Source organism: Coptis chinensis, chromosome 2, assembly GCF_015680905.1.
Source record: "Coptis chinensis isolate HL-2020 chromosome 2, ASM1568090v1, whole genome shotgun sequence".
Classification (NCBI taxonomy): Eukaryota; Viridiplantae; Streptophyta; class Magnoliopsida; order Ranunculales; family Ranunculaceae; genus Coptis; species Coptis chinensis.
Genome location: NC_141457.1, coordinates 1,841,963 through 1,962,058, shown reverse-complemented (window position 1 = coordinate 1,962,058; position 120,096 = coordinate 1,841,963). Strand labels below are relative to the sequence as shown.

The following is a 120,096-nucleotide window of genomic DNA, read 5'->3' as shown; positions in this document are numbered from 1 at the left end:
GCATTGTTGTTTGGGATAGTTGAACGATGGTGGAAATCTACCCAGACATTCCATTTCTCATGGGGTGAGCTTGGGATTACCCCTCTTGATTTCACAATGCTCACGGGTATCCCAATTGGTTATGGAGATGCCATTCCTTTTGATGAAAATTTGGAGGTTTTTACTACGGCAATGAGTTTTAAAGGTTTTGATTTGATAGAAGATGATGAGAGAGACGGGTTCTTGAGATTATCGGCTGAGCAGTTTAAGGGAGAAGCTATAAAAAACTCATTTTATTCTTCGGTGTACTCCATTCCAATATCATATTTTGGTAAGTACACCATTTAGGTAACCGGGCCCTCTTATTGGAGTGTGTGGCTGTAAGTACCGGATCCTAAGTCCACGTTTAACATAATTCACGCTTTCCACTCTTGCATGTTTTCTCGGTTTTTGAGTCATGTTTCTCTATGGAGTGATTTATGTCCTTATTGTTTTATTGTTTTATTTCTTTTATATTAATCCGTATATATAAAATTTAAAAAAAAAATTAAAAACATAAACATGTATTAGTAAGTCTAGGGAATCTGACTTTAAAAGACCCAAGTTTTTGTACAATACAACCTTCCTGGAGTATAGGCCAATTTTTTTTTCAAACTTCAAAATGAGTTTTCAAATTTTGTTTAGGGGTGGCGTATTTTGGTATTTCGTTTCAAATCTTTTTGCCACCCTGTGCCTGTCATGTTTACTCCAGTAGAATTTGTGTTAGTTAGTACGTAACAGTTTTATTGTGCTTCATGTTATCATATTATCTTTATAATATTTCTGTTACAGGTACTGCCAATTTTTACCACGTTTCTATAGTAAATTCTTTCCTTATCTCTTTACACTTTTAGGACAAAACGTTCGATTATTTGGGGGTGGGATAGAAACATTTGCAAAAATTAGGCATTTTTAGAATGTAAATTACGCACTTTTATTTATAAAATGTTAAAAATCATAAAAATTAGTTAGTTACATAATTTAATTATGCTATTGAATTGTTTCATGAACCCCCTTCTCCCAAATTGTTTGGGGGTCGTATAGAAACATGATGTAAATGTCTAAGCACATATTAGGTTGTATATTACGTATTATTTGTCTTATAAAAATTAGAAAAAAAAAAAAGTTATGCTATACACTTAGGAATATTGGTATTGTTTTCTTTCTCTATGCTCTTACTAATCTAGAAGTCTCACGTTAGCTTTTGCATTAGAATAGTTTTTAGAAACTTAGGTTAATAGGTAGGTAATAATCTTTGCATCTTTCTATAAACATATTGCATGAGTATCTATGATTGTTTAGTAGTAAGTTTCTGAAATCTAGGCTAGAGTACTTATTCTACAAATCCTGTTACAATATAGCCTCAAGCCTTATATGAGTGAAATATTTGAGAAATGACACAAGGGAGAAGAATTCTGAATAGAGAAATCACACGTCCACTTGCTTGATCACTATGCCATGTCCTAAGAGAGAATTTAGGCCCTCTTTGGATCAATATAGCCAGAAATTCAAACCTTATGAAATTATTTTTTGCTAGTCGCCCCTCTGAGCCTTTCTTTAGCCTTTCATAAACCGCAAGTTCCTTTACCCTTTTACAAAAACAAAACAAAATTAAAAAATCAACCTACCCATTTTAGAATGAGTCTGAGAATAGGATGAGTGAAGAAAAGAGAAGAGAAAAACATGTGTAAACAAAAATTACTTAGTTACTTCAGAAAAGAAAAAAAAAAGTTTCCATCCAAAGAAAAGAAAAATAAAATAAAAACTCCAAAAATAGAATAAAAGGAGTCAAAAAGCCAAAATAAAAAGGCTAAAGAGGGAAACAAAGTGTAGAAGCAAAAGAACAAGGTTTTCTCTAGTTACGTAATATGAAGACCCGATTATCTCAGACTTGTCCTTTTTGAATATCCATTTTCTTCATTCTGAAACCATCTCCTAATCCCCGTAATAACTAATAAAAACCTCTAGCTCAATTAGGAATATGTTAGTGTAATAGTAAGTGGCAGATGTGTTTGATCGACTTCGGCTCCTTGTGTGTCATTGAGATTGTAAGGTAAAGTGTGCCCACTGCACACTGGAGTAGCGAAACTTGAGCGGAAAAATCAGAGTGATTTTTGTCTTGACATTTGTGTGAGGACCTACTTAAGGACGCTATTCCAAAGTTTTAGAAACGGACCTATTACTGCATTTCATAGTATTACTCATTGTATATATGTTTATTCGTAGATGATTAATTATTATACATATATTAGCTTAGGTTTCGACTTGATTATTATGTATTCATTGCTAGTGAGATGTATAGATAATTGAGACATAAATAAGGAAACAATAGTTTTATTTCTTAGTCGTTGTAGTATAAATGAAGTTTGTGAGTACCTTCACTGGAAAACTCTCACGAGGCTATAACTCGTCCACTAGAGAATTCCTAGTAGTTTAAAGCCTTATTGCATAGGGTTAATGCAATCGCACTCGGCGAAACGACATTAGTTAGAACTCCATTTTTAGTCACTTATTCTAATTTCTCATATTTACTTAAGGACAAGCAAAATGCTGTTTGGGGGTGGTTTGATAAGAGCCCAAAACTGTAGTTTTAACCCCTTTAACAATATCGCTTTTGACAAATTATGTGATTAATAAGTAAGAGTTAGTACTGTTATCGTGTTCTTATGTATTTCAGGCATTGGAGTCGAATATGTGCAGAAATGCGCCCCTTTTGCGAGATAAAGGAGCAAGGGTTGGTTGTTAAGAAGTTCCATGATAAAAGGCCAAGATTCAAGGAGAAAAAGCCTTTTTAAAGCCCGGTCAAAGCTGAAAAGTCAAAGTCAATGCGGGTAGAAACAACACACAAAAGTCAGCAGAATTTCCAAAGGTCGTATCTTTTGACCCAGACCTCGGAATTGGGCCTATCTTATGTCAAAACGACCGGCTTGGAAAGAGCTTTCCAATGGTAGAAGCCTTGACCCAAACAGATGAGAAAAAGTGGATGAAAATTGGATGAAAACTCTTTTGAAGTCAAATCCAACTGAAAAGCCCTTTGTGGACTGAAGTATTGAGGTTTTGGGCTCGATTTTCCGGCCCAAAACAGGCTCCTCAGCCCATGCACGATTTTGTGGATCTGGTCTCCTCCATATAACAAACAAAGACTTAGCACTTAAAAAACTAGTTCTAGATCCAAGAAATTAGTTTTGGATAGTTAGTTTTAACTTAAAGATTTGATAGTTTAGTTTTACATGGAATTAGTTGGTTTTTAGATAAGAGAAAGTAGTTTAGACTCCATTAATTAGTTTTATTACCCTATTTTGAATTCAGTTTTGAATCAGTTTATTGTTATTATTCATTAGATCAATAAAGTTAGTTAGCTATTGATAATTCTAGTTTCATTTCATTAAATCATTTTAGCTTTAATGCATAGATTTAGTTAATAATCATTACTAGTTTTAATTCAATCTTGCGTGATTAGACTTTCATTTTAAATCAAATAAGTAAATTTATATTCTTTTATCATGTCTTGTTATTGTTTATATATAAATGATAGTGTAGACACCCCATTTTTGCACCCCAGGCATAATTCATTCACGATTTTGCCTTGAATTAAATTTGATAATATAAGGTGATTTGATTTTTAGAGTCTTCATTTCTATATCAATATTCTTTCTTTTCATCTTCTTTTAGTGTCTTTAGGCTCTCCTCATCATGTTCTAGCTATGGCTGAAGTTTCGTTGCTTTATGAGTTTTGAGCTGAAAATGACCAAAATGCCCCTGTAACCCTTTGGAGCTCAAATCTCGTTTTTTCCACTTTTTCTTTGGATGAGATTATTTCATATTTGAATTCCCCTTGAAAAATCCTTTGAAATGAGTACAAACTTGCCTAGGTTCCTTTTGGATTTCAGAAACCCTAATTTTGCCCTATCCTGTTTCAGCCCGTTGTGCGCACTGTTGAGTGCAACAATTTTTTGGAGTAAGTTTTTGACCCAAGGGTATTTTTAAGAGTTCATGGTCTTTACTAATGGATTGAGGATCATTTTTTGTACAGAAGAGTTTGCCTAATTTTGACCCGGTCAAAGGGAATTTGAAGCATTGAAAATATGGTCAAAATGGGTTTTTTTTGTGGATTTTGGACTTGTGCTCGTGGGCTGTTGATCCAGCTCGAGTTGGACCTTTTCATTAGGGTTTCTAGCCCATTTTCAAGTCTCCAAAAACCTAGAGAACCTTCCTTATTTGTTTGATTTGATTTGATCCCTAAAATCAAGAATATTCTAGAAAATATGTCATTATGGAGCCATGTTTGGAAACCCTGGATTATGGGTTCATTGAGGACGTGTACGGCTTGATTTTTTGCCCTAATCCACTTGAAAGATCCAAAGATCAAGGGCCAAGATCGCACCCCTTATCCCACCTCTTGAATCAAGGACCAGATTTAGGAGGTGCAACCAAAAAGATATCAAGCTATTAGATTTTTCTTCATCAACACTCAGTCATTGGATCAAACTCATTACCATATTTGAATCCACACCCAAAAGCTATATATATGGGTCTCATTCACCCACAAAAACACATCTGGAGCTAGGAATTCGGAGTTAATTATCTGGACCTAGCTATTCAGAGTTAATAGCCTAGTAGTTTTCTTTTCTCGAGTGTTCTTATTTTTTTTTTCTCTTTTCTAGTTCATCATTCTAGAGTAGAATTTCTTTAGTTTAATCTGGAGTTGAAGGTAAAATTTCGACTTCGAGGTTTCTCTAATGAAGTTCTTCGTGTTCTTCGTCTTTAGTCTTATTTTCCCCTCTTTCGATCTTGAGTAGAAGTTTCTTTTCACCAACAGTTGTTTTTTTTTCTTAAATCACCTGTTTCAATCCAAAAATCATAGTTGTCAATTCCAAATCAAGTTTATCATCATCATTTATCAACAATCAATCAAGATCATCAATCAGTCAATCAATCTACAATCAAGTATGAGGCAACATTCCAAACATGGTGACATCTTTCTTTTCTCTTTTATTTTAATTAGTATTGCATATTAGGATTATTTGTTTTTTTTTTAGTTTTATTATAGCATATAGTTATTAGTTTTTAAATAATTTAGTGAAGATCATCCAACTTGGTAGATTAATTTTTCAAGCTTTCTTCGTTCGCCTATCTTAATACATTACATTTCAATAGAAGTAAGGTTGGTTTTACCAGGTGAGCGTGGGTGCCTAACACCTTCCCACATCATACCTTGAATCCCGAACCCAATAATCATCTAGTTTCGAGGGCTAGTACTTCACATAGGTTTTACTCAACTTTTCCTTAATAAAGTTAGTGGCGACTCTAAAATCAATTGCATAGACCTAGGTACACATTTTTGTGTGTACAGGTTTTTTGGCGACTCCGCTAGGGATATCCCTAGAGAGTTAGACTTATGTTTTCGTTGAGGTGTTTCAGTTAAGATAGGAAAGAAGAAGGCTTATCCAGAAGCTAGTTGGAACAGAAGGTCGGGGTTAAGGTTATCTCGTGTAACCATTAGCTCGCTGATTGAAATGGAGAATTTACCAGACAGTTCTTCTCAAGCATTATCTCTGCCACCTATATCTTCATCACAAATGTCTATGCCACAAGGAAGTTCTCTACCAATACCTTCGCTTGAAGAGCAAATTTTATCAAGTAACACTCGAACTCCTCATACAAATGGCTCTAGTGAATCATCAACCCCTACCAGTCAAGAGGAATTGATGGAGAAGGAGATGGAAAAGATGTTTCTCAAGATGATGTCAAAGTTTACAATAACTCTAAGTCTGGGTCAACCACAACAACCAGGTATCGCACTACCCCCCATGGTTAGTCCTAACCCTACCATTCTACCAACCTCATTACCCACTCTATATGTTACACATAGATCAACCTAATTGCATGCTCCTATGCCAACCTATACTCTGTCCCAATTTTTTCCTCAGGATAACCCAACCTACATGCCTCAACCATCTACTCATCAAACTTTTCAAAGCCCAAACCAAATTCCAACTACAACCATGATGTCCAACCCATTCATGTTACCAACCCCAACCTATTTTCCACAAACTCCACAACCACTATTCTACACGAACCCCCAATACCAAGTGCAAAACCCAATCCAACCACCAGTTGACCCCGTAATGGAGGAGATTAAGAAATTGAAAGAAGCAATGACCAAGATGAAAGGTGAAGACTTGGACCTTGATAATCTATGTCCATATCCACAGATCAGAGTACCACATGGATTCGAATTTCCAAAGATGGAGCGATATGATGGAACCAATTGTCCAAAGGCCCACATTCGTATGTATGCAAGTTATCTACAACCGATGGGAATCGGGCCAGAACTAATGGTTCAACTATTCCAGAGGAGTCTTAAAGGTGCAGCCCTTACTTGGTGGATGAATACTGAAATGCAAAAAATCAAAACTTGGCCTGAACTGGTAAACGCTTTCGTAGCTCACTTCTTTTACAACACTGATATCTAAATGGGCCGAAGGCAACTTGAAGCTTTGAAGCAAGGTCTAAATGAAAGCTTTACCGAGTATATTACAAGATGGAGGACAAAAGCAGCCCAAATCATTGATAGGCCCACGGAGCAGGAGCAAATTAGATTGGTTATGAAGAGTTTGAACCAAGAGTATGCGACTAGGCTAAATGCTAGTTATCATCCGACATATCAAGCCTTAGTTGCCACTGGATCACAAATTGAAGATGGGTTATCATCTTGCAATATTTCTCCCATCAGCTCAATGTCTACAGGATCTAATCCGCAGAAGAAGAAGGCTCCCACTGTAACAGTGAACAACAAAGAAGCCAATGTGGTTGCTACACAAGTTCAACCTCAGCCACATACGCAAATTCAGTCGGAGATGGCAAACAACGCTTCTTCCAATCAAATTGTATATCCTCCAAGACAATAAGGATATCAAAATAGAGGGTTCCCCAAGCCTCAGAGGCAGTTCACAGAGCTACCGTACCCATTGTCGGTCATTCTCAAGGCTTTGATCCAACAAGGCCTAGTTACACTATTGCAACCTAGGCCTCCTCCAAATCCGATTCCGTACTGGTATGATACTTCAAAACACTGTGATTTTCATCAATCTCCAGGACATCCTACAGAGAAGTGTGGTGCTCTTAAACATACGATCCAGGATTTGATTGATTTGGGAAGAATTAATGTTTCACATCTTGGTACTCCGAATGTGACAACAAATCCATTGCCATACCATAATGGGGGAGTTCACACATTAGAGCCGGTCAAGACTAAAGATCCAGCTTCTTTTATTACTCCTATCAAGCAAGAGTCCAGTGTTAACACCACAAGGCCAATCAATCTTCATGATGCAGTTAGAGAATGCATGGGGCAAACAAAGTCTAGAGGTATCCAATTAAATGAGGTGGTGACACCATTTCTACATACTCCACAGATTCAAAAGCCGTTCAAGTTGACTAGAGAGCATCTAGAATCCTTTATGATGCAGAGGCCCATTACGAAATGGGTAGATCCTTTGAATATATCTCAATCCGCGGCATCACAAGTTGGGTCAGAACCTCAAGGACCCGTGATTCGCCAGAATCCAACTCAGCAGTAGGTGATCCCAACTCCTATCACAATCCCCAAGGTCCAGTTTGTGCCATCCAAGAGTCACGATACCGAGGAGGTTCTAGGGAAGAAGTTAATTGAGCCCGAGAAAAGTAAAGATGACTCAGCAATCTCACTACATCAATTGAAGCAATTAGAATCTAGTTTGGCAGAGGAATGTGTTGAGACTCACGGTTTGACAAGAGGAGGAAGGATATACAAGCCACCACACTTACAGAAGGATCAGGTTTTGGCCCAACAGCCTGACCTGCCCACGGCTACTGAACCAGAGAAGCAGGATGGTAATGAAGTAATCCAACAATTGCAGAAAACCAAGTCCAACATTTCCATATGGGGTTTACTCATGGCATCACCCCAACATAGGCAAGCAGTTCTTCAAGCCTTGAACCAGGCTCACGTTCCAGCTTCCATCCAGCCGAACGATTTGGCACGTACAATCCCTTCCCTCAGGAAGACAAACTCCATAACATTTTCTGATGATGATTTGACCGTAGATGGAATAACCCACACGAAAGCATTGACTATTACGGTGCATTGCAACAACCATAAGGTGCCATTTGTACTGATTGACAACGGATCCGGTTTGAATATCTGTTCGGTTAATTCTACGAAAGCCATTGGAATCATGCCGGAAGACTTCACTTTCACTAAGGATACAGCCAGAGCAATTCATGGGTTTGATAATAAGAGAAGAGAAGTCCTTGGCGAGTTCACAACTGACGTCTAAATAGGTCCAGTCACGTTCAAAGTCACATTCTGAGTCCATTCTTTCTCATGAGCAGTCTGAGGATTGACAAACGCTAGTCATTGTGGAAACAAAGACCATTAACCTTGGCACCACAGATGAACCACATTATGTGCATATTGGTATAACCTTGATCCCCTCTGAGCGTTGAAGCCTAATCAAATTACTGAAGAAATCCATAGAAGTGTTGATCATATTTATGACAATCTATTGTCTTAAGGTAGTACATGATTTTCATTGTTCGTAGATGAGAGAATCATTCACCGAGAAGAAGAAATTGAGGAGGAAGAAAGTTCAGAGGTTATGTTTGAGAAATTTTTTCAAATGTCTAAGATCACCAACATCAACATCAGCATTCAACATTATGCATTTACCCTTGTGGAGAGGGCAAAACTCCACAACATCATTTGATCAACTACCCTACTGAAGAAGGGGAATATTCTGCATTCCATCAATCAACGGCTACTTAGCCAATCAACCAACCAGCTACCCTACCGTGGAGAGGGCAAATTCCATATTGCATCATTAGCCTCGATCGAAGACATGAGAGCTATCTATCAAAGAAGTCAACTGACTCGAATTGGACTACATCAAAGAGCGGAATGCTAAGAGGAGTTCATCTATGACCAACATTCTTGAGAGCCGAGATATGAAGGAGGACATTGATTTTCTACTGGGACTTAGATACCAATGGAGACAGATTGTTGCAAGTAAAGCTGAGCAAGCAGATCCAGACTAGAGTGGAATCAATGAACCAGAAAATTCAACCCTAACAGTGAATGCCCATTCACTATGAAGATTCTACATGGAAAATCCTACAAATGTCGACCAATTAAAGAGGTACTACTTTTTACCCAACTTTGTTTATTTTAAGACGAAGAGTATAGTGGAAATCTTAGAGAGACGATGGAACAGGCCATCTTTGATCGTTTTGTTTCTAGCCTCATAAGCCCACCTAATATCATATGTTCCCGATTGAAGCCCATTTGAGCCTTATCATATTCTTTTGTTTCCCACAATATAGGCCCATATCTTTTAGGAAGCCTAATAAATCCTTAGCCTACCCATAGATTACTCATACCCACTCTTATAGAACTTGTCATAGTCCAGGGGCATCATTACATCCATATTTGATCACGAACACAATCACTCCTATGTTATTTATCCCAAGAAGGTGTCGAAAAAAAAAAAAAAAAATCCTATGCAAGGGGTAAAAAAAAAAAAAAAAAAAAACCTGTCAGAACTCAAAATGCTTAGAGTTGTACAAAATAATCATACCGGTCCAAAATGGAAAACCTAAACAAGAGGCAGTTTCATTTGAGATTTGGGATCCGTATCATCATCTCACTACCATCATTCCAATTACTCATCCCCTTTATATGACAAGTTCTACTCCAAAATTTTTTTTTTGATCCTATCCCTTCTTTCTAAGCCCATCACCTAAGCGCATTGGAGGATTCACTACTAGTGATTGCAATGTATGAGGAAGTCGTCTCCAGAAGATTGGTCCTATGCTTTATGCTCTATCTATTTTGGAAGAAAGTTTTTGGGTGTCGTTCAGTACGTTGTGAAGGTCAAACAATCAAAGGGAAAAGAATATCATCTAATTCATAGGTGCCAAGTTTGATCGTACTTCTATCCTGTGGTCGTCCTCATGTTCACATTCTTGTCGGTAACTCATTCCCCCACCTTCACTTGTGATGCAATTATTTGTGGTATTTCTTGTTCTGTAGATAAAAAAAATGTTTTGTTTCACATTGTACTCAAAATGAATTTCAAAAAAAAAAAAAAAAAAAAAAATGATTTGTTTTCGAAAACTTGGTTTGCTTTGGATGGCTTATGATGAAAAATCTAGGATTGCAAGCATATAGAAAATTCTGAGGCCAATATATCCTAACTAAACCATGTACTTTTTCTACTAACATAAAATGTTGATTAACTCATGCATATTTCTAATAACATAGTTGCATTATAATTTTATGTATATATATCATGTATATTATACTAACCTGTTATGGAGAGAAATAATGCCCCGCGCCTAATCTTTGCCAAGAAAGTTTCTCCCAAGTTCCACAGGGCGTCCAAGACCACAAATTCCTGTATATGGTTGACAAGTGTTGGTAACAGGATGAGCTTCAATAATAAATTGAAGGGAGTAAAGAGGCGTTTCGGTTTACCACTGCATTGTAGAGCCACCATCGCCGATATATCTGTCTGGATGACCCATTTGAAAGGTAAGTCTTCGCGCGCTTTGCTGATTTTAAGTAGTTTGGGGGCATTACGCGTATAAGCTAGTCAGCTACACATGCATGTCATTGGAGTTAGTGCATACACTTAAGTCAGCAGAAAAGTTGTTCAATCGATTTGGTTTGACTTACAATGAAACGGCATGGTGTGGTTTGGAGTTTTTTTTACTGTGTGCCTGTGTGGTGCTTTGGCTCCATCTCCTGCATGTTCTCCTTCACTGGACGGTGGCAAGGTATGTTTATTCCTCCTTTTGTCCTGTTTATATAGGTGTTGTTGGACGGGCATAATTAGAAAGTGCACATGCATGTGTGATTGAGCGGTGGATTTTGTTTTCAAAAAGTGAAACTGTTGATTTTGTCCGTTTTTGTTTACTAAGCCGAAACAGTTCGTTTTGAGAAAAGGACGAAACGTGTCCGATTTTTAGAAAAGGACGGTACAAAATAAAGATTCCTTCCCTTTTTTGAAACAGCTTTTCTAAATCAAATGATTCGGTGCAAGCACCAGAATTGGAAGTCGGTGCCCCTTACCATTTTTATCATTCGGTCCTATTCAACCCGGTTAGACCAGTCTGACCCGGTTAGACCGGTTGGACCATATTGACCCGGTTTTCTCCAGTTTGACTCTGGTTTGACAGTTTGACTGTTGACCAAGTTTGACCCAAAAAAAAAAATCCAAAAACTTTACAAAAATAAAAAAAATTGATGAATACTAGTATCATGGGGTTCTCTCCAGTATGAGAAAATATTCATCAAGTTTTGTTTTCATCATCGCACTATTGGCAACCACTTGATCATTAATATCATTTCGGTAACTCCATTTGTGCAACATAAAAATTGTACGCGAGAACAATGTCAGCCTGAACTCATAGTGACAGTCTTTTCCAATCCGAGTACTTGAACGTAATTGATTGATTGATTGATTGATTAATTGAACTTGAATATCATCATCCCCAGCATCCATCTTTCATCTCAAGCACATCTTTTATCTTCGCCAGCAGTGTTCGTCTGTGTCTTCTTCCCTTTTCTTTAGAATCTCCTATCCCCAGTGAATCTTCTTGCTCTCCCCGGTGACTTTTTCCTTTCGTCAATGTTTGATTATCACAATTATATGAGAATCTTTAATCGAAGTCAAAATCATAAATGAATTGATCTATCCATTTTAATTTCACCAGTTTTCCAAAATGAATTTGAAAATATTAGATTTTAAAAAGTTGTTCATTCTTATCCATCACCATTTTTTGGCCTAAGTGCCACTATCCTAGTACACACTGATATAATTAAGGCGTAAAATACACGCATTAGAAGGTGTGATACTTTGGTTGAGTACTGAAAAAATGTAAGGCGTAAAACACGCATTTGTAAGGTACGATACCATCCTCTCTTGAGTGACAACCATTTTAAACTGTGCTTTCACAAACAACTTGAAAAAAGTTGAGGATTTCAGATATCTAGGGAAAAACCCTCTTTCAAAAAATATTTTTCAAATGAATTTTCAAAAATTGCATGAGATTTTTTGGCTGGAGCTTGACAAAAATGGTTTGTCTCCATGGCTTTGCCGTTCAGTTGCATGCAACCTCCGCCAAAGAGGGGCAACTGTAGACACCCCATTTTTGCACTTCAGGCATAATTCATTCACAATTTTGCCTTGAATTAAATTTGATTATATAAGGTGATTTGCTTTATAGAGTCTTCATTTCTACATCAATATTCTTTCTTTTCATCTTATTTTAGTGTCTTTAGGCTCTCCTCATCATGTTATAGCTATGGCTGAAGTTTCGTTGCTTTATGAGTTTTGAGCTGAAAATGACCAAAATGCCCCTGTAACCATTTGGAGCCCAAATCTCGTTTTTTCCACTCTTTCTTTGGATGAGATTATTTAATATTTGAATTCCCCTTGAAAAATCCTTTGAAATGAGTACAAGCTTGCCTAGGTTCCTTTTGGATTTCAGAAACCCCAATTTTGCCCTATCCCGTTCCAGCCCGTTGTGCGCTGAGTGCAACAATTTTTTGGAGTAAGTTTTCGACCCAAGGGTATTTTTAAGAGTTCATGGTCTTTACTAATGGATTGAGGATCATTTTTTGTGAAGAAGAGTTTGCCTAATTTTGACCCGATCAAAGGGAATTTAAAGCATTGAAAATATGGTCAAAATGGGGTTTTTTGTGGATTTTGGACTTGTGCTCATGGGCTGTGGATCCAGCTCGAGTTGGACCTTTTCATTAGGTTCTAGCCAATTTTCAAGCCTCCAAAAACCTAGAGAACCTTCCTTATTTGTTTGATTTGATTTGATCCCTAAAATCAAGAATATTCTAGAAAATATGCCATTTTGGAGCCATATTTGGAAACCCTGGATTATGGGCTCATTGAGGACGTGTAGGGCTTGATTTTTTGCCCTAATCCATCTGAAAGATCCAAAGATCAAGTGCCAAGATCACACCCCTTATCCCACCTCTTGAATCAAGGGCTAGATTTAGGAGGTGCAACCAAAAAGATATCAAGCCATTGGATTTTTCTTCATCAACACTCAGCCATTGGATCAAACTCATTACCATATTTGAATCCACACCCAAAAGTTATAAATATGGGTCTCATTCACCCACCAAAAAACATCTGTAACTAGGAATTCGGAGTTAATAATCTGGACTTAGCTATTCAGAGCTAATAGCCTAATAGTTTTCTTTTCTTGAGTGTTCCTTTTTTTTTTTTCTCTTTTCTAGTTCATCATTCTAGAGTAGAATTTCTTTAGTTTAATCTGGAGTTGAAGGTAAAATTTTGACTTCGAGGTTTTTCTAATAAAGTTCTTCGTGTTCTTCGTCTTTAGTCTTATTTTCCCCTCTTTCGATCTTGAGTGGAAGTTTCTTTTCACCAAAAGTTATTTTTTTTTTCTCAAATCACCTGTTTCAATCCAAAAATCATAGTTGTCAATTCCAAATCAAGTTTATCATCATCATTTATCAACAATCAATCAAGATCATCAATCAATCAATCAATCTACAATCAAGTATGAGGCAACATTCCGAACAAGGTGACATCTTTATTTTCTCTTTTATTTTAATTAGTATTGCATATTAGGATTATTTGTTTTTTTTTTAGTTTTATTATAGCATATAGTTATTAGTTTTTAAATAATTTAGTGAAGATCATCCAACTTGGTAGATTAATTTTTCAAGCTTTCTTCGTTCGCCTATCTTAATACATTACACCTCAATAGAAGTAAGGCTAGTTTTACCAGGTGAGCGTGGGTGCCTAACACCTTCCCACATCGTACCTTGAGTCCCGAACCCAATAATCATCTAGTTTCGAGGGCTAGTCCTTCACATAGGTTTTACTCATCTTTTCCTTAATAAAGTTAGTGGCGACTCTAAAATCAATTGCATAGACCTAAGTACACATTTTTGTGCGTACAGATAGTTTAATAATTCAAGGCTAAAACCTCCATTAGAGGGGTTTGAGGAAGCCTTGAGGAAGCCTTGATGAAACTTGATTATTGTGTAGTGTAGAAATAGTTGTAAAATTCTATTTCACTCTAGAAGGTAGTTGATTCACCATGAGAATGGGTTGAACTTCCTCACATACTAGTTATTATTTGGTAGAGATTGCCATAAATAATTAGGGATTAGAACGACCAATTCTTAATGTGAAAACGTAAAGAATTGAATTACAATAATCTATGCTAGTTTATTAAGTTGAATTCAAGGTGGAATCAAATTCTCCTAATTCTTTATCTAGATTTGAACCTTAGTATTTTAATTGTCATCTTATTATTTAGAACATTTCGATTACGTTATTTCCATCATTGTTAGCATAATTACATTAATCCGTACTCTCATTGACTTTGATAGAACTGATAATCGTAGTTAACGTGAATTCTAAAGAACTTGGAGTGGAAGGAATTCTCTACCCCACTTAGTGCAATAACATCGAGAGTGTAGAAAACTTTGATAACATAGCAAGAACTAGCTTTAGTTTTACTTACCTAAGAGTTTAATCACTTATGCGTAGGTAAAACTAGTGTTTCCCTTTTATCAAATGGCGCCGCTGCCATCTTAGTTCCGTATAGAATTATTTTCATTAGTATTGTTAGTCTTTGCAAAGTCCCATTAAACCCACCCACCCTTGTTTGGTTCTAATAGTGATTGTTTGATTCATAAACTAAATTTTTTTCCAAGAACAAGCCTGAGCACGCCCCGCGCCCATACAAGGCAAACTTCGAGCGCAACCTGTGCTGAAACGCCTGTAACTCGAGCTAGTAAGGAGCGCGACCTGCGCCCATCCAAGGCAAAGTTCGAGCGCCCCCTGCGCTGAAACGCCTGGAACTCGAGTTCCACCTGAGTGCAACCTGCGCCCTACCTAGGCTATTTCTTAACGCGACCCGCGCCTATTCTGAAAAAGTCCGATTTCACTGGTTGTTATTCAGTGTTTCTAACTTGCTAAATACACTGAGCTCGCGTATACAAGATGCTATTCATAAGCGAAGCAAGGAGGCATTCAGGTACTTCTTTCTTCCATTCCTCGCATCTCCTACTAGAGGATTTATACTAGCATATCAGGATTGTTTTGAGTGTTGTCGGGTTTCTTTAATATTGGACTTAGCATTGCATGAGATTAAGGCCAAGTAGAAGAAAAATGCCTAATGTAATCAAACGTCAACGTCAACAAACACGCCTATCTAGTATACCACTCACTACACCTCTAGCTAGTATACCACACACTACACCTGAAATAATGGCTGAAGAAGGAGAGACTTCTCTCTCTGACTTTTACAAAGCTTTGAGCGATATCCCGAAATCTTGTATCGTTCTTGCAGACCTAGTGGGGGATTTCCGAATCCCCCCAAATATATTTAATTTGTTACCCGTTTTTCATGGGTTAGACCATGAAAAACCTTATCAGCACATGTATAGGATTGAACAAGTTCTTACCACATTCTATCATCATACGGTTGGTGCTGAACAAATTAAACTGAGGGTGTTTCCTTTCACCTTAGCAGATAAGGCGGCGTCGTGGTTAACTGGCCAAGCGCCTAATTCTGTAGACTCATGGGTCAAACTTGTTCAACTATTTATGGAACATTTTTAGCCACCATTGAAGACAGATGAAATGCTTTCCAAGATTCATTTTTTTCGACAGAATTCTCATGAATCCTTTTCAGAGGCTTGGAATCGTTTCACTAACCTTCTTATAGAGTGTCCACATCATAACCTTGCGAAAGACACGTTAGTTCGTGCCTTTTTCAAGGAACTTTTACACCACCATAAAGAAGTCCTTGATATAATGAATGGGGGTAGTTTCCTCAGTAAAGGAGCCTCAGAGGCTTATAAATTTTTAGAAGATCAAACAAAGCGTAATAATAATTGGGGGGGTGGGGGGGGGGGGGGATAGTGACGATATCCCCCGCTTCGCTAGTTCTTCTTCAATAGTTAAGGCTGCCGGTATGTTTGAGATGAAACCTGATCCTGAACTTAAAAGTTTAATCGAATCTCTCACTAAAAAGGTAGAAGCTATTTTTGTTCAACAAAAGCCTACCCTGTCATGAATGTTAACTCTAGCTCATGTAATTTCTGTTTGAGTCCTGAGCATCCCGACTCCTATTGTCCTCTCGCCTATGAACAACCACCACCACAACAAGATAACGCTTGCTCCATAAATAGCTATTCCATTCCTAATGCCCCTTGGAGACATAATCCCAACTTCAGTTGGAGAAATAATCAACAAGTCACACCTCCAAGGTATAATAATCAAAATGTTAGGCCAATTAACCAACAATTACCATCAAGCTCTACCTAGACAAGGACAAGGACAAGGACAAGGACAAGACAATTATAATAATTACAACAATAATAATTATAATGCTAATAGAGGTATCGTTCAGGTTCATTAGAACTATCACAACCCACCTGTTAATAATCAACATGAGATAGTTCCAGTCACACAATCTATGCCCATTACACCTTCACAACCGGATCGTCTCGACCCCTTCATACAGGTTAGTCAACAACTTTTCCAATCCATGACTCAATCTAACCAGCAGATTTTACAATCCATTAATCAAGGCATACAACAGTTAAACCAAGATAAAGCCCAACAAAAAGGTGTGTTTCCAGGTCAAGCGATACCTAATCCTAAAACGCCAAACACAGCCTTTGAGGTAAACGATAACACTAGTAATGAAAATGGAAATGTAGGTGAGCTAAATGCCATCACCACTCTCCGTTCTGGCAAAGTGGTTGATAACGCCGTAACTGTGCCTGTAGTTATCCCACTAGTAGTCCCTACACCGGATATTTTACTAGATACCGAAGTAGTAACTGAAGATCCTACCCCTGTAGAGGTACCAGTTAAACCACAACCTAAGAAAGAAAAAGCCAAGGTTAAACATCCTGTTGATCCATATGCTAAATATAGAGAGAAACCACCGTTTCCCCAGAGATTAGCTATGTTGAACAAGGATACAAATTTTGATGAGATTAGGGAGGTTTTTAAAAATCTAACGATAAACCTACCTTTTCTCGAAGAGATTAAAAAGTTACCTCACCATGCTAAGTCTCTCAAAGAGTTGTGCACTACTAGGCATAAGACAAATATTCCTAAAGACGCCTCATTAACTGAACAGTTTCCAACTTAAACCGAACATAATAGAATCGTTAAGTATAAGGACCCTGGTCGTCTTACTATACAATGCACCTTAGGAGATTCTCACACGATGACCGCGCTATTAGACCTGGGGGCGAGTGTTAACTTACTCCCGTATTATCTATACAAATAAATAGGTCTACAAGAGATACAACCCACTAAAATGACGTTGCAATTAGCTGATCGATCTATTAAGTATCCTAAGGGTATGGTTGAAAACGTGCTTGTTAAGGTTCAGGATTTCAACTATCCTACTGATTTTTTTATCCTCGATAAAAAGTCGCTAACGACTCTGTGCCAATTATTTTAGGGCGTCCTTTCTTGGCAACTGCCAACGCGCTTATAAACTGCCACGATGGTTCGATATCCATGTCTTTTGGCCATCTTTTTGTTGAGGTAAATGTTTTTAAAATAACGCAACAGTTAGCTGATACGACTGTCGATGGAGAGGTTAACATGATCGAGAGTTTAGCTCAAGATTATTGAAAAACACGTTTCCTGAGAATCCAATGCACCAAATTCTTTCCTTCGGAAGTTCCGAATTCGACAAGGACTCCCTGGAAGTCGATGATATCGAGGAAGATTTCCTTCGACGTTTTTGCAACTTTTCTTTACCACTTAGCAAGTCCCCTCCTATTGACATCCATTCATCCATTGACACCATGATAGAAGAAGAATTTTTCACCTTCTATCCCAGTGATTCTTCTGACCTACCTATTGAGGAATGTCTTTCATATCTCAAGACTTCTGATGATCTCGACCTGAGAGCTCTAGCTGAACCCCATTCATCCACCTAACATTATCCTGTCACTTATTCACCTTCCATCAATGTTCCATGCCCTCCACCTTTTCAAAGGAACCTTGACCTTGCACTTGACCCTCTTGCTTCTCCTGTACTTAACGATTTTTTAAATCCTCCTAATAAGGAAATAATTCCCAAGGAAAAACCAGTTGACACTTTCATTTTCAGAATTGAGACAGTTCCTACCTACACCATGAATGAGTTTTGTGCTAAACCCACATTCTCATTTTTTCCATTCTTTCTTTCTAAAACTTATCCACATCCAACATATCTTCCACAAACATCCATTTTCTCACGATCATTCATTTGGATACCCTTTCGTTCAAAGATGAAGAAGAAGGTGCATGCTCGGTTACGTTCTAGGTATATCAGACTTCGCTTTCATTACACAAAGTTGTGTCGTAGAAAATTATGGTGCTTGATTGTGTTTGGGTGTGTTTCCTGTGATCATTACTTATGGAACGATCTGCAACTCTTTAAGTTGTTGATATATGATAAACTGCATGTTCATTATATACATATATTTTAGATAAAGTCTTGAGTATCTGACTATAAAAGACTCATTTTATTATTTGGCATACTCCATTCCAATCTTATATTTTGGTAAGTGCACCATTCAAGTAATCGGGCCCTCCTATTGGAGTGTGTGGCTGTAAGTACCGGATCCTAAATCCACGTTTAACATAATTCACGCTTTCCACTCTTGCATATTTTCTCGGTTTTTGAGTCATATTTCTCTATGGAGTGATTTATGTCCTTATTGTTTTATTGTTTTATTTCCTTTATATTAATCTGTATATATAAAAATTTATAAAAAATTAAAAACATAAACATGCATTAGTAAGTCTAGGGAATCTGACTTTAAAAGACCCAAGTTTTTGTACAATACAACCTTCCTAGAGTATACGCCACAAAATTTTTCAAACTTCAAAATGAGTTTTCAAATTTTGTTTGGGGGTGGCGTATTTTGGTATTTCATTTCAAATCTTTTTGTCACCCTTTGCCTGTCATGTTTACTCCAGTAGAATTTGTGTTAGTTAGTACGTAACAGTTTTATTGTGCTTCATGTTATCATATTATCTTTATAATATTTCATTCACACATGTGCACGCCAATTTTTACCACGTTTCTATGATAAATTCTTTTCTTATCTCTTTACACTTTGAGGACAAAGCGTTCGATTGTTTGGAGGTGGGATAAAAACATTTGCAAAAATTAGGCACTTTTAGGATATAAATTACACACTTTTATTTATAAAATGTTAAAAATCATAAAAATTAGTTAGTTACATAATTTAATTGTGTTATTGAATTGTTTCATGAACCCCCTTCTTCCAAATTGTTTGGGGGTGGTATAGAAACATGATGTAAATGTCTAAGCACATATTAGGTTGTATATTACATATTATTTGTCTTATAAAAATTAGGAAAAAAAAATGTTATGTTACACACTTAGGAATATTGGTTCTCTTAATAATCTAGAAGTCTCACGTTAGCTTTTGCATTAGAATAGTTTTTATAAGCTTAGGTTAATATGTAGGTAATAATTTTTGCATATTTCTATAAACATATTGCATGAGTATCTATGATTGTTTAGCAGTAAGTTTTTGAAATCTAGGCTAGAGTACTTATTCTACAAATCCTGTGAGGATATAGCCTCAAGCCTTATATGAGTGAAATATTTGAGAAATGACATAAGGGAGAAGAATTCCGAATAGAGAAATCACATGTCCACTTGCTTGATCACTATGCCATGTCCTAAGACAGAATTTAGGCCCTCTTTGGATTGATATAGCCAGAAATTCAAACCTTATGAAATTATTTTTCGCTACTCGCCCCTCTGAGCCTTTCTTTAGCCTTTCATAAACCGCAAATTCCTTTACCCTTTTACAAAAACAAAACAAAACAAAAAAAATCAACCTACCCATTTTAGAATGAGTCTGAGAATAGGATGAGTGAAGAAAAGAGAAGAGAAAAACCTGTGTAACCAAAAATTACGTAGTTACTTCAGAAAAGAAAAAGAAAAGAAGTTTCCATCCAAAGAAAAGAAAAGAAAAGAAAAATAAAAATAGAAATAAAATGAAAACTCCAAAAATAGAATAAAAGGAGTAAAAAAGCCAAAATAAGAAGGCTAAGGATGGAAACAAAGTGTAGAAGCAAAAGAACAAGATTTTCTCTAGTTACGTAATATGAAGACCCGATTATCTCAGACTTGTTCTTTTTGAATATCTATTTCCTTCCTTCTTAAACCATCTCCTAATCCCTGCAACACCTAATAAAGACATCTAGCTCAATTAGGAATAGGTTAGTGTGATAGTAAGTGGCAGATGTGTTTGATCGACTTCGGCTCCTTGTGTGTCATTAAGGTTGTAAGGTAAAGTGTGCCCACTGCACACTGGAGTAGCGAAACTTGAGCAGAAAAATTGGAGTGGTTTTTGTCTTGATATTTGTGTGAGGACCTACTTAAGGACGCTATTTCAAAGTTTTAGAAACGTACCTGTTACTAGATTTCATAGTATTACTCAATGAATATATGTTTATTCGTAGATGATTGATTATTATGCATATATTAGTTTAGGTTTCGACTTGATTATTCTATATTCATTGCTAGTGAGATTTATAGATAATTGAGATATAAATAAGGAAACAATAGTTTTATTTCTTAGTCATTGTAGTATAGATGAAGTTTGTGAGTACCTTTATTGGAAAACTCTCACGAGGCTATAACTCGTCCACTAGGGAATTCGTAGTGGTTTAAGGCATTATTGCATAGGGTCAATGCAATCGCACTCGGTGAAACGAGATTAGTTAAAACTCCATTTTTGGTCACTTATTCTAATTTCTCATATTTGCTTGAGGACAAGCAAAATGCTGTTTGGGGTTGGTTTGATAAGAGCCCAAAACTGTAGTTTTTACCCCTTTAACAATATCGCTTTTGACCAGTTATATGATTATTAAGTAAGAGTTAGTACTGTTATTGTGTTCTTATGTATTTCAGGCATTGGAGTCGAATATGTGCAGAAATGCGCCCCTTTTGCGAGATAAAGGAGGAAGGGTTGGTTGTTAAGAAGTTCTATGATAAAAGTCCAAGATTCAAGGAGAAAAAGCCTTTTTAAAGCCCAGTCAAAGTTGAAAAGTCAAAGTTACTGCAGGCAGAAACAATACACAAAAGTCAACAGAACTTCCGAAGGCCGTATCTTTGGACCCAGACCTCAGAATTGGGCCTACCTTATGTCAAAACGACCGGCTTGGAAAAAGCGTTCTAATGGTCTAAGACTTGACCCAATAAGTGGAGCAGAAGTGGACAAAAAGTCTGTTGAAGTCAAATCCAGCTGAAAAGCCTTTTGTGGGCTGAAGTACTGAGGTTTTGGGCTCGATTTTCCGTCCCAAAACAGGCTCCTCAGCCCATGCACGATTTTGTGGATCTGGTCTCTTCCATATAACAAACAAAGACTTAGCTCTTAAAAAAACTAGTTCTAGATCAGAGAAATTAGTTTTGGATTGTTAGTTTTAACTTAAAGATTTGATAGTTTAGTTTTTTACATGGAATTAGGTGGTTTTTAGATAAGAGAAATTAGTTTAGACTCCATTAATTAGTTTTATTACATTGTTTTGAATTCAGTTTTGAATCAGTTTATTGTTATTATTCATTAGATCAATAAAGTTAGTTAGCTATTGATAATTCTAGTTTCATTTCATTAAATCATTTTAGCTTTAATTCATAGATTTAGTTAATAATCATTACTAGTTTTAATTCAATCTTGCGTGATTAGACTTTCATTTTAAATCAAATAAGTAAATTTATATTCTTTTATCATGTCTTGTTATTGTTTATATATAAATGATAGTTTAATGATTCAAGGCTAAAACCTCCATTAGAGGGGTTTGAGAAAGCCTTGATGAAATTTGATTATTGTGTAGTATAGAAATAGTTGTAAAATTCTATTCCACTCTATAAGGTAGTTGATTCGCCATGAGAATGGGTTGAATTTCCTCACATGCTAGTTATTATTTGATAGAGATTGCCATGAATAATTAGGGATTAGAACGACCAATTCTTTATGTGAAAACGTAAAGAATTGGATTACAACAATCTATGCTAGTTTATTAAGTTGAATTCAAGGTGGAATCAAATTCCCCTAATTCTTTATCTAGATTCGAACCTTAGTATTTTAATTGCCATCTTATTATTTAGAACATTTCGATTACGTTATTTCCATCATTGTTAGCATAATTACATTAATCCATACTCTCATTGACTTTGATAAAACTGATAATCGTAGTTAACGTGAATTCTAAAGAACTAGGAATGGAACGAATTCTCTATTCCACTTAGTGTAATAGCTTCGAGAGTGTAGAAAACTTTGATAACATAGCAAGAATTAGCTTTAGTTTTACTTACCTAAGAGTTTAATCGTTTATGCGTAGGTAAAACTAGCGTTTTCCCTTTTATCACTACTCCAGTGTGCAGTGGGCATACTTTACCTTACAATCTCAATGACAGACAAGGAAGCCGAAGTCGATCAAACACATCTGCAACTTACTATCACACTAACCTATTCCTAATTGAGCTAGAGGTCTTTATTAGGTATTGCGGAGATTAGGTGATGGTTTAAGAATGAAGGAAATTGATATTCAAAAAGAACCAGTCTGAGATAATAGATTCTTCATATTATGTAACTAGAGAAAACATTGTTCTTACCTTGCTTCTACACTTTGTTTCCATCCTTAGCCATTTTTTTTTCTTTGGCTTTTGACTCATTTGATTCTGTTTTTGGAGTTCTAACTATTTTTTTTATTTATTTTATTTTATTTTATGTTTATTTTATTTCTTTTCTTTGTATGAAAACTTTCTTTTCTTATTTGAAGCAACTAACAAATTCTTGATTTCAAAGTTCTTTCTCTTTTCTATTATTCATCTCTATTCTCAAACTCATTCAATGGATGGGTAGAATGATTTTTATTTTTATTTTGTTTTGTATAAAAGGGTAAATGATTTGCGGTTTATGAAAGGCTAAAGAAAGGCTCAGAGGGGCGACTAGTGGAAAATAATTTCATAAGGTTTGAATTTCTGGCTATATCTATCCAAAGAGGGCCTAAATTCTCGCTTAGGATATGACATAGTGATCAAGTAAGTGGATGTGTGATTTCTCTATCCGGAATTTACTTCTCCCTTGTGTTATTTCTCAAATATTTCACTCATATAAGGCTTTAGGCTATATTCTCACAGGATTTGTAGAGTAAGGCTTTAGGCTAGATTTCAGAAACTTACTGCCAATACAAACATAGATACTCATGCAATATATTTATAGAAAGATGGAAATATTATTACCTACATATTAACCTAAGTTTCTAAAAACAATTCTAATGTAAAAGCTAACGTGAAACTTCCAGATTATGAAGAGCATAGAGAAAGAAAACAATACCAATATTCATAAGTGTATAACATAACTTTTTATTTATATTTTTGAAATTTTTATTGATTTTCTTTTACTAGAAAACAAGTGCATATTGTACATGTATATATCCTAACAGATGCCTTAAATTACACGTGTTTCTATGCTACCCCTAAACAAAAAACATGCTTTGTCCTCAAAGTATTGAAATAAAAAGGGTAGAAAAATACCATGGAAATGCATAAAATTTTGTAACATCTACAAAACAAAGTTAAAACATACTAATATAGATAAATAAAAATAAATGCAACTCTATATGAGTTCCACCCATTATGGGGTTGCAAGAAGTAAATTGCTTGGGACATAAACAGAAACTAACAAAAATAAATACTTGCTTATCTCCACCGTTTAAGCGTTATCCTCCTCTTCTATAAAGAAGTGAGGTTCCTTCACATCCTGCCATGCCACTATAATTTGCCAGGCTTCACGCCACTTATCATCTACTATAGCTAACCTATCAAGCGCCACTTGTTCGGATGGGGTGTAAGGTGCAACCCGATGAGGTTGTATCCTCCACCCTTGCCAAGTTGATAATAGCCCAAAACTGTAGTTTTAATCCCTTAATAATCATACTTTTAGACCAACTATGCGAGTAATAAATAAGAGTTAATGCTGATTACGTGTTTTTATGTATTTCAGGCAGTAAAGTCAATTATGTGCAGAAATGTGCCACTTTGGCGAGATAAAGAAGCAAGGGTTGGTTGCTAAGAAGTTTTGTGATAAAGGCCAAGATTCAAGGAGACAAAACCTTATTAAAGCCCGGTCAAAAGTTGAAAAGTCAACACGGGCAGAAACAATGCACAAGTCGGCAGAACTTCCGAAGACCATATCTTTGGACTCAAACCTCGGAATTGGGCCTACCTTACATCAAAACCCGGCTCGGAAAGAGATTTCCAATGGTCTAAGCCTTGACCAACTCAGAGGAGCAGAAGTGGACGAAAAGTTTGTCAAGTCGGCCATTTGAAGCGGGCTCGTGATTTGAAGAAATTGGGCTTTGGGCGTGATTTTCTGGCCCAAAACATGGCTCCTCAGCCCATACACGAAATTGTGGATCTAGTCTCCTCCTTTGTATAAAATAAGACTTAGCTCTTAAGTTAGAGATAGTTAGATAGTTTAGAAAGAAAAGTAGCCATTAAAATAGCTTGTAGATCTAGTTTTCAATTTAATTAGTCAAATTAATTAGTTTCAATTCATTGTTTTAGATTAATCCTTTGAATCATTGTTCTTCATTTAGTTAGATAAATAAAATAGTTATTCTGTTCATTTCTATTTTGTCATTTAAATTTGTTTAGATCTAATTTTCATTATTGTTTGTTATTCAATTCTTAGTTATTAATTAGATTTGAAGTATTGGTTAATTAAAAGTAGTAAAGTTCATATTTTTATATATGTCATTTCGTTATTCGTATCTTGTCATTCGAATTCACGTCGTAGTATAAAACCCCACCATTGCTCTCATTAGACCTTGGATTACTAGTCAATTGTAGAAAACTTCAATATTAAGGAACTGAGAGTGGAACAAACTTTTTACTCCACTCTATTTCGATAGAATTGAGAGTATAGAAATCTTTGATAGCTTTTCATAATTTAGTTTAGTTTTCTTGTATTTTGAGTTTCAACGTTCATTTTGTAGTAAACTACTCCTTTTACGTTTATCAAATGGAGCCGCTGCCATCTTAGTACTCTTTAGTATTGTTTTCTATAGACTTGATAGTTTTTCAAATTCCTATAACCCACTCACCCTTGTTTGAATTCTCACTGTGGTTGTCCGTTTCAGCTTTGCAAGTTTCCACGAAAAATTACTCGGAGCGCACCTGCGCCCTGGGCTAGCCAAAGTGGAGCGCACCCTGCGCCCATACGCCTGGAATCACGAATTTTGCCTGAGTGCCACCTGCGCCCTACCAAGGCCAACTTGGAGCGCCACCCGCCACACACACTGGAATCCCGGCTTTTGCTCGAAGCGACTGCTTACTGTCTAGGCCTATTTGGGCGCACTCGCTACTCTCCTGCTTGAAACCGACTTCCACAGGTTTGTTTCAAACTTCCATTGCTTTCAAGTTTTTCAATGTTCTAACTTGTTATATACACTGAGCACGCGTAAACAAGACGCTATTCATAAGCGAAGCAAGGAGGCTTCCAAGTACTCTTTTCTTCCCACACCTCGCATCTTCTATTAGAGGTTCATACTAGCATATCAGAATTGTTTGGAGTGTTGTTATTTTTTTATTAAGATTGGTCTTAGCCTTGCATGAGATTAAGGTCAGGCCGATGAAAAATGCCTAACGTAATTAACCGATAACGTCAACAAACACGCCTCTCTAGTATACAACTCACTTCACCTCTAGCTAGCACACCACACACCACACCTGAGATTATGGCTGAAGAAAGAGAATCTCCTCTCTCGGACTTTTATAAAGCCTTGAGCGATAGCCCTAAATCTTGTATCATTCTATCAGACCCAGTGGGGGATTTTCGAATCCCCCCAAATATATTTAATTTGTTACTCGTTTTTCATGGGTTAGACCATGAAAAACCTTATCAGCACATGCGTAGGATTGACCAAGTCCTTACTACCTTCCACCATCCTTCGGTTGGTGCTGAACAAATTAAACTGAGGGTATTTCCCTTCACCTTAGCCGATAAGGTGGCGTCTTGGTTAACTGCCCAAGCGTCTAATTCTGTGGACTCGTGGGCTTAACTTGTTCAACTGTTTATAGAACATTTTTACCCACCATTGAAGACAGATGAAATGCTTTCCAAGATTCATTTCATTCGACAGAATCCTCATGAATCATTTTCAGAGGCTTGGAATCATTTCACCGACCTACTTATAGAGTGTCCACACCATAACCTAGCGAAAGACATGTTAGTTCGTGCCTTTTTCAAAGGACTTCTACACCACCATAAAGAAGTCCTTGACATAATGAATGGGGGTAGTTTCTTAAGTAAAGGAGCCTCAGAGGCTTATAAATTTTTAGAAGATCAGACTAAGCGGAATAACCATTGGGGGTAGTGATGATATCTCCCGTTCCGCTAGTTCTTCTACAACAGCTAAAGCCGCCAGTATGTTTGAGATGAAACCCGATCTGGAACTTAAAAATTTAATAGAATCTCTAGCTGAAAAGGTAGAGGCTATTTCTGTCCAACAAACGCCTATCCCCGTCATGAATGTCAACTCCAATCCATGTAATTTCTGTTTGAGTCCAGAGCATCCCGACTCCTATTGTCTATTCGCATATGAACAACAACAATCACAACAAGATAATGTTTGTTCCATTAATAGTGAACCTAATGCAGCTTGGCGACAAAACCCCAATTTCGGTTGGCGAAATAATCAACAACCTCCAAGGTTGTTTAACCCAAATGATAGGCCAACAAACAATTACAACCAAGGTCCACCAAGACAAGGACAAGGTCAGGGTAATTATAATTATAACAATCAAGCTCAACCATGACAAAGACAAGGTCAGGGTAATTATAATAATTATAATGCAAATCGACGTATCATTCCGGTTAATAATAATAACTATCACAACCCACCCATAAATAATCAACGTGACATAGTTCTTGTCACATAACCTGTAATAAATACCACTCCACAACCGGATCGCTTTGATACCTTTATGCAAACTCAACAACAGATTTTACAAACCATCCAACTTTCCTTACAGCAGTTAGCTTAAGAGAAGGTACAACCCAAAGGTGTGTTTCCAGGACAAGCGATATCTAATCCTAAAACACCAAACACAGCCTTTGAAGTAAACGATAATACTAGTAATGAAAATGAAAACGTAGGAGAGATAAATTCCATCACCACTATCCATTCAGACAGAGTGTTGGATAACAAAGTAACGATGTCTATAGTTACCCCACAATGAGTTCCTACACCAGATATTATACTAGATACCGAAACAGAAACTGAAGATCCTACCCCTGTAGAGGTACCAGTTAAACCACAACCTAAGAAACAAAAAGCAAAGGTTAGATATCCAGTTGAACCATACGCTATACAATGTAAGGAACCACCGTTTCCCCAGAAATTAGCAATGTTAAAAAGAGATACAAACTTTGACGAGATTAGGGAAGTTTTCAAAAATCTAACGATTAACCTACCCTTTCTCGATGCAATTAAAAAATTACCTCAGCACGCTAAGTTTCTTAAGGAGCTGTGTACTACTAGGCGTAGGACAAATATTCCAAAAGACGCCTTTCTTACTAAATAGGTTCCAACTTTATCAGAACATAATGGAATAGTGAAGTACAAGGTCGTCCTACTGTATAATGCACCTTAGGAGATACTCACATGACCACTGCTTTATTAGACCTGGGAGCGAGTGTTAACTTACTCCCGTATTATTTATATAAACAAATAGGTCTACAAGAAATGCAACCTACAACTATGACGTTGCAATTAGCTGATAGGTCTATCAAGTATCCTAAGGGTGTGGTGGAAAACGCGCTGGTTAAGGTTCAAGATTTCTACTATCTTGTGGAATTTGTTATCCTCGATACAGAAGTTGCTAATGACTCTGTCCCAATCATTTTAGGGCGCCCCTTCTTGGCAACTACCAATGCTCTTATAAATTATCGCGATGGTTCGATGTCTTTATCTTTTGGCTATCTTTTTGCTAAGGTTAATGTATTTAAACAGATCACACAGGTTCCTGATATCAATATCGATAGAGAGGTTAGCATGATCGAGAGTTTAGCTCATGATTATTTTAAAACCAAGTTTCCAAAAAATCAGATGCACAAATTCCTTTCCTTTGGAAGTTCCAACTTTAATAAGGACTCCGTGGACGTTGAGGAAATTGAGGAAAATTTCCATCAACTCTTTTGCGACTCTTCTTCGCCACCTCGAGAGTCCCCTCCTATTGATAACCATTCACCCACCTCACATTATTAACCTTCCATCAATGTACCCCATCCTATACCTTTTCAACGGAACCTAGGGTTTGCACTTGACCCTCTTGCTTCTTCTGTGCTTAATGATTTTCTAAATCCTCCTAATATGAAAATAATTACCAAGGAAATGGCACTGGACACCTTCATTTTCAGGATTGAGACACTTCCTACCCACACCATGAATGAGGGTTGTGCTAAACCAACATTTTCATTCTTTCCATTCTTTCCTTCTAATACTTATCCTTATCCCCCATATCATCCACAACCATCCATTGTTTCACACTCATTCACTTGGACAACCCCTCGTTCAGAGATGAAAAAGAAGGTGCATGCTCGGTTATGTTCAAGGTCTATCAGACTTTGCTTTCATTCCACTAGGTTGCGTCGTAGGAAATCTTGGTACTTAATTCTATTTGGGAATGCATTCCATGTTATTTATTTATGGAAAGACCTACAACTCTTTAGGTTGTTGATATATGGAACCTGCAGGATATATATATATATATATATCCAGTTATTTGTTCAAGTCTCGATTATTTGACTATAAACGACTCATTTTGTTATTTGGTGTGCTTTCTTTCTTTTACATATATTGGTAAGCACACCATTTAGGTAACCGGGCCCTCCCTATGGAGTGTGTGGCTGTAAGTGCCGGATCCTAAGTCCACATTTAATATAATTCACGTTTTCCACTCTTGCATGTTTTCTCGGTTTTCGAGTCATATTCTTCTATGGTGTGAATTATGCTTTTAATGCTTTCTTGTTTTTCTTATATTAAATTTTATTCATAAAAAATAAAAACTTGTTAAAATCACAAACATAGTAAGTTAAGAAGTCTCGGGAATCTGACTTTAAAAGACCCACTTTTAAAAACAAATTTTCTCAACTCTGTGTCTAAAATTTGTTTGGGGGTGGGGTGTTCATTTCCGTCCTGAATTGTTCAACTTTCCAGTTGTGTTGTTTAGATTGTTTAATCGTATTACAATTCGAATTGACATTTTCTATTAAGTTAGATTTCATTCGTTCGCATAACTTATGTCATGCACGCACTTCGATGCATTTTCTATTTTCTTATATGTCATCCACAGTCGGAATAGAGTGTTTTATAGATCAGTGGATTGGAAATTCTCTCTTGATTATTTCCATATCTCATTCACAAAAATCGGACCGGTAACGAAGCGGCAATTTTAGTTTGAAGTTGCGCTAAAAATCGATTTTTTTTGTTGATTCGTATTGGGCTTGGGCCCAAGCCCACAGTTCAACCCAAGAACGCATCACGTTCTTCTTCTTCGTTTTTTTTGTTTCAAACCACCATTAACACACAACAAAGCTTCAACCCTAACATAAAAATAAAAATAAAGAGAAAACCTATACACACCCACGCCCAAAGTTCAAACCCACCCCAAATCTTCTCCTAACTACATCCACCACCACCTCCACCAATTTAAACAACCAAAAACCACCGGAAATTCAAAAAGTTGAACTGCCACCACCCACCACCGCGCCTCCTGCCATTATTTTTAGTTAGGGTGGTTTAAAACATGCCTCCCTACCTTATTCCAACCAACACACTTATCAAAACTCCAATGTCTCAAAGACGTCGCATATTGTAGGAGCACGCATTTACTGCCGTCTAATTTGCGCCATTTTATGGTGACGAGATGGTTAGGCAAGACTGGAGTGGGTTGTGGTACTCGACAGACGATTTTTACCACGAAGATTTGGTCCGAGAGTTTTACAGGACGAGGGAGTTGGATGGGAATATAATTTTCGTTGAGGTGGCTCGGAGGAGGAGAGAGATTACTACTGGGTTGTTGGCTGAGATTTTAGGCATTTCGCCTCGACACCATCTCGATGCCACATTACAGGATTCCCAGTTTACTGCTGTAGAACCTTTGATGAACGCAACTGTTTCTGAAGGGAACTACAATGCGAGCTCGCATTATGTTCGCCAAGCATCTCTCAGAACCAACCAAACGGGTCAGAGCTCGATGGATTGGTAGGAATGTAATAGGGAAGGAGAAAGTCAGCGACATAGGTCTGAACTGCCTTCACGTGCTATAGATACTCCAGCAGCAGAAGTATGAGTTTTGTATTGTGGAGTTTTTGAGAAGCATGATTAGGGGGAGTGGGGAAGAGTATTGCACCTCTCCCTGTTTTGATTACGAAAATCATGATGACCCTAAGAGCGACTCCGAGGTCTGATAGGATTTGCCTAAAAGAGCACCGAAATCCTCATATTTATACGGAGTGTATCCAACGAGTTTGGAGGTTGCCTGAAGAGAGGGTAGCTGACGAGACCGACTCGGAGGATGAGGATGACACGGCATGTTTTGATGCTGATGCCTTGGAGCGGTGTAGGATGGATGCAGAATGCATGACTGTGATTCATCATGGAATGCGTTCCCTAAATACTATTTGCGAGACCTCCGGACTCGGTAGGCTGCCATACATCATAACTTTGAGACTCGTGCCCGGCGCGAGGATGAGCGGTGAGAACAGATGAGGGATGAGATGGAAGCTCAGTGCCAGTTCCGAGGTGACATGATTGCACGCTTTCCACCCCAGGAGGGTTCTTCTGAGGAGCAGTCTGTTAGAAGTTGTTTCCGTGAGGGTTGAGAATATTACCGATATGAGCATCGCCATGAATAGGTATTGTGATAGGATGAAATCTCGATGAGTTAGGCAGATTCTATCCTAAATTCAGCTTAAAAGATATTAGGGTTGTTTTAGAATCAAGAATATGAGTTATTTCCATTTTCGGTTTTGGAAATTTTATTATTTTCGGCAATTGCCTTAAAGTTTTTTAGCAACTTCCCGATTCATTTTAGCAATTTAAAACCTATAAAAACTGCATTCATTCTACACTCACAACCCCAAATACATCTCACATTCATCTCTCACGTTTCACTCCCACTTTACCTTATTTTTCCTTCTTATTTCGGCCTAGCAGCTCCCCGAGCGCACTTACGCCCCAAAGGAGCACCACCTGCACCCTAAGCACTCTCAGAAAAATCCTACCCTGAGCGCGACTGTGCCCTCTTCAGGCCAAGTCTGAGAGCTACCTGCGCCCAAAACCCTAGGATTCCAGTTTTCATCTGGAGCACAACCCGCGCCCATCCCAGGCTACAAGTAAGCGCACCTGCGCCCAAGTGCCTGGAACTCGAAATTCACCAGAGCGTACCCTGCGCCCTACCCAAGCATAGCTTGAGCGCACCTGTGCCCTGACCCCTGTGGGCACCAATAAATTTCCAGTTTTCCGAGGGTTGTTCCAGGATAGTAGTAGCTGTTCTAGAAAGTAGTTTTGTGATGATTCCTCCTATAGTGATACCGGAGCAGTCCTTCAAAGACTTGTTGGGAAGCGAGACTTATGGACATTGGTTCCGCGAAAGGATCTTGCAGTTAGGCTGGAGGCATCTACTAGTAAGTGACGCTGACTCGTATTCACCTAAGCTTACTGATTTTTTTTACAATAATGTTAAGTTCTATTGTAACCAAGATGGAGAACAAGAATTCTCCGTCACGGTAGATGGCACGCCACTAGAATTCAATAAGTATGTCGTAGCCTTAGTTTCGGGAATACCAATACCTGATCCTATTCACACGTGAGGATATATGACCGATAATGCCTACCTCTATGACTATACATATTTCCATGAGTATTATAGGGGAGGGGTATTTCGTATAATGGACCAAGTACGTTACAACATAGCCCTTGGTAGCCTATCCCTAAATGTAGGCACCACCATGTTATTCATCTTGATGAATATTTTAGGGGATTGGCAGTTTACCTCTGCAAATAGTACCACTGGTGACGTTTTCCTTGCTTTAGCTGAGGGACGTCGCCGATATGACGTTCCCCGAGTATTAGTGGCTAGTCTTAAGAGAGCCCAAAGCATGAGGCATAAGTATCTTCTTATGCCGGTATTAGTTTGCCGCATCATGCTCAGTTGTCTACCTGAATTCTGCACCCAGTTCACGGATTGGAAAAGGGTTGAAGTCATGAGACCCACCAATTGGGTGGTTCGCTCTTTTCGAGTAATGACTTAGCTGGGATGGCAGGTGCAACCTCATTTGGTTGCTCCTTACACCCCATCAGACATAGTAACACTCGACAGGTTAGCTCAAGTAGATGACACACGACGACGGGATTGGCAAGTAATTATGGCATGGCAGGACGCGAAGGAACCTCATTTCTTTCTAGATAATGAGGACGATGCTTACGCGGGAGTGTAGGTAAGTTTTTAGTTCAGTTAGTGTCTGCTTATGTCCCAAGCAAGTAATTTCTTACTACCCCATAACGGGTGAAACTCCTATAGAGTTGCGTCAGTTTTTATTTCCTATATTAGTATGTTATAACTTTGTTTTGCAGATGTTCCTGAAGTTCACGCGCTTCAATGGTATTTTCCATACCCTCTTTATTTTAAATACTTTGAGGACAAAGCATGCTTCTTGTTTGGGGGCATAGAAACACGTGTAATTAAGGCATCTGTTAGGATATAGATATGTATAATATGCACTTATTTTCTAGTTAAAATATAAAAAATTAAAAAAAAAATAAAATAAAAAGTTTATGTTATACACTTAGGAATATTGGTATTGTTTTCCTTCTCTATGCTCTTAATAATCTAGAAGTCTCACGTAGCTTTTGCATTAGAATAGTTTTTAGAAACTTAAGTTAATATGTAGGTAATAATCTTTGCATCTATCTAATAAATATATTACATGAGTAGCTATGATTGTTAGCAGCAAGTTTCTGAAATCTAGGCCAGAGTACTTCTTCTACAAATCCTGTGAGAATATAGCCTAAAGCCTTATATGAGTGAAACATTTGAGAAATGACACAAGGGAGAAGTAAAATCCGGATAGAGAAATCACACGTCCACTTGCTTGATCACTATATCATATCTTAAGCGAGAATTTAGGCCTTCTTTGGATCGATATAGACAGAAATTCAACCTTTATGAAATTATTTTTCGCTAGTCGCCCCTCTGAGCCTTTCCTTAACCTTTCATAAACCGAAAATCCTTTAACCTGTTACAAAAAAAAAAAAAAAAAAAAAAAAAAAAAAAAACAAAAAAACAAAAAAAAAAACAAAATCAGCCTACCCGTTCTTTGAATAAGTCTGAGAATAGAGATGAAGAATAGAAAAGAGAAAGACCTTTGAAATCAAGAATTTGTCAGTCGCTTCAAATAAGAAAAGAAAGTTTCCATCCAAATAAAAAAAAAAAAAAGGAATAAGAAAAGAAACAAATAAAAGAAAATAAGAGTTAGAACTCCAAAAAAAAAATAGAATCAAAGGAGTCAAAAGCCAAAGAAAAAGAAAAATATGGCTAAGGATGGAAACAAAGTGTAGAAGAGAAAGTAAGGAACAAGGTTTTCTCTAGTTACATAATACGAAGACTCTATTATCTCAGACTTGTTCTTTTTGAATATCCATTTTCTTCCTTCTTAAACCATCTCCTAACCCCGCAACACCTAATAAAGACCTCTAGCTCAATTAGGAATAGGTTAGTGTGATAGTAAGTGGCAGATGTGTTTGATCGACTCCGGCTTCCTTGTGTGTCATTGAGATTGTAAGGTAAAGTGTGCCCATCGCACACCGGAGTAAATAAAACTTGAGAGGAAAAATCAGAGTGGTTTTTGTCTTAACATTTATGTGAAGACCTACTTAAGGACGCTATTCCGAGTTTCAGAAACGGACCTGCTATTGCATTTCATAGTATTACTCATTGTATATATGTTTATTATAGATGATTGATTATTATGTATATATTAGCTTAGGTTTCGACTTGATTATTCTATATTCATTGCTAGTGAGATGTATAGTTAATTTAGAGCATGAATAAGGAAACAATAGTTTTATTTCTTAGTCGTTGTAGTATAGATGAAGTTTGTGAGTACCTTCACTGAAAAACTCTCACGAGGCTATAACTCGTCCACTAGAGAATTCCTAGTGGTTTAAGGCCTTGTCGCATATGGTAAATGCAATCGCACTCAACGAAACGAGAGTAGTTAGAACTCCATTTTTTGGTCACTTATTCTAATTTCTCATATTTCCTTGAGGACACACAAAATGTTGTTTGGGGTGGTTTGATAAGAGCCCAAAACTGTAGTTTTAACCCCTTAATAATCATACTTTTAGACCAACTATGCGAGTAATAAATAAGAGTTAATGCTGATTATGTGTTTGTATGTATTTCAGGCAGTAAAGTCAATTATGTGCAGAAATGTGCCACTTTGGCGAGATAAAGAAGCAAGGGTTGGTTGCTAAGAAGTTCTGTGATAAAGACCAAGATTTAAGGAGACAAAGCCTTTGTAAAAGCCCGGTCAAAAGCTGAAAAGTCAACACGGGCAGAAATAGTGCACAAGTCGGCAGAACTTCCGAAGACCATATCTTTGGACTTAGACCTCGGAATTGGGCCTACCTTACATCAAAACGACCGGCTCGGAAAGAGATTTCCAATGGTCTAAGCCTTGACCAACTCAGAGGAGCAGAATTGTACAAAAAGTCTACTGAAGTCGAAGCCAGCTGAAACGGGCTCTATGGACTGAAGAAATTGGGCTTTGGGCTCGATTTTCCGGCCCAAAACATGGCTCCTCAGCTCATACACAAAATTGTGGATCTGGTCTCCTCCTTTGTATAAAATAAGACTTAGCTCTTAAGTTAGAGATAGTTAGATAGTTTAGAAAGAAAAGTATCCATTAAAATAGCTTGTAGATCTAGTTTTCAATTCAATTAGTTCAATTAATTAGTTTTAATTCATTGTTTTAGATTAATCTTTTGAATCATTGTTCTTCATTTAGTTAGATAAATAAAATAGTTATTCTGTTCATTTCGATTTTGTCATTTAAATTTCTTTAGATCTAATTTCCATTATTGTTTGTTATTCAATTCTTAGTTATTAATTAGATTTGAAGTATTGGTTAATTAAAAGTAGTAAAGTTCATATTTTTATATATGTCATTTCGTTATTCGTATCTTGTCATTCAAATTCACGTCGTAGTATAAAACCCCACTATTGCTCTCATTAGACCTTGGATTACAAGTCAATTGTAGAAAACTTCAATACTAAGGAACTGAGAGTGGAACGAACTTTTTACTCCACTCTATTTCGATAGAATTGAGAGTATAGAAATCTTTGATAGCTTTTCGTAATTTAGTTTAGTTTTCTTGCATTTTGAGTTTCAACGTTCATTTCGTAGTAAACTACTCTTTTTACGTTTATCACAAGTCATTGCACGGAAAGATCGAATAATACAATTGGTGGGTCTCACAATGTCGACCCCAACCCAATCCGTGAAACGAGCACAAAAAATAGGAAAGAAACATAGCATAATGCGGCAAACTAAAATAGGCATAAGAAGGTACTTATGCTTCATGTTATGGGCTCGTGCTAAACTAGACATTAAGGTCTGGGGAATATCATAGAGCATACGTCCCCCAGCTAAAGCAAAGAAAATATCATAAGTTTCATCATTCGTAGTAGAATAACACCATTCCCCTCTAATGTTTAGCATGATCCAAAACTTAACAGTGCCCACATTTATGGACAGGCTACCAAGGGCTACGTTATGTTCCCCTTGGTCCTCTATCCTAAAGATTTCTGCCCTATAATTCTCATGCAATTTCTCATAGTTATAAAGGTACATATTAACTACCAAATATGCCCATGAGTCTTGAATTTTAGCGGGCATAGGAAGTCTGAGAGTAAAGGCTAACAAGAACCTGGTAATTTCCATAGGTTCATCCTCAAAGGTGATGGAGAACACTTTTTCTCCATCCGGTCTATCAAAGAACTTACAATTATCATAAAAATAAGATGTAAGTGTAGAAGAATAAAGTTCATCAGGTCGTACCATTAGCGGTTCCCAACCTGCTTGTATGATCACCTCGCGAAACCACGCACCACAGGTGTCACTTTGGAACAAATCTTCAAAAGACTACTCTAGGATGATATGAGGGAATGTCATCACAACAAATACGCTCTAGAAGTGCTACAAATAACCTAGGAAAAACTCACAAAAAATAATAAATTTAAGTGGTTGCGAAGGGCAAGGCTAAGGGTGCGTTCTGAATTGGCCTGTAAAGGGCGCGGGGTGCGCTCCTGCCTTGGTCGAGGTCCAGACACTATAGAATAGGGTGCGCTCACAATTGGGCTGTGAAGGGCGCGGGGTGCGCTCCGTATACCTTGAGTGCTCTGCAGTGAAAAATTAAGAGAAAAGTGAGGAGTGAAAGGTGAGACTGTAAGGTGAGAGGTATGGTTTGTAAGTGTAGAGTGAATCAAGTATTTATAGTGGTTTAGTTTCTAAAACCAACATCCACAAGTTTCCAAAATTATTAAGGCAATTGTCGAAAACAGAATATTCTAAAAACCAAACGGAAACAAGTAGGTGCATATTCCAAATATAAACCAATAGCTTTTTGGTTGAATTTAAAATAGCAACTTCCTAATTCTATTCCTTGAAATTCCAATACTACAACAATATATAATCTTAGCCACACCAGTATTGGCAACATTCTCAACAACTCATATTTCCACAGTTTGCAAAACTTAACTTCTAAAATGGTGGATAAGATAAAAACAATGCAAAAAACTATAATACCACCCCCAAACAAATTTTTGATAACGAAGTTTAAAAATTTATCTTAAAATGTGGGTCTTTTAAAGTCAGATTCCCGAGACTTGCTATATTACTATTTTTATGGTTTTAATATTTTTTACTTTTTATGAATACGGATTAATATAAGCAAAAATAATAAGGTAATAAGGACATAATTCACATCATAGAGAAACATGCCTCAAAAATCGAGAAAACATGCAAGAGTGGAAAACATGAATTATGTTAAATGTGGACTTAGGATCCAGTACTTACAGCCACACACTCCATAAGGAGGGCCAGGTTACCTGAATGGTGCACTTACCAAAATATAAGATTGGAATGGAGTACACCGAAGAATAAAATAAGCCGTTTATAGTCAGATACTTGAGACTTTAACAAATAACTAGATATATATACATACCCTGCAGTTTGCCATATATCAACAACCAAAATAGTTGTGGATCTTGCCATAAATAATTGTCAGATAAAACACATCCAAACACCATCAAGCACCATAATTTCCCATGACTTGACATAATGAAATGAGAGAGAATACTGATGAATCTAGAATCTAGCCTAGCATGCAAGGTCTTCTTGTTTTTCCACTGAAAGGGTAGGCAAGTGAATGATTTTGAGTAATTGGATGGTTTTGGAAGATATGGTGGATATGGATGAATTATAGAAGTAAGAAATGGAAGAAATGAGAGAGTGGGTTTATCACAACATTCATTGGTGGAGTGGGTTGGTATAATCACACATCTGAAAATGAAGGTCTCGGGTGGCACTTTAGGTAGTAGTTTCTTACTAGGAGAGTTTAGAAAATCATGAAATACAGGAGAAACAAGAGGGTCAAGTGCAAACTCAAGGTTCTTTTGAAAAGGTGGAGGGCAGGGAACATTGATGGATGGTGAATGAGTGATAGGATACTGTGAGGTGGGTGAATGGTGTTCAGCTAGAGTTCTCAGGTCTAAATCATCAGAAGCTTGTAAATTTGCAAGACATTCTTCAATAGGTAAGTTAGAAGAATCATTGGGATAGAGGGTGAAAAATTCTTCTTCTGTCATGGCGTCAATGGATGAATGGATGTCAATTGGAGGGGACTCGCTAGGTGGCAAAGAAAAGTTGCAAAAACGTCGAATGAAATCTTCCTTGATATCATCGACTTCTAGGGAGTCCTTGTCGAAGTTGAAACTTCCGAAGGAAAGAATTTGGTGCATTAGATTCTCAGGAAACGTGTTTTTGAAATAATTTTGAGCTAAGCTCTCGATCATGCTAACCTCTCCATCGACAGTCATATCTGGGAACTGTTGCATCATTTTAAAAATATTTACCTCAACAGAAAGATGGACAAAGGACAAGAACATCGAACCATCGTGACAGTTTATGAGTGCGTTGGCAGTAGCCAAGAAGGGACGCCCTAAAATGATAGGAATAGAGTCGTTAGCGACATCCATGTCAAGGATCACAAAGTTGGCCAGATAGTAGAAATCCTGAACCTTAACAAGCACGTTTTCAACAACACCCTTAGGATACTTAATAGACCGATCAGCTAATTGTAACGTCATTTTAGTAGGTTGCATCTCCTATAGACATATTTTTTTATATAAATAATAAGGGAGTAAGTTAACAATCGCCCCCAGGTCTAATAGCGCGGTCGTCGTGTGGGAATCTCCTAAGGTGCATTGTACAGTAGGACGACCAGGGTCTTTGTACTTAACGATTCCATTATGTTCGGTTAAAATTGGAAACTGTTCAGTTAAAAAAGCGTCTTTAGGAATATTTGTCTTACGCCTAGTAGTGCACAACTCTTTGAGAAACTTAGCATCGTGAGATAACTTTTTAATCGCTTCAAGAAAGGGTAGGTTTATCGTTAGATTTTTGAAAAATTCCCTAATCTCATCAAAATTCGTATCCTTGGTTAACATGGCTAATCTCTGGGGAAATGATGGTTTCTCTCTATATTTAGCATATGGATCAACATGATGGCTAATCTCTGGAAATACACCTTTTGGTTGTACTTTCTCTTGGGTTAACTGCTGCAAGGAAAGTTGGATGGACTGCAAAATCTGTTGTTGGGTTTGCATAAAGGCATCGAAATGATCCTGTTGTGGAGGAGTGGTTGTTACAGGTTGTGTGACAGGAACTATGTCACGTTGATTATTAATGGGTGGGTTGTGATAGTTATTATTTACCGGGACGATACCTCTATTAGCATTATAATTATTATTGTTATAATTATTATAATTACCTTGTCCTTGTCCTTGTCGTGGTGGAGCTTGGTTGTAATTGTTTGCTGGCCTAACATTTTGATTATTATACCCAGGAGATGTAACTTGTTGATTATTTCTCCAACTTAAGTTGGGATTTTGTCTCCAAGGGGCGTTAGGAATGTGATAGCTATTAATGGAGCAAACATTATCTGGTTGTGATGGTTGTTGTTCATAGGTGAGAGGATAATAGGAGTCTAGATGCTCAGGACTCAAACAGAAATTACATGGAATAGAGTTGACATTCATGACATGGGTAGGCTTTTGTTGAACAGAAATAGCTTATACCTTTTTAGTGAGAGATTCGATTAAATTTTTAAGCTCAGGATCAGGTTTCATCTCAAACGTACTGGCAGCCTTAACTATTGAAGAAGAACTAGCAGAGCTGGGGATATCGTCACTACCCTCAGTTATTATTACGCTTTGTTTGATCTTCTAAAAACCTATAAGCCTCTAAGGCTCCTTTACTGAGGAAACTACCCCATTCATTATATCAAGGACTTTTTTGTGATGGTGTAAAAGTCCCTTGAAAAAGGCACGAACTAACGTGTCTTTCACAAGGTTATGGTGTGGACACTCTATAAGAAAATCAGTGAAATGATTCCAGGCCTTTGAAAAGGATTCATGAGCATTCTGGCGGAAAAAATGAATCTTGGAAAGCATTTCATCTGTCTTCAGTGGTGGGTAAAAATGTTCCATAAACAAATGAATAAGTTTGACCCATGAGTCTACAGAATTAGGTGCTTGGGCAGTTAACAAAGACGCCGCCTTATCGGCTAGGGTGAAAGGAAACACCCTCAGTTTATGGTACATTGTAGAGAGGATGAGATGCATGCTATCTCACTCTAAGCTACCTAGAAGCTACTGGGTAGAAGCAATGCGTACAGCCATGCATGTGATCAACTTATCGCCGTCAAAGCCTCTGAATAGTGACTATCCAAAGAGATTATGGTTGTCTCCATAATCAACATCTCTGCCTGACCATAATCTCTTTGGATAGTCACTATTCAGAGGTTTTGACGGCGATATGTTGATCACATGCACGGCTGTACGCATTGCTTCTACCCAGTAGCTTCTAGGTAGCTTAGAGTGAGATAGCATGCATCTCATCCTCTCTACAATGGTACAGTTCATTATCTCTGCTATTCCATTATGTTGCGGTGTCTTGGGAACGGTCTGCTCATAATGAATCCCATGACTCTGGCAATACTCTTCAAATGGCCTAATGTACTCACCCCCATTATCTGAGCGAATACACTTCAACAACTTCCCTGTCTCTCTTTCCACCATGCTCTGGAATATCTTGAACACGCCAAGTGCTTCATCCTTGGTCTTTAGACTATAGGCCCATATCTTTCTTGACGCATCATCAATGAATGTCAAGAAGTACAAAGCTCCCTGGTGGGACTTTACTCTCATAGGACAACATAAATCAGTGTGAACAAGCTCAAGGACATTGTCCTTCTTGTGAGGTGGGAATCTTTGGAAAGACACCCTGTGTTGCTTTCCTACCAAACAGTGAGTACATCTATTTAAATGTGTACCTTTGATGTCTGGCAAGGCCTTTTGCTTAGCAAGAACTTTCATCCCTTTTTCTCCCATATGACACAGTCTCTTGTGCCACAGTTTGGAAGAAACTTCTTCTTCTGCCGCATTCACTTCTGCTTTACACAAACTAGCCTGTGTTTTAACTAGCTTGTGTTTTGTAAAGAAAGCAAGTTTTCTTCCCTTCAGCTGCTACTATGGAACCTCTGCTCAGTTTCCATACCCCGTTACCAAAGGAGTTTACAAAGCCATCATCATCTAACTTCCCAGCTGAAATTAGGCTTAGCCGAATGTCAGAGACATACCTTACATCCTTGATTGTCAAGGTGTAGTCGACATTGGTTTCTATGTGAACATCCCTAATCCTTGCAATCTTCGAGACTCCACTGTTGCCCATCTTCACTTCACCATATTCACCACAGCTGTAGGTAGTGAAGAATCCCCTGTGCGGTGTGACGTGATAGGATGCTCCTGTATCTATCACCCATTCTGTATCCTGGCATGAGGTACAAAGACAACACTCACCACAATCTAACATAATTCCCACTAGACCATCATCGACTAGTGCGGTAGTATCTCTGCCTGAGTTTCTGTTCCTCTTTACCATGTCTTCATGGACATAATTATTCTTCTCATCCCTCTTCAGTGTTCTGCACTCATATCTGAAGTGGCCCTTGGTGGCACAATAGTAGCACTATCTCTCTGCCTTAGGATTTCTAGCTTCACCCCTAGATTTGGTTCTATCATCAACTTTATGAGATGGTTTTCTGCTTCTACCTCTCCCCCGTTTCTCTGTGACAAGTATCTCTGAGTGAGAGGAGCTGCTTATTATACTCCTTCTAGTCTCCTCGTTATATAGTGACGCGGTAGCCATCTCCATGGAGATAATTCCATCTTTGGCAACTCTGTGTAGAGAAACTGCTAATGTCTCCCAACTTTTGGGTAGAAAGCCTAATAGAAACAAAGTCTCAACTTCGTCTCCCAAATTGATATTCATCAAATGCATCTGATTGATGGTATTTTGTACTTCGTTAAGATGCTTTGACATTGAAGAACCTTCTTAGTACTTCATGTTCTCAAACTTCTTAACGAGTAGTACTTTGTTTCCGCCCGACTTCCTTTCATAGAGGTCTTCTAGTTTTTTCCACAAACTAAAGGCTGTAGTCTCTTGGGACACATGGTGAAAGACACTATCATCAATCCACTGTCGAATGTACCCAATCGCTTTTCTATCAAGCTTTTGCCACTCAGCCTCACCAGTCTTTTCTGGTTTTACTCCCTCATTCTCAATGGGTAGTGTCAAGTCCTTGCAGTATAGCAAGTCTTCCATCTTGGCTTTCCAGATGGTGTAATTCTTTCTATTTAGACTCGTCACGCGAATGTTCACAGAATTTTCCATCTCTACAAGTTATTTACACTCAAATCTTCTCTCAGGAGTTTTGTCAAACACCTTCCGACCAAGATTTGGATAACACCCTAGGCTAATCTAACTACGGCTCTGATACCACTTGTTGGGGTTTATACCAATACCAATCGATTCCCCCACTACACAATAACTTGTATTTGAACTCAATTCAACTCCAGACAAATTTTAAATATCAACTACAACCTATGCTAACATGCCCAACTCGCTAAACAACTATTAACAATAGATAATAATATAAAACAGAATTAAACGCATACCACAACACAAATATATACCGTGGTTCGGCTAATAATGCATACTTCCACAAGAGCTAGTCCTTTTATAATATGGGAAGGAAGATTACAATCTCTCCTTTCAGTCTCTCACCTTACTAGATCACTCTTATCTCTTTAAAGGGTTGTCTCTCTGTAAAGGTTATCTCTCAATCTTGATAGCTTTCAATATTGGGTTTTCTCTGACTTTTGTGCTGCCTCTCGTGTGTTTGGTTTTGCCAAAAACCCAAACATATAGTGCAAAACTCGCGGTTCCGCAAAAATAGAATCCTGCCAAAATAGGCATAGGCGCGGGGTGCGCTCATGATTGTGCTTCAACGGGTGTATGGTGCACTCTTGCCTTGGACAATTTCCAGGCCCTTGAGTGCAGGGTGCGCTTTAGATTTGCCTGTGGAGGGCGCGGGGTGCGCTCTTGCCTTGGACGATATCCAGGCTCTTGAGCGCAGGGTGCACTTTAAAATGGCTTATGGAGGGCGTAGGGTGTGCTCTGTCTTCTCCACACAAGCTGAAACTGAATTTCTCTCTCCTCATGTGAGGGATAACTCCAACAAAGACGGTTATAGAACTAATTTCAAAGTTGTGTGTAAGGTTCTTGTGGAGTGGTGTAGGTATGGAGAACAAAATGTATCATGCAAGCATGGCTACTATATGCTTACCAAAGAATAAAGGTGGGCTAGGGGTTACAAACATGTTCAAGTGGAATAAAGTTGCGTATTATGGTAGGGTTTATATGGTAGTTTCAAAAGAGAATAGTATGTGTGAGTCAACTGGGTGTGGCAACATCAAATCAAGAAAAATTACTTATAGACTATGGAAATACCAACAGATTGCTCTTGGGTGTGGCGACATGTATTGAAGACAAGGGTGTTGGCAGTCAAATACAACAAAGTGAGAGTCGCAAATGGAAGAAATACCTTACTGTGGCATGATCCTTGGTGTGGATGAGGCACTTATCAAGAATCAGTTTGCAATGTAGGCTTGGCAATTTCCACAAGATGTGAAAATGGAGATACTCATCACAAATGGTAAATGGAATCTCTTTGTCAAGTTGCTGCCTAGTACAAAATTGAGACAGATAATCTATATCATTCCTATTAACACTCATATTGATGAGGATGTGGTTGTGCGGACACCATCACAGTCAGGCAAGTTTACAACCAATTATGCGTATCATGCCATGAGAAGAACTAAAGCTAAGGTGTACTGGGGAAAATTGGCATGGGGCAAATGGGTCATTCCAAAACATTCATTCTCATGCTAGAAACTTTTTTCTTGAAGCTTTCTAACACAAGACAGGTTAGTAAAGAAGAAAGTTTTAACAAATCTCTATGCCGCCCTATGCAAATGAAGTTTGTTGTGTAGTGGTAATGGATTAGTTGAGGGTCACCATAGATTTTTAGAGATAGATTGATGGGAGTTTATGAAGATGGGAAGGTAGTATCCTTAAAGTTCATGACTTGTTTTTGAATAAATGAAACTTGTGAGACTTGACTAAACTTGTATGGAAAAACTTAGATTGAAGATTGAATGACAGACTTGAATATAAACTTGTATTGAAAAACAACTTGGGTTGAAGATTGAAGAACAAACTTGAATTGAAAAGTTGAATTGAAGAACAAAAAATAAATGAAACAATAAAAACTTGAAAATGTAAAGGACTTTAAATTAAAATCTACTCTACTCCTACATGACTAAAGATTATGTCTAAGTGCTTTCTCTCCTCCTACTTTTTGGCTTTTATATTACACCTTTTGCCAAAGTCTGATTTGCCCTCTCCCTCTACAATCAATGGCACCTTACTATGTTGCTTTATGCTTTTGCTTTTGCTTTTTCATATCTTTTTAAGCAAGCTAGGTTTTTGAGCAAGTCTTCTTTGTAGCAAGGCCGTCCATCTCCAGTCTTCTGAGTTAAGGACGTGACTTTCAGTCCTCTGGTTTTGAGTCTTTGACCTTTGACTTTGACTTTGACTTTTTCAGCACTTTTTCATAGTAGCTTGAGTCTTCATAATAAGCGTTAATAATGCTCCTTTTTGGTGCTAGAATGCAACTTTTATGATAACTGGTCTGGAATGGCTTGTAACCTGAAAAAGGCAGTAAAAGCTATGAGTTATTTGTTTATTATGTGTAAGAAGGGTTGTAATGCACTAATGTAAAGGTAATAAAACGCACATTTGGGAGCTGATCAACCACCCCCAAATAGTATTTTGTTTGTCATCAAGCAAGGATGAGAGAGAAAACTAAGATCACGAATGAGTGATTTATTATACTAATCTCGTTTCACAGAGTCCGATTACATTGACCATATGCAACAAGGTCTTAAACCACTAGGAATTCCCTAGTGGATGAGCTTAAGCCTCGTGAGAGTTTTCCAGCGAAGGTGCTCACAAACTTCTTCTTTCTAGTACAAAGGGTCTTATCTCCTTATTTATTCTCAGAAGTCTATACATCTCATTAGCGAGGAATAAGGACAAGCTCTTTTGAACTTGGAATAACATATGTATAGTAATTAAATCATCTAAAGATAAATGCACAAACATGAGCAATGAAATGTAGAAGCAGAGTCGTTTCCGAAACTTTTCGAGAGTGCCCTTGATAAGAGCCCAAAACTGTAGTTTTAACCCTATAACAGTCATACTATTAGACCAATTATGTGAGTAATAATTAAGAGTTAACACTGATTGCGTGTTTTTATGCATTTCAGGCTTCAAAGTCTATTATGTGTAGAAATGTGCCACTTTAGCGAGATAAAGGAGCAAAGGTCGGTTACTAAGGAGTTCCATGATTAAAGGCCAAGATTCAAGAAGATAAAGCCTTTCTAAAGCCCGGTCAAAAGCTGAAAAGTCGACGGGGGCGTAAAACAAAGACACAAGTCGAGAACTTCCGAAGGCTGTATCTTTGGACTCAGAGCTCGGAATAGGGCCTACCTTATGTCAAAACGACCGGCTCGGAAAGCGATTTCCAATGGTCCAAGCCTTGACCTAATCAGAGGAGCAAAAGTGGACAAAAAGTTTGTTGAAGCCAACTGCAGCTGAAGAGGCCTTTCTGGACTGAAAGAATTGGGTTTTGGGCCTGAAAACATGGTTCCAAGCCCATGCACGATTTTTGGATCTGAATGTATAAAAACCAAAGCTTCACTCTTTGTTGATGGTAGATAGTTAGACCTAGATTAGAATTAGATTAGTTAGCCTCCATTAATGAGTTTATAACTTAGTTTTAGAATTTCATTTCTTGTTTTAGATTAATTTCTTGAATCATTTAGATAAATAAAATTGTTATTATTCTTGTCATTTCGATTTTTGTTATTTCAATCTATTAGATCTAGTTTTAATTATTGTTGGTTACCATTTCTTAGTTGTTAATTAGATTTTAATTATTGTTTAATTTAGATTAGTAAATTTCAAATCTTAATATTATGTTTAGTTTATATTCATATGGAAATGATTGCGGAATGATTCTCGGCTAAACCTCCATTAGAGGGGGTTGAGAAGCCTTGATGAAAGCTTGATTCCGATTATCGTAGAGTCGTCGTAATTTCTATTCCACTCTAGAAACGATTAATTCGCCATGAGAATGGGCTTAATCGTTCACATGCTAGTTATGAATTGGTAGAAATGTCATGTGTAATTAGGGATTAGGAAGAACCAATTGTTCTGCGTAGCAGTTCAATTCGGATTACGACGATTCGCCGTTAGTGAGTTAAGTTGAGTTAAGGTGGAATCAATCCCCCCTAATTCCTTATTATAGAATCAACGTAGTATTTTTGTAGTTGAATCAATTATAGTTTGTATCTTGTGGGTAGTTGCATCGTAGTATAATTCCCCCTCGTAAAACTCTCATTAGACTTAAGACCGACAAATTAACTATGAAATCATTCCATGCTAGAGAACTAGGAGTGGAACGAACTTTGTTACTCCACTCTATTTCGATAGATTTGAGAGTAGAAACTTTGATAAATATAGACACGTAAATAGTTTTAGTTTACTTACGTTTTGAAAGTTCATCGTTCATTTCGTAGGTAAACTATTCAATTTACCTTTTATCAAATGGCGAGTTTCACTTTAGCATTATTTTCATAGTATAATTAGTCATTTTTAAGTCCCATTTCACCCACCCACCCTTGTTTGATTCATACTGTGGTTGTTCGTTTCAGCATTGAAAAGTTCCGCGAAAAATTACCTGAGCGATCGCTTCAAAGCGCGAAAAGCACTGCTTCAAACGCTGGAACATAGAAGCGACCGCTAAGTTACTGGAACACGGAGCGACCGCGCCAAAGCGAGCGCACCCGCGCCCTAAGCTGAAATTTGCCGGATTTCCACAGGTTTGTTTCGAATTTCGATTTTTCAAGTTTTTCAGTGTTTTAACTTGTTATATACACTGAACACGCGTAAACAAGACGCTATTCATAAGCGAAGCAAGGACGCAATCAGGTATTCCTTTCTTCCACACCTCGCATCTCCAGTTAGAGGTTTCTACTAGTATATCAGAATTGTTTGGAGTGTTGCATGTTTAGTTAAGTTCGACTTAGTCTTGCATGAGATTAAGGTCTGGTCGAAGAAAAACAACTAACGTAATTACACGGCAACGTCAACAAACAAGTCTATCTAGTTTCCCACCCACTACACCTCTAGCTACTATTTCACACACACCACCTGATATTATGGATGAAGAAAGAGAGACTCCTCTCTCTGACTTTTATAAAGCCTTGAGCGATAGCCCTAAATCTTGCATCGTTCTAGCAGACCCAGTGGGGGATTTCCGCATCCCCCCAAATATATTTAATTTGTTACCCGTTTTTCATGGTTTAGACCATGAAAAACCTTATCAGCACATGCGTAGGATTGAACAAGTCCTTACAACATTCCACCATCCTACGGTTGGTGCGCAACAAATTAAATTGAGGGTATTCCCTTTCACCTTAGCTGATAAGGCGGTGTCTTGGTTAACTGCCCAAGCGCCTAATTCTGTGGACTCGTGGGCCAAACTTGTTCAGTTGTTTATGGAACATTTGTACCCACCCCTAAAGACGGATGAAATGCTTTCCAAGATTCACTTCTTTCGACAGAATCCTCATGAATCATTTTCAGAGGCTTGGAATCGTTTCACCGATCTCCTTATAGAGTGTCCACACCATCACCTAGCAAAAGACACGTTAGTTCGTTGCCTTTTCAAAGGACTTCTACACCACCATAAAGAAGTCCTAGACATATTGAATGGGGGTAGTTTCCTAAGTAAAGGAGCCTCAGAGGCATATAAATTTTTGGAAGATCAGACTAAGCGTAATAATAATAATTGGGGGGGTAGTGACGATTACTCCGCTCCGCTAGTTCTTCTTCAACAGATTAAGGCTACCGGTATGTTTGAGGTTAAATCAGATCCCGAGCTTAAAACTCTAATTGAATCCCTCACAAAAAGGTAGAGGCCATTACGTACAACAAAAGCTTATCCCGTCATGAATGTAAATTCAAATCCATGTAGTTTTCATTTGGAGTCCTAAGCATCCCCGACTCCAATCGTCTTATAGCCTATGAACATTCTTGTTCCATTAATAGTGAACCTAACGCCCTTGGAGACAAAATCCCAACCGGTTGGAGAAATAACCAACAAGTCACACCTACAGGTACAATAATCAATATGTTAGGCCAATGCACGGTTATAACCAAGCTCCACCACAACAAGGGGCGGGATCGGGGTAATTATAATAATTATAACAACCAAGTAAACCTCGACAAAGTCAAGCACAAGGTCAATGTAGTTATAATAATTATAATGCTAATAGAGGTATCGTTCGGTAAATAATAACTATCACAATCCACCCATAAATAATCAAGCGAGATAGTTCAAATCACACCACCCGTGACTACTACACCCACACAACCGGATCGTCTTGACACCTTCATACAAGTGAGCCAACAACTTTTCCAAACCATGGCTCAATCTAACCAATACATTCTACAATCCGTTAATAATTTAAAACCAACGGTTAGCCCAAGAGAAAGCCCAACCAAAGGCGTGTTTCCGTGCCAAGCGATACCCAACCCTAGAACAACAAACACAGCCTTTTGAGGTAAACGGTAATACTAGTACGAAAACTACATCCGTGGAGGTCATTAAATGCCATCACCACTCTCCATTCGGAAGAGTGGTTGATAACAAAGTAACTATGCCTATAGTTACCCCATCGATACTCCCCTACACCGGATATCGAACTAGATAGCGAAATAGAAACTGAAGAACCTACCACTGTAGAGGTACCAGTTAAACCAAAACCTAAGAAACAGAAAGCTAAGGTTACACATCAAGTCGAGCCATATGCTAAATATAGAGCGAAACCACCGTTCCCTCAGAAATTAGCCATGCTAACCAGGGATACTAACTTTGAGGAAATTAGGAACGCGTTTTCAAAAATCTAACGATAAACCTTCCTTTTCAAGCTATAAAAAGCTACCTAACCACGCTTAAGTTTCTTAAGGAGTTGTGCACTACTAGGCGTAAGACCAACATACCTAAAGGCGCCTTTCTAACCGGAGCGGTTCCCAACTTTATCCGAAAATAATGGAATTGTTAAGTACAAGGACCACGGTAGATCCCTCTTGCACAATGCACCTTAGGAGATTCTCACACGACGACCGTGCTACTAGACCTGGGGGCTAGTGTTAACTTACTCCCATTTTATTTGTATAAACAAATAGGTCTAGAGGAGATGCAACCTACTAAAATGACATTGCAATTAGGCGATCGGGTCTATTAAGTATCCTAAGGGTGTGGTTGAAAATGTCTTTGGTTAAAGTCCAAAATATTTACTACCCGGCCGACCGTTATCCTCGACCACGAAGTCACTAACGACTCTGTACCTATCATTTTAGGGCGTCCTTTCTTGGCTCGCCAACGGCTCATAAACTGCCGTGATGGTTCGATGTCCTTGTCCTTTTGGCCATCTTTTTTGTTGAGGTAAATGTTTTCAAACGAGGACACGATATCGATTCATCTACAAATGGAGAGCTTAGCTCAAGATTACTTCAAAAACATGTTTTCGGAGAAATAGATTAACAAATTCCTTTCCTTCGAAATTTCGACTTTAACAATGACTCCACGGTAGTAGGCGAAATCGAAGAAGAATTCTGCGCAACTCTTTTGCACCACTTCTTTACCACAGCGAGTCCCCTTGCCAACAACCATTCATCCCTTGATGCTATGACGGAAGATGAATTTTTCAATCTTTATCCCGGTGATCCTTTTGACCCACCTATTGAAGAATGTCTTGCATATATCAAGATTTTCGATGATATGGACTTGAGAGCTCTAGCTGAGAATCATTCACCTTCCATCACCAATATTCCCCACCCTCCACCTTTTCAAAGGAACCTCGAGTTTGCACTTTCGATCTTTAGTTTCTCCCGTGCTTCATGATTTTTAAATCCACCTAGTAAACAAATACTTCCCAAGGATAAACCACTTGACACCTTCATTTTCAGACTTGAGACAGTCCCTAACTACACCATGAATGAGTTTTGTGCTAAACCCACATCCTCATTTTTTCCATGCTTTTTCTCTAAAACTTATCCCAATCCACCATATCTTCCACAACCATTCACTTTTCCACACTTATTCACTAGGACACCCTCTCGTTCAAAGATGAAAGATAAGGTGCATGCTCGGTTATGTTATAGGTCTATTCGACTACGCTTTCATTCCACTAGGCTGCGTCGTAGGAAATCTTGGTGCTTGATTGTGTTTGGATATGTTTTCTGTGATATTTATTTATGGAACAATCCACAACTATTTCGGTTGTTGATATATGATAAACTGCATATTCATACATATATTTAGATAAAGTCTCGAGTATCTGATTATAAACGACTCAATTTTTGTGTTTGGTGCATTTCCTTTCATTTCCATATATTGGTGAATGCACCATTCAGGTAACCGGGCCCTCCCTATGGAGTGTGTGGTTGTAAGTACCGGATCCTAAGTCCACGGTTCACATAATTCACGTTTTCCACTCTTGCATGTTTTCTTGGTTTTTGAGTCATGTTTCTCTATGGTGTGAATTATGTCTTTACTGCTTATTGTTTTCCTTTATATTAAACTTAATTCATAAAAAGTAAAAAAGTTTAAAGCTATAAAAATAGTAATCTAGCAAGTCTCGGGAATCGACTTAAAAAAGACCCGTTTTTAAAACAAATTTTTAAAACCTGTTTTCAAAATTTTTTTGGGGGGTGTAAGTGTTTTTTCCATTCTTGATCACACACGTAGGCTGGGAACCGCTTATGGTTCTTGCTAGCATTTGTTCTTGGACTTGCCATGCCCGTTGAAATACAAGACCCATGGTGCTATTGGGTAGATAATATGCATGTCTGGGAGATAAGGTAAGTTTTTAATTCCATTTAGTGGTTGCTTATGTCCCAAGCAATTTAATTCTGTTAACCCCATAATGCGTGGAACTCTTATAGAGTTGCGTCAGTTTTTATATTAGTATATTTTAACCTTATTTTGCAGATGTTTCAGAATTTCACGCGTTTCCATGGTATTTTTCTACCCTCTTTATTTAAATGCTTTGAGGACAAAACATGCTTCTTGTTTGGGGGTGGGCATAGAAACACGTGTAATTAAGGCATTTGTTAGGATATAGATATGTATAATATGCACTTGTTTTCTAGTTAAAATCTCAAAAATTTAAAAATATAAATAAATAAGTTATGCTATACACTTAGAAATATTGGTATTGTTTTCTTTCTCTATGCTTTTAACAATCTAGAAGTCTCACGTAGCTTTTGCATTAGAATAATTTTTAGAAACTTAGGTTAATATGTAGGTAATAATCTTTGCATCTATCTATAAATATATTACGTGAGTATCTATGATTGTTAGCAGTAAGTTTTTGAAATCTAGGCTAGAGTACTTATTCTACAAATCCCGTGAGAATATAGCCTAAAGCCTTATAAGAATGAAACATTTGAGAAATGACATAAGGGAGAAGTAAAATCTGGATAGAGAAATCATACGTCCACTTGCTTGATCACTAAACAATATCCTAAGTGAGAATTTAGGCCCTCTTTGGATCGATATAGCCAGAAATTCAAACCTATGAATTATTTTCCACTAGTCACCCCTCTGAGCCTTTCTTTAGCCTTTCATAAACCACATATCATTCCGATAAATAATAACTATCAAAATCCACCCATTAATAATCAATGTGACATAGGACACAACCTATAGCTAACACTCTTCCACAACCGGATCATTTCGATACCTTTATGCAATCTCAACAACAGATTTTACAAGCCATCCAACTTTCCTTACAGCAGTTAGCTCAAGAGAAAGTGCAACCCAAAGGTGTGTTTCCAGGACAAGCGATAGCTAATCCTAAAACAACAAACACAGCCTTTGAGGTAAATGGTAATACTAGTACGGAAAATGAAAACGTAGGTGAGCTAAATGCCATCTCCACTCTCCGTTCTGGGAGAATGGTTGATAACAAAGTAACTATGCCTATAGTTACCCCACCAGTTGTCCCTACACCGGAGATTGTACTAGATACCGTAATAGAAACTGAAGAGCCTACCCCTGTAGAGGTACCAGTTAAACCACAACCTAAGAAACAGAAAGCAAAGGTTAGACATCTAGTGGATCCATACGCTAAATATAGAGAGAAACCACCGTTTCCCTAGAAATTAGCTATGTTAAACAGGGATACAAACTTCGACGAGATTACGAAAGTTTTTAAAAATCTAACGATAAACTTACCTTTTCTGGACGCAATTAAAAAATTATTTCACCATGCTAAGTTTCTCAAAGAGTTGTGCACTAAAAGGCGCAAGACAAATATTCCTAAAGACGCCTTTTTAACTGAACAATTTCCAACTTTAACGGAACACAATGGAATCGTTAAGTAGAAGGACCCTAGTCGTCCTACTGTACAATGCACCTTAAGAGATTCCCACACGACAACCGCTTTACTAGACCTGGGGGAGAGTGTTAACTTACTCCCGTATTATCAATACAAACAAAGAGGTCTACAAGAGATGCAACCTACTAAATTGACATTGCAATTAGGGGATCGATCTATTAAGTACCCTAAGGGTGTGGTTGAAAATGTGCTTGTTAAGGTCCAAGATTTCTACTATCCTGCTGATTTTGTTATCCTCGATACAGAAGTTGCTAACGACTCTATTCGGATCATCTTAGGGTGTCCCTTCTTGGCGACTGCCAACGTGTTTATAAACTGCCGCGATGGGTCGATGTCCTTGTCTTTTGGCCATTTTTCGGTTGAGGTAAACGTTTTTAAAATAATGAAATAGTTACCAGATTCATTTATAGATGGATAGGTTAGCATGATCGAGAGCTTAGCTCAAGATTACTTTAATAACATGTTTCTAGAAAACCATACGCATAAATTCCTTTCTTTTGGAAGTTCAGATTTTGTCGATGACTCCAACATAGAGGAAGTCAATACCATCTTCGAGTCTACACAAATCGTAGACCCTTTGGTTGCTCCATATACAGAGTTTGAAGACCTGCTTCCTAAGCAAGTATTCATTACTCAAGACGAGGACCCTCCAGGAGCATTTATCGATATTCCTTCCACCCCGGTGCTTAAACCTCTTCCTCCTGAGTTAAAGTATATTCAACTTGATATGGATGGTAATCAACCGGTAATTATATCTTCTCTGTTATCTAAGGAGGAAGAGACACGGTTGATCAGGGTGATTAGGGAACATCGTTCTGTGATTGGTCGGTCCCTAGCCGACATTAAAGGAATTGACCCTAATGTGTGCACTCATCGTATCCATTTAGAGGATAACGTAAAGACTTCCCACGAACCTCAGCGTCGTTTAAACCTTGCCATGAAAGAAGTGGTTAGGGAAGAGGTCTTACGGTTACTCGATGTGGGTATCATATATCCAATCTCTGATAGCGAATGGGTAAGTCCCATTCATGTAGTTCCAAAGAAATCAGGGATTACCATGGTACGTAATGCCAAGGGTGAATATGTTGCTACGCATGGTCCTATGAAATGGAGGATCTGTATTGATTACAGACGTTTAAATGCCATGACATGAAAGGATCATTTTCCTTTACCCTTTATAGATCAGATGCTTGAACGTTTAGCTGGTCATGCTTTTTATTGTTTTTTGGATGGCTACTCTGGCTATTTCCAAATTATTATTGATATTGATGACCAAGAAAAGACTACCTTCACATGTCCCTTTGGAACATACGCCTATAAACGAATGCCTTTTGGCCTTTGTAATGCTCCTGGTACCTTCCAGAGGTGTATGCTTCATATATTTAGTGACATGGTAGAGCGTTTCATGGAAGTGTTCATGGATGATTTTTCTATCTATGGAGACTTTTTCACTGAATGCCTGTCTAACCTGTCTAAAGTTTTAACATGATATGAAGAGAAGAGTCACGTTTTAAATTGAGAAAAATGTCACTTCATGGTGAAAAAAGGCATAATACTATGTCACATCGTATCTAGTGATGGCATTGAAGTAGATAAGGCCAAACTAGATAAGATAGTGACTCTACCTATACTACAGACTGTCTGTGATATTAGAGCCTTTCTAGGCCATGCAGGTTTTTATAGGCGTTTTATCAAAGATTTTTCGAAAATAGCTAGACCCTTAGCTAATCTGCTTTTAAAGGAGGCCATCTTTGATTTTAATTTTAACTGTAAACAAGCTTTTGAAACTTTAAAATCCGCCTTAACTTCTGCACCCATTATACAGCCTCTTGATTAGTCTAAACCTTTCAAACTTATGTGTGATGCTAGTGATTATACAGTTGGTACTGTCTTGGGACAGAAACTAGATAATAAATCCACCGTTATTTATTATGCTAGTAAAACTCTAAACGATGCTCAAAGAAATTATACAACTACTGAAAAAGAATTCTTTGCTGTCGTTTATGCTTTAGATAAGTTTCGTCCGTTGGTTCTAAGACTCTAATTTACACGGACCATGCAACCCTTAGGTACCTTCTCGCAAAGAAGGATGCTAACCAGAGATTGATCCAATGGATTCTTCTCCTGCAAGAATTCACATTAGAAATAAAGGACAAACGAGGGGTCGAAAACGTAGTTGCCGACCACTTATCTAGACTTACAAACGACGATATAGTGATTCTGACTCCATACCGGACTTTTTTCCGGATGAGCATCTGTATGCTATATTTTCTGCACCATGGTATGCTGACATTGTGAATTATTTAGCATCTGATGTTATTTCTTATGAGTGGTCAAGAAATGAACGTAAGAAGTTCTTGGCCAGAGTTAAGCTATACTACTGGGATGAGCCCTACCTTTTCAAGTATTGTGCAGAACAGATTATTCGTCGTTGTATTCCCCAATGGGAATATAATGAGGTTCTCTCATTCTGCCATGACAAAGAGTGTGGTGGCCATTTTAGTGGTATGAAAACAACTGCTAAAATTCTTCAATGTGGGTTTTATTGGCCCGCTCTCTTTAAGATGCCCAAGTACATTGCAAGATGTGCATTCGTTGCCAACAACTTGGGCGAATAACGAAGCGTAATATGATGCCATTGAATCCAATCATGGTGGTAGAAATTTTTGATGTATGGGGCATTGATTTCATGGTCCCTTTCCAGTTTCCCACGGTTTCATTTATATTCTAGTCGCCGTGGACTACGTGTCTAAATGGATAGAAGTCATGGCTTGCTGTAGCAATGACCATAAGACAGTTGTGTTTTTTGTTAAAGATTATATTTTCTGTCAATTTGGCATTCCCAAAGCCATCATTAGTGATGGTGGAACACATTTTTGCAACAGAGTTGTTGCATCTCTAGTGAAAATGTATGGAGTTACACATAAAGTCACAACTCCGTATCATCCACAAACTAGCGGACAAGTAGAAGTTTCTAATAGGGAAATCAAAAAGATATTAGAAACAACTGCAAATCCTGATAGGAAAGACTGGTCAAAGCGTCTATCTGATGCCTTATGGGCATATAGGACGGCTTTCAAAACTCATATAGTGATAACCCGTAAAAACTCAATTAGATTACTTTAATCTTATTCTTACAGTATCAACTATTTATTTCCTACTCTCAGTTATATATTCATGTAATATGACGAGTACGGAATCGTTCTACTCTTAACTCTCAAGACTTAAACAAATTCAATTGAACAAACACAAAGAACAATGGTGAGAGTAATGATTTGAATAGAATAAGAACAATGATTCAAAATGAATTTAAATTAATAATCTATTTTGTTCTAAAGTAATTAATTAAACATGAAACTAGATCTAAAACAAGATATGAAAAAACTAATTAATTAACTAATTGAAATTCTAAAACTAAGTTCTAAAACTAATTAATGGAGGCTAACTAATTTAATTTCTAATCTAGGTCTAAATATCTACCATTAACAAAGAGCTAAGCTTTTGTTTTTATATGCTTCAAATCCAAAAATCGTGTATGGGCTTGGAGCCATGTTTTGGGCCGGAAAATCGAGCCCAAAACCAAATTCTTTCAGTCCAGAAAGGGCTCTTCAGCTGGATTTGGCTTCAACAGACTTTTCGTCCACTTTTTCTCCTTTGATTGAGCCAAGGCTTAAACCATTGGAAATCTTTTTCCGAGCCGGTCGTTTTGACATAAGGTAGGCCCAATTCCGAGGTCTGAGTCCAAAGATATGGTCTTCGGAAGTTCTGCCGGCTTGTGCACTATTTCTGCCCGTGTTGACTTTTCAGCTTTTGACCGGGCTTTACAAAGGCTTTGTCTCCTTGAATCTTGGCCTTTATCATACAACTTCTTAGCAACCAACCCTTGCTCCTTTATCTCGCCAAAGTGGCACATTTCTGCACATAATTGACTTTACTGCCTGAAATACATAAAAACATGTAATCAGCATTAACTCTTATTTATTACTCGCATAATTGGTCTAAAAGTATGATTATTAAGGGGTTAAAACTACAGTTTTGGGCTCTTATCAAGCCACCCCCAAACAGCATTTTGCTTGTCCTCAAGCAAATATGAAAAATTAGAATAAGTGACCAAAAATGGAGTTCTAACTACTCTCGTTTCACTGAGTGCGATTGCATTTACCATATGCAACTAGGCCTTAAACCACTAGGAATTCCCTAGTGGACGAGTTATAGCCTCATGAGAGTTTTCCAGTGAAGGTACTCACAAACTTCATCTATACTACAATGACTAAGAAATAAAACTATTGTTTCCTTATTCATGCTCTAAATTAACTATACATCTCACTAGCAATGAATACAGAATAATCAAGTCGAAACCTAAGCTAATATATGCATAATAATCAATCATCTATAATAAACATATATACAATGAGTAATACTAAGAAATGCACTAGTAGGTCCGTTTCTGAAAACTCGGAATAGCGTCCTTAAGTAGGTCCTCACATAAATGTCAAGACAAAAACCACTCTGATTTTTCCGCTCAAGTTTCGATACTCCAGTGTGCAGTAGGCACACTTTACCTTACAATCTCAATGACACACAAGGAAGCCGGAGTCGATCAAACACATCTGCCACTTACTATCACACTAGCCTATTCCTAATTGAGCTAGAGGTCTTTATTAGGTGTTGCGGGGATTAGGAGATGGTTTAAGAAGGAAGGAAATGGATATTCAGAAAGAACAAGTCTGAGATAATAGAGTCTTCGTATTATGTAACTAGAGCAGACTTTGTTCCTTACTTTCGCTTCTACACTTTGTTTCCATCCTTAGCCATTTTTTTCTTTTTCTTTGGCTTTTGACTTCTTTAATTCTATTTTTTTTGGAGTTCTAACTCTTTATTTTTTATTTTTTATTTTTTTTTTATGGAAACTTCCTTTTCTTATTTGAAGCGACTGACAAATTCTCGATTTCAACGGTCTTTCTCTTTTCTATTCTTCATCTCTATTCTCAGACTTATTCGAAGAATGGGTAGGCTGATTTTTTTTTATTTTTTTTTGTAACATGTTAAAGGATTTGCGGTTTATGAAAGGCTAAGGAAAGGCTCAGAGGGGCGACTAGCGGAAAATAATTTCATAAGGGCTGAATTTCTGGCTAGATCGATCCAAAGAGGGCCTAAATTCTCGCTTAGGATATGGTATAGTGATCAAGCAAGTGGACGTGTGATTTCTCTATCCGGATTTTACTTCTCCCTTGTGTCATTTCTCAAATGTTTCGCTGATATAAGGCTTTAAGTTATATTCTCACAGGATTTGTAGAATAAGTACTCTAGCCTAGGTTTCAGAAACTTACTGCTAACAATCATAGATACTCATGTAATATATTTATTGATAGATGCATAGATTATTACCTACATATTAACCTAAGTTTCTAAAAATTATTCTAATGCAAAAGCTACGTGAGACTTCTAGATTATTAAGAGTATAGAGAAAGAAAACAATACCAATATTCCTAAGTGTATAGCACAACTTTTTATTTTTATTTTTTTGAAATTTTTGAAATTTTATTAGAAAACAAGTGCATATTATACATATCTATATCTTAACAGATGCCTTAATTACACGTGTTTCTATGCCCCCCCCAAACAAGAAGCATGCTTTGTCCTCAAAGTATTTAATTAAAAAGGGTAGAAAGATACCATGGAAACGCGTGAAATTCTGGAACATCTACAAAACAAGGTTATAACATATTAATATAGAAAAGAAAAACTGACGTAACTCTATAGGAGTTCCACCCGTTATGGGGTAATAAGAAATTACTTGCTTGGGACATAAGTAGACACTAACTGAAACTAAAAACTTACCTACACTCCCGCTTACTCTTCCTCCTCATCAGACTCATCTTTGAAGAGATGAGGTTCCTTCGCGTCCTATCATGCCATGATAACTTGCCAGGCTTCACTCCATGTATCATCTACAATCGCTAGCCTGTTTAGCGCCACTTGGTCGGATGGGGTGTAGGGGGCAATCAAATGAGGTTGCACCTGCCATCCCAGCCAAGTCATTGCACGGAAGGATTGAATAATAGAGTTGGTGGGTCTCACAGTGTCGACCCCAATCCGATCCATGTAACGGGCACAAAAAATAGGGAAGAAACATAGCGTAATACGGCAAACTAAAACAGGTATAAGAAGATACTTATGCCTCATGTCCTGGGCTCGTGCTAAACTAGACATTAATGTCTTGGGAAGGTCATATAGTAGACGTCCCTCAGCTAGAGCAAGGAAAACGTTGCAAGTGGCGTCATTTGCAAAAAAAATATGTCACTCCCCTAATATGTTTAGCATTATAAAGAACATCACTGTCCCCACGTTCATGGACAGGCTACCAAGGGCGACGTTATATTCCCCTTGGTCCTCTATCCTAAAGATTCCTGCCCCATAATGCTCATGCAAATTTTCATAGTTATAGAGGTACGTATTATCTACCAAATAGGCTAATGAGTCTTGTATTTCAGCGGGCATAGCAAGTCCGAGAGCAAAGGCTAAGAAGAACCTAGTAATTTCCATCGTTTCATCCTCAACGGTGATGGAGAACACTTGTTCTCCATCCGGTCTATCAAAGAACTTACAATTACCATAAAAATAAGATGTAAGTGCAGGAGAATAAAGTTCATCAGGACTTAGCATTAGTGGTTCCCATTACAATTATCATAAAAATAAGATGTAAGTGCAGGAGAATAAAGTTCATTAGGACTTAGCATTAGTGGTTCCCAGCCTGCCTGTATAATCACCTCGCGAAACCAAGCACCATAGGTGTGACTTTGGAACAAGTCTTCAAAAGACTGCTCCGGTATGATATGAGGGGATGTCATCACAAAACTACTTTCTAGAACAGGTGCAACTATCCTGGAACAACCCTTAGAAAACTGGAAATTTTTAGTGCCCGTAGGGGCCAGGGCACAGGTGCGCACCAGCTATGCTTGGGTTGGGTGCAGGGTGTGCTCTGGTGAATTTCAAGTTCCAGGCACTTAGGCGCAGGGTGCGCTCACCTTTAGCTGTGGTATGGGCGAGAGGGCTTCGGGATGAAAACCGGAATTCAGTTTTTGGGTGCAGTGTGGCTTCGAGGTTTGGGGCTGAAGAGGGCGCAGGTCGTGCTCAGGTTAGGATTTCTCTAACAGTGCTTAGGGCATAGGTGGCGCTCCTCTGGGGCGCAGGTGCGCTCGGGGACCTGATAGGCCGAAGTGCGAAGGAAAAATAAGGTAAAGTGGGAGTGAAACGTGAGAAATGAATGTGAGATATAGTTGGGGTTGTGAGTGTAGAATGAATGCAGTTTTTATAGGTTGTAAATTGCTACAATGAATCAGAAAGTTGCCAAAAAGCTTTAAGGTAATTGCCGAAAATAATAAAATTTCCAAAACCGAAAATGGAAACAACTCATATTCTTGATTCTAAAACAACCCTAATATCTTTTAGGCTGAATTTAGGATAGAAACTGCCTAACTCATCAAGATTTCATCCTTCCACAATATCTATTCATAGTGATGCCCATATCAGCAATATTCTCAATCCTCAAAAGTATACAATAGATGATCATATAACTAATTATGCTAGGCTAAATAATACCACCCCCAAACAATTCGGGAAGGTGGGATTAACGATAAAAACAATGCACAATTTGAAAAGAACCACTTAACTTTAAAAAAAAAATGAAATTCAATTACAATTAACTAACGAATTCAAATTTAACTACTGAATTTAACAACTTAACATCCAAACTACTAAAAACAATAAAAACAACATCAAAACAACAAACAACAAGAAATCTAGCTACGAGATGGGGAAGGGATAAGAATAGGAAGTTTAGTGATTAAGAATGGAAAAACCAAACACCCCACCCCCAAACAAATTTTTGAAAACAGGTTTTTGAAAATTTGTTTTAAAACGTGGGTCTTTTAAAGTCGAATTCCCAAGACTTAATGTGGGGTCGTTTTAAGTCAGATTCCCCTAGACTGTGCACACCCCCAAACAAACAAAAAACTGGGGTGGCACAAAATGGATGATGCGTGGTCAACTATAAACAAATAGTCAAAAGAGTTGGGGGTCTAGCCATAAAAATATGATACTAACAACACCCCCAAACAGAATGATGTTGTATAATTGGAAGCAAACATGTAAGCGAAAGAATGAAAACTTATGCATCCCATCAAAGAACATATGCAACCCATCATGTTGTAGTTGTTTTAAATAGTTGGAATGACCCAAAAGATGAATTAGCAATACTTTAGGTGCGAAGGGAATGAAGTGTGGATCGTGATGTCTTTCATGAAGCTCAGACGAGGAAAAATAAGACAAACTAGGTTTCTCACTACACTCGGTCAAAGTTTGGCTCTCAATTACCGGAATGGTATACTCATGGGAGTGTGTGCTAGGCAAACACTCATCACTGTGAGGGTTGAAAAAATTATAGAGGGTCTCTGAGGCAATAGGCTCAAGTGCAAATTCGAGGTTCCTCTGAAATGGTGGGTGAATGGATGGTTTAGTGTTGGTAGATGGTTGGATTTTAGGAGGTGGTAGCTCAGGTGGTTGGTGGTCAGTTGGTGGTTCATCAGTTGTTGGATCCTCACACGCTCTTAAGAACTCTACATTTGGCTTGCTTGAATCCACAAGGTTGTGGTTCGTGGCTTTATCTTTAAGAAAGTCATCTATTCCTTTCATTGTTATTTTCTCAGCTACCAAACTAAATTGAGATTCACATTGCGCTAAAGAAGTTACTTCCTCTTTTTCTTGCACATTAACTTGTTCATGCCTTATATTAGAATTGTTAATCTCTATGTCCTCACCCTCTTCTTCTAAAACACTATAAGTATCCTCAATGGCATCATTCGAATGTGTTGAGGAATCATCCAGCCGAGTGTGGTTAGCAAACTCAAAAGCCTGGACATGCTCAACAGGAGGGTCCATATTAAGAGAATGCCAATAGTTATCAAATTCTTCCTCCGTCACATCTTTATAAATATCTTCTAATGTGTTATTATTATATTCATATTCAGATGGATCAGTGGGAGGTTCCTCAGAGGCATCTATCAAATTTGAGTGGTCATCCAAAACAAGTCCTAAAGAGTCATCTTCAAGAATTTTCTCATCCAGGTGGGGTGTGGAGTTAACATAATGGTTAATGGGAGGGTCATGTGTAGGTAATAGTTCATGAAATTCAGGGTGGGTCTTCACTAGGTCGAATGGTGTGGTTATGGGAATGGGTTGTTCTACTTGTGTGTCAATTTTGGGCAAGGTTGAAAGTTCTGTGTTATGTGAGGTTAGCATCAATCTTGTCCGTTCTAGGTTCTGAAGTATTATTTTGTTTTGGGTCATTATTTTGTCAAATGTTGTTAGCGGAGGGGAAACTTGGTGGTGTGGTTCTAGTTGGTATGGTGTTTGATAGTAATAGTTATTGGCGTTTGAGTGACTCTGGTTGATATCGTACTGTGATGGGTTAGGTTAAGGTTGAATGGCTGGTTGATTGTTATTGGTGGAACTCCATGAATAGTTTGGATGACTAGAAAACTCTTGATTGTATGAGTTATTATGAATGTTTGAAAATTGCGGTTCATAATTATTATTATATCTTATAGTAGGCTCAAACTCTTGATATGAGGGGCACTGAGAAGCCCAATGGTCAGGACTACCACAACATGAACATGGTGAAGGGTTTTCATAATAATTATATGATTTCTCTTCATATGATGGGCAATGAGAAGCCCAATGGTTAGGACTACCACAACATGAACATGGTGAAGGGTTTGCATAATTATCATATGATTGTTGGTCTACATATTGATATGTCATATTGGTTTTTCAAATATATTATAGGGCAATTAATATGCAACCAAAACTCTAACTATAAATTTCTAGATAGGCGTGTGGTATTGCGTTTTAAAAAAAAAGCTTGATTATACTAGAATTAAACTCTTCTAACAGAAGAAACGGGGAGTGAAAGAAGGAGTACCTGAATGCCTCCTTGCTTCGCTTACGAATAGCGTCTTGTTTACGCGTGTTCAGTGTATATAATAAGTTAGAACACTGAAAAACTTGAAGAAATGGAAATTTTGACTGACCTGTGAAAAATCGGGCTGGTACACAAGAGGGCGCGGGGTGCGCTTAGGTCAAGGTAGAGTTCCAGGCGTTTGGGCGCGGGTCACGCTCAGCCAAAAGGTGGTTTTTTTAGGCGTTTGGGCGAGGGTGGCACTCAACTTTTGCTTGCCCAGGGAGCGGGTCGCGCTCAGGTGGAATTTGGAATTCCAGTGTTTTGGGCTCCGGTCGCGCTCCGGTTTGGCGCGGGTTGCGCCCTCCAAAAAATTTGAAATTTTTACAATAAATTGCTAAGATGTCTATCAAGTAGCCTGTAAAATATCAGATAAAAGTTAGTGAAATAGTTTTCGGACACAATACAAACAACGGAATGGTTAACCAATCAAAACAGAGAAAAAAATCACCAAAATTTTATTGGAGACTCCTGACAGATCCTATGTGTTTCTATAAAAATATTAGAGAAATTGGAGTTCTACAAACCCTCCTTATAGGCTGGTGTTCCAGAAATTAAGTGTTTACAAAACTGCAGAAACACAGTGAAAACAATCCACTAGTTAGGAGGTCAAAACAAAAGAAAAACTGGTCAAATTTTTACTGAAAACTCCTGACTTAGGGTAGATACTCCTGTAAAAAGTCTAGAATTTTTGGAACTGCCTAAGTAACCTTACTCGTCTGTTTTTCAAGAACTTACGGTTTGAAAAATGAAATGCAGCACTATAAAGATCGTATATGTTTATAAGGTAAACCAACTTGGAAAATACTGAAAATATTCCAATAAATCAAAAACACATTAAATATTATGTCTGAAAATTTTCAGAATTTTCGAAAATTTAGAAATACCTTTACCGTCGTGTTTTCCTCTGTGAATCCGCAGCCCTTATGCATAAAATAGTGAACAATTCCAAAAATTCAAGAAATAAGAATGAAAAATTAAAAGGGTGGGTGGGTAGAGAATGGGGGATTGCCCCTTCGATTCAAACAATTGAATTCTTGTCTTGAACGAGATTAAGATGGCAGCGGTGCCATTTGATAACCCGTAAAAACTCAATTAGATTACTCTAATCTTATTCTTACAGTATCAACTATTTATTTCCTACTCTCACTTATATATTCATGCAATATAACGAGTACGGAATCGTTCCACTCTTAACTCTCAATACTTAAACAAATTCAATTAAACAAACACAAAGAACAATGGTGAGAGTAATGATTTGAATAAGAAATTAACTTTACAAATCTAATAGAACAATAAGAATAATGATTCAAAATGAATTTAAATTAATAATCTACTTTGTTCTAAAGTAATTAATTAAACATAAAACTAGATCTAAAACAAGATATGAAAAAACTAATTAATTAACTAATTGAAATTCTAAAACTAATTAATGGAGGCTAAGTAATCTAATTTCTAATCTAGGTCTAACTATCTACCATTAACAAAGAGCTAAGCTTTTGTTTTTATATGCTTCAGATCCAAAAATCGTGTATGGGCTTGGAGCCATGTTTTGGGCTGGAAAATCGGGCCCAAAACCTAATCTTTCAATCCAAAAAGGGCTCTTCAGCTGGATTTGGCTTCAATAGACTTTTCACCCACTTCTTCTCCTCTGATTGGGCCAAGGCTTGGACCATTGGAAATCTCTTTCCGAGCCGGTCGTTTTAACATAAGGTAAGCCCAATTCCGAGGTCTAAGTCCAAAGATATGGTCTTCGGAAGTTCTGCCGACTTGTGTACTATTTCTGCCTATGTTGACTTTTCAGCTTTTGACCGGGCTTTACAAAGGCTTTGTCTCCTTGAATCTTGGCCTTTATCACAGAACTTCTTAGCAACCAACCCTTGCTTCTTTATCTCGCCAAAGTGGCACATTTCTGCACATAATTGACTTTACTGTCTGAAATACATAAAAACACGTAATCAACATTAACTCTTATTTATTACTCGCATAATTGGTCTAAAAGTATGATTATTAAGGGGTTAAAACTACAGTTTTGGGCTCTTATCATATAGGTATGTCTCCCTTTAGACTTGTTTTTGGGAAACCTTGTCATTTGCTCGTTGAATTGGAGCACCATGCTATGTGGGCTATAAAAAGCCTTAACTTCAATGTCGATGAGGCGGGTATCAAGCGCAAGTTGTAATTGAATGAGCTTGAAGAAATCCTTAGCAATTCTTATGATCTCACGAAGGATTATTAAGCTAACATGAAATGTGTTGATGATAAGCAAATCTTGCGCAAAGAGTTTGTGGTAGGTTAAAAAGTCTTGCTTTACAACTCCCGTCTATATATTTTTCCAGGGAAACAAAAAACCCATTGGTCTGGTCTTTTTCTGGTTACTAAAGTCACCACTCATGGGGCAATCACCTTGATAAATCCCAAGGGCAACAGTACCTTTCAAGTCAATGGCCAACGTTCGAAACATTTTCACGAGCTACTGTCCCCTGATGTAGAGGAAGTCATTTTACAGGACCCTGTCTATGAGGACTGACATTTTTCATTGGTGTACTTCTTTTCATTTCCATATATTGGTAAGTGCATCATTCAGGTAACCGGGCCCTCCCTATGGAGTGTGTGGCTGTAAGTACCGGATCCTAAGTCCACGGTTAACATAATTCACATTTTCTACTCTTGCATATTTTCTCGAATTTTGAGTCATGTTCTTCTATGGTGTGAATTATGCATTTATTGCTCTATCGTTTTTCTTATATTAAATCTTATTCATAAAAAAAATAATATAAAAATTGTTAAAATCATAAAAATAGTAATTTAGGAAGTCTCGGGAATTTGACTTTAAAAGACCCGCTTTTAAACCAAATTTTCTAAACTTCGTTGCAAAAATTTGTTTGGGGGTGGGGTGTTCATTTCTGTATTGGATTGTTCAACTTCCCAGTTGTGTTGTTTATGTCGTTTAATTGTATTCCAATTTGGGTTGACATTATCTAGGAAATTAGAGTTCATTCGTTTGCATAACTTACGTCATACACACACTTCGAGGCATTTTTCATCTTCTTATATGTCATCTACGGTCGGAATAGAGTGTTTTATAGTTCATTGGATTGGAAATTCTCCCCTAATCATTTCCATATCTCATTTGCAAAAATCGGACCAGTAACGAAACGACAATTTTCGTTTGAAGTTGCGCTAAAAATTGAATTTTTTTGGAATTCGAATTGGGCTTGGGCCCAAGCCCACAGTACAACCCAAGAATGCATCACGTTCTTCTTCCTCACCTTCACCACCGCCATTAACATCTTTTCAACCTAGATCCTAAATAAAAAAAAAATAAAAAAAAATAAAAACCAAACTTAACCCACGCCCAAATTCATTCCCAAACCATATAAATCTTTTCCAAATCATTCCCCTACCAATTCCCACCACCAAACATTAGAAAAAAAAATATTTGTGGAATTTGAACTGCCGCGCCACCACCACTGTTTGGTTAATGAGGTTGTCTCAAACTCCATCCCCACATTCAAGTTAAACCCCACATCGTCCCAAATCTTAAAATGGCTCAAAGATGTCGGATTTTGCCGGAGCATGCGTTTACTGCCGACTACTTCGCACCGTTTTACGGTGACAAAATGGTTAGGAGAGATTGGAGTGGTTTGTGGTACTCGACAGAGGATTTTTACCATGAAGATTTGATCCGACAGTTTTATAGGACGAGGGAGTTAGATGGAAATAGGATTTTTGTTAAGGTGGCTGGGCGGAGGAGAGAAGTATCTACTGGGTTGTTAGCTGAGATTTTAGGCATTCCACCTAAACGCCATCTTGATGCCACACTACAGGATTCCCAATTTACTGGGGTCGAGCTTTTGATGAACGCGACTGTTTCGGAAGGGAACTACAATGCGAGCTCGCATTGTGTTCGCCAGTCGTCTCTCAGAACCAACCAGCTGGCTGTAGCTCAGTGGATTGGTAGGAATGTCATAGGGAAGGAGAAAGTCAGTGACATCGGTCTGAACTGCTTTCACATTCTATGGATACTCCAAGAGTAGAAGTACGAGTTCTGTATTTTGGAGTTTTTGGGTAACATGATTAGGGGAGTTGGGAAGAGTATTGCACCTATTCTTATTTTGATAACTAAGATCATGATGACCTTGAGAGCGACTCCGACTTCTGATAGGATTTGCCTGAAGGAGCACCAAAATCCTCATATTTATACGGAGTATATCCAGAGAGTTTGGAGGTTGCATGAAGAGAGGGTAGTCGAGGAGGATGAGGAGGACACGAGATATTTTGATGCCGATGCCTTGGAGAGGTGTAGGTCTAATGTAGAATGCATGGCTCTCAATACTATTTGTGAAGACCTCCAAACTCGGCAAGCTACCATGCATCATAACTTTGAGACTCGTGCCCCGCGCGAGAATGAGCGGTGGGAACAGACGAGGGCCAAGATGGAAGCTCAGCACAAGTTTCGAGACGATATGCTTGCACACATTCCACCCCAGGGGGGTGCTTCTTCTGAGGAGCAGTCGGTGAGGCACGAGCGTCGTCGCCGCAGGACGGATGGCTCTGGCCCTTCAGGAGCTCAAGAGACATCACCTTCCCATGTCCCTTCCACTACCAGCAGCGAGTGGTTTAGGAATATTATGAGTTGATGTTGTTTTGTATTTTCTTTTTATTTTAGTTCAGATGTTAATTTATGAATTCCATATTTAATTTTGAATTTGGTTGTTAAATGTTGGTTGAATCTCCGTTTTAATAGAATCCGGTTCTTTTTAAATTGCGCATTTTTTTTATCAATAATCCCACCTTCCCGAATTATTTGGGGGTGATATTATGTATTCTAGCATGATTTTTGATATGATCCTCCGGTTTAGAATTTGTGTTGGAGTGAGAGTTGAGAATATTACCGATATGGGCATCACTATGAATAAATATTGTGATAGGATGAAATCTCGATGAATTAGGCAATTTCTATGCTAAATTCAACCTAAAAGATATTAGGTTTGTTTCGGAATAGAGAATATGGGTTGTTTATGTTTTCGGGTTTGGAAATTTTTTGTTTCCGATAATTGCCTTAAAACTTTTTGGTAACTTTCCGATTCTTTTTAGCAACTTAAAACCTATAAAACTTCATTCATTCTACACTCACAAGCCACACTACACCTCACTTTCATCTCTTACCTCTCACTCCCACGATTCCCATCTTCGTATCAATTTTAGCACTATCAGCAGCTCGGAACGCGCCTGCTTGATGGAGCGCTACTGCGCAAGGCACTCGACGACAGAATTTCATCGGCGACTGCGCTACCAAGCCTCGAAATGAGCCGAGTCGACTGCGCCCCCACAACTTTGGAATTCTAGTTCTCCCGGCGAGCGACTGCGCCCATCCCAGGCACAAAGTGAGTGCGCCCTGCGCCCAAGTGCCTGGAACTCAAAAATCACCAAGGCGCACCCCGCGCCCTATCCAGGCATAGGTGGAGCGCACCCCGCGCCCTGGGGCCCTATTGGCACGAAAAAAAAATATCCAATTTTTTGTGGGTTGTTCCAGGATAGTTGAAGCTGTTCCAGAAGGTAGTTTTGAGATGACAACTCCTACAGTCATACCGGAACAGTCTTTCGAAGATTTGTTTTCAAGTGACACCTATGGTGCTTGGTTTCGCGAGGTGGTCATACAAGCAGGCTGGGAACCACTAATGCTAAGTCTTGATGAACTTTATTCTCCTGCACTTACATCTTATTTTTATGATAATTGTAAGTTGTTTGATAGACCGGATGTAGAACAAGTGTTCTCCATCACCGTTGAGGATGAAATGATAGAAATTACAAGGTTCTTGTTAGCCTTTGCTCTCGGACTTGCTATGCCCGCTGAAATACAAGACTTATGGGCCTATTTGGTAGATAATATGTACCTCTATAACTATGAGGATTTGCATGAGCATTATGGGGCAGGAATCTTTAGGATAGAGGACCAAGGGGAATATAACGTCGCCATTGGTAGCCTGTCCATGAACATGGGCACAGTGATGTATTTTATAATGCTAAACATATTAGGGGAGTGGCATTTTTCTTCTACGAATGACGCCACTTGCGACATTTTCCTTGCTCTATCTGAGGGACGTCTGCTATATGACATTCCCCAGACATTAATGTATAGTTTAGCACGAGCTCAGAACATGAGGCATAAGTATCTTCTTATGCCTGTTTTAGTTTGCCGTATTATACTATGTTTCTTCCCTGTTTTTTGTGCCCGTTACACGGATCGGGTTGGGTCGACATTGTGAGACCCACCAATTTTATTATTCGATCTTTCCATGCAATGACTTGGCCGGGATAGCAGGTGCAACCTCATTTGGATGCCCCTTACACCCCATCCGACCAAGTGGTGCTAAACAGGTTAGCGATTATAGATGATACATGGCGTAAAGCCTGGCAAATTACCATGGCGTGGCAGGATGCGAAGGAACCTCATTTCTTTATTAAGGATGAGGAGGAAAATGTTTAAACGGGAGTGCAGGTAAGTTTTTAGTTTCAGTTAGTGTCTGCTTATGTCCCAAGCAAATTATTTCTAATTAACCCCATAACGGGTGGAACTCCTATAGAGTTGCGTCAGTTTTTATTTTCTATATTAGTATGTTATAACCTTGTTTTGCAGATGTCCTAAAATTTCACGCGTTTCAATGGTATTTTCCTACCCTCTTTATTTAAAATACTTTGAGGACAAAACATGCTTTTTGTTTGGGGGGAGGGGGGCATAGAAACACGTGTAATCACGGCAACTATTAGGATATAGATATGTATAATATGCACTTGTTTTCTAGTTAAAAAATTCAAAATTTTTAAAAAAATATAAATAAAAAGTATGCTATACACTTAGAAATATTAGTATTGTTTTCTTTTTCTATGCTCTCAATAATCTAGAAGTCTCACGTAGCTTTTGCGTTAGAATAGTTTTTAGAAACTTAGGCTAATATGTAGGTAATAATCCTTGCATCTATCTATAAATATGTTACATGAGTATCTATGATTATTGGCACTAAGTTTATGAAATCTAGGCTAGAGTACTTATTCTACAAATCCTATGAGAATATAGCCTAAAGCTTTATATGAGTGAACATTTGAGAAATGACACAAGGGAGAAATAAAATCCGTATAGAGAAATCACACGTCCACTTGCTTGATTACTATACCATATCCTAAGCGAGAATTTAGGCCATCTTTGGATCGGTATAGCCAGAAATTCAAACATATGAATTATTTTCCGCTAATCGCCCCTCTGAGCCTTTCTTTAGCCTTTCATAAACCACAAATCATTTATCCTGTTACAAAACAAAACAAAATAAAAAAAAAATCAACCTACCAAATTCTTTGAATAAGTATAAGAATAGAGATGAAGAATAGAAAACAGAAGAACCTTTGAAATTAAGAATTTGTTAGTCAATTCAGATAAGAAAAGGAAGTTTTCATCCAAATAAATAAATAAATAAATAAAAGAAAATAAAGAGTTAGAACTCCAAAAATAGAATCAAATGAGTCAAAATCCAAAGAAAAAGAAAAATATGGCTAAGGATGGAAAGAAAGTGTAGAAGCAAAAGTAAAGAACAAGGGTTTCTCTAGTTACATAATATGAAGCCTCTATGATCTCAGACTTGTCCTTTTTGAATATCCATTTCCTTCCTTCTTAAATCATCTCCTAATCCCCGCAACACCTAATAAAGACCTCTAGCTCAATTAGGAATAGGTTAGTGTGATTGTAAGTGGCAGATGTGTTTGATCGACTCCGGCTTCATTGTGTGTCATTGAGATTGTAAGGTAAAGTGTGCCCACTGCACACTGGAGTAGCGAAACTTGAGCGGAAAAATTAGAGTGGTTTTTGTCTTGACATTTTTGTGAGGAGCTACTTAAGGATGCTATTCAGAGTTTTCAGAAACGGGCCTGCTAGTTCATCTCATAGTATAACTCATTGTATATATGTTTATTCGTAGATGATAGATTATTATGCATGCATTAGCTTAGGTTTCGACTTGATTATTCTGTATTCATTGCTAGTGAAATGTATAGATAATTGAGACATAGATAAGGAAACAATAGTTTATTTCTGAGTCGTTGTAGTATAGATAAAGTTTGTGAGTACCTTCACTGGAAAACTCTCACGAGGCTATAACTCGTCCACTAGGGAATTCCTAGTAGTTTAAGGCCTTGTTGCATATGGTCAATGCAATCACACTCGGCGAAACGAGATTAGTTAGAACTCCATTTTTGGTCACTTATGCTAATTTCTCATATTTGCTTGAGGACAAGCAAAATGTTGTTTGGGGGTGGTTTGATAAGAGCCCAAAACTGTAGTTTTAACCCCTTAATAATAATACTTTTAGACCAATTATGCGAGTAATAAATAAGAGTTAGTACTAATTACGTGCTTTTATGTATTTCAGGCATGGAACTCAATTATGTGTAGAAATGTGCCACTTTGGCGATATAAATGAGCAAGGGTTGGTTGCTAAGAAGTTCTGTGATTAAAAGCCAAGACGGGTAGAAACAACACATAAAAGTCAGCAGAACTTTCGAAGACCGTATCTTTGGACTTAGGCCTCGGAATTGGGCATACCTTATGTCAAAACGATCGGCTCGGAAAGATCTTTCCAACGGCCGGTCTAAACCTTGGCCCAATCAGAGGAGCAAAAATGGACAAAAAACTATTGAAGTCAAAGCCAGCTAAAAAGGGCATTGTGGACTGAAGAAATTGAGTTTTGGGCTCGATTTTCCGGCGCAAAATATGGACCCTCAGCCCATGCACGAAAATGTGGATCTGGTCTCCTCCATTTCCACACACAAGACTTAGCTCTCAAGTATCAATTAGTTTAGGTTATAAGGTAGCCATTAGGGTAGCCATTAAACCTTAGTTCTAGATCTAGTTTTGAGAATTTTAATTAGTTTATTAATTATTTTTCATTCCTTGTGTTAAATTAGATTATTGATTGATTGTTATTTTTCATTGGATCAAATAAAATAGTTAGTCTTGATAATTTCGGTTTTTTACTTATTGAATTACTTAGATCTAAATTCAGTTATTAGTTGTTATTCATTTCGTAGTTATTTAATTTAGTTTTGAATTATTGATTAGAATCTTTATATTAATAAAGTTAGAATTTTTATATTATATCGTATTCAATTTCAATTGGAAATGATAGTTTGATGAATCAAGGCTAAACCTCCATTAAAGGGGTTTGATGAAGCCTTGATGAAAACTTGATTGTGTAGTATAGAATCGTTGTAAGAGTCTATTCCACTCTAGAAGGGAGTTGATTTGCCATGAGAATGGGTGGACTTCCTCACATGCTAGTTATGAATTGGTAGAGATGCCATGTGTAATTAGGGATTAGAACGACCAATTCTTACCGTAAGAACGTAAGAGTTGGATTACAACAATCTATGCTAGTTCTTAAGTTGGATTCAAGGTGGATTCAATTCCCCCCTAATTCTTATTCCAGATTCAAACCTTAGTATTCCGTAGCATTTCGTAGTATAATTCGTAATTCTCTCATTGACTTTGGTAGGATTGATAGTCGTAAGAAACTTGAATGCTAAAGAACTAGGAGTGGAACGAATCTTCTATTAAAACTCTACTTCAATAGTATCGAGAGTAGAAAACAAAATCTTTGATAATCACGAGTATAGTCTTCGTATCAGTTTTAGTTTTACTTGCGTTTAGACTTCATCGTTTATTCGTAGGTAGAATTATATTCACTTTTATCGTCTTATCAATATGTTTGTGAGCAAGGGGCAAGTGGTATCTGTATGATTTAAGCTTAAATAGAAATTGCATGGTGAGGTATTTATGTTCATGACAAGATGAGCAGTTTAGTCTTTTTGTTTGGTTGTGAGGGCATTTATCATTTTTGTGAGGAATTCAATTAAGGTTTTGATTTCCGGATCGGATTTCACCTTAAAAATACCACTAGCCTTAGATGTACTAGGTCGGGTTCTTTTGGAATTGTTTATGTCGCCCTAATGGGTACTCTTTTCAGCTTGGTTTTCAAGAAAGATTAAAGCTTCAGTTGCACCTCTATCCAAAAAATTACTATTACTCATGATGTCGAGGGTTATTTTGTGTTCTTGGAGAAGACCCTTGAAGAAACATTAGACAAAAGTGGATTTTTCTAGTTTATAGTGAGGACATGAATGGAGTAGGTCAGAGAATCTATCCCATGCTTTGGAAAATGTCTCACTCGGACTCTGTCTGTAGAACTGTATCTTACTTCTTATCTCTTCTATTTTATTTGGTGGAAAATACTTCTTCATGAAGGTGAACACAATATTTTCCCATGTATTGAATGAATCGTGTATCTGAGAAAGAAGCCATGCGTGACTTTTACCAGCTAGAGTGAAAGGGAACACTCGTAGCTTTACTTGATCGTTGGTGACACCCGAATGGTGAAAAGTATTGCATACTTCATGTATCCGGCGTAGATGTTCGTATGATAACTTGTGTTCAAACCCGTGAAAGATGGATAGAAGATTGAACACATTAGGTGGAATGCGAAAATCGCTCGTGAGCGGTGTGAGTCGTATTCAAGATGGAGGTCCATCTTGCAACGATGTGTAGAAGTTGGAGAGAGGCTCTTCAGCTTGCACGACTTCGTCAGCCATCTTAGAAGGTGGGGGGTGAGAAATTGGAGATTGTCTAGGACGACATGCTCTCCTACACGAGTAAGTTTTATAGTTGCTATAAACTAATAATCTAAACAGTTGGGGATCAATCCATAAAAACATATAAAAGTATACACCCCCAAACAGAATGAAATAATGCATTTGGAGTGTAAGATGCAGAATGATAAGAGAAAGTTTATGTAATCCATCACCCATCATGGAACTTATGGAATAACCTGTCATAGTTGAATTGTCCAAAAGAGAGAGAGGTTGGTGGTAGATGTCCTTCATGAGGCTCAAATGAAGGGGAATAGGACATACCAAGTTTCTCAACTACTGAAATGATAGACTCTTGCGTTTGTATATTGTGCAAAGTCTATAGTTACTTGAACAATTATACGAGTACTGGTTCAGGTTCACGATGTGGATAGTGAAGTCCTGTAAAAAGTTTAACCTAATTAGTGCTAGAGTTAGGCTTATTCTGTGGGCTTCTTGTTGGGCCTGGATGTCAGGCTTGTAAAACGCGCTTTGGTAGTGGGGCTTTGATAAGCACCAAAAAGTGTATTTTAAACCCCTTCAGAACATTACATTTAGAACAATTGTATTGATATTACGTAAAATGATAGTTTTACTAATAAATAAAGCGATGAAACTCTAAACGCAAGTAAAACTAAAACTTCACTATACTCGTGCTTATCAAAGATATTTGTTTTCTACTCTCGATCCTATTGACGTAGAGTTGGAATAGATGATTCGTTCCACTCCTAGTTCTTTAGCATTAAAGTTTTCTACAATTGATGGTCTATCCAAGGTCAATGAGAGATTTACGAAGGGAATTTATACTACGATGTGAATTCAAATAACAAGATATAAATAACGGAATGACAGAATGCTAAGAGTTGAATCTAGATAAAGAATTAGGGGAATTTAATTCCACCTTGAATCTAACTTAATAAACTAGCATAGATTTGTTGTAAACCAATTCTTACGTAATTCTTACGTTCTTACGGTAAGAATTGGTCATTCTAATCCCTAATTATACATGGCATTTCTACCAATTCATAACTAGCATGTGAGGTCGTCCACCCATTCTCATGGCGAATCAACGACCTTCTAGGGTGGAATAGATTCTTACAACGATTATATACTACACAATCAAATTTTCATCAAGGCATCATCAAACCCCTCTAATAGAGGTTTAGCCTTGATTTATCAAACTATCATTTCCAATTGAATTAAAACTAGACATAATATAAAGATTTGAACTTTACTAATCTAACTACTCAAGAATTGAAATCAAAATTAATAACTAGGAAATGAATACCAAACAATAATTGAAATTAGATCTAAACAAATTTAAATGACAAAATTGAAATTCACAAGAAATACTATTTTATTTATCTAATGAATGAAGAACAATGATTCAAATAATTAATCTAAAACAAGGAATGAAACTAATTAATTACTAATTGAAATTCAAAAACTAGATCTACAAGCTATTCTAATGGCTACTTTCTATTCTAAGCTATCTACCTCTCCTTTTCTTAAGAGCTAAGTCTTGTTTCATAATTTCGTGCATGGGCAAAGGAGCCATGTTTTGGGCCAGAAAATCGAGCCCAAAGCCCAATTTCTTCAGTACACAGAGCCCGTTACAGATACCTTTGACTTCAGCAGACTTTTCATCCACTTTTGCTCCTCTAATTGGGTCAAGGCTTAGACCATTGGAAACCTCTTTCCGAGCTGGTCGTTTTGACGTAAGGTAGGCCCAAATCCGAGGCCTGAGTCCAAAGATATGGTCTTTAGAAGTTCTGCTGACTTGTGCACTGTTTCTACCCGTGTTGACTTTCAGCTTTTGACCGGGCTTCATAAAGGCTTTGTCTCCTTGAATCTTGGCCTTTATCACAAAACTTCTTAGCAACCAACCCTTTGCTCCTTTATATCGCCAAAGTAGCACATTTCTGCACATAATTGAGTTCCATGCCTGAAATACATAAAAACACGTAATTAGGATTAACTCTTATTTATTACTCGCATAATTGGTCTAAAAGTAGTATTATTAAGGGGTTAAAACTACAGTTTTGGGCTCTTATTAAACCACCCCCAAACAGCATTTTGCTTGTCCTCAAGCAAATATGAGAAATTAGCATAAGTGACCAAAAATGGAGTTCTAACTAATCTCGTTTCGCTGAGTGCGATTGCATTGACCATATGCAACAATGCTTTAAACCACTAGGTATTCCCTAGTGGACGAGTTATAGCCTCGTGAGAGTTTTCTAGTGAAGGTACTCACAAACTTCATCTATACTACAAGAATAAAGCGATGAAAGACATTTGATAACCGTAAAATTAATAGTTTACTCAAGAATAAAGCGATGAAACTCTAAACGAAAGTAAAACTACAAACTCGACTATACTCGTGATTATCAATGATATTTGTTTTCTACTCTCGATTCTATTAACGTAGAGTTGGAATAGAAGATTCGTTCCACTCCTAGTTCTTTAGCATTAAAGTTTTCTACAATTGATGGTCTATCCAAGGTCAATGAGAAAATTACGAAGGGAATTTATACTACGATGTGAATTCAAATAATAAGATACGAATAACGAAATGACAGAATGCTAAGAGTTGAATCTAGATAAAGAATTAGGGGAATTTGATTCCACCTTGAATCCAACTTAATACACTAGTATAGATTTGTTGTAAACCAATTCTTACCGTATCGTTCTAATCCCTAATTATATATGACATTTCTACCAATTCATAACTAGCATGTGAGGTCGTCCACCCATTCTCATGGCGAATCAATGACCTTCTAGAGTGGAATAGATTCTTACAACGATTCTATACTACACAATCAAGTTTTCATCAAGGCTTCATCAAACCCCTCTAATGGAGGTTTAACTTTGATTCATCAAACTATCATTTCCAATTGAATTAAAACTAGACATAATATAAAGATTTGAACTTTACTAATCTAACTACTCAAGAATTGAAATCCAAATGAATAACTAGGAAATGAATAACAAACAATAATTGAAATTATATCTAAACAAATTTAAATGACAAAAATCGAAATTAACAAGAACTACTATTTTATTTATCTAATGAATGAAGAAGAATCATTCAAATAATTAATCTAAAACAAGGAATGAAACTAATTAATTACTAATTGAAATTCAAAAAGTAGATCTACAAGCTATTCTAATGGCTACTTTTTATTCTAAGCTATCTAACTATATCTTTCTTAAGAGCTAAGTCTTGTTTTATGTAAAGAAAGCGACCAGATCTACAATTTCGTGCATGGGCTGAGGTCCCATGTTTTGGGCCGGAAAATCGAACCCAAAGTCCAATTTCTTTAGTCTATAGAGCCTGTTTCAGCTGGCTTTGACTTCAGCAGACGTTTCGTCTACTTTTGCTCCTCTAATTTGGTCAAGGCTTGGACCATTGGAAAGCTCTTTCCGAGTCGGTCTCTTTGACATAAATTAGGCCCAAATCCGAGGCCTGAGTCCAAAGATATGGTCCTCAGAAGTTCTGCTGACTTGTGCACTGTTTCTGCCCGTGTTGACTTTTCAGCTTTTAACCGGGCTTCATAAAGGCTTTATCTCCTTAAATCTTGGCCTTTATCACAGAACTTCTTAGCAACCAACCCTTTTCTCCTTTATATCGCCAAAGTGGCACATTTCTGCACATAATTGAGTTCCATGTCTGAAATACATAAAAGCACGTAATTAGAATTAACTCTTATTTATTACTCGCATAATTGGTCTAAAAGTAGTATTATTAAGGGGTTAAAACTTGAGTTTTGGGCTCTTATCAAACCACCCCCAAACAGCATTTTGCTTGTCCTCAAACAAATATGAGAAATTAGCATAAGTGACCAAAAATGAAGTTCTAACTAATCTCGTTTCGCCAAGTGCGATTGCATTGACCATATGCAACAAGGCCTTAAACCACTATGAATTCCCTAGTGGACAAGTTATAGCCTAGTGAGAGTTTTCCAGTGAAGGTACTCACAAACTTCATCTATACTACAACGACTCAGAAATAAAACTATTGTTTCCTTATCTATGTCTCAATTATCTATACATCTCATTTAGCAAATGAATACAAAATAATCAAGTCGAAACCTAAGCTAATATATGCATAATAATCTATCATCTACGAATAAACATATTTACAATGAGTAGTACTATGAGATGAACTAGCAGGTCTGTTTCTGAAAACTCGGAATAGCGTCCTTAAGTAGGTCCTCACATAAATGTCAAGACAAAAACCACTCTGATTTTTCCGCTCAAGTTTCGCTACTCCAGTGTGCAGTGGGCACACTTTACCTTACAAACTTAATGACACACAAAGAAGCCGGAGTCGATCAAACACATCTGCCACTTACTATCACACTAACCTATTCCTAATTAAGCTAGAGGTCTTTATTAGGTGTTGCGGAGATTAGGAGATGGTTTAAGAAGGAAGAAAATGGATATTCAAAGAGAACAAGTCTGAGATAATAGAGTCTTCATATTATGTAACTAGAAAAAAAAAACCTTATTCTTTACTTTTTCTTCTAGACTTTGTTTCCATCCTTAGTATATATATATATATATATATATATATATATATATATATATATATATATATATATATTTTTTTTAGCTTTTGACTCCTTAATTCTATTTTTGGAGTTCTAACTCTTTATTTTTTTTTTTTATTTAGATGGAAACTTACTTTTCTCTTCTGAAGCAACTAAATAATTCTTGGTTTCAAAGGTTCTTCTCTTTTATATTCTTCATCTCTATTCTCAAACTTATTCAAAGAATTGGGTAGGTTGATTTTTTTTTATTTTGTTTTGTTTTGTAACAGGGTAAAGGATTTGTGGTTTATGAAAGGCTAAAGAAAGGCTCAGAGGGGCGACTAGCGGAAAATAATTCATAGGTTAGAATTTCCGGCTATATCGATCCAAAGAAGCCTAAATTCTCGCTTAGGATATAGTATAGTAATCAAGCAAGTGGACGTGTGATTTCTCTATCAGGATTTTACTTCTCCCTTGTGTCATTTCTCAAATGCTCACTCATATAAGGCTTTATGCTATATTCTCATAGGATTTGTAGAATAAGTACTCTAGCCTAGATTTCAGAAACTTACTGCCAACAATCATAGATACTCATGTAACATATTTATAGATAGATGCAAGGATTATTACCTACATATTAGCCTAAGTTTCTAAAAACTATTCTAATGCAAAAGCTACGTGAAACTTCTAGATTATTGAGAGCACAGAGAAAGAAAACAATACTAATATTCCTAAGTGTATAGCATACTTTTTATTTATATTTTTGAAATTTTTGAAATTTTTAGCTAGAAAATAAGTGCATATTATACATATCTATATCCTAACAAATGCCTTAATTACATGTGTTTCTATGCCCCCCTCCCCAAACAAGAAGCATGCTTTGTTCTCAAAGTATTTTAAATAAAAAGGGTAGGAAAATACCATTGAAACGCGTGAAATTCCGGAACATCTGCAAAACAAGGTTATAACATACTAATATAGAAAAGAAAACTGACGCAACTCTATAAGAGTTCCACCCGTAATGGGGTTAATGAGAAATAAATTTGCTTGGGACATAACTAGACACTAACTGAAATAAAATCTTACCTGCACTCCCGTTTAAACATTGTCCTCCTTATTTTCCTCTTCAAAGAGATAAGGTTCCTTCGCATCCTGCCATGCCATGATAACTTGCCAAGCCTGCCGCCGTGTGTCGTCAACTTGTGCTAACCTGTCTAGTGTTACTATGTCTGATGGGGTGTAAAGAGCAACCAAATGAGGTTGCACCTGCCATCCTGGCCAAGTCATTACTCGAAATGAGCAAACCACCCAATTGGTGGGTCTCATGACTTCAACCTTTTTCCAATCCGTGAACTGGGTACATAATTCAGGTAGACAACTGAGCAAGATGCGACAAACCAAAACAGGCATAAGAAGATACTTATGCTGCATGCTTTGGGCTCTCTTAAGACTAGCCACTAATACTCGGGAAATGTCATATCGGTGACGTCCCTCAGCTAAAGCAAGGAAAACATCACCAGCGATACTATTTGCAGAAGTAAATTGCCACTCCCCTAGAATATTCATCAGGATGAATAACATGGTGGTGCCTACATTTTGGGACAGGCTACCAAGTGCTATGTTGTAATGCCCTTGGTCCATTATACGAAATACCCCTCCCCCATAATACTCATGGAAATATGTATAGTCATAGAGGTATGAATTATCGGTCATATATCCCCACGTGTGAATAAGATCAGGTATTGGTATTCCCGAAACTAATGCTACCACATACTTATTGAATTCTAGGGGTGTGTCATCAACCGTGATGGAGAATTCTTGTTCTCCATCCTGGTTACAATAGAACTTAACATTATTGTAAAAAAATTCAATAAGGTTAGGTGAATAGTCGTCTTCACTTACCAGAAGATGCCTCCATCCGAACTTCATGATCCTATAGCGGAACCAATGTCCATAAGACTCGCTCTCCAACAAGTGTTCGAAAGACTGCTCCGGTATTACTATAGGAGAAGTCATCACAAAACTACTCTCTAGAATAGCTGCAACTATCCTGGAACCACCCTTGGAAAACTGGAAATTTTTGGTGGCCACAGGGGTCAGGGAGCAGGGTGCGTTCAAGGTATGCCTGGGATGGGCGCGGGTTGCGCTCTGTTGAATTTCGAGTTCCAGGCACTTGGGCGCAGGGTGCGCTCACTTTTAGCCTGGGATGGGCGCGGGTTGCGCTCTGCATGAAAACTGGAATTCCAGTGTTTTGGGAGCAGGTGGTGCTCAAGTTTAGGCTGGAGAGGGTGCAGGTCGCACTCAGGGTAGAATTTCTCCGATTGCTTAGAGCAGGTGGCGCCTCCATCAGGCAGTGCTTTTCGGGAGCTGTTAAAGTCAGAGTAGTCTGGAAGGAAAAATAAGGTAAAATGGGAATGAAACGTGAGAGATGAATATGAGATGTAGTTAGGGTTGTGAGTGTAGAATGAATGCAGTTTTTATAGGTTTTAAATTGCTAAACCGAATTGGGAATTTGCCAAAAAGCTTTAAGGCAATTTTCGGAAATAATAAAATTTCCAAAACCAAAAACGGAAACAACTCATATTCTTGATTCTAAAACAACCCTAATATCTTTTAGGTTGAATTTAGGATAGAAACTGCCTAACTCATCGAGATTTCATCCTACCATAATATCTATTTATAACGATGCCCATATCGGCAATATTATCAACCCTCACTCCAAAACAACTTCTTAAAATAGATGATCATATAACGAATTATGTTAGGCTAAATAATACCACCCCCAAACAATTCGGGAAGGTGGGATTAATGATAAAAATAACGCATAATTCGAAATTAACCAACTTATATTAAAATTGAATTCAAATAACATACAACAACCAAATTCAAATTTAATTACTGAACTAATCTTTTTACATCCGTACTAAATAAAAACAAATAAATAAACAAATCAACTCATTAGATCCCTAAACCACTCGCTACTAGTAGTGGAATGCGCTCGAGAAGGAGATGGCTCTTGGGCTTCCGATGGGCCAGAGCCATCCGTCTTGTGGCGACGACGCTCATGGCTCACAGACTGCTCCTCCGAAGAAGAACCCCCCTGGGGTGGGAAACGTGCAAGCATGTCGTCTCAGAACTGGCGCTGAGCTTCCATCTCGACCCTCGTCTGTTCCCACCGCTCATCCTCGCGCCGGGCACGAGTCTCGAAGTTATGATGCATGGTAGCCTGCCGAGTTCGGAGGTCTTCACATATAGTATTGAGAGAACGCATGCCACGGTGAATTACAGCCATACGTTCTGCATCCGACCTACACCTCTCCAAGGCATCGGCATCAAAACATGCCGTGTCATCCTCATCCGCCGAGTCAGTCTCCTCGACTACCCTATCTTCAGGCAACCTCCAAACTTTCTGGATACACTCTGTATAAATATGATGATTTTAGTGCTCCTTCAGGCAAATCCTATCAGATCTTGGAGTCACTCTCAAGGTTATCGTGATCTTCGTTAGCAAAACAGGGAGAGGTGCAACACTCTTTCCAACTCCCATATTCATGTTACACAAAAACTCCAAAATACAGAACTCATACTTCTGCTCCTGGAGTATCCATAGAACGTGAAGGCAGTTCAGACCGATATCGCTGACTTTCTCCTTCCCTATGATATTCCTACCAATCCACTGAGCTACAGCCAGCTGGTTGGTTCTAAGAGACAACTGGCGAACACAATGCGAGCTCGCACTGTAGTTCCCTTTCGCAACAGTCGCGTTCATCAAAGGTTCTACAACAGTAAACTGGGAATCCTGTAATGTGGCATCGAGATGGTGTCTAGGCGGAATGCCTAAAATCTTAGCCAACAAGCCAGTAGTAACCTCTCTCCTCCTCCCAGCCACCTTAACAAAAATTCGATTCCCATCCAACTCCCTCGACCTATAAAACTCTCGAACCAAGTTTTCGTGGTAAAAATCGTCTGTCGAGTACCACAAATAGGAGTGTAAAAAAAAACCGTTGACCCATCATCCGGTTGGGTACCCGGTCTTCACCCGCCACCCAAACCCGCACCGACCCAAAAATAGACCCGGCCCGCCCCACCACCATTTTTACGTTGTCGGGCTATGGGTGTAGGTTCTATGCTCAAATTCGACCCGTCAAGCCGCCCGACCCGCACCGTGTCAAAAGCCGTTGACCCAACCCCGTTGACCCACACAATTTCAAGACTCTAAATCTAATATTTTTGTATTTTGTTTATATTTGGGAAATATAAACACAAACTTATGAGTTCAACATCAATTTATAATAATCAAGTTTGAACATTTGGCAAATATTAAAAGTTCAAATTCAACTTTCGAATTTTGGAGAAGATGAATCATTCGTCCTTGTATTAATTTCGAATTCTTTTAGTTTATATTTTATTGTTTTGTACCATAGATCCTCACTCCCATCTTCATTTTATCATGCTATGAAAAATAATCAATTTACAAATGGTAAATCATGAGAAATAAGTTTTAAATTTGCAGATATGGTTTTGGGTTCAAGTTCAAGTTTTTTTATATTTGTTTATTTTTTATTGATTGATTCCATTTTTTTCTCTATGTTGTGAATTGGAAATATATTATTTGTAGAATTAGAAAGTTTTTTTTTGGATGAAATTGGGTTAAAATGATAATTTCCACCCGACCCGGATGACCCGCCCAAAACCCAACCCGTAAACTGACCCAACAGGCCGGGTGACGGTACTAATACATGACACTTCAACCCACCCCGCTCCGCCCCATCGGGGACCACTGGATTTGTATTCTCTAGACCCGCCCCGGCCCGCCCTATCACTATTTGACCCGGCCCGCCCCGTATTACACCCCTAACCACAAACCACTCCAGTCTCTCCTAACCATCTCGTCACCGTAAAATGGCCAAAGTGGTCGGCAGTAAAAGCGTGCTCCGGCTATATACGACGTCTTTGAGCCATTGGAGTTTTTATAAGATTTGTGGGTTTGAATAAGGTAGGGAGACTTGTTTCGAAACACCTTAACTAAAAATAATGGCAAGAGGCGCGGTGGTGGTGGTGGTAGTTCAAAATTTTTGAATTTTCGGTGGCTTTTGGTTGTCTAAATTGGTGGAGGTGGTGGTGGGTGTAGTTAGGAGAAGATTTGGGGTGGTTTTTAACTTTGGGCGTGGGTGTATTTAGGTTTACTTTTTTTTTTTTTATTTAAGTTATTTTTTTAAGCTTTGTTGTTTGTTAATGGCAGTTTGGAGAATGAAACGCAACTGTTGGTGGAAGAAGGACACACACGTGCACTACACGTGTGCGCGAGGTTGGGCCCAAGCCCACTTGATTTTCCGATTTTGTTTTTCGATATTTCGCGCAACTTCGAACTTAAATTGCCGCTTCGTTACCAGGCCGATTTTTGCGAATGAGATATGGAAATGATCAAGAGAGAATTTCCAATCTAATGATTCATAAAACACTCTATTCCGACCATGGGTGATATATTAGAAGATGGAAAACACTTCAAAGTGCGTGCATGACGTAAGTTATGCGAACGAATGAAATCTAATTCATAGATAATGTCACCCCGAATCGAAATACGATTAAACGGCCTAAGCAACACAAATGAAAAGTTGAGAAATCTATTACGGAAATATGAACATCCCACCCCCAAACAAATTTTAGACAACGAGTTTAGAAAATTTGTTTTTAAAAAGTGGGTCTTTTAAAGTCAAATTCCCGAGACTTCTGAACTTACTATGTTTGTGATTTTAACAATTTTTTTTTTATTTTTTTATGAATAAAATTTAATATAAGAAACAAGAAAGCATTAAATGCATAATTCACACCATAGAGGGACATGACTCAAAACCCGAGAAAACATGCAAGAGTGGATAAGGTGAATTATGTTAGCCGTGGACTTAGGATCCGGTACTTACAGTCACACACTCCATAAGGAGGGCCCGGTTACCTGAGTGGTGCACTTACCAATATATAGAAATGAAAGGAAGTACACCAATGAAAAAAGTCAGTCCTTATAGACAGGGTCCTGTAAAAGGACTTCCTCTACATCAGGGCATAATAGCTTGTGAAAATGTTTCAACCGTTGGCCATTAACTTGAAAGGTATTATTATCTTTGGGATTTACCAAGGTGATTGCCCTGTAAGGGGTGACTTTAGTAACCAGAAAAGGACCAGACCAACGGGTTTTTAATTTTCCTGGAAAAATATGTAGATGGGAATTGTACAGTAAGACCTTTTGACCTACCACAAACTCTTTGCGCAAGATTTGCTTATCATGAACATGTTAGCTTTATAATCCTTTGCTAGATCATAAGAGTCGCTACAGATTTCTTCAAGCTCATTCAATTGCAACTTGCGCTTGACACCCGCCTCATCAAAATTGAAGTTAAGGCTTTCTATAGCCCACATAATACGGTGCTCCAATTCAACGGGCAAATGACAAGGTTTCCCAAATACAAGTCTAAAGGGAGGCATACCTATAGGAGTATTGAAAGCAGTCCTATATGCCAATAAGGCATTAGATAGACGCTTCGACCAGTCTTTCCTATCAGGATTTACAGTTGTTTCTAAGAACTTTTTTATTTCCCTATTAGAAACTTCTACTTGTCCGCTAGTTTGTGGATGATACGGAGTTGCTATCTTATGTGTAACTCCATGCTTCTTTACTAGTGATGCAATAACTCTGTTGCAAAAATGTGTTCCTCCATCACTAATGATGGCCTTGGGAATGCCAAATCGACAAAAAATATACTCTTTTATGAAAAACACAACTGTCTTATGGTCATTGCTACGACAAGCCATGGCCTCTATCCATTTAGACACGTAGTCCACGACAACTAGAATATAAATGAAACCGTGGGAAACTGGAAAGGGACCCATGAAATCAATGCCCCATACGTCAAAAATTTCTACCACCATGATTAGATTCAATGGCATCATATTACGCTTTGTGATTCGCCCAAGTTGTTGGCAACAAATGCACGCCTTGCAATGCCTTTGTACATCTTTAAAGAGAGTAGGCCAATAAAACCCACATTGTAGAATTTTAGCAGCTGTTTTCATACAACTGAAATGGCCACCACACTCTTTTTCATGGTAGAATGAGAGTACCTCATTATATTCCCATTGGAGAATACAACGACAAATAATCTGATCAGCACAATACTTAAAAAGGTAGGGCTCATCCCAGTAGTATAGCTTAACTCTGGCCAAAAACTTCTTACGTTCATTTCTTGACCAATCATAAGGAATAACATCATACGCTAAAAAATTCACGATGTCAGCATACCATGGTGCAGAAAATATAGCATACAGATGCTCATTCGGAAAAGAGCTCGGTATGGAGTCGTAATCACTATCATCGTCGTTTGTAAGTCTAGATAAGTGGTCGGCAACTATGTTTTCGACCCCTCGTTTGTCATTTATTTCTAATGTGAATTCTTGCAGGAGAAGAATCCATCGGATCAACCTCTGCTTAGCATCCTTCTTTGCGAGAACGTACCTAAGGGCTGCATGGTCCATGTAAACTAGAGTCTTAGAACCAACCAAATAAGGACAAAACTTATCTAAAGCATAAACGACAGCTAAGAATTCTTTTTCAGTAGTTGTATAATTCCTTTGAGCATCGTTTAGAGTTTTACTAGCATAATAAATAACGATGGATTTATTATCTAGTTTCTGTCCCAAGACAGCACCAACTGCATAATCACTAGCATCACACATGAGTTCGAATGGTTTAGACCAATCGGGAGGTTGTATAATGGGTGCAGAAGTTAAGGCAGCTTTCAAAGTTTCAAAAGCCTGTTTACAGTTAAAATTAAAATCAAAGATGGCCTCCTTTAAAAGCGGATTAGTTAAGGGTCTAGCTATTTTTGAAAAATCTTTGAAAAAATGCCTATAAAAACCTGCATGGCCTAGAAAGGCTCTAATATCACGGACTGTCCGTGGTATAGGTAGAGTCGCTATCTTATCTAGTTTGGCCTTATCTACTTCGATGCCATCACTAGATACGATGTGACCTAGTACTATAACTTTTTTCACCATGAAGTGACATTTTTCCCAATTTAAAATGAGACTCTTCTCTTCACATCACGTTAAAACTTTAGACAGGTTAGACAGGCATTCAGTGAAAGTGTCTCCATAGATAGAAAAATCATCCATGAACATTTCCGTGAAACGCTCTAACATGTCACTAAATATATGAAGCATACACCGCTGGAAGGTACCAGGAGCATTACAAAGGCCAAATGGCATTCGTTTATAGGCGTATGTTCCAAAGGGACATGTGAAAGTAGTCTTTTCTTGATCATCAATATCAATAATAATTTGGAAATAGCCAGAGTAGCCATCCAAAAAGCAATAAAAAACATGACCAGCTAGCCGTTTAAGCATCTGATCTATAAAGGGTAATGGAAAATGATCCTTTCGTGTCATGGCATTTAAACGTCTATAATCAATATAGATCCTCCATTTCATAGGACCATGCATGGCAACATATTCACCCTTGGCATTACGTACCATGGTAATCCCTGATTTCTTTGGAACTACATGAATGGGACTGACCCATTCGCTATCAGAGATTGGGTATATGATACCCGCATCAAGTAATCGTAAGACTTCTTCCCTGACCACTTCTTTCATGGCAGGGTTTAAACGACGCTGAGGTTCGCGGGAAGTCTTTGTGTTATCCTCTAAATGGATACGATGAGTGCACACATTAGGGTCGATTCCCTTAATGTCGGCTAGGGACCAACCAATCGCAGAACGATGTTCCCTAATCACCTTGATCAACCGTGTCTCTTCCTCCTTTGATAACAGAGAAGATATAATGACCGGATGACTACCATCTGGATCAAGTTGAATATACTTTAACTCAGGAGGAAGAGGTTTAAGCACCGGGGTGGGAGGAATATCGATAAATGCTTCTGGAGGGTCCTCATCTTGAGTAATGAATACTTGCTTAGGTAGCAGGTCTTCAAACTCTGTATATGGAGCAACCGAAGGGTCTACGATTTGTGTAGACTCGAAGATGGTGTTGACTTCCTCTATGTAGGAGTCATCGACAAAATCTGAACTTCCAAAAGAAAGGAATTTATGCATATGGTTTTCTGGAAACGTGTTATTCAAGTAATCTTGAGTTAAGCTCTCAATCATGCTAACCTCTCCATCTATAGACGAATCTGGTAACTATTTCATTAGTTTAAAAACATTTACCTCAACCGAAAGATGGCCAAAAGACAAGGACATCGACCCAACGCAGCAGTTTATAAGCGTGTTGCCAGTCGCCAAAAAGGGACGCCCTAAAATGATCGGAACAGAGTCGTTAACGACTTCTGTATCGAGGATAACAAAATCAGCAGGATAGTAGAAATCCTGGACCTTAACAAACACATTTTCAACCACACCCTTAGGGTACTTAATTGATCGATCCGCTAATTGCAACGTCATTTTAGTAGGTTGCATCTCTTGTAGACCTATTTGTTTGTATAGATAATACGGGAGTAAGTTAACACTCGCCCCCAGGTCTAGTAAAGCGGTCGTCGTGTGGGAATCTCCTAAGGTGCATTGTACAGTAGGACGACCAGGGTCCTTGTACTTAACGATTCTATTGTGTTTCGTTAAAGTTGGAAATTGTTCAGTTAAAAAGGCGTCTTTAGGAATATTTGTCTTACGCCTAGTAGTGCACAACTCTTTAAGAAACTTAGCATGGTGAGATAATTTTTTTATCGCTTCAAGAAAAGGAAGGTCTATCGTTAGATTTTTGAAAACTTCCCTAATCTCATCGAAATTTGTATCCTTAGTTAACATTGCTAATCTCTGTGGAAACGGTGGTTTCTCTCTATATTTAGCGTAATGATCAACAGGATGTTTAACCTTGGCTTTTTGTTTCTTAGGTTGTGGTTTAACTGGTACCTCTACAGGGGTAGGCTCTTCAGTTTCTATTACGGTATCTAGTACAATCTCCGGTGTAGGGACAACTGGTGGGGTAACTATAGGTATAGTTACTTTGTTATCAACCACTCTCCCGGAGAGTGGAGATGGCATTTAGCTCACCTACGTTTTCATTTTCCGTACTAGTATTACCATTTACCTCAAAGGCGGTGTTTGTTGTTTTAGGATTAGCTATTGCTTGTCCTGGAAACACACTGATAGGAAATTAACCGGCCTAAATAAACAGGCTAATTAAATCCTATTTTACTTATACTAATACTCGCAAGCGCACGAGGTCTATCGTAATAGGTGCGCAAGAACGAGGTCGATCCCACAGGGATTGCTGTTTAGAAACAATTGAATACTAAAATATTACTTATCCTAATTCGAACAATATTTGTTGATTTGAATTGATTACTACTAAAACTATTTTACTTAACTACGGCTTAAAACGGAACTAAACTAAATGATAGGGGTCTGCTAAGTGGAGGGAATTCTAGGACTATCGAATCCACCTTAAATCTTTATAGACACTATCGACTTAACCTTTGGTATTCCAGTTATATATTTCTGAGTAGCAATCGATGATAATCAATTGCTTTCTCGATGATATTATCGTTACAATTCTTGTTGTACTTTCTTCGCAAAATTATCTTCTTACTCAGCTAAAGATCAAACCCAAAGCATTATTTGTCTTCTTACAGCACAAATAATCAAACGATTTAATACTAACAATTATTCCAAGCTTGATTAATAATCTCCTATTCAAACTACCGAAAATGCATCACAGAAACGGTGAAAGAAATAATAGTAATATTAATCACGAGTTCAAAGAAGAATTAAATCATTAAAAATAATTCAGGAATACCAAATATCAAATATCAAACATCCATATCGATCTAAGGTTTCATCTACGCCCTAGAAATAATTTAGTTACACATGGGAAATAATGCAGCAGAAACAGCGATATCAAAAGAAAATAAAGCCATTAACAAAACCGATACTGTCGCGAGTCTGGGTTCGGTGTTCTAGCTTTTCTGATTTTTCCCTTGCGTTCCAGATTCTCCAGCCCTTTCACTGCTGTCTTTCCTCCTGCCTTTTCAGCCAAGAGCCGCCCTCTATTCTCTGCTTCCCTTGCGTTCCAGCACCAGCCAAGAGCCTTCCTTCACTGCTGTGTTCTGCGTTTTTCCCAGCCAAGAACGACCCCCTTTCACTGCTGTCTTCTGCCCTTATTCGCGAGCGTCCTCCTGAAGAGGAAACTCCTTCCTTTTGGTATGGGATCGGCAGCTTCTTTTTTTGTCTTTGGAAAGGTTCTCTTTCGGTCCGGATAAAATCGGCAGGGTTTTCGGGATTTTATTCGCGATGGCATGAATTTGAAACTGGAGAAGGAACTAAGGGCTGCTATGGTACTTCTCGGGTGGACATGAATGTTATGGCTTTTAGTAAGGCACGTGAGTGAGAGAGAATAGCTTCTAGTTACTTAAGCCCATAAGCCATGGGCCCATTTCCATTTAATTCCTTTTTGTCTTCTATTCTTTCCTTAGCCCAATATTCACAAGCCCAACTAAAGTTTACCAATACTGTTTCGGGCACCTCCACTAAACTGCACCACCCTGTCAGGCAAACCAAATTAAACTAGAGGAACGAAACTCATGTACTGACATCCTGAATCTTGACAGTTTCCACACTTTTAATCATGTTAAGTCCAATTCTTGTGAAATCACTGAAAATACACTAACTAAATCAAACGAATAAATTAAACGAACTAACTAATATAAAATTGAGCGTGAATACTGTAATATTTATGCGCTTATCAAATACCCCCAAACTTACATTTTGCTAGTCCTCAAGCAAAACTAAATCTAACTAATAACAAAAATTAAAAATCCTAACTCATTTTCGTAGGAATCACGATTACACTTAGCATGTGCAACAAGCCTTTTAAACCCCTAGGTTTACTCTAGTGGACGAGTTTAGTCTCGTGAGAGTTTTCAGAGAAGATACTCACAAACTTCATCTATACTATAATGACTAAGAAATAACAGTAATGTTTCCTTAATTTATCTCAGATATTCATACTTCTCACTAGCAAGGAATAAAGAATACTCATTTTAAAACCTAAGTTAACATATGCATAATAATCAAATCATCTACAAATAAACATACATGCAATGAACAAAACTATGAAATGCAGTGGCAGGTCCGGTTATGAAACTTCGGAATAGCGTCCCTAAGTAGGTCCTCACAAATATGTCAAGACAAAAATACTCTGATTTTTCCGCTCAGGTTTCGCTCACTCCAGTGTGCGGTGAGCACACTTTTCCTCTCAATCTCAATGACATCCAAAGGAGCCGAGGTTGATCAAACACATCTGCCACTTACTATCACACCAACCTATTCCTAATTGAGCTAAAGGTCTTTATTAGGTGGTATGTATGGCTTAGGTGATAGTTTAAAAATAACTGGAATGGATAAACAAAATAGACAAGTCTGAGAAAATAAGGTCTTCAAATTCTGTAATTAGAGAAAGTCTTGTTCTTACTTTGCTTCTACACTTTGTTTCCATCCTTAGCCATTTTGTTTTGGCTTTTTGACTCCTTTGATTCTATTTTTAGAGTTCTAACTTTTTTATTTTATTTTATTTCTATTCATTTTTCTTTTCTTTGGATGGAAACTTTCTTTCCTTTATTTTTCTTTTGAAGCAACTAACAAATTCTTCATTTTCCACAGGTCTTTCTCATTTCTTTTCTTCATTTCATCCTATTTCTCAGACTTATCAAATGGGTAGACTATTTTTATTTATTTGTTTATTTTTTTTATATAGGGTAAGGAATTTGTGATTTATGAAAAACCTAATGAAAGGCTCAGTGGGGCGACTAGCAAAAAAAAATATTTTTTAGGTTTGAATTTCTGGCTATATCGATCCAAAGATTGCCTAAATTCTCTTTTAGGATATGGTATGGTGATCAAGCAAGTGGACGTGTGTTTTCTCTACTCGGAATTAACTTCTCCCTTGTGTCATCACTCAGATATCAACTCATATGAGGCTTTTAGGCTAGATTCTCAATGGATATGTAAAATTAAGCACTCTAACCTAGGTCTATGAAAAGTACTGCCAACTACAAATATAACGCTCATGCAAGACATTTATGAAAAGATGCAGAGACTATTACCTATATCTTAACCTAAGTTTCTTAATAACTACTCTTAATTCTAATGCTAACTGAGATTTCTAGACTATAATCATCATAGAAAAGGAAACAATACCACTACCCCTAAGTGCATAGTATACATAAGTTTTATTTTTCGCTAAACAAAACATTTTGTTCCCACCCCCGAACTTAGTTTAGACATTGTCCTCAATGTTGACAGATATGCTTAATTCCAAAAATTAATAACATGGACAAGTAAAAGAATAAGGAAAGAAGTTACCAATAGCTCCATGAACGAAAAATAAAACTCGAGTCACCTGTAGAAATTAGTACCTCACTAAAGATATAAAATCGATAAAATAGAAAAGGAACCGATTTACTATGACGACTAACCTGTGGTACATATCTCATTCCATAGAGTTACACGTCTCCAAAAACACGGAGAAAAGGTGCTAAAGTGGAATGCATGAGATATGCGAAAGGTACACATGACTCAAAAATAAAAACATGGGTTGCCTCCCACAAGCGCTACAGTTAACGTCTCTAGCAGACGAATGCTTCACACAACTGTTGGGCTTAGTGTCGCAACCATCCACAAATAAAAACATGCATATAGAATGAGCAAATGTGAACAATAAAATGGAAAATAAATTCCCAACTATTATGGCCATATTCATTGCTCCATCCTGTTCACCGAACTCTTTTTGGTCGTCTTCGCTTAGTTCAGTGGTGTTCGACCTGACCAGTCCTCAGAAAACTGGAAAATTTCGTGTCCACGGAGGTCAGGGCACGAGTGCGCTCCCACTGCTATGCCGGGGCTTCGAGTTTTGGATTTACAGATGTTGTTTTGGGCGCGGAGTCGCTCAACTTGGGCGCGGGCGCGCTCAAAGTTTTTTTTTTTTTTTTTTTTTGACGAAATAAAATGGTGAAGAACAACGGGAAACGTGGGAGTGAAAGGTGAGAGATGGAAGTTAGGTGTAGTGTGGGTTGTGAGTGTAGAATGAATGAAGTTTTTAGAGGTTTTAAGTTGCTAAAACGAATCGGAAAGTTGCCAAAATGTTTTTACGGCAATTTCCGGAAATACTAAAAACATGGGTTGCCTCCCACAAGCGCTACAGTTAACGTCTCTAGCAGACGAATGCTTCACACAACTGATCAGTGCTATGTGGGCTTATCAACAAGCCGGATACATGTCGGTCATGATAAATAGGATCAAGCAGACTTACCTCTTCCACATCCTGCCCGGCCAAACCGTCAAGGTATGGTTTCAAACGTTGACCATTTACCTTAAACACACGACCATCCGTAGGATCTTCTATCTCAACAGCACCATGAGGAAAAACAGTTTTAACAATGAAAGGACCAGTCCACCTAGAACGTAACTTTTACCGGGGAAAAAGACGCAAACGAGAATTATATAGCAAAACTTTTTATTAGGTTCAAAAGACTTTTCAAGAATAGATTTATCATGAAAAATCTTAGTCCGCTCTTTGTAAATCTTGGCATTCTCATATGCCTCATTCCTTAACTTCGCTAAGTCATTCAACTGAAGTTTACGTTGTGAACAAACCTTTATGCATGCATATCGGTTAAACGTTTTAATGGCCCAAAAGCATGATGTTCCAATTCTACTGGGCAAATGACATGCCTTTCCAAACACAAGCCTATAAGGGGACATACCAATAGGAGTCTTATAAGCAGTTCTATAAGCCCAAAGAGAATCATTAAGACGTTGAGACCAATCCTTACGGTCGGTCGGTCGGCAGTCTTTTCTAAAATCCGCTTTAATCTCCCTATTAGATACTTCTACTTGGCCACTAGTTTGAGGATGATATGGGGTAGCAAGCTTATGAGTAATAGAGTACTTTTTCATTAAAGATTCAAATGCTCGATTGTGTAAAATGAGTACCATTATCACTTATAATTGCACGAGGCGCACCAAAACGAGAAAATATATTATATTTTAAAAAGTTAACTACGACTTTATGATCATTCGTTTTACATGGCACCGCCTTTAACCCACTTAGAAACATAGTCACGGCAACAAGGATATAAAGATAACCAAAGGAAGGAGGGAAAGGACCCATGAAGTCTATACCCCATACATCAAAAAGCTCCACAACTAAAATAGGGGAAAGAGGTATCATGTTCCTATGGGAAATATTACCTGTACGCTGGCATCTATCACAATTCAAACAAAACTCATGTGCATCCCTAAATAGAGTAGGCCAATAAAACCACACCGCAAAACCTTCAGAGCCGTCTTTTTAGGAACAAAGTGACCACCACATGCATGGTCATGGCAAAAGAGAGAATACTATGAGACTCACTCTCGAGACACATCTCCTAACAATCTGGTCAGGGCATGACTTAAACAAGTATGGATCATCCCAGAAAAAATTCCTAACCTCAGCAAGAAACTTAGATTTATCCTGTTGTCTCCAATGAGAGGGAAACTGTTTCGTTACAAGATAATTAACAATATCCGCATACCAAGGCGATTGTGATATAACAAAAAGTTGCTCATCAGGAAAAGATTCATTTACAGGCAAAATATCAGTAGAAGATTCTACTATAAGTCTAGACAAATGGTCAGCGACCACGTTCTCCGTACCCTTCTTATCCCTAATCTCTATATCAAACTCTTGCAACAAGAGTACCCAGCGAATCAAACGCGCTTTAGCATCCTTCCGCGCTTTAGCATCCTTCTTAGTAAGGAGATATTTCAAAGCCGAATGATCAGTAAACACGACAACCTTAGACCCTATGAGGTAAGACCTAAATTTGTCTAAAGCAAACACAACAGCTAACAACTCTTTCTAAGTTGTAGTGTAGTTCATCTGTGCATCATTAAGGGTTCGACTAGCATAATAAATAACATGGGGCAACTTGTCAAACCGTTGACCTAAAACAGCCCCAACTGCATAGTCAGATGTATCACACATTAACTCAAAAGGCTCACTCCAATCAGGAGGCTGTATGATAGGAGCGGTAGTCAATAAATGCTTAAGCTTCTCAAAAGCTTTCAAACAATCTTCATCAAAGACAAAAGTGACATCCTTACCAAGTAAATTGCATAAGGGATGTGAAATCTTGCTAAAGTCTTTAATGAAACGCCTATAAAATCCAGCATGACCTAAGAATGACCTAATATCTTTGACAGTCTTAGGTGGTGGAAGACCAGAAATGACATCAACCTTGGCCTTATCGACCTCAATTCCTTTACTAGAAACAATATGACCAAGAACAATACCCTGTTGGACCATAAAATGACACTTCTCCCAATTCAACACAAGATTCTTCTCCTTGCACCTAATTAACACTAATTCTAAACGGTGCAAACCTTCATCAAAAGAATCCCCAAATACTGAGAAGTCATCCATAAACACCTCAAGAAACCTTTCTACCATATCAGAAAAAATACTAAGCATGCATCGCTGGAAGGTACCAGGTGCATTACATAATCCAAAAGGTATACGACGATAGGCAAAAGTTCCAAAAGGACAAGTAAAAGTAGTCTTTTCTTTATCCTCAGGGATAATACATATTTGGTAATAACCGGAATAACCATCAAGAAAACAATAATATTTATGACCGGCTAACCTCTTGAGCATCTGGTCAATAAACGGAAGAGGAAAGTGATCTTTCCTAGTAGCCAAATTCAACTTATGATAGTCAATGCAAAAACGCCATCCGGTAGTCATACGGGTGGGAACTAACTCGCCTTTCACATTCTTAACTACTGTAAGCCCAGACTTTTTAGGGACAACCTGAACAGGACTCACCCATTTACTATCAGAAATGGGATAAATGATACCCGCATCTAACAACTTGAGAACCTCGGCTCTCACTACTTCTTTCATGTTAGGATTAAGCCGTCTTTGAAACTCACGGGTTGGTTTAGCATCCTTCTCAAGATGGATATGATGCATACAATCAGTTGGGCTTATACCATTAATATCAGCAATATTCCACCCTAAAGCTGCTCTATGCTCTTTAAGAACCCTAATCAATTTACCTTCTTGTTCATTATCCAAATTAGAAGCAATAATAACCGACAAAGAATCATCAGGTCCCAGAAAAACATACTTAAGAGTATCAGGTAATGGTTTCAACTCTAGCTTAGGAGGACTCTCTATAGAAGAGACTGGGGTAGACTCAGATGGAGTCAGGTGCTCTATTATGGCTCTCAACGTATCAGTTTCTAAAATTGGGGTTGCATCCAGCAATGCATTAACTTCACAAATTACATCATCCACATCACAACCACTACCAGAATTAGTTAAACAAGACTCAAGAGGGTCATCAGAATAACTCTCCAAGAAAGTCTTGTGAACTATACTATCAATAAGATTAACGTCCCAAAAATCATCAGGTTCAGGAGGTTCTTGACCCACATTAAATACATTAAGTTCTGTAGTCATATTACCAAAAGAAAGTTTTAACACTCCATTACGACAGTTAATGATAGCATTAGAAGTGGCTAAAAAGGGACAACCTAAAATGACCGGAATATGATGTTTATGATCTTGAACAGGTTGTGTATCCAGAACAACAAAGTCAACAGGGAAATAAAATTTATCAACCTGAATCAAAACATCCTCAACAACACCACGTGGAATCCTAATAGACCTATCTGCCAATTGAAGAGTAATTGATGTAGGTTTCAACTTACCAAGACCAAGCTGTAAATAAACTGAATAAGGCAACAAATTAACGCTAGCTCCTAAATCAAGTAATGCTTTCTCAATCATATGATCACCAATAACACAAGAAATAGTAGGGCATCCTGGATCTCTAAACTTAGGTGGAGTTTGGTTTTGGATAATAGAACTCACTTGCTCAGTTAGGAAAGCTTTCTTGTGCACATTCAACTTACGTTTTTGTGTACACAAATCTTTAAGAAACTTGGCATAGGAAGGAACTTGTTTTATAGCATCAAGTAACGGAATATTTATTTGAACTTGTTTAAACATTTCCATTATTTCATTAAGATTAGAACCTTTCTTAGCCTGAATCAAACGTTGGGGAAAAGGAGCTTTAGGTATATAAGATGGCACAGGGTTAGTCTCCACAGCAGTAGGAGGTTCTACACCCTTCCTAGAAGTATTATGGCTATTAGATTCACTCACCCTCTCTCCTCTCCCTCGCCACACTCTATAGGGTCGATCTCGACCAAAGATCCTTAGACATCTCAACCCTATTATCAACATGTTTTCCACTCCTAAGAACAGTGATAGCCTTGGCTTGCTCCTGGTTAGCCTGGCTTACGTTAGAACTTATTTCCAACTGACTCCTCGGATTAGCTACTGGTTGACTAGGAAACCTGCCCTTGTCCCTCTCATTCAAAGTATTAGCAATTTAACCTATGGTGATTTCAATCTTCCTAATGGCTTGAGCATTATCCTGAGTAGCTGTTTGACTGGCTTGCATAAACTGTTGCGTTGTGTCCTGGAATTTCATGGTGTTTTGTGTTAATTGAGCAATGGCCTCTTCTATAGGTGAAAGTTTAGGTGGTTGAGGTGCATACTGTGGTACTAGGTTTGAGTTAACCACGGGGCCTCCCTGATGTATACCTTTAGACCAAGACAAATTGGGATGGTTACGCCATCCAGGGTTATATGTGTTAGAAAAAGGATTATTGCCTGGCTTTTGGTATGAATTAAAAGCATTGACTTGTGCATTTACACCAGGGCAATTATCTATAACGTGATCAAGACTTTCACACAATAGACACCCAGGGACTTCAACATTGGTAACTGGAGCTAGAGACTTTGTCTCTTTTTCTAGCTCGAGAGCTTCAACTCTTCTAATTAAAGCGGCCATCCTAGCGTTCGTGTCGAATTCCTTGTCAACGCGGAACAAACCCATCTGTGTAGTAGTACTACTAGCCACCTTCTTAGGCTCACGACTAGTTTCCCATTGCTGGACCTTCTCAGAGACTTCTTCTAAAAAGGTCCACGCTTCTTCTACAGTCTTATCACAGAAATCCCCAGTACTCATGGTCTCAATCATAGCCTTAGAATTAAAATCGAGACCCTCATAGAGAATCTGCACTAGCCTACCGTTCTCTAGGCCGTGGTTAGGACACTGCAAGAGCATGTCCTTAAACCTCTCCATACACTTCCATAATGACTCTCCATCAGTTTGGCAAAAAGATGACATGTCTTTTCTAAAAGCAGTCGCCTTATGATTAGGGAAAAAGTTCTTTAAAAACACAATGCATAACTTTTCCCATCCCGTTATGGAATTCGATGAGAGAGTGTGAAACCAACTCTTTGCTTTTTCTTTAAGAGAAAATGGGAACAATTTTAATTTTATAACTTCGTCACTAAATTGTTGAAGCTTAATAGTTCCACAAATATCCTCAAATTCCCTCACATGAAGATATGGGTCTTCCTCTTCCGTTCCCCTAAACTTAGGAAGGAGCCCCAGCAGATTGGGCTTCAACTCAAAGTGATTAGCATTAGTTGCAGGGGGAACGATGCAAGATGGTCGGGTTGTCCTAGTAGGATATATATATTCCTTAATAGATCTAGGTACTTGGGCAACCACGTTATTGTTATTACCCTCCATGTCAGCAAAAATTGGTGTATTGCCAACAAAAGTTTCGGGTACCTCTAATTCGGGATGCCTACTTCTCCTAAGGAGAGTGCGTTCAATCTCAGGATCAAACGGTGTAACAGGTGTGTTATCAGACCGAGTTACTACTATAAACTACTTCTAAAACCTAAGACTCTAATAAAATATGTAGACAATTCACACAAACAATACCAAACAAAAATTACAACCCAGATTGAATTTTAAAACTTGTTTAATATATATTTGCTCCTAAACCCAAATCACATGATTCCCAGTTCTTGTGCAAAAAGCACCGTCACTCGATCCACGCGTAAAAAAGGTTTTCCTAGTGAGCGGGCTAAAGCCTGTCCTAATGCAAGATGCCTAAGGCTGGTCAATGTGATATAACCTTCCTAAATGTAAGAAACAATAAACACAAGCACAACCCACGAAACAAACAAAATTCAACCCCACAAAGGAAAAAGACGTACCTCCGGCGTGAGCCTTCGAGGGCTACTTGCGACGCCGGGTGACGACAACAAGCAACTTCACAACGTCCACAACAAAATCACGACTATCCCTTGTAAGAAGAAATCTATGCTTAATTATCTGCAAAAATAACTAAAATTAGACACGTAAACTATGAAATAATATATCTACGACTAAACTTAAACTACGAATCACGATAAATAAAACTATAAAACTCAATTGTACTACTACAATCCCCGACAGCAGCGCCAAAAACTTGATAGGAAATTAACCGGCCTAAATAAACAGGCTAATTAAATCCTATTTTACTTATACTAATACTCGCAAGCGCACGAGGTCTATCGTAATAGGTGCACAAGAACGAGGTCGATCCCACAGGGATTGCTGTTTAGAAACAATTGAATACTAAAATATTACTTATCCTAATTCGAACAATATTTGTTGATTTGAATTGATTACTACTAAAACTATTTTACTTAACTACGGCTTAAAACGGAACTAAACTAAATGATAGGGGTCTGCTAAGTGGAGGGAATTCTAGGACTATCGAATCCACCTTAAATCTTTATAGACACTATCGACTTAACCTTTGGTATTCCAGTTATATATTTCTGAGTAGAAATCGATGATAATCAAATGCTTTCTCGATGATATTATCGTTACAATTCTTGTTGTACTTTTTCTTCGCAAAAATTATCTCCTTACTCGCCTAAAGATCAAACCCAAAGCATTATTTGTCTTCTTACAAAGACAAACAATCAAACGATTTAATACTAACAATTATTCCAAGCTTGATTAATAATCTCCTATTCAAACTACCGAAAATGCATCACGTAAACGGTGAAAGAAATAATAGTAATATTAATCACGAAGTTCAAAGAAGAATTAAATCATTAAAAACAATTGGGGAATACCAAATATCAAATATCAAACATCCATATCGATCTAAGGTTTCATCGCCTCTAGAAATAATTTAGTTACACATGGGAAATAATGCGCCAGTAAACAAATGATATCAAAAGAAAATAAAGCCATTAACAAAACCGATACTGTTGTGAGTCTGGGTTCGGTGTTCTGGCTTTTCTGATTTTTCCCTTGCGTTCCATATTCTCCAGCCCTTTCACTACTGTCTTTCCTCCTGCCTTTTCAGCCAAGAGCCGCCCTCTATTCTCTGCTTCCCTTGCGTTCCAGCACCAGCCAAGAGCCTTCCTTCACTGCTGTGTTCTACGTTTTTCCCAGCCAAGAACGACCCCCTTTCACTGCTGTCTTCTGCCCTTATTCGCGAGCATCCTCCTGAAAAGGAAACTCCCTCCTTTTGGTATGGGATCAGTAGCTTCTTTTTTTGTCTTTGGAAAGGTTCTCTTTTGGTCCGGATAAAATCGGCGGGGTTTTCGGGATTTTATTCGCGATGGCATGAATTTGAAACTGGAGAAGGAACTAAGGGCTGCTATGGTACTTCTCGGGTGGACATGAATGTTATGGCTTTTAGTAAGGCACGTGAGTGAGAGAGAATAGCTTCTAGTTACTTAAGCCCATAAGCCATGGGCCCATTTCCATTTAATTCCTTTTTGTCTTCTATTCTTTCCTTAGCCCAATATTCACAAGCCCAACTAAAGTTTACCAATACTGTTTCGGGCACCTCCACTAAACTGCACCACCCTGTCAGGCAAACCAAATTAAACTACAAGAACGAAACTCATGTACTGACATCCTGAATCTTGACAGTTTCCACACTTTTAATCATGTTAAGTCCAATTCCTGTGAAATCACTGAAAATACACTAACTAAATCAAACGAATAAATTAAACGAACTAACTAATATAAAATTGAGCGTGAATACTGTAATATTTATGCGCTTATCACACACCTTTGGGTTGCACTTTCTCTTGAGCTAACTGCTGTAAGGAAAGTTAGATGGCTTATAAAATCTGTTGTTGAGATTGCATAAAGGTATTGGAATGATCCGGTTGTGGAAGAGTGTTAGCTTTAGGTTGTGTGACAGGGACTATGTCACGTTAATTATTAATGGTTAGATTTTGATAGTTGTTATTTACCAGAACGATACCTCTATTAGAACTATAATTATTATTATTATAATTATTATAATTACCCTGACCTTGTGCTTGACCTTGTCGTGGTTGTGCTTGGTTGTTATAATTATTATAATTACCCTGACCTTGTCCTTATCGTGGTGGAGCTCGGTTATAATTGTTTGCTTCCCTAACATTTTGATTATTAAACCCTGGAGGTGTTACTTGTTGATTATTTCTCCAACTGAAGTTGGGATGTTGTCTCCAAGGGGCGTTAGGAACAGGAAAACTATTAATCGAGCAAACATTATCTTGTTGTGACTGTTGTTGCTCATGGGCAAAAGGAAAATAGGAGTCGGGATGCTCTGGACTCAAACAGAAATTACATGAATTGGTGTTGACATTCATGATAGGGATCAGTGTTTGTTGAATAGAAATAGCCTCTACCTTTTTAGTTAGAGATTCTATTAAATTTTTAAGTTCCGGATCGGGTTTCATCTCAAATATACAGGTGGCCTTTACTGTTGTAGAAGAACTAGCGTTGCGGGAGATATCGTCACTACCCCCGCTTATTATTACGCTTAGTTTGATCTTCTAAAAATTTATAAGCCTCCGAAGCTCCTTTACTTAAGAAACTACCCCCATTCATTATGTCAAGGACTTCTTTATGGTGGTTTAGAAGTCCCTTGAAAAAGGCATGAACTAACGTGTCTTTCGCGAGGTTATGATGTGGACACTCTATAAGTAGATTGGTGAAACGATTCCAAGCCTCTGAAAATGATTCATGAGAATTCTGTTGAAAGAAATGAATCTTGGAAAGCATTTCATTGGTCTTCAGTGGTGGGTAAAAATGTTCCAGGAATAGTTGAACAAGTTTAGCCCACGAGCCCATAGAATTAGATGCTTGGGCAATTAACTAAGACGCCGCCTTATCGGCTAAGGTGAAGGGAAATATCCTTAGTTTAATTTGTTAAACACCAATCGTAGGATGGTGGAATGTAGTAAGGACTTGGTCAATCCTACGCATGTGCTGATAAGGCTTTTCATGGTCTAACCCATGAAAAACGGGTAATAAATTAAATATATTTGGGGGGATTCGGAAATCCCCCACTGGGCCTGATAGAACGATGCAAGATTTAGGGCTATCGTTCAAGGCTTTGTAAAAGTCCGAGAGAGGAGACTCTCTTTCTTCAGCCATTATTTCAGGTATGGTGTGTGGTATGCTAGCTAGAGGTGTAGTGAGTGGTATACTAGAAAGACTTGTTTGTTGCCGTTGTTGGTTAATTACGTTAGGCGTTTTTCTTCGGCCTGACCTTAATCTCATGCAAGGCTAAGACCAATCTTAATGAAACACAACAACACTCCAAACAATCCTGATATGCTAGTATGAACCTCTAACAGAAGATGCAAGGTGTGGAAGAAAAGAGTACCTGAAAGCCTCCTTGCTTCACTTATAAATAGCGTCTTGTTTACGCGTGCTCAGTGTATATAACAAGTTAGAACACTGAAAATCTTAAAGAAATGGAAGTTTGAATCAAACCTGTGGAAATCGGGCAGTTTCAGCAGAGGGCACGGTCACGCTCAGAATAGGCCTAGGCTAGGCGCAGGTCACGCTCAGGTAAAGCTGGAGTTCCAGGCGTGTGGGTGCACGTCGCGCTCCAAGTTAGCCTTGGTAGGGCGTAGGTCGTGCTCAGGCAAAAAGTGGAATTCCAGGCGTGTGGGCGCGGGTTGCGCTCGTGTTTTGCCTTGGCAGGGCGCAGGTCGCGCTTAGCCAAAAGATGGAATTACAGGCGTTTGGGCGCAGGGTGCGCTTTAATTTGGCTTGCCCAGGGCACGGTCGCGCTCCGAGTGATTTTTAGAGGAAAATTTCAGTGCTAAAACAGACAACCACAGTGAGAATCAAACAAGGGTGGGTGAGTTATGGGACTTTGAAAAACTATCAATTCTAAAGAAAATAAGACTAAAGAGTACTAAGATGGCAGCGGTGCCATTTGATATTACGTAAAATGATAGTTTTACTAATGAAAAAAGCGATGAAACTCTAAATGCAAGTAAAACTAAAACTTGACTATACTCATGATTATCAAAGATATTTGTTTTCCACTATCGATCCTATTGACGTAGAGTTGGAATAGAAGATTCGTTCCACTCCTAGTTCTTTAGCATTAAAGTTTTCTACAATTGATGGTCTATCCAAGGTCAATAAGAGATTTACGAAGGGAATTTATACTACGATGTGAATTCAAATAACAAGATACAAATAACGGAATGACAGAATGATAAGAGTTAAATCTAGATAAAGAATTAGGGGAATTTGATTCCACCTTAAATCCAACTTAATAAACTAGCATAGATTTGTTGTAAACTAATTCTTACGTTCTTACGGTAAGAATTGGTCGTTCTAATCCCTAATTATACATGACATTTCTACCAATTCATAACTAGCATGTGAGGTCGTCCACCCATTCTCATAGCGAATCAACGACCTTCTAGAGTGGAATAGATTCTTACAACGATTCTATACTATACAATCAAATTTTCATCAAGGCTTTATCAAATCCCTCTAATGGAGGTTTAGCCTTGATTCATCAAACTATCATTTCCAATTGAATTAAAACTAGACATAATATAAAGATTTGAACTTTACTAATCTAACTACTCAAGAATTGAAATCAAAATTAATAACTAGGAAATGAATACCAAACAATAATTGAAATTAGATCTAAACAAATTTAAATGACAAAAATCGAAATTAACAAGAACTACTATTTTATTTATCTAATGAATGAAGAACAATGATTCAAATAATTAATCTAAAACAAGGAATGAAACTAATTAATTACTAATTGAAATTCAAAAACTAGATTTACAAGCTATTCTAATGGCTACTTTTTATTCTAAGCTATCTTACTATATCTTTCTTAAGAGCTAAGTCTTGTTTTATGTAAAGAAGGAGACCAGATCCACAATTTCGTGCATGGGCTGAGGCCTCATATTTTGGGCCGGAAAATCGAGCCCAAATCCCAATTTCTTCAGTCCACGGAGCCCGTTTCAGCTGGCTTTGACTTCGGCTGACTTTTCATTCACTTCTGCTCCTCAGATTGTGTCAAGGCTTAGACCATTGGAAAGCTCTTTCCGAGCCGGTCGTTTTGACGTAAGGTAGGCCCAAATCCGAGGCCTGAGTCCAAAGATATGGTCTTCGGAAGTTCTGTTGACTTGTATACTATTTCTGCCCGTGTTGACTTTTCAGCTTTTGGTCAGGCTTCATAAAGGCTTTGTCTCCTTGCATCTTGGCCTTTATCACAGAACTTCATAGCAACCAACCCTTTGCTCCTTTATATCGCCAAAGTGGCACATTTTTGCACATAATTGAGTTTCATGCCTGAAATACATAAAAGCACGTAATTAGCATTAACTCTTATTTATTACTTGCATAATTAGTCTAAAAGTAGTATTATTAAGGGGTTAAAACTATAGTTTTGGGCTCTTATCATGTATTCAAAATAAATATAAGTTAATATTGTTTTCATGTTTTCGTGCATTTCAGGACGTAAAACTGATTATGTGACTAAAGACACCATTTTAGCATGGAAAACGAGTCAAGATTATTGCCAAAGAAGTTCATCTACTAAAACCCAAGAATCATAGAGAAAAGCCTTTTTCAAGCCCATACAAAACTGGAAAGTCAAAGTCAATCTAGGTAGAAAAGGAGCAGAAAAGTCAACAAACTTCGAAAGGCCAATCCTTGGACTCGGGACTCAGAATTGGGCCAACTTTATCTCAAAACAACCATCTCAGAACCAGCTTTCGAATGGACCTGGCCATGCCCCATTCAGAGCTATAAAAATGGACGAAATGGCATGGGAGGCATTTCCAGCAGTTATAGTCTCTTTAAGGTTAACCTGATGGACTTTGGGCTCACTTAAGAGGCTCAAAGTCCCCCTTCTCAGCCCATGCACGAAAATATGTAACCCTAACCCTCTCCTATATAGAGAGGCCTAAGACTTAACAAGAGAGGTCCTAGTTTTTTAGTCTTAGTTCCCATTAGTTATAGTTGTAGCTTAGTTGCTTTTCTTCTCTCTAGTTTTAATTAAGTAGTTTGTAGCCTCCATTTTCCCAATCAATAAAAAGCTTTTAGTGTAGTTTTTAATTCTCGTTCTCTATTTTCTTGTCTCCCTCTTATTGTTTATTAGTTAAACATTCAATGAAACTAGGCTAAACCCCCATTGAGGGGGTTTAAAAAGCCAAGTGAAGATGTGTAGTTATTAGTTTTCTATCGTTTTGCTTAAGCGCGTCAAGTCCGTTGGTTGTGAGTTCTAGAGATAGACTCATAACCAAGGGACTAGAGTCTAGAATCCTCATAAAGAGATTTGTGGGGTGCTAGACTTTTAAGCTAGTGAATCCATGTTCCGAGAGGACTTGGTATTCACTATGGATAAAAAAATAGGCAATTCGATAGCTAACCAATAGTTATTCGAATTGCTTGGTGGATTAAACTCCTTCTAATCCTTTTAATTAGTGTTATATCTACTGATTCCAACATCTTTATCTACTGTTTTACCAATTATTATTCTCATATTAAGAATGGTTATTGACTTAACACAACACGTGCATCCAAGTAATGACGTACAACTAGAGTGGACGAACACGACTACTTCTCTTGATCTACGGATTTCGAGAGTATTTACATATTGTTTTCACCTTTCATTCTACTATTTCAACATCATTCTTTAACACCGCTTGTCATCTAGTTCAGATACTATTTTGATATTACGTCAATGGCGCCGCTAGCCATCTAGTTCGTTTTATTTACGCACGTTTTCGTTCAAAAAAATTGTTTTTGTACTACTATTCACTGTCAAAACACTGGAATCACTGTTCGTAATTTCGGTTATTTTTTCTACTACTACAGGAGAGCATACGAGTTGCGCAACCAACTCACTGCTCTCCTGAGATCAAACCCTAAAAAAATCAAGCTGCTGTCTCACTTTTTACGAAAGAGTGCGCCTTACATACATTTGCCCCCGACCGAAGCTGTCGCTACCATCTCGCTTGAACGAGCCAGCAAGGCCCTATTGAATTAATTTATTTTTCAGTTTTTTATTTTAATTAGATTATTATCTCATTATCATAAATTAATATTCATATGCTCAAAAATGCAAATCATTTAAAAATTAAACATTCATTTTAAACGGTGTCTAAGCAAACTGAAAAACTCGGGGTTCTCTAATTAAGGAACGTGCTTGCATGAACAACCTCCCTCGTTTCTTAAGTGACCTAGCCATTGGTTTGATACAAACTACAAAAAAATTAATATTAGTTAAATTAAATAAACCCAACCACTACCCGTTCCATAGGCCTAACATCCAGGCCCAACACGAAGCCCATAGTTAGAAGACTTAACCTAAATCTAAAAATTATCCAACTAATAAGGTTAAAATTTTTACAGGACTTCACAACCCAACTCGTGTACTAGGATCCATACTCGTATAAGTGTTTGAGTAATATTAGACATGCTTCAAGGCTATTGAAGGAACTATTTATACGCGTAGCAAGGAACTCCAGGTAACACCCTTTTCACTATTTAACTCGTGTACCCGGATCCCTACTTATATAAGTGTTTGAGTAACACTAGACGTGCTTCAAGGCTGTTGAAGGTGCTATTTATACACGTAGAAAGGATGTTCCAGGTAACACCTCTTCATATCCTCAACTATACTGTAAGAGGATAATATTTTTTCTAGTAATAATCATGCTATTTTTGCATGCTCGTTAGGATTTGCCTATTAGACTTAAGACTTGTATGAGATTAAGATCTGGTACGCATAAACCTTCCATATTAGCTAATCGTAGATGGAAAAATCAACACCTATCTAGAAATTCATCAATCACCACACACACACACACCATCACTACATCTGTAGCAATGGGTGAAGAAATAGCAGAGAGACCCCTCTCTGATTTCTATAAAGCATTAAACGATGGACCTGAGTCATGCATATATCTTGCAGATACTACGAGAGATTTTAGAATCCCCCCAAATATATTTAATCTGCTAATTGTTTTCCATGGTTTAGACCATGAGAAACCTTATCAACATTTGCGTAGGATACAACAAGTTCTTACTATATTTCATCATCATAACGTAAAACCTGAACAATTAAAACTCAGGGTGTTTCCTTTCACCCTAGCTGATAAGGCAGCTGCCTGGCTAACAGCACAAAAACCGAACTCGGTTGACACATTGGAAAAACTAGTAGAATTATTTATGGAACAATTTTACCCACCACAGAAGACTGATGAAATGCTATCACATATTCATTTCTTTCGACAAAAGCCTCAAGAATCCTTTTCTGAGGCTTGGAATCATTTCATAGATCTTCTAGTAGAATGTCCACATCATAATCTTAGTAAAGACACACTAGTTCGTGCCTTCTTCAAAAGCCTATTCCAACATCATAAAGAGACTTTAGATATCATGAACGGAGGAAATTTCTTAAGTAAAGGAGCCACTGATGCATAAAACTTTTTAGATAATCAATCTAAAAAAAGTAACAACCGGGGAGGTAACGATTACTCCTGCTCCATTAATTCTTCTTCTTCTACAGCTTAGGCAGCCAGTATGTTTGAGGTTAAACCAGATCCTGAATTTAAAAATTTAATAGAATCCCTCACTCGTAAGGTAGATGCCCTTTCTGTAAATAAACAAAAAGTGAAACCAACTCCTGTAATGAATATAAATTATCTTCACTGTAATTTCTGCTATAGCCTTGAGCATTCAGATCATTATTGTCCTCTTGTCTATGAACAACAACCACCACTACCACAGATATAAGATGTTTGTGTTTTTAATATACCTAACGCACCTTGGAGACAAAATCCTAATTTTACTTGGCATAATAAACACCAACAAGCAACACCTCCAGGTTTTAATAACCAAAATGTTAGGTCCACCAACAACTACAACTAATATCAACCTAGACAAGGACAAGGGCAAGACAATTATAATAATAATAATAGAAGTTTAGTCACGGTTAATAACAACTATCAAAATCCACCAGGTAATAATCAACGTGAGATAGTTCTTGTTACACAACAAGTGCAAACTCAACCTGCCTTACCTGATAGATTCGATGCATACATGCAAGCTCAACAACATATATTACTAGCAATTCAACAATCCATCCAACAACTAAACCAAGAAAAGACCCAACAAAAAGGCATGTTTCTAGGTCAACCTGTACCTAATCCAAAAACAACAAACACAGCCTCTGAATTAATCGGTAATCCTGGTAATGAAAATTTAATACAAGCAGAATTAAAGGCCGTAACTACTCTCTGTTCTGGGAAAGTAGTTGACAACAATGTAATTATGCCTGAGGATTCTCCACAAACTGAAAAAGATAAAGTAACGTTACTAGATACCATAGTAGAAACTGAAGATCCTACCATTGTAGAAGTACCAGTTAAACCATAACCTAAGGGGAAACCGACAACACTTAAAGAAAAGGGAAATACTCATATTGACCTTTATATTAAATATAGGAAAAAACCGTCGTTTCCCCAGAGACTAGCCATGCTAAAGAAGGACGATAATTTTGACAAGATTATGGAAGTTTTCAAAAATTTAACTATAAACCGACCTTTCCTCGAAGCTACAGAACGCCTTCTAAAACACGCTAAGTTTCTTAAAGATTTGTGCACCACAAAGAGGAAAACAAATATACCTAAAGAAACATTTTTAACAGAATAGTATCCTTCTTTATCTGAACACAACATAATCGTTAAGTACAAGGACCCTGGTCGTCCGACTGTACAATGCACCTTAGGCGATACTTTCACTACAACTGCTCTTCTAGATCTAGGAGCGAGTGTTAACTTACTCCCATTTTACCTTTACAAACAACTAGGTATACATGATCTAAAACCGACTAAATGACTTTGCAGTTAGCCGATCGTTCGATTAAGTATCCTAAGGGCATAGTTGAAAGTACTCTTGTTAAAGTACAAGACTTCTATTATCCAGCCGATTTTGTTATATTAGACACAGAAGTCGCTCACGACTCTGTTCCTATCATCTTCGGGCGTCTATTCTTGGTAACTGCCAATGCCCTCATCAATTGTCGCGATGGTTTGATGTCCATTTCCCTTGGAAATCTTGTTGTTGAAGTAAATGTTTTTAAGATGATGCAACATACATCAGACACGACTAAAGATGGAGAAATTAGCATGATATAAAGTCTCGCTAAAGAATATTTTAACAAACTTTTCCAGGAAACCAGATCACCAATTTCTTTCCTTTGGCAATACTGAGGATTCTTACATCCAAGAAGTAAATGCCCTCTTAGAATCTACTCATATCCATAACTCATTTATAGATTGAGCTCCTGAGTTTGAAGAACTCATTACTAACCAAATCTGCGTTGTAGAGGAGGAAAACCCTCTTGAATCCTTCATTCCCACTCCTCCCACCCTTGATCTTAAACCTCTTCCTACTGAGTTAAAGTACATTCATCTAGATCCAGATGAAACTCATCCGATTACTATATCATCTCAGTTATCTGCTGCTGAAGAGGCATATTTGATTAAGGTTATTCGCGAACATCGTTCTACGATTGGTTGGTCTTTAGACGATATTAAGGGTATTGACCCTAGCGTATGCAAACACCGCATACATTTGGAAGATAATGCAAAAACCTTCTGTGAGCCACAATGTCGTCTAAACCCTACCATGAAAGAGGTAGTTAAAGCGGAAGTTTTGAGATTACTCGATGCTGGCATTATATACCCCCATCTCAGATAGTCAGTGGGTAAGCCCAGTTCATGTAGTCCCTAAGAAAGCAAGTGTTACAGTCATACGTAATACCGAGGGAGAGTTAGTTTCCACCCGAGTGCCTATAATGTAGAGGATTTGTATTGATTATAGGAAACTTAATGCTATGACACGTAAGGATCACTTTCCTTTACCCTTTGTCAACCAAATGCTTGAACGTCTAGCCGGCCATTCTTATTACTGCTTTTTAGATGGCTACTCTGGCTATTTCCAGATTATTATTGATCCTGATGACCAAGAGAAGACTACATTCACATGTCCCTTTGGTACGTATGCATATAAAAGAATGTGCTTTGGCCTTTGTAACGCACCTGATACCTTCCAGCGTTGTATGCTTCATATTTTTAGTGACATGGTGGAGAAGTTCATGGAAGTGTTTATGGATAATTTTTCCATTCATGGGCCTTCCTTTGAAGATTGTCTTTCAAATCTTACTAAAGTTTTGAAAAGGTGTCAGGAAAAGAATTTAGTCTTAAACTGGGAAAAGTGTCATTTTATGGTAACAAAAGGTATAGTGTTAGGTCATATTGTTTCTAAAAATAGAATTGAAGTAGATAAAGCTAAGATTGATAAAATAGCGTCTCTGCCTATACCACGTACTGTACGAGACATTAGAGCCTTTCTAGGCCATGCAGGTTTCTATAGACGTTTTATAAAAAAAATTTCAAAAATAGCTAAACCTTTAACACAATTGTTTTTAAAAGATGCCATTTTTTATTTTAATCATGATTGCAAATAGGCTTTTGAAATTCTAAAAGCCGCTCTAACCTCTGCACCTATCACATAACCACCAAACTTGTCTAAACCTTTCGAACTCATGTGCCATGCCAGTGATTATGCCATTGGTGTTGTGCTAAAATAGAAGTTAGATAATAAATCCACTGTAATTTGTTATGTTAGTAAAACCTCAAATGATGCTCAACGTAATTACACTACTACTGAAAAGGAATTTCTAGCTGTTGTTTATGCCTTAGATAAGTTCCGCCCCTACTTAGTTGGTTTTAAAACCATCGTCTATACAGACCATGTCGCGCTTATGTACCTTCTCGCAAAGAAGGATGCTAAGCAGAGAATGATCTGTTGGATTCTTCTCCTAAATGAATATACTTTAGAAATTAAGGATAAAAAAGGAGTTGAAAATGTAGTTACATATCACTTATCTAGGTTAAGTAATGAGGATGACAGTGATTCCGAATCGATCTCTGATTCTTTTCCGGATGAGAACCTTCATTCTATTTTTTCAGCACCTTGGTATGCAGACATAGTCAACTTTTTAATGTCTGACATAATTCTGGATTTATGGTCTAGAAATGAACGTAAAAGATTTTTAGCAAAAGTTAAATTTTACTACTGGGATGAACCCTACCTTTTTAAATATTGTGCGGATCAGATAATTCGTCGTTGTATTTCCTAGTGGGAGCATAATGAAGTCTTATCCTTCTGCTATGAACAATCATGCGGGGATCATTTTAGTGGAAAGAAAATAGCTGCTAAAGTTCTTCAATGAGGTTTTTATTGGCCAACCCTATTTCAAGATGTCCATGCACACTGTAAAGCGTGCATAAGATATCAACAACTTGGTCGTATTACTCAACGTAATATTATGCCCCTAAATCCCATTCTCATAGTGGAAATTTTTTATGTCTGGGGAATTGATTTCATGGGTCTGTTTCCTGTCTCGCATGGTTTAATTTATATTCTTGTAGCTATAGACTACGTTTCTAAATGGATTGAAGCCATGACTTGTCGTAATAATGACCATAAAACGGCAGTTTTATTTATGAAGGAGTATATTTTCTCACGTTTCGGCATACCTAAGGTCATCATTAGTGATGGAGGAAAACACTTTTGTAATAGAGTTATTGAAGCTTTAGTCAAGAAATATGGAGTTACACATAGGGTGCCAACTCCGTATCATTCTCAAACTAATGGTCAAGTAGAGGTGTCCAATAGGAAAATTAAAAAAAAAATATTAGAAACAACAGTTAATCCTGATAGGAAAGATTGGTCTAGATGCCTAACAGATGATTTATGGGCATATAGAACGGCTTTTAAAACACCTATTGGTATGTCCCCTTCCCAGTTAGTTTTTGGTAAACCTTGTCACTTGCCTGTTGAGGTAGAATATCCTTATGGGCTATTAAAAGTTTAAATTTTAACATTAACGCAGCTGGTGTCAAGCGCAAATTACAATTAAATGAGCTTGAAGAAATCCGTAGCGATTCTTACGATATAGCGAAGGATTATAAAGCTAACATGAAACATATTCATGATAAAAGTATTTTGGGTAAAGAGTTTGATCTTGGTTAAAAAGTTTTACTATATAACTCACGTTTGCATGTTTTTCTTGGGAAGTTAAAAACACGCTAGTCCGGACCTTTTCTGGTTACTAATGTAACCCCGCAAGGGGAAATCACCTTGGTAAATCTCAAGTACAACAATATCTTTCAAGTAAATGGCCAACGCTTAAAACACTTCCACAAACTAAGTTCGCCTACTGTAAAAGAAACACTTCTACAGGACCTTATTTATGAGGATTGACCTTCTATGTTTGGTGTACTTCCTATCCATATTCTATATTTTGGAAGTGCTCCATAAAGGTAATCGGACCCTCCTTTCGGAGTGTGCAGTTGTAAGTGTCGGATCCTTAGTCCACGTTCATGTAATTCACATATTCTAATCTTGCACTTTTTCTCGTTTCTTTTGAGTAGTGTTTCTCTATGGAGTGATTTACATTTATTTAATTACTTTGTTATTTGCTTTCAAAAATCTTATTTAAAAAAAATAAAAATAAAAAAACTTATAAATCCATAAATATTAGATAGATTAGAAAGTCTAGGGTATCTGACTTTAAAAAACCCACATTTTCACCACAACAAAAAATTTTCTTCCTATTCAAAATTTTGTTTGGGGCTGGGTATTCACCCCACCATGTACTCTCATTTTCCTATCTTTGTTTATGTTGTCATTAGTCGTATAGATTCGTGTGACAAAATCTAGTCTTCTAGGTTTTCCTTCGCCTTCATAACTTATGCCATTTATGCATTTTGAGGCATTCTACCATCATTCCATATGTCACACACTATTAGATTTGAATTTTCCCTAGATCATTAGATAGCATTCTTCATGCTAATCATTTTCATAACTCATTTTCCAAAATCGTACCGTTAACGAATCGGTTATCTTAGTTTTAAGTTTACGAGGCAGCATGACATGATGGGTATTACTGAAAAGATATGGGCTTGGGCCAAAAATCCATTTTCCACCCCAACCCACGATATTTACACCCCACCGACCATCCCATTTAAAATCACAACCCAGCCCAATAACATCATTTTCTCCAAACAAAATTACCCAACCCTAAATCGATCTCAGCGCGACCCGCGCATTTCCAAGACTAAATCTAAGCGCGCACTGCACCTCCACCACTTCAGACCTTCACCAAATTTCTACCGAACCTTCACATCATCATCCCCTACTAATACCCCTACCCGTATTCAACTTTCACCCTACCAATGTCCCGACCAGTAAAAATCATTCTGGAATTTGCATTCAACGCGGACCAGTTCCAGCCATTTTTTGGTATGGAGATGCGTGTATGAGGGTGGGATCGATTGTGGTACTCTACTGAAGAGTACTACCACGTGGATTTGGTATTGAAGTTTTACATAAATAAGAGGATACTCCCTTCAAGGAGAATGTTTTTGGATTTGGACGGAGTGTATATGGATGTCACGCACGACTTGCTTGCATCCATCACTAGGATTCCAGCGAAGTAGGTCACTCTTACCTTACATCGATCCTAATTTGAGGGAGTGCATTAGTTGAAGCTAGAGACGCTGCTTGAGGGTCGATACAACATTCGTTCTCACTATGCCAGGAAATAGTCCCTGAGGATTAACCAGCTGGCTGTGACGCCGTGGCTAGGGAAGAACATTTGCAGTACTTCCAAGCCTAGTGACATCAGTTTGTCATTTCTGCACGTCCTTTGGGTTTTGCAAAACAGGAGCTATGGTTTTTGCCTCATTAATTTTCTGCGTGAAGAGCTTATGGTAGTAAGCCTAAACACTACACCCCTTCCTATTTTAGTTACTAAGATTATGTTATCATGGGGTTGCGTGCCTGAGTCACCTAGGACTCAGAATAAGCTTCACTCAAACGCAAAGGCCTATAGTCAATGTGTCCAACGACATTGGACCTTGCCAGAGGAGAGGGCTGATGGGATAGAGCAGGATGAGGAAGAGGATGAAATCCTTGCTTGTGTTTTCTGAGAATGCTATGGACAGTGCATCGTCTGATTTTGCACTCTTTTCATTACTCCATAGCGGGATGCGTACTATTTATGATAACCATCGAACTCTATTTGAGCTCTATGACTCGATATAGAAGTGCCAGGATTCCATTCAAAGACATCACCAGTCCTTGGAAAACAACATCCGAGTCCTGGATGACAACCAGGCGGACATGCTCAATATGTTGGAAAATATGGAGCAGGAGCATCAACTACACTGGGATGCACAGGCAGCTTTTCAAGCTGAGGTCTTAAGACGTTTGCCCCAACCTTGAGGTTTTTCTTCTTCTTCTGACTCCAGACGTGAGAGTTATCGTCGTCATCCTTCAGATGGTTCAGGACATTCTTCTTCTCAGGGCTAGTTCCCTTCTATTTTGAATGTGTTGTGTTGAACTTGTTTTAGATTTAATTTTGTTTTGTAATAACTACTTAATTTCGTACTTAGTTTAATTTTAGTACTTGAATTTATTTTATTTAGTTAAGTAGTTAATATTTGTTTATGTGATTGCTATCCTATGCACGTACCATTAAATTTAATGCATGATTAATCACATATTCCTTACCATATAGTTTTTATATTGCATATCAGCATGTTTAGGTAATTAATTGAATATTTCATGAACCCCCCCTCTCAAATTGTTTGGGGGTGGTATATTTTTAAAATTTACCACATTGTATGTACACGTATGAATTTGCATACCTTAATCACATTTTTATAAAGTTTTGGGCTAAAATATAACAACCATTGGGCCTTGTTAATTTATTTGGGATCCACAAAGTAATTAGGTACTAATATTTCAAGGAATTTCAAAGTTTCACGGAATTTCAGAAGCTAATCTATTATAAAAAAAATAAAAAATAAAAATAAAAAAAAAAAAAAAAAAACCCCATTAGATACAACCCATGGGCCTTGTTTAATCAAATTGGGATCCATAATGTAATTAGGTACCTAAAATTTTGTGGAATGTCAAAATTTCATGCAATTTCAGAAGCTAATCCTAAATAGAAATCCCCAAATAAAAAATAGAATTATGTGTTTAGAAATATGCTTAAAAATTTTGCACTTCTTTTTATTTAGCAACCACACGGCCTTAAACTTAGTAACCAAACACTATAAAATTTTCTCTAAACATGCTCTTTCATTACTAAAAACACACAAAAAACTGCTGCATATCAAAGCGCGACCCGCGCCCTCCCAAGGCATACACAGAGGACACGCGCCCCCTCATCTAAAGAAACCAGGTTCGGATTATTTCCAAGTTCTTCTTCTTACACTTCGAGTACTTCTTTTCTTTACTTGTTTGTTATGTCTATTCCAAAAATTATACCGGAACAGTCTTTTGAGGATCTATTTCTCAATAACAAGTACGGTGAACACTTTAACGAGGTGATATTGGAACATGAATGGGAGACCCTACTGGTAAGAACTGATCAAACTTATTCTCCTAGCCTTAATAAATATTTTTATACGCATGTTATTACTTTCTTTGACCGCGCTAATGGAGAACAAACACTACGCTTAAAGTTAGGAGCTGAGGAATATTTTGAATTGTCTGAGTATTTAATTTCTTGTTCATTAGGAATTCCAACACCTGCCCCAACTACACATTTTAATTATATAGATGATAATAACAATCATTATGACTGGGTTAATTTCGAAGAGACTTTTGGTGCGGGTATATTTCAAGTAGAACACCACGGACAACGTGAAGTTTCATTAGGGAGCATGGCCCTTAATACGGGCTTTGCTATTATTTTCCTAAAATTAAATGTCCTAGGGGATTGGCACTTAAAATCTGTTGATTCTCGCGCATGTAACACTTTCATTGCTTTAGCTGATGGGCGTTGGTTTTATGATTTACCCAAACACATAGTAGTTGGTCTTGCCCGAGCACAGACCTTAAGGCATAAGTACCTTCTTATGCCAGTCATAGTCTCACATATTATGCTATTTTTCTTTCCTGAATTCTGTAAACACTTCACCGATTAGGTTAAGGTTGACACAATGCGCACGACCAATGCGATAGTTCGTTCTTTACGTGCTATGGTTTGGCCGGGCTGGCGCATCCAACCTCACCTAAGCTAGTAGCCCCATATACCCAGTCTGACCAAATTGCACTAAATAGGTTGGGTAGGATAAATGAAAACAAAATGATGGCATGGAAAGTTGTCATTGATTGTCAAGACATAAAGGAACCTCATTTCTCAAATGAGGAACAAATGGATGATAATGCTTGAGGAACATAACTATATATGGTAATATTTATAATTTTCTGTTAGAGTCCGCTTACGTCTAAAGCGAGTATTATATTATTATTATCTCCATAATGGATGGAACTCATATAGGAGTTGCGTCTACATTTTAATTATTTATATTTGTATTGTTTAACTTTCTTTTACAGGTGCTACCATTTAAAAGCACGTTTCTACGGTACTATCTATCATTCATTTTCATTCCATACTTTGGGGACAAAGCATGATTCTATTTTAGGGTGGTATAGAAATACGCTTTAAATGATTAAGCACATAGTAGGTTGTATATTACGTTTCATTTATCATATAATTAAAAAAATTAAAAAAGCATAAAAATAGTTTATACTATATATGCACTTAGGATAATGGTATTATTTCTTTTTCCATGATGATATTAGTCTAAAAATTTCAAGTAGCAATAGAATTAAGTATAGTTCTTAGAAACTTAGGTTAATATATAGGTAATAGTCATTGCATCTTTTCATTAACTTCTTATATGAGCATGTATGAGTGTACTTGGAAGTATTTTTCTGAGACCTAGATTAGACTACTTAATTTTACATATCCTGTGAGAATATAGCCTAAAAGCCTTATATGAGTGAGTATTTGAGTGATGACACAAAGGAGAAGTATAATCCGAGTAGAGAAATCACACATCTACTTGCTTGATCACCATCCCATATCATAAGCGAGAATTTAGGCCTTATTTGGATCGATATAGCTAAAAATTCATATCTATAATTAATTATCCACTAGTCTCCCCGATGAGCTTTTCATTTAGCCTTTTCGCAACCACAAATCCTTGACCCATCTTTTAAACCAATAAAAATAAATAAATAAATAAGCCTACCCATCTTGAATGAGTTTGAGAGATAATATTAAGTAAAGAGAAATAAATAGAAAAACCTGTGGAAAACCAAAAATTAGTTAGTTGCTTCAAAAAAGAAAAATAAAAGAAGTTTCCATCCAAAGAAAATAAAAGAAAAGAAAAATAAAATAGAAATAAAATAAAGTTAGAACTTTAAAAAACTTAATCAAAGGAGTCAAAAGTCAAAACAAAAGGGCTAAGATGGAAACTAAGTATTGAAACTAAGAATAAAAGCAAAGTAAGAACAATGTTTTCTCTAGTTACATATAATTGAAGACCCTATTATCTCATACTTGTTTATTTGATTATCCATTATGTTTCTTCTTAAACCATCACCTCAGCCCCGTATCACCTAATAAAGACATCTACCTCAATTAGGATTAATTTGGTGTGATAGTAAGTGGTAAATGTGATTGATCGACCTCGGCTTCCTTGGACGTCATTGAGATTGTGAGGAAATGTGTGCCCACTACACACTAGAGTGAGCAAAACTTGAGTGGAAAAATCAGGTGTTTTATGTCTTTACACATTCCTTGTGAGGACCTACTTAGGGACGCTATTCCAAAGGTTTCAGAAACGGACCTGCCATTGCATTTCATAACATAGTTCATAGCTTGCATGCGTATCTTTAGATTATTTGATTATTATATGTGTCTTAGCTTAGGTTTCAGAAGAATAGTTCTTATTATATTGTTATTGAGATGTATAGATGTCTGAGAAAAATTAAGAAATATAACCTTTATCTCTTAGTCGTTGTAGTATAAATGAAGTTTGTGAGTACTTTCTCTAGAAAACTCTCACGAGGCTACAACTCATCCACTAGGGAATTCCTAGTGGTTTAAGGCCTTATTGCATATAGTCGATCAATGCAATCGCACTCTGCGAAATGAGATTAGTTAGGACCATATTTTTTGCCACTTATCTATTTTTATTTCTCATTTTTGCTTGAGAACAAGCAAAATGATATTTGGGGGGGGTGGTGTGATAAGCACCAAAAAGTGTATTTTAAACCCCTTAAGAACATTACATTTAGGTCAATTATGTACATAATAAATATAAGTTAATATTGTTTTCATGTTTTCATGCATTTCAGGACGTAAAGCTTATTAAGGTGACTAAAGACATTATTTTAGCATGGAAAATGAGTCAAGATGATTTCTAAGGAATTTTATCTACTAAAGCCCAAGAATCATGGAGAAAGCCTTTTTCAAGCCTAGTCAAAGTCAATCTGGATAGAAAATGAGCATAAAAGTCAATGAACTACAAAAGGCCATATATTTGGACTCGAGCCTCGGAACCAGCTTTCTAATGGACCTAGCCTTGCTCTATTAAGAGCTGTCAAAGTGAGCAAAAAGGGCACGGGAGTCATTTCCAGCAGCTATGGTCTCTTTAGGGTTAACCTGATAGACTTTGGGCTCACTTCAGAGGCCCAAAGTCCCTCTTCTCAGCCCATACACGAAAATATGTAACCCTAACCCTCTCCTATATAAAGAGGGCTAAGGCTTAATGAAAGTGGTCCTAGTATTTTAGTCTTAGTTCTCATTAGTTATAGTTGTAGTTTAGTTACTTTTCTTCTCTCTAGTTTTAATTAAGTAGTTTGTAGCCTCCATTTTCCTAATCAATAAAAAGCTTTTAGTTTAGTTTTTAATTCTCGTTCTCTTTTTTCTTGTCTCTCTCTTATTGTTTATTAGTTAAACATCCAATGAAACTAGGCTAAACCTCCATTAAGTGTTTAAAAAGCCAAGTGAAGATGTGTAGTTATTAGTTTTCTATCGTTTTGCTTAAGCACGTCAAGTCCGTTGGTTGTAAGTTCTAGAGATAGACTCATAACTAAGGGGCTAGAGTCTAGAATCCTCACAAAGAGATTTGTGGGGGTGCTAGACTCTTAAGCTTGTGAATCCATGTTCCGAGAGGACTTGGTATTCACTAGGGATAAAAAATAGGCGATTCGATAGCTAACCAATAGCTATTCGATTAAACCCCTTCTAATCCTTTTAATTATTGTTATATCTACTGATTCCAACATCTTTATCTACTGTTTTAGCAATTATTACTCTCGTATTAAGAATTGTTATTGACTTAACACGTGTATCCAAGTAATTATGTACAACTAGTGTGGATGAACACAACTACTCCTCTTGATTTACGGATTTCGAGAGTATTTACATACTGTTTTCTCCTTTCATTCTAATGTTTCAACATCATTCTTTAACACTGCTTGTCATCTAGTTCAGATATTGTTTTGATATTACGTCAAGCTTACTAAGTTTACTACTAAAAACTTTTCAAACCAACATCCAGGACACTTAAAAATTATGGGAGGTTGTCCGTGTGTGCACGTTCCTTAATTAGATAACCCCAATTCTTTGAGTTTTATAGACACCGTAAAGTATGATTTTTTTTGTTATGAAATACTGTAGTTTTGTGTGCATACGAGTATTGTATTGTGCTAGTGAAGTAATATTGCACTTACTATTAAAAAATTAAATTATTCTACTTAAACTAGGGCGCGGGCGCTCTTTGGAATAGGGCAAATATGGCGCAGGTCGCACCTTTGGTAGAAGGCGCGGGGTGTGATAAGAGCAAAAAACTGTAGTTTAGACCCTTTAATAGTATTTCTATTTAGCCAATTATGTTATTAATAATATAAGTTTATCATTAATTATGTATTTTTGAGTATTTCAGGCTTCAGAGTCGAATAAATGTCAATTCGTTACTAATTACTCGCTAAAAGGAGCTACATGATTGCTAGAGAAGTTCCATGAAGAAAGCCCAAGTCAACACTGTTAAGTGAAAGTCAAACCGGATTAGAGAGCTGAAGAAAAATCAACAGAACTTTAAAAGGCCATATCTTTGGACTCATGCCACGGAATTGGGTCTATTTTATATCAAAATGACCGGCTCATAAAGCTTTTTCCAATGGTCCTGGCCTTAACTCGATCAAAACATTATAAGTCAATGAAAAAGCGTGCTACAGTAACACAACTAGAATTGGAAGTCTTGGATTCAACCAATTGGGTTATGGACTTGATTTATGGGTCCATAACCTAACCTAAAAACCCATGCACGATTTTGTGTCATTATATAAGAGAATAAAAACCCTAAACTATCTATCTCCCTTCTATTTAGTTAGAATAATTTAGCTATCTCTATCTCTCTCTCCATCTTTAGTTTAGTTTAAATTTAGTTTGTAGTCTCTATTAGAACCTTTCAATAAAAACTTTAGTTTATTCAATTCAATTACTTCTTCTTTACATTACGTTTTCCTTTCATTGCTATAGTTTAATTAATCCAATGATATTAGGCTAATCCCCATTAGAGGGAGTAATTATGAAGCATAATGAGGAATCAATTGCTTAGTAGAATTACTTAATTGTGTATGTGTTTCAATGAGTTTGGTTTATTGTATGACTTCCAAAATAAGCATATAGTGAATTAAACTAGGGATTATTATAATTAAGTCGAGAGACTTGGTTGTAATCATCCTATATACTAGTAATAATGACTATAGAGAAGTAGGTTGTTGTTAGGGATGATAAAGTTTTTGGCTTTAGGTTGGATCATTACGTGAAAACCTAAAGATGATATCTTTTCAATGAATAATTTGATTCTTGCATGAAACTAATTATTATGTGGATTGATTACTCTTCTCTATAGTTTTATCTTCCATCAAAACTCTATTTCTATTAGTTTAGTTAATTTAGATTTATTTGAATTCGTAGTATAATCGTAGAATAGAAATCTCTCAACATAATATTACTTTCACCATTGTTTCTTTGTGTTTGATTAATTGGATTCTATTTAGTCTTGATAGATTAAAAGTGGAATGATTCCGTACTCTATATATTGCATGAATATACATGTGAGAGTAGGAAATAAATAATTGATAACGTAAGAATAGGTTAGAGAAATCTAGTTGAGTTTTTACGTGTTATCAAATGGCGTCGCTGCCATCTTTAACTCTTTCAGGACAAGAATTCAATTGCTTGAATCTAAGGGGCAATCCCCCATTCTCAACCCACCCACCCTTTTAATTTTTCATT

At 37.6% G+C, this 120,096-nt stretch overlaps 2 protein-coding genes across 2 annotated transcripts; both read right to left on the bottom strand.

The window, feature by feature from the left end:
- Positions 1–8,335: 8,335 nt before the first annotated feature.
- LOC147514317 (uncharacterized) lies at positions 8,336–92,909 on the bottom strand. Its single transcript, XM_086592541.1, has 7 exons — positions 92,896–92,909; positions 91,955–92,099; positions 86,209–86,304; positions 85,287–85,482; positions 84,729–85,085; positions 84,154–84,482; positions 8,336–8,395 (listed from the first exon to the last, which is right to left on the bottom strand). Exons 1-7 carry the CDS (start codon positions 92,907–92,909, stop codon positions 8,336–8,338), a joined length of 1,197 nt encoding a protein of 398 aa, XP_086448667.1.
- Positions 92,910–93,025: 116 nt separating this feature from the next.
- Positions 93,026–97,304, bottom strand: LOC147514316 (uncharacterized). The gene is made up of 5 exons (XM_086592540.1): positions 96,095–97,304; positions 95,071–95,928; positions 94,514–94,965; positions 93,592–93,787; positions 93,026–93,372 (listed from the first exon to the last, which is right to left on the bottom strand). Exons 1-5 carry the CDS (start codon positions 97,302–97,304, stop codon positions 93,026–93,028), a joined length of 3,063 nt encoding a protein of 1,020 aa, XP_086448666.1.
- Positions 97,305–120,096: the final 22,792 nt, after the last annotated feature.

What these genes read in the sequence shown, in the direction of transcription:
- LOC147514317 (XM_086592541.1), bottom strand. An exon ending in CATCGTTATTTATTATGCTA is followed by an intron (nt 85,086 to 85,286) that starts GTAAAACTCTAA and finishes TTCTCCTGCAAG; the next exon opens with AATTCACATTAGAAATAAAT. An exon ending in ATTCTACCATGAAAAAGAGT is followed by an intron (nt 84,483 to 84,728) that starts GTGGTGGCCATT and finishes TTTATATTCTAG; the next exon opens with TTGTCGTGGACTACGTGTCT.
- LOC147514316 (XM_086592540.1), bottom strand. Translation starts at nt 97,304, where the DNA reads ATGGAGGGTAATAACAATAACGTGGTTGCCCAAGTACCTAGATCTATT. An exon ending in GAAGATTGAAATCACCATAG is followed by an intron (nt 95,929 to 96,094) that starts GTTAAATTGCTA and finishes TGTTGATAATAG; the next exon opens with GGTTGAGATGTCTAAGGATC. An exon ending in GGACGTTAATCTTATTGATA is followed by an intron (nt 94,966 to 95,070) that starts GTATAGTTCACA and finishes TAATTTGTGAAG; the next exon opens with TTAATGCATTGCTGGATGCA.